At 38.9% G+C, this 144,179-nt stretch overlaps 3 protein-coding genes across 3 annotated transcripts; 2 read left to right on the forward strand and 1 right to left on the reverse strand.

Annotated features, from left to right (window-relative positions):
• The first annotated feature begins 2,483 nt into the window (after nucleotides 1-2,483).
• On the forward strand, nucleotides 2,484-6,511 carry C16H6orf141 (chromosome 16 C6orf141 homolog). The gene is made up of 2 exons (XM_021659037.2): nucleotides 2,484-3,442; nucleotides 5,851-6,511. The coding sequence occupies exon 1, from the start codon at nucleotides 2,549-2,551 to the stop codon at nucleotides 3,056-3,058; it is 510 nt and encodes a 169-aa protein (XP_021514712.1). The 5' UTR covers nucleotides 2,484-2,548; the 3' UTR covers nucleotides 3,059-3,442; nucleotides 5,851-6,511.
• Nucleotides 6,512-45,199: 38,688 nt separating this feature from the next.
• Rhag (Rh associated glycoprotein) lies at nucleotides 45,200-79,928 on the reverse strand. The gene is made up of 10 exons (XM_021659038.2): nucleotides 79,765-79,928; nucleotides 64,076-64,259; nucleotides 63,706-63,856; nucleotides 61,190-61,337; nucleotides 60,786-60,952; nucleotides 57,023-57,160; nucleotides 55,996-56,117; nucleotides 54,591-54,664; nucleotides 47,122-47,195; nucleotides 45,200-45,532 (listed from the first exon to the last, which is right to left on the reverse strand). Exons 1-10 carry the CDS (start codon nucleotides 79,919-79,921, stop codon nucleotides 45,458-45,460), a joined length of 1,290 nt encoding a protein of 429 aa, XP_021514713.1. The 5' UTR covers nucleotides 79,922-79,928; the 3' UTR covers nucleotides 45,200-45,457.
• A 12,437-nt stretch (nucleotides 79,929-92,365) lies between these two features.
• Nucleotides 92,366-107,599, forward strand: LOC110562317 (cysteine-rich secretory protein 2-like). Its single transcript, XM_021659039.2, has 9 exons — nucleotides 92,366-92,630; nucleotides 93,331-93,421; nucleotides 96,157-96,234; nucleotides 99,175-99,291; nucleotides 100,153-100,240; nucleotides 102,295-102,437; nucleotides 102,882-102,979; nucleotides 105,242-105,330; nucleotides 107,015-107,599. Exons 3-9 carry the CDS (start codon nucleotides 96,166-96,168, stop codon nucleotides 107,140-107,142), a joined length of 732 nt encoding a protein of 243 aa, XP_021514714.1. The 5' UTR covers nucleotides 92,366-92,630; nucleotides 93,331-93,421; nucleotides 96,157-96,165; the 3' UTR covers nucleotides 107,143-107,599.
• The last annotated feature ends 36,580 nt before the right edge of the window (nucleotides 107,600-144,179 follow it).

The raw sequence follows: 144,179 nt of genomic DNA on the forward strand, positions 1-144,179 counted from the left end.
TTCATTGGAGCCTAGCAGGGTCACCATTAGTTAAACAACAACAATGATTTCCCTCCTTCTTGAATCATTCAGTAGCAATAGCTTAGTAGTGAAGATTAGGGCCCGCAGAGCCCCTCCTCCATCCATTTCAAAGGGTCCACTGCTGAAGTGTCCATTCATGTACTGATATGGTGTAAGCTGCTGTGAATTTGTGATATGTTCCTCGTAATGTCATGGACCACTAGCATCATTATTGAGGGCTTTGCTACAAATTAATGTTCAAAGCCTAACACCATGGAAACTAAATCTGTGAGAGGAGGGCAGCATGTTGATTTGCAGATGCTTCTCCTCTACAGGAGAGCTGAGTAATAGCAATGACTCCTGGGTGCCTTACGTCACTGTACCTCCAGGGAAGAGCCCTTCACTGGAGATAAGCAGTTTCCTTCATATCTCTGACTGTCCCATCACCCAGTTACTGGCCTTTAGCACATGCTGAGTACTTCCTGATCAAGTACAACAACAGAAAAGAGCCTTATAGTCTTACAAGGCGATGATTTAGAGGCTGGTCAGGAACAGACAGGTAAACATAATGGAAACCAGGCTTTACTGTTTATCGGTGTTTGACCAGGGTAAGGGTGCTTTAAAATTCTCAAAGATACCAAAGAAACAGTACTGCCTTATTTCATTGCGCAGGAGAACTGAGTTTAAAGTCCTTGAGGTTATTTTCACCTGAGGAACTCAAGAATGTTATATGTGGAACAGCCGTGGCCTACCAGCCCACAGCAAGGCTTCTAATCAGCCAGACTCCATCCTGTTGCTGTTCAGTCTTTCATGTAAGAGCAGAAATTCTCACAATGTTTGCCATTTTGCTTAAACCAGCCAGGAAAAGAGTATTTTAGAGTAAAACAAACAGCTATTACCAAGGATGGACTCAAACTTACACCTAGGAGCTTTTTCTCCTGTTGGCTAGTGCTCTCCATGAAACTCAGGCATAGACAATTGCAGCACAGGCCCTGAGCATGAGTATCCACAAGCATAGCCATATATGCCCATATGGGAACAAACGTATGCTTTTATTATATGTGAAGTTAAAAGAAGAGAGGACGGTTGAGTGGAGGGGAATCTCCAAAGGCACACATCACATAAATATGTGACTTGTTCTTGTTTGTTTTGGTTCTTTCCTAGAAGTTTCTGTCGAGTCAGAGGCACTAGGCATCTTTCTGAGATAAGTGATAACAACCAAAACTCAGAGAGAAGTGATGGATGTCCCACAGAGCCTGGAGTTCCAAAGGAAAAGTACAAATTAGCAGTGCTGTTCTCTAAGACCTTAACTGATCCAGCCTCTGCATTCTGTAGACCTGGAGGTAGAACAGAGTAGGGGAGGATTTTAGGTGGACACAAAATCCTGAAAAGCACACAGGAAGCTTCGGACATGGGGAGTGGTGGGAGAAGGGGGCTATCACCAAGGAATTCAAGAACAGTCAGGTTACTTAGTAAGTTCAAGGCCAGCCAGGGCTATAGCTTAAAGCCGTTTCTCAAACAAACAATTTTTTTTTCCAAAAGAGTTTTATTTAATCAGATGACAAAAACCAAACTTATGCAAGGTGGTTGCAGCACACACCTTTGATCCCAGTACTTGGGAGGCAGAGGCAGGCAGAGGTCAAGGCCAGCCTGGTCTACAGAGGGCAGGCTAGCCAGGGCTCCCCAATGAAACCCTGTCTCAGAAAATAAAAAGTAAAAATGAAAAAAAACAAACAAAAAAAAAACCCAAAAAACAAACAAACAAACAAAAAAACAAGCTTACTTGTTCCTTCATGCTTGAACATCCACAGAAAGGAAATAAGGAATAGAGTTTTGGGAATTTGAGAAGGTAAGAGCACAAGGGTATTTTCATTTCAGTTTTAGAGAAAAGGATGAGTTATGAGGGCGACCTCACTAGCCAGTCTTGGGGCTGGAGCCAAATACACCATAAAAGAATCAAGGCTATGGCCAAGGGTAGGAAGAAGAGGAACTAAGACTGTTTGAATGGCTGAAAGGAAAACAGTAGGGTCCAAGTGGGTTACATAGTAATGGGAAGAGGGACTGCCTCTGACATAATCTGATAGGCCTGTTCTTTGATCACCTCCCCCTGAGGGGGGAGCAGCCTTACCAGGCCACAGAAGACGACAAGACAAAGCAGCCACTCCTGATGTGATCTGATAGACTAAGATCAGAAGGAAGGAGAGGAGGACCTCCACTATCAGTGGACTTGGGGAGCAAGCACGAAGAAGGGGTAGGGAGGGTGGGACTGGGAGGGGAGGAGGGAGGGGCTTATGGGTGGATACAAAGTGAATAAACTGTAATTAATAAAAAATAAAAATAATTAATAAAACAAACAAACAAAAAAGAAAGAAAACAGGAGAGGAGGCCAGAGTTTGCAATGGTTATGGCCGCAGGCTGTTCCTTAAGTCTGTGACTAGCTAAAGGCCACACCCAGTTCCTGCACCGCCCGCAGTTTTCTGAGCTTAGCTGGAGTTTTCCTCCCGGAACTGGAGAAACAGGACGGTGTAGATGACCTCCTCGCCCCCGCATGGAGCCCAGGAGACCCCGGGGGTGCGCCGGGCGCTCTCCGCGCGGGGTGGGGTGTGGGCCACCCTTGGATCCCGGCACCCCGAATCCCGCGCTGGCGGGGACTGATAGGGACCTGTCACCACCAGGTGGGGACTTGAGGTCGCAGACAGGAGGGAATCTGGATTGCCAATCGTGGGTCAGAGAGAAAGTGCTCTTTCTTCTGCATCCCGAGAGGTGGCTGGGAGCACAAGCGGACCCTGCTTACGCAGAGCTAGTGGACCTTCCCCCGACGGTCGGAGACCACCGCGACTCCGAGCCCGAAAGCAAGCTTTTCCGCAAGCGCATTGCCACTGCCCCCGGAGCTCAGTCCCAGGACCCTGAAGCCACACCCAGGTCTTTGTTGGTGCGGGTCGTGGATTACCAGGTGACGCAGGAGGTGCTGCGGACCGCGTGGACCAAGGGGCTTATGACCACCAGGACGGAGGAGCGCTCCGTGACCGCAGTCACCTTTCGTACTCCGAGGGAGTGACACAGCTTGTGGGGCATCTGGACCCCAGCCAAACCTGGACGTACCCCACGTCGCCGAGGGAGGATAGTTTATCGCCCCAGTGATCTGATTCTCGGAAGAGATTAAACACAGAGATCTCTGGAGGCCAAGGAATGTTCCAGGGCTGAGGATGCGAGAAAAATGCTTGAAGAACCAATTCTAAGCAGCCTTAGACTTCCCCTATGGTTTAAGCGTCTCACAATCACTAAAAAGAAGAAACGATATTTTTATATTGACGGCTTGTGGGAATTTGAAAGCGCAAAACCTTAGTCAGTTCACCTGTTGGCGTCCTTTGCAATTAACTCGCATTGGTTGTCTACATTTCTCTTTCCTGTTGAACAGCCAAAAGCAGAGGAAAAATTTGAGGTATGTTCACCAGGACCTGTGTGGTGTGTGGAGTGGATGCAGAGAGAGGCTTGCTTTAAAAGCCTTAAAGAACTCTCCTTTCTTTAACAGAAAAATTAAAATGAATGGGAAGCGAAGCAAAATATGTCTAGGTACTCCCTATACTGGTGTGAGTTTCCATTCCCATTCTTCATATTTCCATGTTAAGAAGGTTCAGTTTTCTTTTTATTATCGTTAGTTAGATGTATGTTTAGGTGAATGTGCATGTAAATGTGGGTGCAGGTAGGTGCCTGGAGGTGCATGGGATCCCTTGGAGCTGGAGCTATAGGAATTTGAGAATTGAGCTGAGTATTGGGAACCAAACTTTGGTCCTCTTCAAGAGCAGTCTGCACTCTTGACCACTGAGCCCTATTTCCAATCCCTTTCCTGGTGTTTAAAATTATCTAAGTCTCACTTTGTCATTAGACACCATCATTTAAACTTTGCTATTTTATTTTTCTGAGTGTTTTGCCTATACGAACATCTGTGTATCACTAGTTTTCCTGGTGCTCTCCGAAGTCAGCAGGGATCCCCTGGAATTGGAGCCATCTCTAACATGGTGCTGGGTATTGAACTTGGGTCCTCAGCAAGAGCAACAAGTGCTCCTAACCACTGAGCCATCTCTCCAACATCATTATTAAGTTTTTTAGTAATGGGATGTGGTTTGGAATTCTGAGAAACAAACAAAGCTCTTAGGGAGAGGGGAGGGACTTGATTTGCCCCTGTGGGAGGGGTGTTTGGTAACTTACCTGTAACCAAGAAGTGGGGCTCTGCTTGGAGTGGGAGTGAGGGTGAAGAATGAACAGCTGCTCTAGTTCTTTCAGCTGTCTTCAGTTAGAGCTTGAATGGCCTTCAGGCCATCATCTGATCCACCTCTAATCTTTCGCCTGGTCAGAGAGCATTCTTCTCTTACAGATGAGCTAACTTTGGCCTAGAGGTCACATACCTTGTGTAGATCACAATCAAGGGATTGCAGGTGCTTACTAAGTAGGCAAGGGGTGTGATCACCTCCCTCTTAAAGATTTGTGGATGGCTTTTCTTGGGTCCTAATTCTAGACATCCAAATGTGCCCAACCAGGAGAATTTGAGTTCTAGGCCAGTCTGTGCTTCACAGGGAGACCTTGTCACAACAACAGAGATATCAGAGGGCACCATAGTTTTTCTCTAATGGCAGGTTTAAGAAAAGTATGAGACTCATCTTTATCCCCTGCATCCTGCTTGAATGGAGATTTACCATATTTCAGAAATTCACCGTATTATGGAGATGCAGGCCTGCTGGCTGGAGGTTCACCACTTGCAGTTCTTAGGCCCAGGAGAGTTTCACTTGAGGAAGGAATTCAGCCCTTGAGATCATCTATATGTTTGTTGAGTAGTTGGAAAAGGAGATGTTACCCCTCCAATAAATTCTTCCTTTGCTGAAATTCTGCGTGGCTCCTTTGTACATTAATTGTGACTGTTAAGTTTCCATCTGTGCTTCTTGGATTTGTCACAGGTTACTGAGCTCTGAATGGATACAAGAAAAACAAATGTTTTTTTGTAATCACCCAAACTATTAGCATCCTTCTGCTCTCAGCTCTCAAAGCCACTCTCAGGGGTTAGATAGGCCTTACTAACCCTTTGCTAACTAGGAACCTCAGGGAAGGTGCCTAATTTCTATGTCTTTACTTGTTAAGTAGGGATAACAAATGTTGAGCTTTTCCGGTAGGACTTAGTTAAAATACTTAGAATGCTGCCTGGCATGCTCAGTATTAACTCTTAAGATTACTTGTGTAGTTTTTACATTTAGACCACTTTTCTCCTGACTAGGATTTAGATTTTTATTTAATAATGTAGTATAGAAATAATAAAAAACAAACAAACAACAACGAAACAACCAACAACGAAACAATTAATGAAAACTGAACTATTAGTTTTTTTTTTTTTGGTTTGGTTTACTAAGACTTCTCCTATATCCCCCAAAGGACTTATATTTAGCTTTTCCTATCATTAATGGATCAGTATCACCATTTTCCAAATTCCTTAGAAATGACTTCTGTACCATATGGAAGGCCCTGGCTAAGGCTAGAGGACCACAGTCAAGATGTAAGTGGATGGAGTGGTTGAAAAGGCTTCGCTGCCACCTTGGCAAGCCAAATCTTTGAATAATTGTTCTTTTGAGACAGAGTCTTGCTGTGTAGCCTTGGTTGGCCTGTGATTCTACGTAGATCAGGCTGGCCTCAAATCTGCTTGCTGGGATTAAAGGCATGCTCTATCAGGGCCCACATTGAAAAATCATTTTTCAAGCTGCTCTAACTTTCCTGTTAGCTGTCTGTGACATGTTTACAGTTTTAAAATAGACATCGCATTGAAATCATAAAGTAGTTGCTGAACTGTCTTGATTTGCTTTCCAGGTGAAGAATGTTTTGGCCTTGCACAAGCTTTGAGGGAAGAGCATCTGGACTTGTCCTCAGTACCAAGACTCTCTCAGGATGACCAAGTCTTAGTTCTTTGACTTAACCTTTATCTCGCAGAAAAACAAGTTCATCTAACATTGTGTTTCTAAGATCAATTTTGTCAAAGGTTCCCAGAGGTCCATCTGGGCACAAATGACTGGAACAAATGTTAAGGTCACATAACCACCATGGGTCAGCCAACTCTTTACCTCTTTTTTTTTTTTTTTTTAATATGTGCTTCTTAATTGTTTTGAGGCAATGTCTCATTGTGTATCCCAGGCTTACTATGGACTTGGTGTCTAGCCTGTGATAATTGAACTGGAGATCTTTCCACCCCAGCCTTCCACATACTGAGATGACAGTGTGTGCCAGAATGCCTGACCACCACTTCCCTTTAATCCTTTATCCACAACTGCTATTCCCCGTGATATTTGTTACACTTGACTTGCTGTTGTATAGAGGTACCACACTATCTCTTGCTATTAAAACTCACTGTGACTTTTTTTTCTAAGATTCTTTTAATTTTAAATTAATTTGTGAATGAGTGTCTGCCTATATGTACACAATGTATATTTGCCTACAGAGAACAAAACAAGATATTAAAATCCGTAAAGTTGGAGTATTGCTGGTTTTGAGTGTCCATGTGGATGCTAAAAACTGAACCCAGGCCCTGAGTAGGTGTAGCCAGTGTTCTGAACCACTGACCTATTTGTCCAACAATGAAAGTGACTCTTAAAAAAAAGAAAGAATAAGCTTTATTTTCAAAGTTAAGTTTTGGAGCCTGGTGTGGTAGCATATGCCTATAATTGGAGTAATATAGAGGCCTAGAGGTAGGAGGAGCTCCGTGAGTTTAAGACCAGCAGGGATACATAGTGAAAAGAAAAAAGAAAAGAAAGTGAAGATCCTTTCTCAATCTATAGGCTGTTGTTTTGTACTGACTACAGTGTCCTTTGCTTTACAGAAGCTTTTCAGTTTCATGAGGTCCCATTTATAGATTGTTGATCTTAGAGCCTGTGCTGTTGGTATCCTGTTCAGGAAGTTGTCTCCTGTGCCAATGAGTTCAAGTCTCTTCCCCACTTTTTTCCATTGTATGGTTTTGGTTTTGTTGTAAAAAAATCAAGTATCCGTAGGTATGTGGGTTTATTTCTGAGTCTTCTGTTGAATTCCGTTGATCCACCATTCTGTTTCTATGCCACCCGAACCAAGGACAATGCATGGAGAGTACCTAAAACTCCAGCTGAGAGGTAGTCCATAGACTCAGTCTCCAGTGGGTTCCCTAGTAAGGGAACAGGGACTTTTTCTGGTATGAACGAAGTGGCAGGCTTTCTGATCACCTCTCTGGTGGTCGGGGGGATGCAACCTTGCCAGTCTATAGAGGAAGACAATACAACAACTCCTGATGAGACCTGATAGGCTAGGGTCAAAGAAAAGGGGAGGAGAACCTTCCCTATAGTGAATTAGGAGAGGGGCATAGGGAGAGAAGTGAGAGGGAGGGTGCCACAGCTGGGAAACAAAGTGAATAAATTGTAGTAAATGATAATAATAATAATAATAAAAAGAAAAATACAGAAGCTAAGATAAAAACATTAAAAAAATAGAAGGAGGGAGGATAAAAGGAAAGAAATGAGAAAATGTTCATCCAGAAAAATAATCAAACAAATATTATAAAGTTAATAAAGATAGATTAAAAGACAAGAAAAATTCTTCCATGACCCCAAATCTCTTAATAGTTACTGTCTCTTCAATATCATTTTATTTTATTCTCGTTGTATGGGTATGCTTACGTGGCACAATGCATGCATTTCTCACCTCAAAGGCAATAACAGAGTTCATTCTAAAACCAAACATGGGTGACCATGGCCTAGGTACCCAATGATTCAAGTTATGCCCAAACCTGTGTGCCCGTGTGGTTTCATGGCATGGCATGTCAGCATCAGTAACAGAATAGTTCATAAATCCACAAGCTTTTTAAATCCACTGGTAGAAACATCAGGTGGGTGGGTTACAGCAAAGTGGGTGATTCCTGTGCTAGGCTTCCGATGCAATCTGGTGACACTTTAGCCTTTAGGTAGAAGCCAAGAGCCTGTTCACTCCAAGGCTGTTAGACTTCCCATACCGATGGCCTTACATAACCTAAGATGCACTGGGGTCTTGACCTGTAACATTCAAACTCCCTATAATCATTGGAGTTATAATCAGTTAATTAGTTAATCAATTAGTCAGACTTGTAGAATGTTTAATTCAAAGCATGTTATTTGTGTACTAGTTTCAGTTTTAATGCGTACTTATGCATTTATTTTATTGTAAGCATAAATTACAAAGTAATAATCCTAACGTGACCCCCATGGATTCTCTGAGTAATGCTTTTATATAAGTGTAGTGTGAGAAGAAGTGAAACTTTTCTTTCACTTACTTGCTTTTGGTCATAGAGTTTTATCATAGTAGCAGAAAGGAACCAGAATGATAAGCTAACATTCAGGCCTGTGTCACGGTTATCTAGCAGCAAGGGGCCCCAAGAGAGACACCACTCTATGCACTGCTCAGTCAGACCGTACATTTTTGCAAAGATCCCTGGGCGATTGACATTGAAGTTTTACAAGCATTGACCCACACCTCAAGTTTATTTAACATATCAGTCGCATAATACAATTAAAAATATTTATAAATAATCTCATTAATTGTTAACAATGTCAGGGCAATAACATTGTAGAATTATGGAAATATTTAGAGTTTTTAAAAGGGGATACAGTATAGTTCATAAGGATTAGAAAACTAAAAAAAAAAGTCTTTTTAAACAGCTGTATTCTATAATTGTCTCTAATGAACTATTGACTGGTTATTGGATTGTTTAACTGAGAACGATTCTTTCATTATCAAAGAATGTGAAATTGTGAAATGTGAAATTGTCAAAAGCCCCTTAGGGGAGGAAGGGCAGGAAGTCATTAAATACAGGGCAGCTGCAGACCTCTGAGGCTGAGTCACAGCTTGTCAGTCACTCATGATGAATTATGAGGGAGTGGGGCAAAGGTGAGGCTTGAATTTCAATCAACTGATTCAGGTAAGAAAACAGGGCGGGGACTCTGGAACACCCTGACATCTCCATACCCACAGCCAGTACTTTGCTCATTAAGTGGGAAGAATGACTCTTTATGAATGTAATCTCTAAACAATCTTATAAAAGACGATTAAAAAAAATAAAAAGCAACAGTTGATTACTTGGGGCAGCCAGAGGAGGTATATGTTCATTGGCATTGTTCTGGCCGATAGTTTTCAGCAAAATAAAAGACAGTTGTGCTCAGGACAAGAGAGTAAATTTGAAATCAGAATCTGAGTTCTGATTTCAAAAGCAATCCTGCAAAGAGGATTGCTCAGCAGATAAGGGTGCTCACTGCTAGACCTGAGTAGGTTTCCAGTGTACATTTTGGACATCTCACAGTCACCTGTAACTTCAGCTCCAAAGGCTCCAGTTCCTTCTTCCCCCTTAGGCACTAACACACATGAGACATTTGCTTACACACATACACATTAATTAAAAATTAAAATCTTAACAAAACAGAGGTTATAGTAATGGTAAGTGAATTGAGTAGTATCTCTCAGGCTGGATGGAGGCAACTGAACTCAGGCAGTGAGAAAGTTTTACATTTTGTTGTAGCTTTATTAAGGGCCCAGGAGTGATTTCTTTGAAATGAGTCATCAAGGAAGAGAGGATTCCAACTTCCTTTTTTTCTGTGTGAGAGGATAGAAGCTGAAGTTCACTAATTGTCAGCTGACAAACACACATGGCATAATCATATTGACCAGCCTTTCCCCAAAGTCCTTCACGACATTCTCACTAGTTTAAACGCTCTCCTGCCACTGGTCTCAGAAACTGAGTTTATTCTCCCACCCCTAACATAAAAATCTCCAGTAAAGTTTTCCTCTGATTAAATCTGGGCATTTTCTTTTTAAACAGTGAAATATATAAAGGTAGGGAAGAGGCCAGAAGGGAAGGCCTGAGGTGTACTACTGTCAAATCCTTGGCATCAAGAATTTGGGGAGGGAGAACCTGTCTAGAGACTTCTCATAGGGTATAGATTTAAATCAGGCAGGGGCTATGTGGCAAAGTGGAAACATCAGGAAGCTAGCAGATATTGAGTAATTCTGCCACTTGGGACAGATGGTAAAAGAGGCTGAGTGGCATTCTTTCAGCCTTGTAGTAATTCTCTAAGATTAAGTTTAAAGAAAGCTACTTAGTGCCTGCCGTATAGTAAATACTCAAATTAGCTATTATTATAGTAACAATCAGTCATGGTGGTGATGTTTATACTTCATTCTAATCAACCATATTATTCATTCATTCATTCATTCACTTATTTTGTGTGTGTATCTTCGTGGGAGTAGGTGTACTTAAGTGCAGGTGCCCTTGAAGGACAGTGGAACCCCTTAAATTGGAACGATAGGCAGTTGTAAACATCCAACAAAGAATCTGGGAACCAAGTTCAGGTCCTCAGCAAGAGTAGCGCCTGTTCTTAACCACTGAATAATCTTGCCAGTACCCAAAGCTGTACTTTAAAATGAAAAAGAGCAATATTCCATTGTATAGATGTACCACAATTTCTGCATCCATTCTTCAGTTGAGGGGCATCTGGGCTGTTTCCAGCCGCTGGCTATTATAGATAAAGCTGCTACAAACATGTTTGAGCAAATGTCCTTATTGTGTACTTGAGCATCTTTTGGGTATATGCCTAGGAGTGGTATGGCTGGATCTTGAGGAAGCACTATTCCTAATTGAGAAAGTGCCAGATTGATTTCCAGAGTGGTTGTACAAGTTTACATTCCCACCAGCAGTGAAGGAGGGTTCCCCTTTCTCCACAACCTCTCCAGCATGTGTTGTCACTTGAGTTTTTGATCTTGGCCATTCTGATAGGTGTAAGGTGAAATCTCGGGGTCGTTTTGATTTGCATTTCCCTAATGGCTGCTCTTTGATCACCTCCCCCTGAGGGGGGAGCAGCCTTACCAGGCCACAGGAGATGACAATGCAGCCACTCCTGATGAGATCTGATACACTAAGGTCAGAAGGAAGGAGAAGGAGACCTCCCCTATCAGTGGACTTGAGGAGGGGCATGTGTCAAGAAGGGAGAGGGAAGGTGGGATTGGGAGGGGAGGAGGGCGGGGCTTATGGGGGGATACAAAGTGAATAAAGTGTAATTAATAAAAGTTAAAAAAGAAAAAGAGCAGGTTACTTGGAACAGTTTCTGCAGAGATCCTTCCCTGTTTTTATATATTTCCATATTTGAAATCTGGCCACCATCACATGGTTTCAACCTCGGCTGGGGGATGTGGCTCTGGTAGAATGCTTGCCCTGCTTGTCTGAGACCCTGAATTTGATTCTCAGTACGTCCACCAACTCCAGGAAATAAACTGACAAAATCAGTCTATACTGATTTTGGGTTTTGCATGTGTTGGAGATTGAACCTAAGGCCTTGTAAATATAAAGCATGCTCCCTACTATGGAGTTATATATCCAGTCCTCCTCAATTATGAAGAAGCTTGAGGATTCTGGGATTTAGAAAGATTTTGTCACACAAAAATAATGACAAGGATTCAGAATAATTAAGGCCGGGCTCCCTTAATGCTGGCCCAGATCCTAGAAGTTATAAGAATTCAAACGTCGAAGCCTTCTATCCCAACTGTGTAGGAAAGTTGCAAAGGTATAAGTTAAATAATCTCATAGTAAATTTCTCTTTGGGGTTATATTGGTGTAGAAGGATTCTGCAACCCATATTCAGTGTTGAGCCAAGGTTTAAGCAATGGGGATGGTGGACTGTCCTAAGGAATAAACCAAGAAGCTCACAAAAATGATAAAGTGGTCTGCCTTTTATTATCACCATGAGTTTAGTGATAAAATATTTCTGTTTATTAGAAAAGTTATTGATCTAGCTGGGAGCAGTAGCAAACACCTGTAATCCTAGAACTCAGGGAGGCTGAGGCAGGCAGACCTCTGTGGGTTTGAGGCCAGCCTGGTCTACAAGGGAAGTCCAGGACAACCAAGGCTACACAGAGAAACTCTGTCTCAAAACAAACAAACAAACAAACAAACAAACAAACAAGTTATTAGTCTGATTTTTATTTTATTTTATTTTAAAACTTAAAAAAATTTATCATTAAAAAATTTGCTAAAACTAATCTAGAGGGAGGACTCTGGCTAAAATGCTCAATCCCCATCCCGAAAGGCAAAGAGGATGGACATCAGAGGAAGAAGAAAACAGGAAACAAGTTAGGAGCCTCCCACAGAGGCTCCCTTTCAGCTCCCTCTGAAAGGCTCTGCCCTGCAGACTATCAAAACAGATGTTGAGACTTATGGCCAAACTTTGGGCAGAATGCAGGGAATCTTATGAAAAAAGTGGGAAATAGTGAGATCTGAAGAGGACAGGAGGTCCACAAGGAAAGCAACAGAACCAAAAAATCTGAACACGGGTCTTTCCTTAGACTCATACTCATGGAGATAACTTAGAATCCCTGCACAGATGTAGCCCACGGCAGTTCAGTGTCCAAGTGGGTTACATAGTAATGGGAACATGGACTGCTTCTGACGTGAATTGATTGGCCTGCTCTTTGATCACCTCCCCCTGAGGGGGAAGCAGCCTTATCAGGCCACAGAGGAAGATAATGCAGCCACTCCTGATGAGACCTAACAGACTAGGATCAGAAGGAAGAAAAAGAAACCCTCCCCTACCAGTGGAGGAGCATGTGTGGAGAAATGGGAGGAAGAGAAGGATTGGGAAGGGAGGAGGGTGGGAACTAAAGGGGGAATACAAAGTAAATAAAGTGTAATTAAAAAAAAAACTTGCTAAAAAATAAGTAAATAAAAAGTCAGATCAAAATTAACCAGACCCAGAGTCTACAGGACTCAATGTGTATAATTAACTGAAAGTGTAAAACTGAAGGTGAAGCTCCCCAACTTTCATTCTGAATGCATGGTGATAGTCTAGCTTTGGTTGCTGTTTAAATTTTAGTCATGCAGATGTAAACTTAAAAAAAATTATTATTATAATTTATTACAATTTATCCAATTTGTATCGGAGCTGTGTCCCCCTCCCTTGTCTCCTCTCAATCCCACCCTCCTTCCCTCTTTTTTCCCTATGCCCCTCCCCTAGTCCACTGGTAGGTGAGGTCTTCCTTCCCATCTATTTGACCTTAGCCTATCTGGTCTCATCAGGACTAGTTGCATTGTGTTCCTCTGTGCTCTGGCAAGGCTGCACCCCTCCAGGGTGAAGTGATCAGAAAACCTGTCCCTGTCATTGAGTTCATGCCAGAGAGAGCCCTGCTCTCCTTATTAGGGAACCCACTGGGAGACTGAGTCTATGAGCTACATCTAAGCTGGGGTTTTAGGTCCTCTCCATGCATGGTCCTTGTTTGGTGTATCAGTCGCTGCAGGTCCCCCAGTGCTCAGTTCTTTGGTTCAGTTGGTCTCCTTTTGGAGCTCTTGTCCCCTTTAGGTCTTTCTTTCTTTCTTTCTTTCTTTCTTTCTTTCTTTCTTTCTTTCTTTCTTTCTTTCTTCCTTCCTTCCTTCCTTCCTTCCTTTTTTTCTTCCTTCCTTCCTTCCTTCCTTCCTTCCTTTCTTTTTTATTAATTGCACTTTATTCACTTTGTATCCCCCCTGTGGTTCCCTCCCTCCTCCTGTCCCAATCCCTCCCTTCCTCCACCCTCTGCATGCATACCCCTCCCCAAGTCCACTGATAGGGGAGGTCTTCTTTTCTTTCCTTCTGGCCCTAGTCAATTAGGTCTCATCAGGAGTGGCTGCATTGTCTTCTTCTGTGGCCTGGTAATGCTGCTTCCCCCTCAGGGGGAGGTAATTAAAGAGCAGGCCAATCAGTTCATGTCAGAGACAGTCCCTGTTCCTATTACAATGGAAACCCACTTGGACACTGAACTGCCATGGGCTACATCTGTGCAGGGGTCTTAGGTTATTTCCATGCATGGTCCTTGGTTCCTCCTGGTCTTTCTATCCCCACTTCTTTCATAAGATTACCTGCACTTTGCTCAAAGTTTGGCTGAGTCTCAGCCTCTGCTTTGATACATTGATCAGTAGAGTCTTTCAGAGGCCATCTGTGGTAGGCTCCTTTCCTGTTACTTGTCTTCTCCAGCTTCCATTGTCTATCATATTTGTCCTTCTGAATGAGGACTGAGCATCTTCCCTAGGCTCCTTCTTTTTGTTTACCTTCTTTATCACCCTCACAAAACTAAAGTCCAAGTGAATCAAAGACTGCAACATAAAACCAGACACACTAAACCTGTTAGAAGAAAAAGTGGGGAAGAGCCTTGAACTCATTGACACAGGAGACCACTTTCAGAACAGAACACCAACAACACAGGCTCTAAGATCAACAACCGATAAATGGGACCTCACAAAACTGAAAAGCTTCTGTAAAGAAAAGGACACTGTCTTCAGAACAAATTGTCAGCCTATAGATTGGGAAAGGGTCTTCACCAACCCTATATGTGACAGAGGGCTTATATCCAGAATATGTAAAGAACTTAAGAAGGTAAACACCAATAAACTGAGTAATCCAATTAAAAAATGGGATACAGAGCTAAATAGAGAATTCTCAGTAGAGGAATATCGAATGGCAGAGAAACAGTTAAATAAATGTTCAACGTCCTTAGTCATCAGGAAATATAAATCAAAACGACCCTGAGATTTACACCTATCAGAATGGCTAAGATCAAAAACTCAAGTGACAATACATGCTCTAGAGGATGTGGAGAAAGGGGAACACTCCTCCATTGCAACTGGGAATGTAATCTTCTACAACTGCTTTGGAAATCAATCTGGTGCTTTCTCAGAAAATTGGGAATAGTGCTAACTCAAGATCTAGCTATTCCACTCCTGGACATATATCCAAAATATGCTCAACTATACAACAAAGACATTTGCTCAACCATGTTCATAGCAGCTCTATTCATAATAGCCAGAATCTGGAAAGAACCCAGATGTCCCTCAATGGAGGAATGGATGCAGAAATTTTGGTACGTTTATACAATGGAATACTACTCAGCCCTTAAAAACAAGGAAATCATGAAATTTGCAGGCAAATGGTGGGAACTAGAAAAGGTCATCCTGAGTGAGGTTTTCCTGGAGCAGAAAAAACTCACACATGGTATATACTTACTTATAAGTGGACATTAGAAATATAATATAGGATAAACATAAAAAATCTACACTCCAAAGAAGTAGATGTAAACTCAAAAGTAGTATGTTTTCAATTTCCTCTTCAATTTCCCTTTCCTAGATCATTTTAAAGAACACTTCTGTCATCTTTCCTGTGTTTGTGCTCTTTCTCTTTCTCTTTTACACAAATTCACACACACACACACACACACACACACACACACTCACACACACACACGCTGTCATCTCCTCTGTAACTGTGTGCTCTGCCCCAACCTTCCACTCACCATGTATTGCTAGAGGACCCTCCTAAAGTCCATTTCAAGTCCATTTCAAGTGTAATTTTTCTTCACCCTTAATCTATTTCTACATTTCAAGGGTAGTTTCAGCTGGGGGTGGCACTCTTGTCTAAAAGTGTTTTGAACAGTTTTGCAAAATAAATAAATAAATAAATAAATAAATAAATTACAGGGTAGAGCACAAGTAGCTCCGTGGGAAAAGGCACTTACCGGCAAATCTGACTACCAGAAGTCAACCCCATGTTGGAAAAAGAGATGCATACACATGTGTACAATAAATAAAATGTAGTAAGAATATTTAAACATTTTAAATTTCTAATATAGACAATAACATTGAAACATCATGGTGACATCATGGTGATGAGGGAAAAGTTAAATTATATTGTTTGTGATATGTAATTTATGTGTAAAACTTAAAATAGAGAAACAAAAAAGTAACAGTTTTATTGGAGTATAATTTCATTAGACATGAATAGCTTGAAGAAGTTCTTTATTTTATAATTATTATTATTAAAGAATAATCAAGGTAAATAAACATTAGTAGAAATCAGTTTTCTCAATTGCACCTTCCTCAAACATTTTCTGCTTTATTGAAGTTTAATTATTAGTTTAGTTATTTAACACTTTACAATTACATAAAAAGATGTCATTTAATTCTCTGACTATGGCAGAAGTAGTTATTTATTTTACATTATTATGCTTATCACCAAACATTGTTTTCTCCCATGCTTCTGTTGACAGTCAGAGCATGTATGCCTCACCAATGTGTAGTCATGATGCCTAAAAATCGAAAGCTGACAGGACTGTAACAACAACTGGGAGGACCTGATCTCTGATCCAAGCTATTTCCACTGCTTCCCAGGTAAGAGAAACAAGCCCACCAACTAATTTTGATTGTGGATTCAGAACTGACTAAAATACTATTGAACCCCCAAAATAAATTAAGGGCAACTAAGAAAGTGCAGTTCCCCATATGTTCAAACAGCAATGTGGAACTCACACTCCATTTCATCATTTTCTGTAGCTCCCTGGAAAGTCAGGGCACCCTAAGGGCCTCCCATCAAAAAGCCCCTTTGTCTGGAAGATGACCTCGGTGGCCTTTTACTGAACTGTAGTTGGACTACTTCATTAAGACCAGGACTTCTCTCTTGAGGCTTCAGTTGAGAAAATGCTCTGTTAAGAGAGCTAGGTCCACGGGCTTGGACTATATTTCTTAAGTCGGAGTCCTCTCCTTGAGACTGTAATCTTCAAGGAAGATAAGACATCTTACTCCTATACTTTGTGTGAAATAGTAGCTTTCCAAATGAGGCTCAAGGGCCGGGGCTATAGCTTAGTGGAAGAATGCATGCACCAAGGTCTGTGTTTTATCTATAGAGTCGATAAAAAGAAGAGGTCAAATGGGCATCTAGTTGTGAGTGCAGAGAGCCTACCAGGAGTAATTCTATGAACCGAGCACAGCCTCTTGGCAAGACTCCCTCCCAACCTCTGGTACTTTTCCATGGCACGCCCCATTGCTGAAAGCATTTCTTCTCTGTGCTTCTGCAGAGTTGGGTTCTTACCAAGTTCTAGCCATTATAATACCCTTAAATAAGGTCTGCTTTGTCTAGTGCAGTTCTCACTTAGACAGGGATGGGATAAGGGCCGGGGAGGAGCATGTATGTTGATGGTGTGAGGGTGCATTTGACTTCAAAAACACTGGAGATGTTTTTTGTGTTAGGGAAGCAGCATGGTTTTTCTCAGTTCTGCTGCCAGGGTCCCTTGTCTTTGACTTTACTGGAACTTTAGAACACTAAACACAGGGATGTGATCCTGAATGTTCTGGATATCCTAGGAGCACAGATGAATACTTGCCTTTCCAAAACAAGTAATAATGTGTGTGTGTGTGATATGTGTGGTTGTAGGTATAGATGACATGACATGCATGTGCAGATCATAGAACAACTTTTGTGAAGTCAGTTTTCTCTTTCAACCTTTACATTGGTTCTGGAGATCAAACCTCTGGTGCCAGGCTTACATGATTGGTGCCTTTTGCACACCCCACCTGCCTATCTAGTAAGACCCAGATTAGTTAATGCTTTCTGATCTCAGCAAACTGGCTGTACTCACAACCAATTATCTGTTATTAACTACTGGTTTTTTATCCTCAGAAGGAAAACAGTGCCTTATGTTTAGTGTGTGTATCACTAAGAGTTGAGTTTTCTTTACTGAATGTTTGATAATATTAAGGGATATTATACCATGCCCCTTCCCACAACCACCAGTTATCACTCTTGAATGGTGGTCTTTAGATGTCTCATGCCTTAAAAGATGGTGTCTGTTTTATGTTTGGCTTCTTTTTGTAAAATCATCTGTTCACTTTTTTTTTCCCAGCAATAGCAATACAGAGCTCCTTCTACAACAGTTCTGACTTGAAAAGACAGCCTTCTGTGAGAAGGTGGCAAACTGCAATGATAAATAGCCCTGAAGGATTTGGCTGAATACCAGAGCTTGAGAAATGAAGGAAAGGAAAGCTGTTGTGCCAAGGACCACAAGATCACACCAAGAATTGGAGTTGCAGTAAACTTAAAGAGCTGAGACTCAGGGCAGAGCACATATCTTATGAGGCTTTGGTTGAATGGTAAAACCAGTGTCTGGAGTTAGGTCAAGGTCCAAATGGGAGACACCAGGGGGTGGTCAGAAGATAAACTTCTGCATGAGACTCGTGAAGAAAAGGAAAAGCTCCATCTTTGCCAGTGGCTCATCAGCTCACATCCGAAGACCTGGAGACAAAGATAACAGAGGAGGCTATAAGGCATCAGTGCAAAAACCTGAACAACACTGGGCAAACACAAGATAAAAGCACACATTGTTCCTCCACTTTGAAATGAGTGGATCAGTCATCAACCTCTTCTGAGCTTTATTGGTTTTGTTTTAAAACAAGACCTGGAAATGCATTTAAAAAAGAAAAAGCCAAATGGCAGCTTTAATGATAAAGTGAAGCAATTAAACATAAAAAACTGTGCCCAGATTTTATTTTAAAAAATACAAAGTGTCACTTTGGAAGAGGCAACCTTAGCTGAGGATTGTCCAGATCAGATTGGCACATGGTCATGTCTCTGAAAGATTGATGTGGGAATGCCCAGCCCACTGTGGGTGACATCCTCCCTAAGCAGGGAGTATGGACTATATAAAAAATCGGGCTGAGCATGAGCCAGAGATGGAGTCTGGAAGCACTGTTTCCCTAAGGCCTCTGGCTCCAGGCTCCTGCCTTGACTTTCCTCAGTAACGCAATGTGACCTCGAAGTATAAGCTTTTCCTCTCCTCCACGTTGCTTTTTTTGTGTTTATCATAGCAACAGAAAAAAAAAAAAAAAAAAAAAAAAAAAAACCACCCAAAACCCAAAAAAGACAAACAAATGAACAAAAAAACCCAAAACCAAGATCAATATTTTAACTTGAAAATATATCTTAACAGGCAAAGTCATGAGCAACATAAGACCATAAGGAAAAATCAGATGTGTCTGCTAAGTAAAAGCTGGTCATTCGGTCGCAAAGTCATGACAGGGCAGCTACTAAACTTGGCTCAGACTCTGCTATTGTTCTCATGAGATTTGAATCTGTAGCTGATGACCCGCAGATAAACAGGCAATTATAATACAGTGTCACAAGTCGCGAGGAGACCCATGGAAAGATACCCAATAAGCTACCAAAGAAGGCTCATTCTTTGCATGAGAGCTTTATAACTAAGCTTTGACAGAGAGGAAGAGACGAAGATGCTAGGTGAAGATGAGGGAAGGTGAGGGTGAGACCCTTGTGTCTCGGCTGGTTGAGATTTGACCTCTGACCCCACAAGGAACATTAGGCATATTATCTTGCAACAGAAGAAAGAAGAAGGAGCAGGAATTAGGTCACTGTGGTCTTGAAAATGATGTTAAGCTGCAGAAGCATCTTGGTAAAAGAGGCCAAACTGGTATAATTCTGAAGTGCAAATTGTTTGGGAAAATGTCTGAAAATGAAATAAAATTGAAAATGGAAACTTTCCTGATAGAAAATATTAAAACAATAGGCTCTTGGTAGTTATCTATATTTTTTTGTGTTAAGATTCTCTTCTTTTTAGCTTAAATATAATGTTTTGTATTAGTTTTACAGATTGTAGGCAACATATGTCAATGAAATGTAGCATTTTTCTTTTGTTTAATTTTCCAGTACAGGATTTCTTTGTATAACCCTGGCTGTCCTGGGACTTGCTTTGTAGACGAGGCTGGCCTCAAACTCATAGATTCACCTGCCTCTTTCTCTGGAGTGTTGGGATTAGGGGTGTGCACCACCATGCCTGGCTGAAAGGTAGCATTTTAAATGTGTAATCTGCTTCTAAGTCTTCTGAAGACACACCAGATTTATTTATTACTCTCAGGTAATAATAAATCTTTAACATGCTGCTTTTGTTAGGACCAGTAATTTGTGTAGTTTATACAGTTGAACATCTGTGTTTTATTTCTTTGAACATAAATCTCAAGTGTATGAAAACATGGAAGACTTCTATCTTACAACAGAGGGAAACGGTTGCATGTTAACCTTTTTGTTCATTTCAGACCTACATGGAATAGAACAACTCTACATAAAATGACATATTTCCTTTTTGGGCACAGTAACAAGGCAAGATTTTTATGGGGTAAAAGGTCATGGATATTTTCTCTCTGATTAGAAACTTCCATAAACTAGCTAACCACTTAACGCACACGAAGGTTCAGTGTCAACAAGGCTAACCACTAATCACAGCTATTATTGTGCTTGGCGTTGAAACATCTATTGTTCTTATGGGCTTGCCTGTGTAACAGGTCACTCAACAGGTGACAAACAGGTAAACAGATAATTATAATTATGTCACAAGCCATGGAGGAGTCTGAGGAAGAATCAGCTAATATAGATTTGAGGATATATATCTACATCTCCCAAGAAATAAAGACATAATTGAATGGTATTTAATAGGATGATAAATAAAGTAACTTTTGATGCTAATTATGACCTTATGAGTAAACTTCATTGAGTTTTATGGTAAACACTGAACAGCCCAACAAGATAAAGCCTGTGCTATGATAGGTTACAATCTTACCAAGACATTGTTATTATAGGTATAAATCTGAGAATGATCTTGGGAGACAGTTAAAGACATTTAGAGCATTAAAAAACAACAAAAACAAAATAACAACAACAAAAATACTTCAGAAGCCAGGCATGGTGATGTATGCCTGTAATTCCAGCACACGGGAAGACAGAGGCAGGTGGATCTTTGTGAGTTTAAGGCCAGTCTGGTCCAGGACAACCAAGGCTACACAGAGAAACACTCTCAAAAAACAAAAAACAACCAACCAACCAAACAACAAACAAAAAGCCCTTCGGAGAGCAAGACTTCGAACAGTGTGGCTGGAAATGGAAACAGAAGGAAAGCATGCCTTCCCCACAGCTAGAAGAATAAAAAAACGAAGAGGTTATAGCTATCACCTGTAGTGGATACATAAAATTGTTTTATATTTAATATTTTTTTCTTATGGTTTGACTTTTACTTGTTTGTCTTTGATTCAGAAATAGTATCAGGCTGGGTAGAGTAGTGCATGTCTGTAATCCCAGCACTCTAGAAGCGGAGGCAAATCAATCTCTCTAAGTTTGAGGCCAGCCTGGTCTATATGGTGAATTCCAGGATGACCAGGGCTATGTAGAGACACTCTGTCTCAAAACATGAACAAAAACAACAAAACCAAACCAACAAAAAAATATAGTATTGGTACACCTAGATTTCTTTAATTCATTGTTTAGATTCATTTTTAATTACTTATATGCCCGTGTGTGTGTGTGTGTGTGTGTGTGTGTGTGTGTGTGTGTTTAGGTATGTGCACCTAAGTGCAGGTACTGGAAGGATCCAGAAGGACCGGGGACTCCTAAAGGTGGAGCTACAAACAGTTGTCACTAACCAAATGTTGGTGCTAAGAACGAAACTCAGGTCCTTTGCAAGTTCTCTTTTCAACCGCTGATCTATCTCTCCGGCCTCACAAAGAAAAATTTGATTTCCACAGTAAATTGGGTAAAATCCTTGGACAGGTTACTCATCCTAAATATGGATGACTGCTGCTTGTTTGAAGGTACAAAGAGGCTTCACAGTGTATGCAGAGGCAGCCACGTTTGGATAAAGTATTGGTCATGATGCAAGAGCAAAAGTGGAGGTAATCGTTCATAGCGGAAAGCACAAGACCTGGGCATAATTTTGAGGTGACTTCTCTCTTACTCTTTAAACCAGCTGTGTCCAGTCAGGCACCTTACCCACTGAAAAGGGCATGAAAGCTTCTTTCTTGACAAACCTCCCCTTGTTGCTGAGGAAATGAGCAGGGTTGAAAGCATCTGGTGTTTCCCATTGTGTTTGATCCCGAAGTACTGATGTCAACAGAGTGATGACCTCTGAGCCTCTAGGAATAAAAGTGCTGTTAGTGGAAAAGATTAAATCAGGTTTCTTCCTAAGAGGCCCCTCTTCATTGATGCGTTACAACTAAGAATAAATTTCCGGATATGGTGTGTTCTGGAAGCAAATGCAATAGTCTTTTAGCTTTAGGTTCAGTAATGGAATATTTATTCTAGTCACCAAAGTTTTTTTAGTTCTTAACCAAAAGCAGGACCAGGAAATGAGCCTTTCATTTGTATTGGTCATGTGGTAACAGCGAGTTATTTGACAGATTTCCCTATGTGGTACAGGATGGTCTTGAACTCACTATGTAGCCCAGGCCAGCCTCAGAATCATGACATTCAGCCTCCTGTGTGCTGGATGGACAGTATGAGCCCCTACAGTCAGCTTGATGATTTTTAATAAATTAATTTCTATGTCTGTATGGGGTTAGTTAAGTGGTCTTCCCTGGGGTCATAAGTTGTAGATGAAAGAATACAAATGAAAGAACCTAGTAGAATTTCTGAAAGGATCAATGGCTAACTTAAGGTTTGCTCTTTCAACCCTAAGATCAGTGACAGTGGATGATAAATCAAGAAAGATCATATAGACAGGTTCTCAAAAATAAACTTCTCTGCTTTTACATCATGCCATGTGCTACAAAACAGCTTTCTGTAAGTGAAGTAGGTGATCTTAATTGTATAGGAAGACATTCTGAGAATGAACACAAACAAAACAAAGTTGAATAATGATTAAAAGTATTAATGTTGAGGAGGATGTATAGTACAGAGATATGAATGCTTGCCTTGGATACAGAGCATTCACGTGTAGCCATCAAGAAAAAAATACATTAATTAAAGAAAATATTCAGTACTTGATAAATACATCTTTAATAAGGCTTTGGAATATAATCTTTTGGTTAATTATTTTATCAAATTAAATCTGATTTTTTTTAATCAAGTAGACAGTTGAGTAAAAGCATTTTGTTTTAAAACACCTGTGTTCTATCTATCATCCATCCATCCATCTTATCTATCTATCTATCTTCTTCATCATCATCATCATCATCATCTACATTTCTATTTATCTAGATTACATTTACCTGTATTATTTTATACAGACTTTTTCTGCCTCCTAAAAACCATGTTAATTATACTCATTTCACTGAAGAGATGATTGAGATGTGCCTGGACTGAGCCTAACTGCTAGTGCTAAGTGTGAAGTAATCAGACGCCCTGTACCTGCAAAGCCCTTTGGAGAACAGTATTTTATTTGGATTGTAGCACAGTGGATGGTTTAAACTAAAACCCTACCACTTAACTATTTCTTGTAGATCACATTTAATATTGTTTTACTGTTTTCACTTTTGCTATAGTTTGAAGATGGGGAGAATCTTCCAAAGGTCCTATGTTCATGTCTTGTTCCAAAGGGTATGGTAGAACCTTTATGAGTTGAAGATCAGGGGAGGTTCATCCTTATCCAGTGGATGTGTTCCCTTCCAGGGAACTATGGGACTTTGCTCTGTCAGTCTTTCTCTGTTCACTGGTTCCTCCATACACCTCTCAATGCCACCTACTGTTCTCAGTAGTACAATTTAGATAGGGCTGGTCTTGGATATAGACTTGGAGTTGAGCTGGAAAAAACTCAAAAGTCAAATAAACTGTTTCCTTTTATAAGTTAGCCACCTTGTATATTTTATTATCGTAATGTGAAGCTGACCAATGTCACCTTGCTTGCATTTGTTTTTCTATTTCCCTGTTAATCTGACTAAATGATTTCAACAATGTATCCACTGTAGGGTGAGGAGAAAAGCTCCAGAGATGAGCATAGCCCTCCTCAAATATTCTTTCCAGAGTAGGATCCAGTAGTATGGGGAAAATAACCCCAAATAATCAGTAGCTGCATGGCTTTATGGAGACATGGGCCAACCAGCTGTGCTCAGACTATGTACTGAGGAAAAGAATTAGTGCCATGTGCACTCATCAGGAGTGTCTGCATTGTCATCTTCTGTGGCCTGGTAAGGATGCTCCTCCCTCAGGGGGAGGTGATCAAAGAGCAGGCCAATCAGATTATGTCAGAGGCAGTCCCTCTTCCCATTATATGTAACCCACTTGGACACTGAAATGCCATGGGCTACATCTGTGCAGGGGTTCTAGGTAATCTCCATGCCTGGTACTTGGTTGGAGTATGAGTCTCTGGAAAGACTCAAGTGACAACACATGCTGGAGAGGTTGTAGAGAAAGGGGAACCCTTCTCCATTGCTGATGGGAATGTAAACTTGTACAACCACTCTGGAAATCAATCTGGCGCTTTCTCAGACAACTAGGAATAGCGCTTCCTCAAGATCCAGCCATACCACTCCTAGGCATATATCCAAAAAAGGCTCAAGTACACAATAAGGACATTTGCTCAATCATGCTTGTAGCAGGTTTATTTGTAATAGACAGAAGCTGGAAACAGCCTAGATGCCCCTCAACTGAAGAATGGATGCAGAAATTGTGGTACATCTACACAATGGAATATTACTCAGCAATGAAAAATAAGGAAATCATGAAATTTGCAGGTAAATGGGGGGGGGATCTGGAAAGGATCATCCTAAGTGAGCTGTCCCAGAAGCAGAAAGACACACATGGTATATACTCACTCATATAGACATATAATATAGGATAAACCTACTAAAATCTGTATATCTAAAGAAACTAATCAAGAGGGAGGACCCTGACTAAAATGCTCAATCCCCATCCGGAAAGGCAAAGAGGATGGACATCAGAAGAAGAAGAAAACAGGAAACAACCTAGGAACCTGCCACAGAGGGCCTCTGAAAGGCTCTGCCCTGCAGACTATCAAAGCAGATGCTGAGACATATGGCCAACTGCATGGAATCTTATGAAAGAAGTGAGAAATAGTAACATCTGGAGAGGACAGGAACTACACAAGGAAAGCAACAGAATCACACACACTGTTAATGGTTGGTTTGTTTTATGGTAACTGCCACTCAGCCCAGATGCTTCTGGAAGAGTGCACAGTTGATACCCACGGTTACTAGCTAGGTTTCAAGAAGTTCTCAGCTCAGATGTCCAGTGAATGTGAGAAGACTGCAAGGGATGCTGGTGAAAGGGACAACACAGTAAATGGGGTAGATCTCTTGACCAGAGAGGCAAGACTGAGTTTTCTAGAAGACTGGCTGGCTTTGTTCCTCTTCATTTTTTCTTTTCCCTATTTTACCTGCTACCTGAAAACAAGATGTAGGGCAGAGTTTTAGGATGTTAATAGCTCTCTGAATAAAGCTAATTTTAAAGATTTAGTACCTGTGTTTTTGAGCTGCAAGGGATGGGCATCAGCAAGCTTTGATATCCCAGGTACAGCTTTACCTTTTTCTATGATTTTCATTTCTCAGTATACTTATTTTGAGGTAGGTAAGGTCTGGTGTTTAGCCATATTCTCAAAGGAGTCCATGATCTGTCCAGATGACTTAATGAACAAAAGGTCTTATCTAAGATTGTATGAGATATTTACATATGCCTATTCTAAGCATCAATATTGAGAGAGGTGATCTGCATTTATAGAAACAGCCTAAATTGTTCCAAAATGAAATGATGTTTGACTGTGCTAGTTCTATTCAAAATTTTACAACTTTTTTTTAAATTAAGAAAATACATCACATGCAGATTAAACACAAGGTGTTTAATCTGTATGTATATCTGTGCACCACTTGCATGCCTGGTGCCCGAAAAGGTCAGAAGAGAACATCTGATCCCATGGATTTTGAGTTACAGCTGTTTGTGAGTCATCTTGTGGGTTCTGGAAATGGAACTGGGATCCTCTGGAAGAGCTACCAGTGCCATTACCTGCATAGCCATCTGTCCAGAAGAGGAGTCAGAGCTGCGCAATTGTAAACATGTATAGATCAATATAAACATTAAGTGAGCATTTAGTTTATCGCTTCTTCTTTATTTCCTTATTAGTTCACCTTGTTAAAACCCCCTCTTCTAACTGAATTCTGTTATAGACTTCTTCATTAACTGATGTTTAGTTCAAAGTCCATGCATGATCGTTGGTGTAGGAAACAATGGACAGCTACAATCATAACATACACCAAAGCCATATAACATTAATGTGACTCATAATGTGTGCATCAAGGTATTTAATTGCAGTGCTTTGTGATGAGAGAATTATCAGAAAAATTAAATGAGCATGCTTGTCATAGCATTATATTAGAACACACCGATATCCTTTTTACCGTCTCTTGAACAATCAAGTATACCTCAGAGGAATCAAATAAGGAAATCAATTCATATAAGAAAAAGGCAGTTACCAGAATTCCAGGGTTTCCAATGAGTTTTATGTTTTCACCAACTAAGGTTAAGAGTCTCAATAACTGGGGATCTTCATAGTCAAATCGTTTCCCAAGCAACATGGACACAACGACTTTAGCAACAGAAGCATACAGTACTCTTTTGATCTCAAAGGGTTTTCCTGTAAGACAAGTTAGCAAACAAATCAGGAGAATTCACATGCCCAGCACTAAGCCAGTTCCAGACTGATTGGGACCACCTCCCTAGTTACAGTTTCATAGAAGGACCATTTGTGATTGTGTCTGCTAAGGACACATGACATCCAGTTTTGACTAACGCTCAGAATCTGCCACACATGGTCAGATGGCCACAAAGAAAATTAAATGCACATGAAGTAGAGAAGTGGGTATTTAGCTCAGCTAAAGAAATAGCAATGTGGCAGAGGCATTCTAACATTTGTGGGGTACCCGAGGGTGCAGTGTGTGTAGAGAGGGTTGTTAATGCACAGTGTATGGGAAAGTATCATTCGCCCTCATAGGCTGCATTTGGAGTAGAGCATTCTACTATATTCTGATGCTTTTTGCATCACTGAGGTCTACACTGAGCATGAAATCATTCATGGTTTCATAGATCTGTATCTCAGTTACTCAGGAGGCTGAGGGAGCAAGATCTAATGTCCAAGGCTTCTCAGGGCTATAGAATGAGTTCAAGGCTAGCTTAGATAACCTAGTCACTAGGTCCTAGAGGAAACCAGTTCCAAAATAAAAAGTAGAAGGAGATCAAGTAGCTCAGAGATCAAGTGCTGGCTTAGTATGCACAGGCACAAGGTTCTCTGCCCAGCTACATCTCCCAAACACATATGTAGATTTCTGTTTGGATTGCAAGATTATTAAGTATGCACCAACATACTTTATAGTAATAATAATTATTATTTATTTAAAAAATAGTATACCGAATGCATTACAAGAGGCCTTTATAAGGCCTAACTAGTACACCTCCCCCAGAAAACAGACATAATTATTTATTTAACTATTAATTTTTGAGGCACGATATTACCAGCTGGCCCAGAACTTGCTATATAGCCAAACTGGCCTCAAATTCATAGAGATCCATCTGCCTGGGCCTCTTGAATGCTGAGATTAAAACAAAACAAAACAAAACAAAAATAAAAAACCATGGCTGACAGTCTGAGGTACTTTTCTATTGCTGTGAAAACAGCATGACCTGTGGCAGCCCATTTGGAGTTATTGGCAAACTGGTGTGCACATCTCAAAAAGGGAATTCGGCCTCTTGGTCCTTGGTTCCTACCTAAAGCTTGGTGGCTAAGAGATTGACCTTGGCAACAGAGGGCTTCAGCCCTGAGAACTAGACCATAAACTCCATGTAACCATGGTAACCAGACAGCAGGTTCTGTGTAACCTTGAGTAAGCCCTCTTATGTTTTGGCTAAGTAAAATTGCCTGTGTGAGAAACTGCTTGTACTTCTTTGCCTACTTAAGTGTTAACCTGATGTCTATTAAAGAGACACTTTGATCAGCATGTAGACTTGGTGTCCTTCTCTGTAGCTCTCTCTCTCTCTCCCCAGTCCTCCCTCAGGTGGTATTCAGGTGTCACTGCTGGTCGGTGACAATGACCAAAGCAATTTATAAAAGAAAGCATTGAATTGGCTTACAGATTCAGAGGATTAGAGTCTATTAACATTATGGGCCAGAGCTTACATTCTTTTTCTTTACTTTTCTGTTTAACAGCCCTGGAGTCCTAGCTTCAAACTCACAGAGATCCACCTGCCTCTGCCTGCAGAGTGTTGGGATTAAAGGCATGCACCACTGAGCCAAAGGAGAGCTTACATTCTTATCCACAAGTAGTAGGTAAAGGCAACTAACTGGGAATGCTGTGGGCTGTTGAAATATTAAAGCCCACTTCCAGTAACACACTTTTTCCAACAAGGCCACACTCCCTAATCCTTCCAAAACAGTTCCACCAACAGAGGAGCAAGTATTTATATGTGTGTGTGTGTGTGTGTGTGTGTGTGTGTGTGTGTGTGTGTTAATGGAGGCCATGCTCATTCAAAACACTACCCTAAGGTCAGTATGATAAAAGCAAAGTTAAGTAGAGAAAAACGAATCTGTTTGATGACTATATATGACATAGGCACCATTAGATTGAAGACATGGAGACAAAGGCTAAACTGTGTATTTTATAGCAGTTTCCATGAACCGTGGAGTGTTAAGTGAAAACATGATTAGACACAAAGAGTGTGATCTAATCATAATAGACTTAGTATGGAAACGCAAGGAGGCAGCTCGGGCCCCTTTTGTCTTTCCTGTGCCCGTGGTTTCCTCCTAGGGACAGAGCAGAGCTCCTTAAAAAATGGGAGTCTTAGAATCTGATATTATGTAAAGTAGGTGGGAAATTAGTTTGCATCCAACTATAAAAAAGGGCCTGAGCTGCCTGTTTGCCAGGCATCATTTGAGGTCTCGCTTGGCATCTGCTGGCAGACTTCTAATGGCTTACCAGCAGTTGGTAATCGTCTTTTCAAGTGCCCTGATCTGTGATTGGTGCTACTCTTTACTAATGAGTACTTCCAGTGTCTGTAAGAAACTAAGGACCTCCTTTGCAATAAGGCACCCTCCGGCACTGGAGATGAAACATTACAGGCTAGGGAAGGTCAGATAAAAAGTTCAAAGGTAAAAAACGAACTATGATTCACCTGAGGATGATGTGAAAATCCCAGCCTTGTGGGGTAGGGGCTCACAGGTGTGATCCTGAGCCAGCTTTCTTTCTGACTTCTCCATTCATAAGCATACTGTGCTTTCTCCTCTATCTGTATCACTTGGCAGCTACCCAGATGGAAGATTTGTCTACTCTGCTTTGTTGCCCAAAGCATCTTTTTTTTTCTTTCTGTTTTCCAACTATTATGAGCATATTTTAAAATTCCTTCATGTAGGAGATCAAAAGGCTGAAAATGTGACTGTATCCCCCACAGATGCTATGTATTATGTCAAAGTTAATTTCTATATATGTAAAGACTGAAATTATTATTACGAGAACATTATTGTACATTGAGATTAAAAGAATAGCATGTTTTCAAGGTACTTTAAAACAGTTTCAAAATGTATTTTACATAAAATGTTTTTAAATAGATTCATACATGTTGGGGGGAAAAAGGAAAGAGAAAGGAAGGGTGAGAGGGAGAGGGAGTGGGGCAGAAGAGGAGAGAATGAAAACAAATGTTTTCATTTGAAAAGGACAGTTTTGGAGTAGACAGCATTGGGTATTTGTACGCTTTCAGGATTTTTCTGTAAGTTAAATTACATCAAACCAAGTGACTAAATATACCTTAATTTTTTTTTTCGTGAAAAATGAAATGGCTTTATTTGTTCCACACACCTTTGTGGGATTCAAAGTCCTGTATGAGATGCTGGCATTCCTCTATAATTGTGTCTTCTATAATGTGCTTGCCCATGCCAAAGTTCCGTAAGGTGGTCAGACTGAATCTTTTCATTGTTTTCCAGGTTTCACCATAAGCAAAGGCAATTCCTTAGAGAGAAAAAAGTGTGTTTAAGTTACCTCCAACAGTTTTCAATTTAGTGCTCAGTGACAAATAAAAATTATAAACAAGAGCTTTGTTTTGCTGTGCCAGAAGTAAGGGAAGAATGGGTTGATGGTATAGTCAAATGATAGAGGATTTATCTAGCACGTTTCAAACCCTAGTTTTGTTTCTCAGCAGCCAAACAAAACAAAACAAGCAAAATCCACAAACAATGCCACCCTCCCCGACCCCCCCAAAAAAAAACAACAACTAGGAAATCTGTCTTTCTTTCATTTCTTAAAGGATTTGCTGTAGAAAACATTCTAAATACTTTCCTTTCTCTTTGAAATATACGTAAGTCTTTCTGAAAACCAAACCATCATTTTGTTTAGGTGTCTATGTGACTCTAACATCTTTCTTAAATATGTGAAATGATCAAGGAGGTAAGATCCTAGCTTCTCAGCCTCTGTGGAAAGATAGATGCCTAACTTTAGGGGGGAACTTACTCAAAGTATTTGTCTAACAACACTAGCTATTGTCATAAATAAATGATAAATTTGTTTTTCTTTGTATGAGCCCAATTAACAAAGACAGTATCCTGAGTAATAGCTATTCTTTTTTCATCCCAAGAATGTGCACACAATGTGAACATATCTGCTCCAGTAAATAAAAAGTGTTCCTTCCTATTTTTATAGCGGCAGACCGTGAAGAACATTGTTCTGTAATGCTTATTTAGCAAAAAGGGGGTTTTCTTTTTGTAATCATATGACAAGGACCTTTGCGTTGGGAAAATATTTTGTATTTTTTTTTCTCAATAAATTCAGCACACAATTTTTAAATTTTTATTTTATTTGTATATCAAGCTAGGTGTGACGAAGGTGTCAATGAACAACTGCAAACAAATTCATTACTTTCCAGGGAGAAAGACTAGTTCAGAGAATATAAAACCATGAACATAGAGAAAAAGGAATAAATAAATACAGCATAGTTGACTTAATAATTTAACCAAAGAGGTGTATTTGAAATTTAGGGGTCATTACCTTTTCCATCAAAGAATCTTTCAAATATAGGCACTCGAGAACACTTCCCAAACTGATTGCCATAATTAGTAAGGGTCTTTCACAGTCTCATAGCGAGAAAGCACCACCACCTTCCTTGGCCCCACTTGAATGCTGTAAATGGGACCATATCTCTTGGAGAGCTTTGGTGTTAAAAAAAAAAAAAAACAACAAACAAACAGAAAAACAACTAAACTAAACGTCACAACATAATATGTGACATCAGAAGGGCCAAGTCATTTCTCCACTACTGATGACATTCTTTACTGAAAGAAACATTCCAATTTTCTTTAATAATTAAAAACAAGCAGGGACCAGAATATATGGCATCCTGTCTTATTCTAAGCACCATTATACCCTTGCCTGAAGTAGATATATTATCTTTATTGGATGGAAAGGATATTGTGTTTTCATGAGATCACACAGGTGGTGGCGATGGTCAGCAATGGTCACGCAAGCAGTTGCCTACTGGCTGAGAGCCTGTGGTCTTAACCTAACTGAGCTTTGGTGGAGACTGAGATAACAACTTGGAATGCTCCTTTGTTTATGAAACTTGACCTAGTGCAGTTGCAACAGGAATCGAAAGATGACTCAATGATTTAGAAAATTAGTACAATTAAGATTAGTAATTTAGAAGTAGGAGTTAAAATGGGGGTTTGAGAACAGAGTGTCTTGTCTGAGGACTGCTTTACATGTGGTAGATTAGCTCATGTCAGAAAATCAATTCAAGGGTAAGTTGTTTAATAAAAAAAATATAAATTGTGAAAAAGAGTTGAAACCTTTTTATGTAGGTGGAAATAGTGAAGAACAATGGCGTATCTGTGGAAGTGTGAAAGAATATACTGTGAAGTTAATACATAAGCAGAGGATAGGAGCAGTGTGGAAATAATGTTGAGGAACACGGAATTAGACAAAAGGATTTGTTGAAAGCAGATCTCATTCTTAGGAGGAATTAACCTGGCATGTGATTTTGGGTGTAAAAGGAGCCACAAAATTGTATTCAGTATTGATTTTATTTCTAAAAAGTTAATTTCTTTGAAGTACACTTATGTGTAAAATGGAGATACAAATGCTATCTTATTTTCCCCCAGATTAGTTAGGAGGAGACTGTGGAATTCTTGTGTTGATTTATTAAATAAAAAAAGTGTAAAGTGAGTTAAAAATGTATTTATTTTTAGCGACAATTAAGGTAAAAATACAGGTTTTTTCCCAATAACTTGTTTCTTAAGGTTTTAAAATTGAAATATTAAAAATTCAATGACAACTGGACTCAGTTAGAAACACTTTAGACTTTATTTCTGAATGCCAGCTCAAAATATTAACATTGTTTATCCCTTTAACCAATTAACTATAGGAAAATTTTGGTGAAAAACTGGAGAAATTTAGTCTAGTTCTTACACCAGGTCTGTTAACTGGATGTCAGTGACAAAGAGGACAAAAGCTAAACTCATTCAGCAAATTACTTGAAAATCTAAACTGTTAGATCCATGCTAGAGATTTTCATCTTATTTATGTGTAGAGTTTTGAGTAGTTGATTTAAAGTTTGCAGATAAGCCAATGCTCAAAATTTGGTTGCTTTGTAGTAGGTGATACATAAAAAAAAAATGTAGACCAAAACATTTAAGGTAAAGATTATTTGCCATAAATACTTCAAATAAATTTCAATGCAAGCCCTTAAATAATATTAGCTAGCTAATATATATATGTTATATATATAATATATATAATTATATACATATATAATATATACAATATATATTGTGTATATATATACACAAATACAATAACTCACACATGTATAATATATTTATACAAATTTAAATGTATATGTACATTTTTAAGCATCTCTGTTAATTTTGAGTGCTAATGACACTCAAAACATATATAGGAACTATTGTTAGCACATGTAAGCTAATAAATAGCCCAGGTCCAGAATGATTTAGAGAAACACACACACATATTATGAACAGTCATTTATGTCTTACCTCTAGCATGGTTTCATATGGACTTTTCAGGTTGAAGATGTGCAGATTTTCAACAACTGACCAAAGTTTGGGTCCTGGAGGAAACTGTTGTTTGGATGCTTTAGCCATAAAAACTTTAATATTTAAAACAAGAATGAGAATGAGTCCCAAAAGAGCAAGCACAACAGAAGAGTCAAGCCCACTCATTATCTTTAAGTTCAAGTAATTATTAAAGAATTAGAGATCTTTCCAATTACAGCTAGGTGGAATCAACACTTCTGATGTAAATCAAAGACTTCATTATGGCTAAGTTTGCTATAGCCTTTATCTTTTACTTATTTTATAATCAAGCCGAGATAAACCCTTTTCTGCATCCTTGCCCTGTTTTGATCTTTTGCCTTTCCCCTTTCACCTCCCAGTTCAACCTGTCCTGTCCAATAAAACCTGGAAGGATTTTCTTTTCCTGTGAAAGTGGGATCAATCTTATGTTTCCTGATAGATAATACCTGCTTAATCCTGAACACAAAGTCTACACTTGCACAAAGAGATCAATTACATTGAGTGCAGCATGATCTCCGCATGGGTGGGTAGCTGTGAAAACCACATCAGGAGCTTCAGGTTTCCTACACTGTTCTGTGATCCTATGCTTTCCCCCTCTTAATGCCCTAGACAGGGCACTTACTTGAAACTTAGTAAGCACTGAGCATAGGCCATATGTAGTTCAGGTCCTCAGTAAACTAATCTCTTGTAAGAATGTCTGGAGATTGGTGCCCCTAGAAAGAAATGGGGGGAAGTGATGGAGTATGGATATACTTGATTTAAATTGTATAATTATACAGAACTTTAAAAATATTATTAGATATTTTTTAATTTTAATTTTAGTAATTGGCATCATTTTTATAATACACACATAGAATACAGTTTGATTCTTCTTCCCAATTATCCTGCTTTTGATTTCCTCCCACCTCTTACCGGTTCCCTTCTCTTTCTAAATAGTCCTCCTTCTACTTCATGTCTTTACAAAAACATTCTGACTCTGTATATGAGAGAAAGCATATAATATTTCTTTCTGAGTCTTTTATTTTGATTAATATAATGATATTTTATTCCAGTCAGCTAATAATTTTATTTATTTATTGGTTTCTTTTTTTAATAATTTTTTATTACAAAAGTGCATAATTTTATTTTTATGTCCGAATAACACTTTATTGTGTATACATATTTCCTTTTTCTCTTCCTTCCCCACTTCCTTCCTTCCTGTTTTTCTTCCTCCTCTCTGTCTCTTGCTCTCTTTCTTACTCCATCCCCTCCCTCTGTTTCTATGTTTTGAATTTTATTTATTATGTTTGTCAGTACTTTGTGTGTGTGTGGGTGGGAGAGTATGTGTACTTTGTGATGGTGAGAGGGTAGCTAATGGTAGGCAATTCTCTCCTACCATATGGGTCTTGGGGTCATTGGATTTGGTAGTAGACTATTTTACTTACCAAGCCATTTCACTGACCTGCGGAGTATGTTTTCTTTATCTATTTATGTATTGATGTTACCTAGGGTGGTTTCATAACTCAGTTATTATGAATAATGACACAATAAATGTGGGCATGATGGTATTTATTACATTCTGACATTGGCTCCTTTAGGTGTGTACCCAAGTATGCAGAGCTGTATCGTATGATATTACTATAGAACTCACATTGCTCTCACACTGGCAACCTTCACATTTCAATCTCTGGAGTGCTGTGATTACAGGTGTGCACTACCTTGCTTGTTTATATAATGTTTATTGAGCCTTTACTTCTCAGGCAACTCTGAAGAAAATAATAACAGTACACTACACAAATAATTGAATTATGGTGATGAATAATGAACATGAAGCTCCTGGTGTACATTTCAGTTCAGTATCCTCTGCGCATCCTTTTCTTTCACTGACAAGCTCTCCCCTTTGCATCTGCATTCTTTTCTGAAGAGGAACCTTTCTTTGCTGTCACCTAATTTGCCAGCTTTCTGTGCACCTTTAACTTGAAGGAAGCTCTTTCTAATTCAGTTGTCAAAGAAAGAAATGTGCATTTTTCCCTTCTGTGCCAGAACTGCTGAACAGAAAGTTGGTTAGCAAGTGTTCGTGTGTTACCACCATTGTTCATAGAGTTTATCATTTGCTCTCTGTAACAAACTAAAATTCTTAAAAGTGAGGATGCTTCCTTTTTATTTTCATTTTATTTGATAGTTAATTTTGAGAAAGGACCTCACAATTAATAAAGAGCCCTGGAACTCTTTATGTGGACCAGGTTCTTCTCCTCACAGAGATCTTCCTACCTCTGCCTCTTCAGTTACATACTGAGATTAAAGATCTCCGCCACCATGAACAGCTACTTTCCATTTTAGTGATGACCGCTACCCCTGGTCCCCAGTGGTTAGGACAGGACTCCACCTTTAATGAATATTTATCAAATTGGTAGTTATATTTTGATGTATTTCACACGTTTTGAAAAGTCAGTCTTAGGGCATTGAACTGTGAAGAATCATGTGACCATATAAAACAAATTCTGCCATTGTATGGGTCAAGGCAGTGAACATAAAGAGATCAGTGGACTTGGTAAAGATGTCATTAGCTCCTTATTTTAGCATGGCTGCAAGCACAACCAAAGACTGGTTCTTCTACAGTGCTCTGTGTATTACACCGTTTCGGCACAGGATACTAAATACTCCTTACACATACCTAAAAGTCTCTCTGCTTGGGAAAGTGTCAGACTGCTCTACAGCCTCGAATCACCCCATTTCTCAGGCAGCGACGAAAATCTTCTCAATCTAAGTCTTGAACATTTGAAAAAAGAGGCAGCTACTGGCAGCTACAGGACAAAACATAGTATTTAATTGTACAGAATCTAACCGGAATGTCACAGACATATTTCAGAACCATCATCATTTACTAGAGTGGTTTTCAAGTACAAAGAGGAAAAAGAAAAGGTCCAGTGTCAAAATGAAGAAATGGAGGCTTTAAGGTGTTGAGTTATCTGATCAAGGTCAATGAAAGGATTCACGTTCAGCTGATTTGAATGCTGTCAATTGCTATGACACTTTGCTGGTTCCCAGCACTGACAATGAGCACAACTGGCTCACATCTGGCCATGACTAATGTATCACTTGAGATACATTACTTAATTGTAACAAATAACAAAGAAATATGTTTCTTAATTGTTTCTCTGGATGTGTAGGATAATTGCTGGATGTTACTAGTAATTAATTCCTGGCATATATATGTATATATATGTGTCTGTTTGACTTTTGTCAACTCCAGAAAAGAGGAATGAAATCTCTACTTGTAACTTTGTATGTATTCCCCAACCTCCAAGTAAAATCCAGTGCACATGAGTATCCAAAGGCTGGCCTATAAAATGAATGACACTGACAGGAGGAGACAGAGGACCTCTTGGCTATGTCCTCATAGTTCTTTCATCCAGCCATATTAAAACCCATAAGAGGTAGTCACAAGACTTGGGCAAGCTTGGAGTAATGGGATAGTATAAACTGTCTGGACACAACTGTTAAATTGAGAGGTTTCTGTGCTAAATGTGGTAATTTGGGTGAAGTTGTCCAGTTGCTGTCTTTGTATTTTTCTTTTTCCATTAAATCATTAGGGAAGTGATCCAAAAGTTCCTTCTGTACTTGCTTTTTATGCATTAAAATGATGTCATACTTCTATGGAAGTTGTTCTGTTTGTTTAATTGATGTGTGTAATTTATACTCATCATCATCTCTCAAATACAATTTGTTGTCTGCATTCATGAGGCATATCCAAAAGTTTATCTTTCATGAACTCCAAATATTACACCATGACAATGATTTTCTGATACAGCAGAGTGACTGAAAGTGTGGCTTTTGACAGACTTAAATTTGAATTCAAATTCTTTTTTTCTTTTAGGCTACTTGTGGCAAAGTGCTCAAACTGTCTGTGACTCAACATGTGTTATCCTGAGAATTTATCAAAACTTAGGTGTATATAAAAATAATGTGCTGGGTGTTGTGGTGCACGCCCATAATCCCAGCACTTGGGAAGACAGAGGCAGGTGGATCTCTGTGAGTTCCTGGTCAGCCTGATTTACAAAATGAGCCCAGGACAGCCAAGGTTACACAGAGAAACCCTGTATTGAAAACAAAACAAAACAAAACAAAAAATAAACTGTGATTTACTGGCCAGTTGTCAGCCTGTGTTAATCAAAGGCATTAAATGAACAAAGTTCCAACTTAAAATATGGACGACTTGACTCTGCACCTTGGGAGGTTGTACACACATATTATTGTATAAGTTGATCCTTTATAAAATCTGCTTTAGTTTTTGCTAATCTCTCTTTTTCACTACATCTAAGACTGTATATGTTATAGAATTATTACTTTTTCATTTAATAACTTACTTCTGTGAACTGGCTATGTAATTTGTCTTATTATGGCTTTTGGAGCTAGCTTGCATGGTAAGCACTGGTAACAGAGCTGTGTCTGAGGCAGGGGACTAGGATGTCAAGTATTTCTAAGACTGGCAAGTGTAATTACAGTTTGTGTTTTCCAGCAATTTTTATATGTGAAAAATATACCCGGTTACTTACAAAGATCAGTTATTAATAATCTCAGCTCCTGTGCGTATTTGTTTAGCCTTAATAAAATCCCTAGGTGTGTGAATGTTTTCTTTCGTGTGAATTTTAACCTAATTTCATTAATATGAGTATATTTCATACCTCATAGAAGCTCAACATTCAATAGCACCTATCAAATTCAAAATGGATCAGTATGGTAGAGTGAGGTTTTAATCATAGTGATTATGATGAAGAAGAGAGAGGGGTTTTTGTAACAGGCAGAATACTTTGACTAATTGTGTGCAGATGCTGTAAGGGTTTAGAGGAGTAACCAGGACAGAGAGTTGGGTGCACAAGATAAACTTGTAGATAGATTGAATTTGGGTCAGAATGTATGTTAGTTACCATTTGACCAGACCATTCTCTGGAGAGGTTTTATGCTAACACTACGGCTATATGAGGAGGAGCCAAAGTTAGGAGCTTGGAAGAAGGAGGATTCCAATTACCGACTCATCAGTGGCTTAGTAATTCAGCTATTGATTCATGTGGGGGAAACTTTGGAAGGCAGGTGTCTGGCCTTGTCATAGGTTACCAAAGGGGCATTTGTGAGGGTTATGTAAGTCACACAGGAAAAGCTATTTTTTTATTTTAATTTTTTTAAATAAGACAATATCTGTAACACGAAGGGCATGGTGTTCTCCTTTATCCTCACTGTTCTCAGATGACAATTTGTGAAATTCAGATTCAGATACCTGGGCATGTAAAAAGGGTGTTAAAAAGTGAACAATATAAAGTAAGTAGGGAATGAAGATCCATGAGTAGGTGGGTACTACTATTGGTTTACGTACCAATCCTGCATACTGACTGGAATACTCTGTCTTCCATCAGCTATAAACTGCATAAAAGAGGTGTTATTGAAAGATATGCCCTGTTTCAAAACCTTTAAAAGAGATAAAGAAACTTGACTAGCCAATCTAAATGAAGATGTCTTTTAGGCTGTGTGATCACTGTTGTCATTAAGAGTTTCTGTTTTTGTGATAAAACAAAAGGACCAAAAGCAACTTGGGAAGGATGGGGATTATTTCTCAAGTCACACTCCATCACTGAGAGATGTTGAGATTTCCAGGGCAGGAGATTTGAGATCCAGCTCCAGGCAGCAGCTGAAGCAGAGTCTGAGGAAGAGTGCTGGTTACTTCTTTGCTCCCCATGGCTTGCTCAGTCTGTTCTTTTATACATTCTAGGTCCTAGATGGGAGGACCACCTACCATGGCTTTTCAACATTAATCATTTAATGGGGCAATACCCCACAAACTTGCCTACAGGCCAAGCTTATAGAGGTATTTTCTCGATGAAGATGTCTTCTTTCAAGAGATGTCTTTGTTTCTGTATTTCCAAAGATCACTGTTAAAAGTTAAGTCCTGTCTGATTGACTCCGTGAGGTTCAAATATCTTGGCTGGTGCCTCGAGTCTCTTGGCATTATCTTGAGCACATACATATCTGTTCAAGAATTAATTTTCCAATACATTATCTTTTTCAAATTTTGTGTCTTTTTAACTTCTTAATTGAATGCCAAAATGGCTGAGATGATCTTTAAACTTTGTACTTTCTGGTACATACAACATAGCAGTTTTTGCTCTTCTAAACAACATCAAGAAAAGGTAAGCATTGCATTTAGTTTTGAGTTTTGTACAATGCGTTTTTACCATATTCACCCTCCCCCAACTCTTTTAAGATCCATTCCCAATTTCTATTCCTATCCAACATTGAGATAGGTTTTTGTTTTTTTGTTTGTTTTTGAGACAAGATTTTTCTGCATAGCTCTGGTTGTTCTGGAACTCAGTCTGTAGACCATGCTGACCTTGAACTCAGAGATTCACCTGCCTCTGCCTCCTAAGTGCAGTGATTAAAAGTGTGTGCCACCACAGGAATTTTAAAGTAATTATGATTTAGGAGTACATAATGACGCCCGAAACTAACTTCCTTCTTTCTTTCCTTCCTTCTGTTCTTATTTCCTTCCTTCATTTGTTTTTTTCATACTCAGGGCTTTTTGAAGATGTTGAAGAGTCTGTTTGGAATGTCAAAACCTACAAATTAATATTTTAAGATATATACCATTCAAAATATATATTCACAGCTAATAAACTCAAAGGTATACACTGGGATCTTCATATAAAGTCTCTGATGTGGTGATGAAAATGTTTGTAGGAGAACAGTTTTGGACTGACCTACACACTTCTTAGGTCAGATTCTAAAGATATTCCCAAGGTTAACAATACTATCATACACGCACATGTTTTTTTGCTTTGAGGTAAGTGGCCTTGAAATTTTAAACATCGCTTATGTGATTATTCAGTGATTATGGACTGCTTTTCCCAAATTCTTTTATACGTTTTCTTTCTTTATTATGAGCTTATTGCAGGCAGTTTGTTGAAGTCTGGAAGGGCCAGCATCATGAAGTATCTCATAGCCTCTAGCTTTCCCTCCTTTGCAGTATTTTAACTGTAGGAGGTATATCAGTTTTCTACATCACCATCAAAATGGAAAATCAACTTTGGGCTAAAAGTCAATTTCTAGCCTAGTAGACAATGGCTTTCTCTAATCCAGAACCCACTGACTATCAGTGTCCTGCTGACTAGCAACTCTTGGATCATTATTTTTCAGTTGCTCATTCTTCATATTGTGGATATAGCACTGCAATATTGATAGAAGATTGGCTGATTGTTGTCCGGGTCAAAATGAAGTTCTACTGTTCTTCTGAAAAGTCTTTTCTAAGGTACAACTGTTTTGTGATTTTCCCTCCAAAACAGAGGAAGCACTGACAGACCAAGAAAGAATTTTTCAAAGACCAACCTGATGGACCTTATTTGGGTTACTTGTGGGCTCCTGGGTGATCAAAGGCAGCCAGGTAAATGCCCAGAGAGTTTCTTGGTTACAGCTGCACCACTGGAGAGTTTTACCTCTCTTGATTATTAAATTATGAGGGGAGGAGCCTTGGGAGGAGCTACTGAAGGCCAATGAGCCCATGAGCCTCATGAACTTCCCTTTCCCTCGAGTAAGGGACATTAGTAGACTCAATTTCTGGAGGATCACCTGTGGGTGATCACAGCTGCTCTAATTTGAGATGGTAATTTTCTCATGCACACCAAAGGGAATAAATATACAAGAACACATTTCATAATGCAAACTCAAAGGAAAGTATTATGTAATAACATGTCTTTTATACTTCTGCCTTAAGCTTCAATTGTTTTGCCTACTTCACACCTTTTCCTTTTTTCTTTTAACAAGACACCAATTTACATATTCACTAAGTTGGACAGGAAGGATATAGGCATCAGCCTGGTGATGTGGATGCCAAAGCCTGCCGAAGGGTACAAAGGCACACACACAAGGGAAGCCTAAATGTGGACTGTGAGAGATCTGTTCTATGATACAGCTTGAACAATCAAATACTTACAATCATAGTAGTAGGAGCCAGATTTGTATTGAGGAAATAGATTCCATCATAGAAAATACTAGAATAATTTCTACGGCGTTGAACTTACCTGAGACATATTTGCATAGACTTGTAGCTTTGAGTAGTATTAGTTCTGTTGTGACACATGCCTTAGTAAAAACTGTTGTGTCATGGAAAATCATTCCAGACACCCAAAAGTATATGGAAGAACAAAATTGGAAAACGAAACTCAAATATTTTATCAGGGACAACACATATATACAGACTTAGACATCCAAGACAGAGACTTAATAAACATGATACTGCAGTTCACAAATGATACAGACAACGGATTCAAGAATTTGCAAATGAGGGATTTTACCCTGCAAAGGGCCTCAAGTTTTCCTGTGTAAGTAAGCATCAGAAGGATGGAAACTTCAGAGTTATTTTGAGGTTGGTGTCACAAAACACCCGACAAATGCAATTTGAAGAAGGAAGGGCTAATTTTGGTTCCTGGCTTGAGAGGAAAGGATCTACCATGAAAGTGAAAGCATGGTGGAGGGAAAGGGAGGCACCTGGTCATATTATGTCAGGATTCCGGCAGCAGAGAAATGAGTGCCCGGTGCTTGGTTTCCTCATGTTTCCTTTTGTACTCTAGCAACCAAACCCATCAAATGATGCTGTGTGCATTCTGGGTGAGTTCTCTAAAAGTCTCTGAGAGCACCATACCAGATAAGCTAAGGAGTGCATCTCCCAGGTAGTTCTAAATCTAGTCAAATTGCCAATGGAGGTTAACCATCACGGAGGGTGCTTGAAGCCAAAGGGGGAACATCAGATGATATACACCTCCTTCAGCAGGTTAGGTAGACTTAAAGGTGTGTGTGTGTGTGTGTGTGTGTGTGTGTGTGTGTGTGTGTGCAAGTACATACATACATGTTTATATTTCATGTGGTGTCATGTTTGGGTGTAGTTTTCTATGTTCAGCTTTTCTTTCTTTCTTTCTTTCTTTCTTTCTTTCTTTCTTTCTTTCTTTCTTTCTTTCTTTCTTTCTTTTTTCCTTCTTTCTTTTGAGACAAGGTTTTTCTGTATAGCCCTGGATATCTTGGAACTCATTATGTAGACAAAGCTGTACTCAGAAAGATCTGCTGGTCTGTGTATCACCACACCCAGCCCCCCTCTCTGGTTTTTGAGACACGTTTCTTTATGTAGACTTGGCTGTCCTGGAATTCACTCTGTAGACCAGAACTGGCCTTGAGCTCACAGAGATTCACCTGCCCCTGCCTCCCTGAGTGGATTAAGGAAGTTTACCACCAATGACTGGCCTATTTTTATTTTATTTTCTGTTTTTCCCTCTTTTTAAGATTTATCTGTTTATTATGTAGTCAGTGTTCTGCCTGCATTGACAAGTGGGGGAGGTGAAATGCCTTAGTGGATAAAATCATTTGATATACAAGCATGGCAACCTAAGTTCGATCCCTTTCACAAAAGATGGACAGAAAGCACTGACTCCACAAAACTGTCTTGTGGCCTCCGTAAGTGTGCTCAGGCACATATGCACATGCATATTGTATAAAACACACACAAACTCACACTAATAAAATTCTTTGGGATCCCTTATGGGCATGAGATGTGCTCAATTGAGTCCTTGGGATAGCAGTGAGAATTTTGATCTTTTGCGAGTCTCAGAAGATCTAGTCAAGAACATGTTTTTTCAAACGTGCATGATTGCAGGGAATTTACAACCTTTTCCCGTGTTAAAGATCACAGATATATATATTTTTTCTCTTTAGCTGGTAATCTGGGACAATTGTACCCCGCTACTGGGTAGATGTTTGATTTATTCAGAAGAGAGTTCTTTTGTCACCCTCATTGTTTTGTGGTTCAGTTGTTTGTGAGAGACTTTTACTATGATGCTCAGGCTGGCTTGAATTTTACATCTTCCCACCTTGCCTCCTGAGTGCTAGGATTGCAAGCCTGTACCACTATCCATGGTTGCCCTCCTATCAACTACTCAAGGTACTTCAGTGGTGTGAGCTGGACCTCCAGTAAGCGGCAAAGTAAATAAGCAATGAGCTTAAAGGAGGCCCCTTGCAGTAGAACAATTGCTAAAACTCCTGGGCCGCAACCAGCAGACCTTTCTTATCTAACGCAGAACCCAGTTTGCAGGCTATCAAAACAAGGGCTGGAGAATTCTGAACATATCTTAAATTTCACAAACCTGTTTGAAATTGCATCCATTAATTCTGGGTCAGGCCTTCAGATTTAGTTAAAATCAAGGAATAACAAAAACTTCCTGAAACTGATCATCTAAATAGATCTTGAAATTTTATTCTAACCCATGAACTGATGCAATAGATTTGCCTTATTGTATTCTGTTCTGGAGATGGTGTAAAAGTGATGTTAATTAAGTGATTAAAAAACAAACAAACAAACAAACAAACAGGGTTTAGACTTGAACTAAAAAAAAAAACCACTTTTTTTACTTGATGTAAAATGACTCTTGCAAATAAACATGATTAGAGTAATTAAGTTTTCAGTATATCACACACACACTTGTGCATATCCAGAAGAAATGCACTTATAATATTGTTGGATCTGCAAATACAGACTAGTTTTGAACAATCAGAACATAACTGGGGTGGATGAAGTGAATAAGCTGGGGAAGGTAGAAGACTGGGACAAGGGGCTTTCCGTGGGAATGTCATGATAAACTCAGGGCCAATTTACCAAACATTAACCATGAATTTATTTGAGTGGGAAACATAAATGTTCACATTAAAATAATTTGCTAACTTTCAGACAAAATAGATGTGAAAGGTATATGCCATTCCTTTGATTCTATTTATTAATATGGCAAGGTTTTGTTCCCCCACCATGAAACAAAAAAACATTGTTGTTTTTATATGTTATTCTGGACAACCCATCAAAGACTCACAAAGTGATGAATTATGTTGTGTCCTTTCTAATGTCAACAGCTTCCCCTGCCCCCCATAAACTTGGATGATAAAGAATGATGACAAAGGAAAAACTAGAGATATACTAATAAAATGGTAATTATGAAAGGGATTCACTACAGTAACTTTAAACAAATTTTCCAAAGACTATGCTTTGTTATTTGTTCCTAATAAAAATATTCTCCCACAAAAAGAAAGGCAAATGAAATTTTAGTGTTTTAACACCTGTCTTGAAAAAAGGTCTGAGACAGTGTTCACAAGCCAGACATCAATGCCATCACAGCACACTTTCTGAGCAGTCAGATCAATTCTTTTATAACTTAGTGTCCCCAGACCCTCCAAAATTTTTTCTATGATCCATGGAGGCTGAAGAAACCTTGATTACCATGAAAATGATGATGTTTCTTTATGAAAGTCATCAGGGAATGGGATAGTGGACTTTGCTTATATGACACATTTAAAAACCTGTGTAGAAGATAGTATGGTGTCAGAAGTCACTTGCATGACACACAATGTGTTTATGACCTAGAAACATTTTACCTGAAGTAAAATATTAAATAATCCACATTTGTCTATAGTTTTTAAGTTCTATCTGTCACAAAGGAAAGTCCCATTGATTGTGGCAGGGTTCATTTCCTTTTTGGTACCTAGGTGCTTCCTGTTAAGATTTTAGGACTGGGGGATGGAAGAAAAATATCGAAAGCTCTAAATATAAAAAAATGTTACTTGGGTCACACGAGGTAGCACAGTCCTGTAATCCCAGCACTCAGGGAGGCAGAAACAGGTGGATCTCTGTGACTTTGAGGCCAGCTAGGTCTACAGACTGAGTCCAGGACAGCCAAGGCTACACAGAGAAACCCTGTCTAAAAAAAGTTACTTCATTTTTATAAATATGGTTTAATGTGTCTGTGCTAGTGACCATTTTTAAATGCAGTCCTTTACAGGTTGAACTATGCAAAGGTCACTTGGTTTTTATAGTGAATATATAAGTAATATTTTAAATGAAATATGCTCTAAGTATGAGTTGTATATATATGTGCTTGTTCCAAAAATGTATTTTAATCACCAAATAAAGGACATCTAAGGAAAAATACCTTATTTTATAACAATATTTAATTACTTGAAATTTTATACAAATATCTTTTAAGCTCTTATTACAATAACAACCATAAAAAGGAATAAAAAAATAAGAAAATGCAAGCAACAGTATACCATTACAATGACTGTTTTTAAGATTTAAAACGAGGCTAACTAGAACATTAATGTTATTTTTTATTTACAAATATTTCTTTCTTTTTTTTTTAGCATAGATTCTTCAGTATGCCATTTCATTGACTTCAGCTTTATACTATTTGGAAATGAAGACACATATGTGCATTAAGAAGCTATAGGGATGCGAATGGAATGCATGTACTAAAACAAGCAATGCTAATCTGGGAGAAGAAAGGGACCCAGCTGGAGGGGGTGAGGAATTATGAGAGAGTGCAGTGGGAAGGGGAATGAACAGGGACAAGCTAACGGCTCACACACACACACACACACACACACACACACACACACACACACAAAGATGCTGTGTTACAAGCTAATCTAAAAAGTGGATAAAGTTTTACATGATCAAGAAGTATTGATTTCTATGTAAATCTATCTCTTTTTCTTTTTTTTTTTCAAAATATCAAGTATACAATCATTTATTTACTAGGCACCTATCCATTTGCAGAGTCATTCAGAGTCTGGGATAGAGCAATTTCCTGTCAATTGAGAAATCATTTGAACATCAGGGAATAATACGAAATATGAAGGCATTTTTACACTGGCCATTCGGAGCCTGTCATCCCTGTCTCTCTGATACTAAGGTTTTGTTTTTTAAAAATTGACTCTTCATGGATGCTGACTTTAGAAAAGGCACTTAGACTTCCTGTTCCACGTGGTTGTGATTCGCATGTTGAAAGAAGTGATCATCAAGTTCTCTGACCTTGGGAACCTTGAGAAACAAAAATGATGCTGTGACACTGAATGGTTCTTTTACTAGGCCTGTCAAGAGTTAGTACTGAAGCAAAGGCATTTTCTGTAATTATCATCTAAGCTTAGAAAAAATGGTGAATTAAAATAATATAAAAACACATCATTTATCTCACCAACTTTAAGTGCATTCCCTATTTCCCAAACCCAGTTTTCCTAATAATCTGTGGAAGCATCTATGACACTTAAGATATGCAAAAAAAAATGCTTTGAGAGAAAGCAACAGTGGAGTTGAAAGGCAAAATGTGAGGGATGGAAGGAAAGAAGCTGAAGTTTCTTAGCTACAGAGTCTTTCAATGTGTGCTCACTCAAAGCCTTCAGACTTACACAGTACATTTGCTTTTTTCTACTTTTACCTTGAATGTAATACCTTATGCTATTGACCCATAATTTTAACTTTAAAAATTGGTGTAAAAGAGCAGAAATTATATTTGTTGGTTACATTCTATGTTTGTTTAGTTTCTGCTTTGGAAAGTATCTTTTCTTTTGATATTTATTATTATTAACTTATTTATTTTAGTTCATGCATACGTGTGTGCCCACACTGAGTTTTTGTATAATCATGTACAGGGTTCCTCTCTACACAACCTGGTAGTCCTGGAAGTCACTATGTAGATTGAGGCTAGCCTCAGTCTCACAAGAGATCCCACTGCCTCTGCCTCCAGAGGGCTCAGATTAAAGATGTGCACCACCACAGCTGACATGAGATCAAGAATTTAACAGTTGACCGGTCAAGTGGGTAAGCAGCAAGGTAGCCAGCTGCTGGAAGGTTGGAGATGCAGTGGTGGACCCAGCAGGAGGTCTAGAAGTGGATTTATAGAAGAGTGTGATAAGCAGTGTCTGCTTTTTGACTGGGTCCCCAGAGAGGTCTGGCTTCTCTTCAGAGACTGGTTTTGAGCACCCAGCTTCCAGGAGGTCTAATTTGTGCCCAGTGTCTGTTTACTAAAGTAGCTTTGATACCTGAATGGCCCTAGCATGTACCAAAAACAAAATGCCAAGGAATGGTACTCTGGGTAGTCATACCAATGGCAGCCAAGTTGTTTAGAGAGTGTCTCAGATGAAGAGGCAGTTGGATAGGTCAAAGGTAGCCAAGGTAGAAGAAGATGGCTGGCAGAAGTAGAGAGAGAGATGAACAGAAAGCAGAGATAAGACTTGAGAAGAAAAGTTTATGGGGAGCCAGAAAAGGGAATCTAAAAGCCTGGTCATCATAAGTGTTCAGAAGCATGAACAAGTCTCCTATACCAAGGGTCTAGGCTAGGATGAGAACAATAACACTGGCCGATGCTAAGGGTAGGTAATTAAAACCCAAAAAGGTCCTGATACTCTAATCCTACATAAAGACTGTAACTCTAGAGGGAACTTGCCATTATTTCTACTTAGCTGCTGTCGCTGCAGATGTCACTGAAGAGAAAAGAACAGATATTGCTAGAGACCAACATTTGAAGAGCTCCTCCTTGCCTACCCATAATTTTGATGTGGAGAAGCAAAAGGGTCCTTGGCTACCTGAACAGAGCCATCATTTACATTATTTTTGTGAACCCTGCACATTACCTTCCAATAAACAGAATCATCAAAGCAGTATTCATCAGGCGGCTGATCCCAGATAGGTAAGCACAGAATTAGACCTGTGGGGAGAGAGAGATAACAAAGCGCAATTAGGATGAAGGTTTCATAATGAAGTCTATACACCTAAAGAAGATAAACAAGAAAGCAGACACGGGGTAAGATGATCAGTCCTTATTTAGAAAGACAAATGGGATGTGCATTGGATGTATGACAGGAGTCTACTGTAGAAGGCATCTGAAAGACTACCTAGCAGTGTTTCAAAACAGATACTAAGACTCATAACCAAACCTTTGGCAGAGTACAGGGAATCATAGGAAAGAAGGGAGTTAGTATGACATGGAAAGGGATAGGAGCTCCACAAGGACCAAATATATCTGGGCACAGGGGTCTTTTCTGAGACTGACACTCCACCAAGGACCATGTATGGATATAACCTAGAACCTTTGCTCAGATAAAGCCCGTGGTAGCTTAGTAACCAATTGGTTTCCCATAGTAAGGGGAACAGGGACTATTTCTGACAGGAACTCAATGGCAGGCTCTTTGACCTCCTCACCCCCCAAGGGAAGAGCAGTCCTGCTAGGCCACAGAGAAGGACTTTGCAGCCAATCCTGAAGATACCTGATAAAACAGGGTCAGATGAAAGGGGAGGAGGTCTTCCCAAATCAGTGGACTTGGAAAGGGGCAGGGAGGAGATGAGGGAGGGAGGGTGGGATTGGGAGGGAATAAGGGAGTGGGATACAGCTGGGATACAGTTAATAAAATGTAACTAATAATAATAAAATAAAATAAAATTTAAAAAAGGATGAAGGTTTCTTCTTTACTAAGTAGTTAAAATACTATCATGAGGGGCAGGACAAGATGGCTGCGCCAGGAGAACAGGGCATCTGAGGAGCTGGACAACATTTCCTGTACAGCAACCAAGAGACTGAATCCTGGGCCCTAAAACAACAGTGATCGTGTTTTTCAGGTGAGAGGAAACCCCCATGGCCTGGGAATCAGTCTTGACCACTCTCAGGTCCCCCAGCCAGAACCCGGAAGAGATCCCAGGTCTTGCAGGCACTAGGTCACCAGACCAGAGCCACACACCTGTGTGTCCTGATCACCTTCCCAGGCTGATAGGGCACAAAAACACCAGAAACTGGGAGTCCCTGCCGTGAGAGAATCCACAGGGAAGGAAGTTGTACTGACTTAAATCACCCATTCCTTCCCTGGAAAAAGTCTCACAGACCAGCGGGGCCGAGCCGCCATCACTGAGCTGTGCTCCAGACACAGGCAGTTTCTGCTTGCCAGCTAGCTGGCAGAGACTGAGTGGTGGGCCCCAGGGCAAAAAAGAGACTGGGAGTCCCTGTCTTCAGAGAATCCACAGAGAAGGAAGGACACTGAACTGACTTAAATCACCCAGTCCTTCCCTGGAAAAAGTCTTGCAGACCGACGGGGCCGAGCCGCCATCACTGAGGTTTGCTCCAGACACAGGCACAATGAGTTGCTGCGTGCAAGCTGTCCAACTGGGTCACAGCAGCTGATCATTAAATTTACAGCAAGAAACCCAGAAACAGGGCAGCTGTCTTCAGGACTTCCCTGGGTGAGAGGAGAACCCACTCGACTAACAAAGACCACAGTTACCACTCAGATCTCTATCCCTGAGGTGAGCAACAGCAGCTCCTGAAAAAACGCCAGCCATCCAGGGACTATACACAAAAAGCTGAGAAGACTTCCTTCAAGAAAAACCAGCTTTCTGCCAAGGAAATTCTCTCCACCACAGGATCCCCAGGAACCACCAGAAACTAACCCCAAACACCTAAGATAGCCCAATGGGTAGAGGCCAGCATAAAAGCTCAAGCAACAAAAGACAGAGCAATATGGCATCTCCAGAACCCAGGGCAAGTAGCCCTGGACACCCCAGCATAACTGAAATCCAAGAAGATGACCTAATAACTATGCTCATGAAGATGATAACAGAGGAAACAAATAAGATAAGTAAAGACATAGAGGAAGATAAACTCAAACAGAATATTGCCATCCCTAAAGAAACAGAGGAAGTTGCAGCCAAACAATAGGTGGCCTTTAGAAAGGAAATACTTAAGCCCTGAATGAAATGAAAGAAAAAGAGGTTGGTTCAAACAAACAGCTGAAAGAAGTGATGGAAAAACAGGAAAATACAGTCAGACAGGTGAAGAAAATAAACAAAATGGCTCAAGAACTGAAGATAGAATTGGAAAAATTAAAGAAAACACAAATGGAGGAAATTGCAGAGAGAAAGAACTTAGGGAAGAAAACAGGAACTACAGAGGTTAGCATAACCAATAGACTACAAGAGATGGAAGAAAGAATCTCAGGTGTGGAAGATACAATGGAAGAAATAGATGTATCTGTCAAAGAAAATGTTAAATCTAAAAAATTCCTTACACAGACCGTCCAAGAAATTCAAGACAACATAAAAAGACAAAATCTAAGAATAATAGGAATAGAGGAAAAGGAAGATTTCCCTGCTCCAAGGCCCTGAAAATATTTTCAACAAAATCATTGAAGAAAATTTCCCCAACTTAAAGAAGAGGCCAATAAGAATACAAGAGTCCTACAGAACACCCAATAAATTAGACCAGAAAAGAAAATCTTCTTGCTACATAATAATCAAAACAGTAAGTATACAGAACAACAACAACAACAAAAAATACTAAGAGCTGCAAGGGAAAAGGGCCAAGTAATATATAATGGCAAACCCATTAGAATAACACCTGACTTTTCAACAGAGACTATAAAAGCCAGGAGGGCCTGGATGGATATCATGCAAACCCTAAGAGAACACAGATGTCAGCCCAGGCTACTATACCCCGCAAAACTGTCAGTCCCCATAGATGGAGAAAACAAGATATTCAATGACAAAAACAAATTTCAACAATACCTACACACAAATCCAGCATTACAGAAGATACTAGAAGGGAAAATACAACCCAAGAAAACTAGCTACTTTCAAGAAAACACAGGAAATAATTAACCCCACTACAGTAAAACAAAAAGCAACCAAGCACACAACCTTATGACCGCACCCAACATCAAAACCAAAGGATCTAACAGCCACTGGTCATTAATCTCTCTCAACATCAATGGACTCAAATCTCCAATAAAAAGACACAGACTAACAGAATGGATACGTAAACAAAATCCAGCAATCTGTTGCATTCAAGAAACACACCTAAGTCACAAAGATAGACATTATCCGAGGATAAAGGGTTGGAAGATGGCTTTCCAAGCAAATGGACCTAAGAAGCAAGCAGGAGTAGCTATTCTAATATCTGATAAAATAGACTTTCAACCAAAATTATTATAAAGAAATGGGAAAGGACACTTCATACTCATTGAGGGAAAATTCCACCAGGAAGACATCACAATCCTGAACATTTATGCCCCCAATACAAGGGCACCCACATTTGTAAAAGAAACATTGATAAAACTTAAACCACATACAGATCCCCACACATTAATAGTTGGAGACTTTAACACCCCACTCTCAACAAAGGACAGGTCAACAAAACAGAAATTAAACAAAGAAACAATGTCTCTGACAGAGGTCATGAATCAAATGGACCTAACAGACATTTACAGAACCTTACACCCAAACACAAAAGAATTTACCTTCTTCTCAGTACCTCATGGAACCTTCTCCAAAATAGACCACATATTTTGTCACAAAGTAAGCCTCAACAGATGCAAGAAGACTGAAATAATTCCTTGTATCCTGTCTGATCACCATGGAATAAAGCTGGACCTCAACAACAACAGAAATAGCAAAAAGCCTACACAGACATGGAAACTGAACAACTTGCTACTAAATGACAGCTGGGTCAGGGAAGAAATAAAGAAATTAAAGTCTTCCTAGAACTCAATGAAAATGAAGACACAACATACCCAAAATTGTGGGACACAATGAAAGCAGTGCTAAAAGAAAAGTTCATAGCACTAAGTGCCTTCAAGAAGAAATTCGAGGCAGCGCATTCAAGCAACTTAATTGCTCACTTAAGAACCCTAGAAAAAAAAGAAGCAGACACACCAAAAAGAGTAGATGGCTGGAAATAATCAAACTCAGGGCTGAAATCAATCAATTAGAAACAAATAAAACAATTCAAAGAATCAATGAAACCAAGAGATGGATCTTTGAGAAAATCAACAAGATAGACAAACCTTTAGCGAAGCTCACTAAAAGGCAGAGACACACCATTCAAATCATCAAAATCAGAAATGAAAAGGGTGACATAACTACAGACACTGAGGAAATCCAAACAATCATTAGGACTTACTTCAAAAGTCTATATGCCACAAAATTTGAAAATCTAAATGAAATGGACAATTTTCTTGATCGATTTGACTTACCAAAGCTGAACCAGGACCAGGTAAATCAACTAAATAGACCTATATCCCCCAAAGAAATAGAAGCAGTCATCAAAAGTCTCCCATCCAAAAAAAAAGCCCAGGACCAGATGGCTTCAGTGCAGAATTCTACCAGACCTTCAAAGAAGAGCTAACACCAATTCTCTTCAAACTATTCCACAAAATAGAAACAGAAGGAGCACTACCAAACTCATTCTATGAAGCCACAGTCACCTTGGTGCCTAAACCTCACAAAGACTCAACAAAGAAAGAGAATTTTAGGCCAATCTCCCTTATGAACATTGATGCAAAAATACTCAACAAAATACTTGCAAACCGAATACAAGAACACATCAAAGATTTCATTCACTATGACCATGTAGGCTTCGTCCAAGGTATGCAGGGGTGGTTCAATATAAAGAAATTCATCAATGTCATCCACCATATTAACAAACTGACAGAAAAATACCACATGATAGTCTCCCTAGATGCTGAAAAAGCATTTGACAAAATCCAACATCCATTCATGTTTAAAGTATTGGAGAGATCAGGGATACAAGGCACATATCTAAACATAGTAAAAGCTATATACAGCAAACCTGCAGCTAACATCAAATTGAACGGAGAGAAACTTAAAGCAATCCCACTGAAATCAGGGACAAGACAAGGCTGCTCACTCTCTCCATATCTCTTTAACATAGTTCTGGAAGTCCTTGCTAGAGCAATAAGACAGTTGAAGGAGATCAAGGGGATACAAATTGGAAAGGAAGAAGTCAAATTATCACTATTTGCAGATGATATGATAGTATACGTGAGTAACCCCAAAAACTCTACCAGGGAACTCCTACAGCTGATAAACACCTTCAGCAAAGTGGCCAGATACAAAATTAACTCCAAAAAATCAGCAGGTCTCCTGTATACAAAAGACAAAAGGGCTGAGAAAGAAATTAGAGAAACAGCATCCTTCAATAGCCACAAAGGACATAAAGTACCTCGGAGTAACCCTAACCAAGGAAGTCAAAGACTTGTATGAAAAAAATTTCAAGTCTCTGAAGAAAGAAATAGAAGAAGATACCAGAAGATGGAAAGATCTCCCATGCTCATGGCTGGGCAGGATTAACATAGTAAAAATGGACATCTTACCAAATGCAATCTACCGATTCAATGCAATGCCCATCAAATTACCAACACAATTCTTTACAGACCTGGAAAGAATAATTCTCACCTTCATATGGAATAACAAGAAACCCAGAATTGCTAAAACAATTCTCTACAATAAAAGATCTTCTGGAGGTATCTCCATCCCTGATCTTAAGCTGTACTATAGAGCAACAGTTATAAAAACTGCATGGTACTGGCATAGAAACAGAATGGTGGATCAATGGAACAGAACAGAGGACCCAAAAATAAACCCATACATCTATGGACACCTGATCTTTGACAAAGATGTCAAAACCATACAATGGAAAAAAGATAGCATCTTCAACAAATGCTGGTCTAACTGGATGTCTACATGTAGAAAAATGAAAATAGATCCATACTTATCACCCTGCGCAAAACTGTTGTCCAAGTGGATCAAAGACCTCAACATAAAGCCAGACACATTAAATCAGCTAGAAAAAAAAGTGGGGAATACCCTGGACTCATTGGCACAGGGGAAAACTTCCTGAACAGAACACCAACAGCACAGGCTCTAAGACCAACAATCAATAAATGGGACCTCATGAAACTGAAAAGCTTCTGTAAAGCAAAGGACACTATCATCAAAACAAAATGACTGCCTACAGATTGGGAAAGAATCTTCACTAACCCTTTATCTGAAAGAGGGCTAATATCCAGCATATATAAAAATAAAGAACTAAAGGAGCTGAAAAACAGCAAACCAAGTAATCCAATTAAAAAATTCCTAAACAGAGAATTCTCTGTAGAGGAATATCAAATGGCAGAGAAACACTTGAAGAAATGCTCAACCTCATTAGCCATTAGGGAAATGCAAATCAAAACAACCCTGAGATTTCACCTTACACCTGTCAGAATGGCCAAGATGAAAAACTCAAGTAACAATACATGTTGGAGAGGTTGTGGAGAAAGGGGAACCCTCCTCCACTGCTGGTGGGAATGTAAACTTGTCCAACCACTCTAGAAATCAATTTGTCGCTTTCTCAGACAACTAGGAATAATGCTTCCTCAAGATCCAGCCATAACACTCCTAGGCATATATCCAAAAGAGGCTTAAGTATACAATAAGGACATTTGCTCAACCATGTTTGTATCGGACTTATTTGTAATAGTCAGAAGCTGGAAACAGCCTAGATGACCCTCAACTGAAGAGTGGATGCAGAAATTGTGGTACATCTACACAATGGAGTATTACTCTGCAGTGAAAAATAAGGGAATCATGCAATTTGCAGGTAAATGGTGGGACCTGGAAAGGATCATCCTGAGTGAGCTGTCCCAGAAGCAGAAAGACACACACGGTATATGCTCACTTATATAGACTTATAGGATAAACCTAAAATCAAATCAATCGAGAGAGAGGACCCTGACTAAAATGCTCAATCCCCATCCGGAAAGGCAAAGAGGATGGACATCAGAAGAAGAAGAAAGCAGGAAACAATCTAGGAACTTGCCACAGAGAGCCTCTGAAAGGCTCTGCCCTGCAGACTATCAAAGCAGACGCTGAGACTTTATGGCCAACTGTTTGGCAGAGTGCATGGAATCTTATGTAAAAAGTGCGATATAGTAGGTTATGGAGAGGACAGGAACCCCACAAGGAGCGCAACAGAACTCGAAGATTTCAACACAGGGGTCCTCCCAGAGACCGATACTCCAACCAAGCACCAGGCATGGGGATAACCTAGTACCCCTGTGCAGATGTAGTCCATGACAGCATAGTATCCAAGTGGGTTCCATAGTAATGGGAAGAGGGACACCCTCTGACATCATCTGATAGGCCTATTCTTTGATCACCTCCCCATTTTTTGATCAACTCCACTAGAAGTTCAGTCCTTCCGAATTAACCTCCCAAGTGGCTGCGGTTACAAGCATGTACCACAAAACCCAGCTTAATGTTCAGTTTTGATGCAAACCTGTAATCAAACCTCCAACAATTGCTATGCCTATGGAAGTTCCCAGGGCTGCTGCCTGCATAGCCATGGTGGACCTAGGAAATCAAAATAAAGAATTAGAGGTTTTCCTAACAATGAATGACAACAAACAGACCTTAGCTACTTGAAGGTATGTGTGTTTGTCATCTTGAGGACAAAGTATTATTTTACATACAAGCAAATGTGTAGTCACTGTTTATGCTTTTTTTTCCTTTTTATTTTTATTTTCTTTCTGATTCACTAGCCATGGTTAATATAGCATTCTTTCGAAGAAATTAAGGACTTTCAAAAATTGATCCTTGATTTGATTCATTCAATAAATACTTATTGAATATTGGTTCTCAGGCCTCTCTTCTAGACAGGGTAGGTGGGATAATGTCTAAAACAATATGGCTGCCATTTCCTCCCCACTCTAAATAAACAATTTTGGTGAAATTAGAAGGTCCATTAATAACATCTGGAAGGCTAAGCTTAGAATATATGTTATAGAAAAGGCAATGAAGAAATTGAAAAATACGTTGATAATACCAGAGGTAGTTAGTTACCTTAAAACAGTGGTTCTCAAGCTCCCTAATGCTGTGACCCTTTAATACAGTTCCTCCTGTTTTGGTGACCCCCAACCATAAAATTATTTTCACTGCTACTTCATAACTTCGTTCATTGCTACTTCATAACTTAATTTCACTGCTGTTGTGAATTATAATGCAAATGTATGATATGCAGGGTTTTTGATATGTGACCTCTGTGAAGAGATTGTTCAGCTTCCAAATGGGTTGTGATCAACATTTTGAGAAACATTGTCTTAAAACAAAGATAATAAAGTATTGGGCTGGAGAGAAGGCACAGTAGGTAAGGAAGACTGATGCCAAGCCTTACGACCTGAGTTGGATCCCTGGATCCATATGGAGGAAGGAAAGAATTAACTCCTGCAAGTGGTCTTCTGACCTTTTCCTGCACACTATGACACGCACGCGTGCATCCTCACGCATGCGTGCATTTGCCACACACGGTGAATAGATGAATGCAAAACTGTAAAAATTCATTGCAAGTTGGGGAGAGAAGAATGCAGTAAATGGCTGTGGAATGTGAAAGGGCCACTGAATAAACGACAGGTGAACTTTGAATATGGTGGTAACACTAGCACAGTTCTCCTCTCCCAGCAGGCAGGCAGTGAGCTGATGAAAGGGTAAAGGAGTGAGTCTGCAAAAGGGGGCAACTAGGAAAGATTTGTTAACGGTGTTCTCTCATTTATGCCTCTGAGCCTAATATGGTAGCAGCCACAACAACAACAAGAACAAGGGTCCCACCCCTATCACTATGTATGCCAACAAACACAATTACAAAGCACAGGACCGGGGATAAGGAAAATCCGCTGGTCTTTACTCACGTGCCAGAGCTTCCATAGTGTACAGCCACAATGCTGGCAAGGCCTCCGAGCACACCAGGTAAACCGTGCAAGTTATGGACTCCGCATGTATCATGGATCATCAGTTTATTTGCTAGCAGTGGCTGAGGTTGTGAAAGAGAGGGAGGTCAGGGTTTTGTAAGGCACACAGAGCTCCATACGAAAGCAAACAGCTGCACAGAATATATTTGTACGTTCTCATTCTGCATATACAAAGCACACCCTATGGAGTGCCACAATACAGACAGGTGGTTAAGACGTTACTATAATGAACCGAATTATTATCTCTGTCACGTCCACATATACTCCTTTTAAAACTTTTGATTTCCTCATATGAACAGCTAAAAGCTACCTATTAGCGTAAATTCCACACATAGTACATTTGAAAAAAAAAAAAAGCAAAAAAACCTGTATTTCTCCCCCCCCCCCATATATCTGCTGTCTGCTACGTTGTCTTCTCTGGCTTCACTTCTTCCTATACTCAGAAGAGGAAATTTTATCTAAGGCTCACTTTCTTTTTTGACATTGAAGCACTTGTGTGTCAAACACTTTAAAGACAAGTGGCGATCAAACAGTCCTTCGTGACTGGGATGGAAGGGAATGACTTCATCTTCCCACCTCCTAAAAACATCCCATTTGCCTCATTCGGACACAAAATTCACAGATAAGCAAATGGAGGACAACATCCTCTGGAACACCCACAAATCAACAACAGGGATAAAATATTCTCTGGGACTTTTCCAAAGAACTTAACATAAGCCCTTAACGTTGACTTCGTGCTAAATTACTAATAGCCACTCCAATAATCTCTCCTGCCGCACTGAAGTCGGGAAAGAGAGGCACTGCATGGTTGCAGTAGGAGAAGTATTTCGGAAAGAGACACATGGCCTCCAGTCAGAGGCCTGCACGAAAGGAAGCACCGTTTCTCTTTTCCCTGTTCTTACTGGTGGGACATGAGAAGATGCTGGTGCAGATTTAAGGTTTGGTTCAATATATCTATCGTACATACACTAAGGAACTTGTATCCAAGCACAGAGACCATCCCTGCAATGCTGCCAATGGTCATAGCACCGTATAGGTTGATTTCCATGTCTGCACACGTGCCCACAGCGACACCTCCTGCCAGAGTAGCATTCTGAATGTGGACCTGCATGGAGGCAGAACAATGAATAAGGAGAGGGGTATGAGGCAATTCAAAACAAACAAACAAACAAACTACAAGGAAGGCAGAGTTCAGTGAATACCTATGTTAGCTGTTAGTTGAAAGACATGTATACATATATTTTTTTTCTTTATGTCTTTGAGACATAATCTGGTCTGAAATGTCTGCTATTAGAAATAATTAATTTTACTTCATCAGAATTCCCAGGAGCCACAGTCTGGCTGGTGTAACCAAAGAGTTGGTTATCTGTCATTTAAAAAACCGACTCTTTTGAGTATGGTTTTTAAAATAATGTGTTGCCAGTTGTCTTTTATGACACAAATTGTAAAGAGCTGAAATATATGTTCTCAGCCTGGCTTTAAATATGCAGTATAGTGGTTTCAGAGATGGATCAGTATTTAAGGACACTGGCAGCTGTATCGGAGGACTCTGGTTCAGTTTCCAGAGCCCACATATTGGCTAACAACTGTCTGTAACTCCAGTTATAGGGAATCCATTGTTCTTTTCTGGTTCCCATGCATACATATGGTACACAGACATGCTTGCAAACAAAACGACCATCAACACAAAATAAAATTCACAAATCTTAAAAATATGTACATAAGGTACAACATTTATTTCCTCCCCTGGTTAAAAAAGGAGAGCGCTTGGTCTAAGGTTTTTCCCAATATCATCATTTCTCTAATTCACAGACCGGGATCTCAAGGCAAGGAGTTGTACTAAAAATATGATATGTTACTTTTCAGGCACATAAAAGTTAAAAAATTACTTTAGAGAATTTCTATATGTCTGTATTTCTCCAGCATTGACACCTTACATAAATAAAAGTATCAATAAATAAATACATATACAGAAATAAAACTATAAAAATAAAACTATCATTACTTCAATCCTGTTAAAAATCTTATTCAGATTTTATTACCATCCAAATTGTCATTTTCCTTTTCTAGAGTCTTATTTGGGATTATTTTCTTTTGTTTTTAATTTTTTTTTAAAAAAATATCTCCCTGAATGAAACTAAAGTCCAAGTGGATCAAATACCTCAATATAAAACCAGACACATGAAACTTGTTAAAAGAAAAAGTGGGTAAGTGCATTGAACTCATTGGCACAGGAGACAACTTCCTGAACAGAACACCAAAAGCACTAAGATCAACAATCAATAAATGGGACTTCATGAAACTGAAAAGCTTCTGTAAAGCAAAGGACACTACCATCAGAACAAAATGACAGCCTACAGACTGGGAAAGGATCTTCACCAACCCTATATCTGAGTGCTAATACCCAGAATATATAACAACTCAATAAGTTAAAAAGCAACAAATCAAGTAATACAATTAAAAATGGGGTACAGAGCTAAACAGAGAATTCTCACTAGAGGAATATTGAATGGCAGAGAAACACTTAAAGAAATGTTCAACGTCCTTAGTCATACGGGAAATGCAAATCAAAACGACCCTGAGATTTCACCTTACACCCATCAGAATGGCTAAGATAAAAAACTCAAGTGACAACAGATGTTAGGGAGGTTGTGGAGAAAGGGGAACCCTCCGCCATTGCTGGTGGGAATGTAAACTTGTACAACCACTTTGGAAATTAATCTGGTGCTTTCTTAGCCAATGAAGAATAGTGTTTCCTCAAGATCGAGCTATACCACTCCTGGGCATATATCCAAATTGTGCTCAAGTACACAACAAGGAGATTTGTTCAACCACATTTGTGGCCATTTTATTTGTGATAGCCAGAACCTGGAAACAACCCAGATGTCCATCAACGGAGGAATGGATACAGAAATTGTGATACATTTACACAATGGAATACTATTCAGCAATTAAAAATAAGGAAATCATGAAATTTGTAGGCAAATGGTGGGAACTAGAAAAGATCATACTGAGTGAGGTATCCCAAAAGCAGAAATATACACATGGTATATACTCACTTATAAGTAGATATTAGACATATAATATAGATAAACATACTAAAATCTGTACATTTAAAGAAGCTAAGTAAGAAGAAAGACCCTGGGTAAGATGATCAATCCTCACTCAGAAAGGCAAATGTGAAGGACATCGGAAGAGGGAGAAAACAGGAAACAGGACAGGAGCTTACCACAGAGGGCCTCTGAAAGACTCTATCTAGCAGTGTATCAAAGCAGATGCTGAGAGTCATAGCCAAACTTTGGGCAGAGTACAGGGAATCTTATGAAAAAAGGGGGAGATATAAAGACTTGAAGGGGACAGGAGCTCCACAAGGAGAGCAACAGAACAAAAAATTCTGGGCACAGGGGTCCTTGATGAGACTGATGCTCCAACCAAGGACCATGCATGGAGATAACCTAGAACCCCTGCAGAGATGTAGCCCATGGCAGCTCAGTATCCAAGTGGGTGTCCTAGTAAGGGGAACAGGGATTGTCTCTGACATGAACTCAGTGGCTGGCTCTTTGATCACCTAGCCCTGATGGGGAGCAGCCTTACCAGGCCACAGAGGAAGACAATGCAGGCAGTCCTGATGAGAGCTGATAGGCTAGGGTCAGATGGAAGGCGAGGAGGACATCCCCTATCAGTGGACTTGGAGGGGGAATGGGAGAAGACGAGGGAAGGAGGGTCAGATTGGGAGCGAATGAAGGAGGGGCTAGAGCTGGAATACGTGAATAAACTGTAATTAATATAAAAAATTAAAATTAAAATATTTAAAAATCATGTATATATACAATGAAATATAATCATAACTACCTCTTATTTTCCTCCTCCAACCTCTCCTGTATTATGTGTTATTATAACATATCTCATTCCAACTTCACATTTTTTGATACCCCATATAAGTCCAGTTGGTGCTGCTCATACATGCAAGGGTGTGGGGCCATCTACTGAAGGAAGGAAATTTTACCACTGACTGCACAGAATTGTTCTTATTTTGAGATCACTTGCAGATGGGAAAATGGAACCAACATCCATCCTTACCTTTTTTGACAATTCAAGTAGTAATGGAAAGTATTTGTGGAGTTAAGAGCACTCAGCTTCTTTCCTTCCTTCCCTTCCTTCCTTCCTTCCTTCCTTCCTTCCTTCCTTCCTTCCTTCCTTCCTTCCTTCCTTTCTCTCTCTCTCTCTCTCTCCCTCCCTACCTCCCTCCCTCCCCCCTCTCTCTCTCTTTCTTTCTTTCTTTCTTTCTTTCTTTCTTTCTTTCTTTCTTTCTTTCTTTCTTTCGTTTTTTTGAGACAAGGTTTCTCTGTGTAGCCTTGACTGTCTTAAACTCACTTTCTAGACCAGGCTAGCCTCAAACTCACAGATATCTATCTGCCTCTACCTCCTCAAGTGCTGGAATTACAGGCATGAGCCATCACACCTGGCTAAGAGCACTTAATTTTATATTGAAGGAAAAAGAAACCCTGTATGTCTTATTTTTATGTGATTACATACTTCACAAAGTTGCAAATTCCTTGACTTCATCTTAGTAGTGCAGATAGTGAAAAAATAAATATTATTTTCAAAACATTCTCTAAAGCCTGCTGTTTTGTAGTGTGTACTGGTGGCTTAGCTCTGATGCATAATGACTTTCTTATAGAGCAACTGTTGACATTAAGGAAGTTTCCATTGATTCAATTGTCACTTACCATATCTAGCCTGCCTCGGCGCTCAACAAGGCTGGACAAAGCATAGGCTACGATCACACAGGCAGCAAGTGACGTGTATGTGTTGAAGATGGCCCTAAGCTGATTATTGCCAGGCGTAGCAATGGCTGAATTAAAGCTGGGCCAAAATATCCACAGGAAAAGTGTTCCTGTAAACCATGAATGGTATTAGTTATTATACGAAAGACCACATTAGAGGATAGTTTGCTCTGGGAACTGACGTCCGTGATTTTTCAGCTTCATCATCTAAAAGCCAGGCAGAGCAGGTACTACTTCCCTACCATAAAACAAAGTGATCTCCAAAAGAGACTTCTGAGCATCTTTATATGCGCACATTCAAGTTCGGGTATCATCAAACAGACAAGTGTCAGGTTCATTTTACTCACCAATCATGGCAAACAAGTCAGAGTGGTACACTGATTCTTCATTCTCATGTTCACGTCTGAGGTTACGCCGATATAGCACACCAGCTACAGCTAAGCCAAAGTAGGCTCCAAAGGCATGGATTGTCATGGATGCCCCAATATCAGAGGCCTGCCGGGATAAAATCGCATTTGCATAAATGGGGTAAAATTGGGTCTCATTACAGGCAAAAATGCAATGAAAGAGGAGATGTTAAATAGAGAAAACAAGGTAAAAAAAATAAGAAAATGTACTACAAACTTTTGAGACATGCAATGGTGAGATACTTCTTGTGATGTGGCTGCTGAAAAAGAAAATCACTAAATGTTCCTGAGCTTCACGATTTGTAAAACTGTGATAGAGTTTTGTTGGTACTCGGGTGAGACCATATTCCTAAAATGCCAGGTCTTTACTGGGCACACAGTACATGCTAGGCTATTTCAGGTTCAAGGAATGCTCAGTGAGCTATGAGGTATTGCACTTGACACAAAACAAAAATGGCTTCCTTTTATTTGGCTCACAGTTAAAGTTCATTTAACTATAGCTCAAAGACTTGAACCTTAATAAGGTCATTTTCCCCACAAGGTTCTATATATTTTTTAAATGGACCAACATGAAAACCAGCTGAATTCCAATACTGATTTGAAGAGATGTGTTTTGTTTCCTTTTTTAGGATTTGATACAGATTTAATCAAGTGTTCTCTATTTTATGTTTCTAGAGAGAATGTTCAGGATTCTGAACCAGGAACATTTCCTTATGCAACTTAAGCTAGATGAATGAAAACATCAACAATTTAATATTTTTAGAGTTGTGTTAGCAGAACAGGCTCTTGGTTTGTTCCATCTTTGACTAGACAAAAAGATCCAGTGGCTTTAAAGAGAAATTTCACTGAATTGAGTTCAGTTATCACACTGGCATATATATCCACAACGTTCAGCTTTTCTGAACACTTCCATACAGGAACCTTACTTCTCTTTACCATATGGTTTCAGGAGAGAGATAGGTGACCGTTAATTATATTTGTACTTTACAAACACCATGTAAGTCTGTGTCCTGTAAATGTTCACCTATTTGTAGCAAAAGAACCCTTCCTGTTATTTCCTTCCCAGAATCCACCAAATTAGTCCTTCTTTAAGCAACATGCCAAGCATGGGGCCTTGAGTTCATCTCATCTTTTTACCGAGATAGCTTTTCCAGTGTCTGGACAACCTCTCTTATCTACTGCAACTCAACTTCTCCTTTAGTCCCCTACCACTGATGAACTTCTGTTCTTGAGATTTCTTTGGCATTAGTGTATTTGTCCTCCTTAGTGACTTGTGAAACTTCAACATACTACAACATAGCTTCATTGTCACTTCCTCAGAGAACTCCTTCCCTGCTTTTTAATCTACAGTCAATAAATAGTCTTTCTCATAACCCCACTTCAACTATGTATTTTCTGTGTCTTTGGGAGGATGTGAAAGTTACAGCTTAGCTATGCAATGTTTCCCAAAGGCTCATGTGTTGAAGCTTGGTCCCCAGCCCAGTAGTGTTCAGAGCTGTGGATTTGGGAACTTGATAGTATCATGAGGGATTTTACACCTTCAATGGAAGTATTGACTGAAGGGTCTATGACTGAATTGGCAATTAGAACTTGGTGAAAACTACAAGAAGTAGTTTTAGTAGAATTATTTTTGTTCCTGGCTTCTTTGTTTCCAATCCACCAGCAGAATAACTGCTTGCTACCAGTGTAGAGGTTTACCTCAGTATGGACCCAGAAACAATGGAGCCAAGGGATTATAGGCTGAAAACTATGAGCGCATGAATCAAAATGTATCTTTCCTCCCTTAAGTCTCTCAGACAATTTGTCACAAACAAAAATTATCATAAAGAGGATATATAATTATATGATTGTTGACTAAACTACTGTGCTTTAAGCTTTATAAAGATGGAAACCTTAACTAATTTTGCTTGTTGGTAAATCATCAATACTTGAAAGAAATTTAAAATATTATTACTTGAATCAAATGTCGAATACAAGTCCAAATACATAAAAATATACATCGAGTGGTCAGACATATTCTTTTATCTTCAAGGGAATCAGTGACATTTTCATGGAGAAAAAAGCTTGATCCTACGTAAGGCTTTATATGGGACTATTTACATAATTGTTTAAATATGGGAATGAGGTACTGATACACAGTACAAGCAAATGAGTTATAGAGTTAAAAATATGGCTTACGTCCAGACTCAGACAAATCACTTAGTATCTTTGATTATTTTACTGTGGAGAAATAGCAGAAACAGTGATACCTACCTTCCTGGGCTCCATAAAGAGGAGGTGAAACGATGTGCAACTCTCCTTACCCCGTTTTGCAATAAGAGGTCTCTACAGAATGGCTATTTTTTTACTACTTGGTCTAGTGGCACTCTTGCCCTTATGTAGACTAGGTACCCATGGCTTGTGGGGGCCATAACTGGTAGTCAGAGCATAACAATTACATATTTTCTCACCCTTACCTCAAATGTAACAGTAACCAGATGTTCGTTGCCAGCAAAGACAGCAATTTCTAGAATTGTCATGATCAGCATTTGGATGGGGCTTGTTTTTCCCAGGACAGCACCAAAAGAAATTAGAACTGTGGCTGTACTAAAGTCTGCGTTTATCATACTGAGGGAGAAAGAAAGAGTAAACTGAATAAAGAGTAAATTGCACTCAAAAAAAAAAAAAAAAAAAAAAAAAAAAGCACAGTAAGTCGTATCTTTGAACGGCGCACTAATCCTACCGTTAAGGTTTTGCCTTCATGACTTAATTAATTCCCAGTGTAGGAATTAAGATTTCAACACTTTAAAGGTGAGGGCACAAGTGTTCACATTCAAAAATACTCACTCCTTGATTCCGAAGTGAAATTTCTGTCCGTGATTGTGAAGGACTCCCTTCATAATTGTACCCCACTGGAGTCCCAGCGCAGCAAGAAAGAGGTTGAAACCAACACCGCTGAAGCCGTATTTCTTCAGGAAGGTCATGAGGAAGCCAAACCCAACAAATATCATGACATGCACATCTTGAAATACTGCAAAAAGAGCAAACGAAAAATATCTTTGAGTAAAAAGAGCTCAAAGAGTCATGTTCTAATATTTGGTAAATGCTTTTTCTTTTGCATAAAACTGCAAGAGCAGATTAAATGTCATGGTTAGGTTAAGTTCGTTTATTTTATTTTATTTTTTTTTTTGACAACTTGACGCAGCTTGAGTTGTCTGGGAAGAGTAACCTAGATTGAGAAAATGCCTTCATCAGATTGCCTGTAGGTAAGTCTGTAGGGCATTTTGTTAATGAGTGATTGATGCGGGAAGGCCAGCTCACTGTGGCGACGCCATCCCTGGGTAGGCAGTCCTGGATGGCATAAGAAAGCAGGCCGAGTAAACAGCGAGGAAAAAGCCAGTGAGTAAGGATCCGCTAATAGCCTGGGCTCCAGTTTATGCCTTCAGTTTTCTGCCCTGAGTTCCTTCCATGACTTCCCTAAGTGATGACCTTAGAAGTGAAATTAATCCTTTCCTACTATTTCTTGATTGAAGGGGTTAGGGCATTTTCATCCTTTGTTCCCCTGAACTTGGAGCATTGGCTCTCTATATAAGAGACAAACTATTAGAGTCTGATGGACAAACAAATATCTGAGAGCTAGTCTCTCTCCATTTTCCAAAGGTATATAATGATAAAAGTTATCATTATATACCAAACACACAAACCAAAATTTGTATTATTTTTAAGCCATCCTGAAGCACTAAAGCAACATTCAGGCAAATACTTGTCGTTTGAATCCTTAGCTTAGCCCTCCCAATCCTGTTATGTGGCTGTGTGAGGTTGCACAGGTCACTTATTGTCTGGGGACTTCGGTGTTTCATCTGCAAGACGGAAAACCTCCCTGTATTTGCATATGTGAATAAAATGTATTTATGTCATATTAGAACTCCCTTCTTTGCGTTTCATCTTTCTCCACCATTTTAAACAAGCCATTGTATTCCATGGGTGTAGGGCGCCACCCACTGGAGCAGGGACAACCTAGAGAAAACGGATTCTTCCTCCCCTATGGACCATCAGCTGCTGATAGCTCCTCAGCTGGAGGTGGGAGCACCTGGCCCCTCCATGCTGTAGTGTTGATTGGTTTGATCTTATGTGGGCCTATGCAGGAAACACACCACAGCTGCCATGAGTTCAAAACTGCGAATGTCAAATCCTGAAGACATTTGTAGCAAACTTCTCTCAACTCCGGCTCTTAAGATCTTTCCATCCCCTCCCCTCAGCCTTGGGGAGAAAGGCATGAGATACCGATGTCCCACTTGGATGCTTCACTGTTGTTGTTCTTAACTCAGTATTCAAAGTCTTTTTCCCCCTTTTTTTTTTTTTTTAAACAACATTGTATCGGTTGGTTTTGTGTGTCAAGCTAGAGTCATCTGGGAGGAAGGAGCCTCAGTTGAGAAAATGCCTGCATGAGATCCAGCTGTGAGGAGTTTTCTTAATTCGTGATCAGTGGGGGAGGGTCCAGCTCATGTGAGTGGTACCATCCCTGGGATGGCGGTCTTGGGTTCTCTAAGAAGGCAGGTTGAGAAGCCTAGCGGAGTAAGCCGTTAAGCAGCACCCCCTTCTGGCCTCTGAGTCAGCTCTTTCGTACAGGTTCCTGCCCCATTTGAGTTCCTGTCCTGACTTCAGTGATGAACAGACATACGGAAGTTTATGCTGAATAAACGCTTTCCTCCCCAAGTTGCTTTTTGGTCATGGTGTTTGGTTGCAGTAATAAAAATCCTAGTTGAGACAAATCTACTAGCTTTAAAGTGATCCGTAAGCAACTCATTAGAAAGCATTTTATTAAATTTTGTAATGTCTCTCATTGGTGAGAATTATCCTGAAGGTTCTATTTGCATACACGTTTTTGGAAAACTAGACATTTTATAGGTGGGAAAAGATTTTATAAATTATCCGCGAACTAACGTTTTTGATTTTGCCTCCAACTTGTGTTACTGATTCCGGCCACAAGAGGGCATAAGCGCCTCAGCGAAAGAGATTGTAGGCTGTTGAGAGTAAAGATCAAACAGCTCAGAAAAATCGGGATAGGAGCTTGTGAACGGAAACCAGACAGATAACCCACGTCGTCCTGTGCAATAAGGCTCTGCCTTTAAAATAAGGAAGTGACCACTTTGTAGGGGAAGACGAGTTTTATTTAGGGATTTGCATGCTGGGAAGATTATTTTCCAACAAGTTTTAAGAGTTTCCAAGGTGTTTCTTAATCAATGGCTCTTGGCAGAATGCTGACATTGCACCGAAGTATTTGCATTTGACAGTATTTGGGGCCATGTTTGGTTGCAGTGGGGTAGAGTGAGGGCAGAGACTGGCAGTTCAACTAATCAGACTGCTTGCACAGGACAGCCCTCACCTCAAGGAGGCTTCTAGATCAAAACGCTAACAGCGCCACTGCTGAGAAACCCTCATCTGAGTCAAACCATGCTTTTATAAAGATGCAGAGGGTGCTGTAAAACTTCCTTTTTATGTTAACCAAGGGGAGGGGCACTGAGCAGCGGAGCAAATTTTAAATCCCTCCTCAGTTCCCATTTAATTAAAATACTATTTTAGTTAGTGTACAAATGGTGGGTTTCATCCCAATGTATTCATATATACATATGTATGTATCACTGTACTTTGACCCCCTACTCACAATTGTCTCCCATCTGCCTTGCTCACACTGATTTAGAAGTGGCCAGGATTTTCCCTTGCTCTCTTCTCCCACTGCTTCCTGTAACCTGATACCCAAGCACAGTGTTTTGTCTTTTATTTTAAATATTTCCCCCCAACTTGACAACAGAAAATGGGGACACTAGTAGAGAAATCGCAAAGTATTAAAATCTTAGTGTTGTCAGGACTCCCTGGGCTCCTGCTTGGGGCCAGGATGTGTCCTTCACATTTTAGGGAAGCAGCAAATTCATTGAGAACACCCAGTCAGGTCTTTGACTTTGTCTGTTTGCTCTTTGAGGGTTTCTACGAGTGCAACAAAACACCATGACCAAAAAGCAAGTTGGGGAGGAAAGCTTTTAAAAACAAGGAAATCATGAAATTTGTAGGAAAATGGATGGAGCTAGAAAAGATCATCCTGAGTGAGGTAACCCAGACTCAGAAAGACATACATGGTATGTACTCACTAATAAGTGGATTTTAGCCCTAAAGTATAGGACAATCATATTACAACTCACAGTTTCACATAAGATAAGTTAAAAAGGAGAACCGAAGGGGATGCTTAACTCCCACTCAGAAGTAGAGATAGAACAGACAGCGGAAATAGCTTAAGAGAGGGAACAGAGTATGAGAGGGAGCATGGAGAGAAATGAGGGTCTATATCAGACCTGGGCATAGTCGGGGCGGGAAGACAGAGAGATTTCAGAGAGAAGGGAAACTTGGGTGGGAACTTCTCTGGAGACCTATGACAGGGTAGGTTCCTGGAAGGATATGAGGGTGACTTTAGCTGAGATTCCTAGTAACAGGGATCATGGATACTGAAGAGGTCACCCTCTAACTAGACAGGACTCCAAATGGAGGGAGGGGTATGCCAACCCACCCACAAAAAAAATTTGACCCAAAATTTATCCTGGCTACAAGATGAGCAGGGACAAACATAGAGCAGAGATTAAGGGGATGTCCAACCAATGACTGGCCCAACCTGAGACTCATCCCTTGGGAGACTGCCAACCCCTGACATGATTAATGATACTCTGCTATGCTTGCAGACAGGTGCCTAGTGTAGCTGTCCTCTGAGCAGCTCCACCCAACTACTGGAAACAGATGTAAAGCACAGGAAGCCTTGTATAAGAGTGAAGGGAAGGATATAAGGACCCACAAGGGGATAGGAGCTCCACAAGAAGACAAACAGAACCAAGTAATGAGAGCCCCCCACAAAGATAAATAAATAAATAAATAAATATTGCCTCCTCAAACAATCCAGAAAAACAAAACAAAACAAAACAAAACAAAACAAAATCCCAGGGTTGTGTTACAATTAAGCTTCTTTCTACCAAACACTCGACTTATGGAAAGCTACTTAATAACTTTAATCCCAGTTTTATCAATAAGGGTTGTTTTGAAGATGGGAAAGGAAGTGCTGAATTACCACTGTGCATTGTTCAACTTTGTTCTGGTATTACTACTTGAAATCTACTTATTTTTATTTCATGTGTATGCATGCTTGCCTGCACGTGTGTCTGTTTACAAATGCATGTCTAGGGTCTGTGGAAGCTGGAAAGGGTGTGGGATGCCCTGAAACTGGAGTCAGAGAAGGTTGTGCACTGTTCACAGGTAGGTGCTTAGAATCAAGTTTGGACCCTTAGCAAGAGCAACAAGTGCCCTTAACCACTGAACCATCTCTCTAACCTCTACTTACTACTTTTTAAATTGGACCCAGAGAAGAGCATGTCTGATTGCATGCGGGTTGATGCCCCAGGTCCCGCCTCTGAGAAAAAGGTATCGGACGGTCTGATGCTCTTTGGGTGGATGACACCTAAATGAACATCTGTACAAAGTCCCAATTTATTTCTAATATCAGAGATCAGACCTCTACTCTTGCCTGATGCGTCTAAAACAAAAAGGGGGAACTGTAGAGAGCTGCGGAATGCTATGCCTTAAAGATGGAGCTGGTTTCCGCCTCCCACCTTCCCGATGGTGAGTGCTCTCTGTCACGAACAACTCCACATTTGGCTAAGGCCGAAGATCTGGCTTGCTTCCATGTATGTGGACCTATCTGCATTGCCCACATGGCACACTGCGGTTGGCTACCCAGAGGCTATTTAAGCTGTGGGCTGGCTTTCCCCGGGGTCCGAGGATTGTTCAACGTTCCTGAATAAACTGCATTGAAAAAAAAATAATTTGAATTTTGTGTTCTGTACCATCACCATCAACTGCAGCAGCAGGAACAGCAGCATATCTTTCGTTAGTACTAATTTAGCAAAGTTTTATATATTTCACAAATTTTGTTCCATTTTACTTCCATGCTCATATTACAAAAGAATATCTTGAAAGACCCTGATAGTCCAACAGTTTAAAATGAAACTTGTTCTAGTTAAGCCTATACCACCCAAACCAAACAAGATGATTTAAATTCTTCATATTCCTTAATGCATATACATTTGTTTTTTTTTCTTCTCAGAATGTCTTGAGCGTGACTTTTCCTGGAAATCATCTAGACCCCATCTTTTTAGTGCAGGGCCACACAGCTATCACACTGTACATATGCTTCTTATGGAATTTGTTTTGTTTATATTGTTATCTCTGTTGTTATTCGGTGTGCTCATTCAGCGTTTTTAAGATAGATGGAACATACCCAACTATATACCCCTTCGGGGGGAAATACTCCTTCAGGAAAGGCATGTCTGAAGATGAAAATGTTGGAGTGAGAGCAGATGTAGATAAGTAACCAGGCATGCATACATGACATAGAAGAAGAAGCAGAAATTTCTAGGGGAACAAAGGGGACCAACAGGAACAAAGATAGTGAAAAGGAGCCAATGTCTGCCCCTGGCTGGGAAACCCGCATGTAGACACATGTGAATGTGTACTTCACCTGTGTATACATGTGCACACACCCACACAAATATGATTCTCAAGATATAGTATACACTTGTATGAAAATGTTCCTCTGTCTCAGAAATATCTTTTTCTGAAATTGCTTCCCGTTGGCATAATCTGAAGTTTTTCTTGAGCTTGCAAATAAGTTAGTAATGTGCCTTGGAACTATTTAAAATATGTACTCAATCTATTATCCTACTGTGTACTCAGCCCATTTAAGTTTAATTTGCCTGTAAGTTTAATTTGCTATGTCCATTTCTGTCGTTTGTGTGTGCATAGTGTCAGGGCTAATCACTTGGTATTGGAAAACTAGTTAGGGAGCTCAACCTGGGGAGAGGCTAATTCTCCCTTGATAGCAGTCATTGGTTGCCTATATTTCTTTGTCTAGATGTAGGATGCTATAAGACTTCTGTTTTTGCATTAACATGTCTATGGATGCCGTCCTTGTCCAGGTCTTATTTATGGAGACATTTCTCTCTTTCCCTCTCTCCTTTCTCTCTCTCTGTCTTTCTTTTCTTCTCATATATTTCATCCTAAGTGCAGTTATCCCTCCCTCCACTTCTCTCTGCCCCGCCCCCCCATCACTGGATCTCCCCCAGAACCACTCCTGTTTGTTTCCCTTCAGGAAAGAGCAGCCTTCCCAGGGATATCAGCCAAACACAGCTTAGCAAGTTACAATACGACTGGAAAATACACCCTCATGTCAAGGCAGGGTGAGACAACCTAGTAGGAAGAAAAAAGTCACGAAGGCAGGCAGAAGAGTCAGAGATACCTCCACTCCCCTATTAGCAGTCCCACAAAAACACCAAGCTATGCAACCATAAGATATATGCAGAGAACCTATCTCAGACCCATGCAAGCACTGGTGATTGCTGCTTTGTTAATCATGTAGTCTGTGTTCTTCTGGTTTATGGAACCATGTCTTAAAGAGGCATGGCATGAACATTTCAGAGTTCCTGTTGTTCTGGCTCTTAGAATCTTTCTTCCTTTCCTTCCTCTCTTAAGGGAAAGATACTTATATTCTTTAATATGATACTGATGCAATCCGTAATCCAAACCCATGTGCAATGACTATATAATAATGAAAAAATAAGAATAATGAGGAAGGCTATGCAGAGAATCTGACAAGAGCAGCTATTTAGACAAAGCCTCAGTTTTGAATAAGTATGTAACAGTATGAAGCTCTTTTAGAAGCCTTTCAGTGGAAACTCTAGGGCTCTTATTCAGAAAGATAATGTTAAAATGTATTTTTCTTTAGTTTCCTTTTCTTTTTATTAATTACAGTTTATTTACCTTGTATCCCACTTGTAGCTCCCTCCCTCCTCTGCTCCCAATCTCACCCTTTCTCCCTCTTCTCCACCCATGCCCCTCCCCCAGTCCACTGATAAGGGAGGTCTTCCTCCCCTTCCTTTTGATCCTAGGCTATCAAGTCTCAGCTGGAGTGGCTGCATTGTCTTCCTCTTTGACCTGGTAAATGGATTTTGATACCCTGTTGGGCAGAGTCTTCCAGAAGCCCTCTGGGATAGGCTCCTGTCCTGTTCCCTATTTTCTCCCTCTTCCAATGATGTCCATCCCATTTGGCTCTTTGATCACCTCTACCTGAGGGGGGAGCAGCCTTACCAGGCCACAGAAGAAGACAATGAAGCCAGTCCTGATGCAACCTGTTAGACTAGGGTCAGATGGAAGGGGAGGAGTACCTTCCCTATCATTGGACTGGGGGAGGGGCATAGGAGAAGAAGAGGAAGGGATGGTGGGATTGGGAGGGGATGGGGCAGGAAGCTACAGCTGGAATACAAAGTGAATAAACTGCAATTAATAAAAATAAATATTAAAAAATGTATTTTGATTGTATTCTTCCCCTCAAGCTCATCCAGATCCTCTCCCCTCACTACCCAATCAACTTTAAGTTCTTTCACAATAAACAAACATCAAACACAACAACAAACACCCCCCAAATAAAGAAAACAAAATAAAACCGTACCCCATCTCACCCCCCCAAACCATAACCCCCAAAAAGCAACACACACACACACACACACACACACACACACACACACACACACACACAGACTGTGGCGTTCATTACATGTTGGTTTACTACTCCCGAGCATGACGTCTGCCCTGGGATGTTTGATATACCCAGTGTCACTCCATTGGAGCAAACTGATTCTTCCTTTCTGAGCAGGTATAAATGACAATTCGGTTGTTAACGCTCACTGTAGTAGATAGATTTTCATTCATTCATTCACTCATTCATTTAAAAATACAAAATGAAATATAATAAGATAAAATAAAACTATTACACTGAAGTTGGACAAGACAAACCAACAGAAGAAAAAAGACCAAGAGAAAGCACAAGAATAAGAGGACCACTCACTCACACATTCAGTGAACTCACATCTTTTTGGATTAAATATGATTTTTAGGGACAATATCTTTCAATCACTTCCAGATTTCAAACATCTCAGCCATTTAAAAATGTGCTAAGATGAATGAATGCATGTTTTACTTACATTTATCAGTTATTAATCTTTTTTAACTTCATGCATTTATTGAGTTGTTCCCTTTTCTTTTTTTAAATTACTTTTTTATTTTTTTTACATTAATTACATTTTATTCACTTTGTATCACAGCTGTAGCCCCCTCCTCCCCTCCCAATCTTACCCTCCCTCCCTCTTCTTCTCCCATGCCCCTCTCCAAGTCCACTGATAGGGTAGGTCCTCCTCCCCTTCCATCTGACCCTAGCTTATCAGGTCTCATCAGGACCAGCTGAAACGTCCTCCTCTGTGGCCTGGCAAGACTGCTCCTCCCTCAGGGGGGATGGTCAATTTCTAGATTTGCTTTTTTTCTCGTTATTCATGTAGGGGCACATGTACCTATATTCAAAATCTGCAACATTAATTACAAGTGGGTGGTGTAATATTTTGTCTTTAATAACTTTATCATGAATAGCCTACCTAATAAGTCATGCAGGATACCTGCATCCAAGAGCTGCAAGCCTGGTCCAAGAAGGCCTTCTGTAAAATTATATTCGAATTTCTATATCTGTTCCCATTCAAGATTCACGTGTTTTCTTTGTTTGTTGTGTCTCTTTAGATAATTTAAAAATTGACCAGTCGTCGACCCACCTGTTTTTTATTGGTGGTTTTATTTCACTGTTTATGTAGCATACCTTACAACTTAGACACATTCGGTTGTTCATTATAACTAAAATCGCACTCAGTGTTTTATCAGTGATATGACAATGCAGGAGGTATTGTACCCTCCCTATTGCATCCGCCACCACACACAGCGTTTATGATGATGAATTAGATCACATGGTTAAGCCTATACGGCTAGATCTTTCCATTATAAATGCTCCTTTCTCTTCTAACTATTAATGGATCTTGGCAATGATTCCTTCAGATTATATGAATGGAATATTCTCCATAGCTCTTGACTCAGTGGCTTCAAAATTCATTGATGGCTTTGGTGGCTTATACCAGTGCCACTATATACCAGATACTATAGGCAATGTTGAAATTGTGATTTTCAATGTATTAATCATCAATACCTTCTAAAATTACATTTTCACTTCTTTTCTATTTCTATCTTTGTCCCTGTTTATATCTATCTATCTATCTATCTATCTATCTATCTATCTATCCATCGAACTATCTTTCAGTCACTCCAGATATATTTCAAACATCTCAAACATTTTAAAATTGTGGTAAAATGAATACATACATGATTTACCTACATTTATCAGTTACTAATATTTTCTAGACTTGCTTTTTCCTCATCATACAAGTAGGGGTACATGTGTGTATATTCAAAATCTTCAGCATTAGTTACAAGTAGGTAATGCAATATAGTGTCTTTAACAACTTCAAAGCTTCTACATATGTCATGGTGAATGACCACAACATCAGAATACTTGCATTCAAGAGCTGAAAGCTTGGTCCAAGAAGGCCTTTTATAAAATTATATAAATATTTCTCTTTCTCTCTTTCTGCCTCTCTCTCTCTCTCTCTCTCTCGTGTGTGTGTGTGTGTGGGCTCACTTTGCACATGCCAAAGCATGCAAGTAGATGTCAGAGGACAATTTGTAGGAGTCAGTTTTCTCCTTCCATCTCAGTTTGGAAATCAGTTGACAGGTGCTATGGTAGACACTCTACCTAATTGAACCATCTCTCTTGCCTCATGTCACTCTTTTTATATTTAGTGTATTCTTCTGTTAGGGCATTGTTCTGCTCTTTTTACTGTCTGCCTTTTATAGAAAATTCCAAGCTGTTTATTTGTCCCCTCTCAGTTTCTCCTACCACCTTTCTACTTCAACCATCTTATTTATTCCTAATTGGAATAAATTGTTACCCAGACAAGGAGCTCTATGCTCCTTAAACATGTTTCCAATTGCCTGTAATTACTTTGATTACATTCTCTTATCATTGCTTCAACATTAAATCAATAGTATGAAACTGAAGGGAGAAAGTTATTCTGCAACTAATATTTAAGGTCTAGTTGTGTCTACTGCTTCTAAGCCTTGCATAAGAACAGAACTATTTAATTTAAAGTCAGTATTCAAGTTCAGCACACTGGCATCAGAGTTGTTAGCTCGTATATGACAAACTGTGTTCATTATAAAAGTTCCAGTAAAAGATGGCAATGAATAGCTCTCTGGGAACAGCTAATATTGGATAAAGAAACTGTTCAGTGCTTGTGTCCTGTCAGTAAAAAAGGAAGTGAATAATTAATTGTAAGAACAAATTACTACATGGTAATTTTAAGTGTAAATCATAGTTACATCTTTTGCTAGTCTGGAAAGTCAGAATAATTTTGAATGCTATGAAAATCCCAAAGGTTGATCACAGACTTCTGAGTGCCTGGAATACATGTTCAGACAGTCTGAGAAGGTAAAACTATTCCTGTGACAATTTAAGACACTGCTTTTCTTTTTCACTGCATCGATATTTCTACAAATGTTCAAGATGTTAGCATGTAAGCTTCTGTGTTTTTAGTAGAAAGAAAACAAAATTATCAAGTTGTCAGATTATTAATGAAGAATTTTGTAGCAAAATAGTGAAAGTTATTAACTTCATAAACTAATGACTCTCTCATACATACCATTTTAACATTTTGTGTGAAACGGTAGGATGACAATCAGTATGATGCGAATATGTGAGATACACTCCTAAAATCTGACAATGGAAGAAATTAAGTTCTTTTGTGATTGTTGATCCATGGGCTGAATTAGCTTCTAATGTAATAGGAGCTAATTGCTATTAGAAGTCTGTCCTGTGATTTATAATTCTTTCTTGAGTACTTAGCAGGTATTTTCTTTTTTTAATTTATTTTTAAATTTTAAATTTATTTTTATTAATTATAGTTTATTCACTTTGTGTCTCATCTGTAGCTCCCTCTCTCTTCCCCTCCCAATCCCACCCTCCCTCCCTCTTCTCTACCCATGCCCCTCCCCCAAGTCCACTGATAGGGGAGGTTCACTTTACATCTCAATGGTAGTTCCCATCCTCCTCTCCTCCTGGTCTCATCCTCTCTTCCTTAGCAGGTATTTTTTTTTTTAAATAAATGAATAAATGGTGGCTATCATTTCAATGAATAGGGTTGTGTTTTGTTGCTGTATTGTCACGAAACCTTTCAAGTTCCTTGAAAAACGAAATTTCTAATTACAAGTTTAGAAACTTGTATCCATTATTTTAAACTTACTGATGACCTGTGACTTCTCAAGGCCTTCATAGAAAAATTGTTGGCGGTATAAATAATAAATGAATAAGTATATATTTTATATTTCACAATGAAGTGTGTTAACATTTGTATAACATATTGAGTCAATATATATTTCAACTGAACAATGTGTAAAAATACAGAATGTTCAAAATTACCTCTGAGTACTTGATTTACTAAAAGTGAAAGTAAAATTTTTAGTGTAGAAAAGTACAAAAAGATTATTGGTGTGGTTTAAATGCCAATTATGTATTCACGCCCTAGCATTTTCAGAATCTATTAATAAATTCTCCTCAAAGGCCCTTTTATTTCAAATCACATTTTTACTATACTGACTTCAAGATGGATTTATCAATTTATGTCCCTTGACAGAGATACCAGCACTTCTTTGCCTTAGAAAACAAACATACAGCATATACAGTATTGCAAATTAGCATCTCAGAAACATGAAATTCAAGTGTGCAACCCGTCTATGGTGAGTCTAGGAATATGTGCAAATTCAAGGGTTATATGACATCACTTTACCTCATGTATTTGTGAGAAACTTTAGAAGCTTTCAGCACTCTGACTGCAAGCTGTAGAGGTGCTTGGGAAATTCAGCCTTCTTTGCCTTAAATCCTAGCTCTTAGGACAGTGCCTCACACCAGGCTAGTACGCAAATGCTTGTTGATTTGACTTGAGTATTGTTTCCTAATAATAGAGGTTGACAATTTGTATATGTCAACTGTTTGAAATTTAGAAAAAATATACTTTCCAAATGATATAATTTTCACCACTATTCTCCAAATTATTTTAATAAGGGTCATGTCGCTCTTTGAACGTGTTAGTTTTAGGATGTGAGTCATCCATAGGTTTAAAATTGTGTGTCAAGCAGTGAATGTACAAAGACTGACCTCTAAGACAATTTAGATAATTTAGTCTATACATTTTATTAACATCTAAAACAGACAGACACATATACATGCACATCACATTCCCGTCTCTCACTGAGACAAATATTTCATGAAGGTACAGATTGCATCTATTTTGTCTATACTACTTACTACCTACATCCTAAAGCCTAGAAAATTCTTCACAAAATCATAAGAATGATAAATATTTTCTTAATATATTATGTTACCACGGAAATACCGTGCTCTCAGCAAATGATATGATGAATGTTGGAATTGTTAGTATAAGTTTTTAAAATAAATTTTTGTAATATATAATCATCATATTGTAAACATATTGCATATGTACAAGAGTTGCATATGTAACTCTTATTGCATATTACATACGTACAAGGGTATAAGAGTTATATGATCCTGAAAACAAAGTCAATTAATTTACCCATTGTGTCTGCATAGTTACAGTTATGTATATTTGTGTGGTGAGATTTAAAATGTATGTTCTTAAAATTTTGCAAAGAATAAGATACAGTGTTAGCTCCCATTGGTAGCCTGCATACTAAACTGCCAGGAATTAATCATTTATTATTAATCCAGGGAATAATTAATATTTTTAGCTACTTCCTCCACCTTACCTTTTGCCTTATTTTGAACTGAAATTTTGCCTAGAATCTTTGACACCAGACTTAATGGTTCACCTTGAATTGTGGGAATTATTAGATTCTTAAGATCTTTATATATTTAATGACATTAATCTTGGGGAGTATTTTTGACAGCTTATTTATATTGTCTTACAGTCTCTTGCTGCCATGTACTGTAGACAGTGGTGCCTCACTATAATGAAGTGGAAATCATTTTATCTGAATAAATGTTCATAGTACATTCTTGCTACTTAATATATTTATTCAAAGCTGGGCACATTGGTGCACACCTTTAACCTTAAAACTCAGGGAGGCAGAGGCAGGCAGATTGTTGTGAGTTTGAGGCCAGCCTGGTATAAAAAGTGAGCCTAGGATAGCCAAGGCTACACAGAGAAACCCTGTCTCAAGAAAAGGGGAAAAAAAAGTATTTATTTAATGAGTGAATGGCTGAAAAATACAAGAAGTTTGAATTAATTTATTTCTTTATTTGCCTCTAAACTGAAAAGTATAAACATTTAAAGTTTTATTTAATATTTATATTAACACAACTAACTAACTAACTGACTAACTTCTATATCTCCCTCCTCATCTCCTCTCAGTTCCACCCTCTCTTTCTCTTCTCCCCTTAAGCCCCTCCCCTAGTCCACTGATAGGGGCAGACCTCCTCCCTTCCCATCTGACCCTAGCCAATCAGGTCTCATCAGGACTAGCAGCATTGCCTTCCTCTGTGGCCTGGTAAGGCTGTTCTCCCCTGAAGGGTTGGTGATCAAAGAGCCAGTCACTGAGTTCATGTCAGAGACAGCTCCTGCTTCCCTTATTAGATAACCCTCTTGTAGACTGAGCTGCCATGTGCTACATCTGAGCAGGGGATCTAGGTCCTCTCTGTGAATGGTCCTTGGTTGGAGCATCAGTGTTTACAGGGGCTCCTGGGCCAAAAGTTTTGGCTCTGTTGGTCTCCTTGTAGAGCTCCTGTCCCCTCCAAAAATACTATCAAATATCTATGAAATATAAAGGTAACCAGTTTCAGAATGTGGTCTATAATCCTAACTCTACCCTTAACTTTGAATGTTGTAGTTTGCTAAGTCTTCCTTGATCATAACTTATAAATGAGAAAGCTTACACTGTATGTACTTCTGAAAAACATAGGCACGACAGCATTATTTTAAGAAATTTAAACAGGTGTCATAAACAATAATAACAATTGCCATTTTAAATGACTTAAAAAACTGAAAGTTGCTAGAGCTTCATTTAAAAATGTAGAAATAACGGTCTACTATTATCTCGGAAGAGGAGCTAGTGACTCCGTCAGGCTCATGGTAATCTCTCAGTGTTTTAACTATTTCATAGTCTGCTTGTTCTAACAGGAAGCTCAACTGTTGTTCTCTTTTCGTCTCTGTTCTCAATGAAGGATTCTATTTTTAAACGAAATGTTCACAGCTCATGGTATATACTCACTTATAAGTGGATATTAGACATAAAATATAGGATAAACATACTCAAATTTTTACACCTAAAGAAGCTAAACAAGAAGGAGGACCCTGGGTAAGATGATCAGTCCTCACTCTGAAAGGGAAATGGGATGGACATAGGAAGAGGGAGAAAACAGGAAACAGGACAGGAGCCTGCCATAGAGGGCCTCTGAAAGATTCTATCGAGCAGGGTATTAAAACAGATGCTGAGACTCATAGCCAAACTTAGGGCAGAGTGCAGGGAATCTTATCAAAGAAGTAGAAATAGAAAAACCTTTAGGGGACAGGAGCTCCACAAGGAGAACAACAGAACCGAAAAATCTGGGCCCAGGGTTCTTTTCTGAGACTCATACTCCAACCAAGGAGCATGCATAGAGATAACCTAGAACCCCTGCATAGATGTAGCCCATGGCAGCTCAGTGTCCAAGTGGGTGCCCTAGTAATGGAAACAGGGACTGCCTCTGACATGAACTTAGTGGCTGGCTCTTTGATCACCTCCCCCTGAGGGGGGAGCAGCCTTGTAGGCTACAGAGGAGGACAATGCAGCCAGTCCTGAAGATACCTGATAGCCTAGGGTCAGATGGAAGGGGAGGAGGACCTCCCCTATCAGTGGACTAGGGGAGGGGCATGGGAGGAGATTAGAGAGACAGAGGGTGGGATTGGGAGGGAATGAAGATGGGGGCTACCATTGGGATACAAAGTGAATAAACTGTAATATATAAAAAAATAAAGAAATTAAAAAAAACAGTCTTTTTCGTAATATCACAAAACACAGAATACATGAATTTAAACTCCAGTAACTTCCTTCTTCAGCCTAAACATATCTTTTTATATTTAAGGATCCAAGCTTGAATTTTGGTATTCTTTTCTTTACTCCATGTTGCCTTTATCTCTACTGTACAGCATGTGCCTTTGGCTCTTTCATTTAAGGAAGCTGACCGATACCTTTATTTCTTAAAGAATGAGTAAAGAAACCCAAATATTAAAGGTGGTTATTTAGTGATAAAGATGCAATGAATTAAAAATATGAATTATTCTATTTTGGAATTCATTATTCTGACATTTAAACAAAGTTTGTCCAAACACTTTCAGAAGACAAGAATGTAGTAGTGGGAACATATAATACCCATGACCCTCATAAATGCAAGACAGTTCTATCATTACTTCAAAAATGTGTAACAAATCATATAACATTTAAATATTTACATCCTGAGATCCTGCACAACCCGAAGGAATATAAGAAGTAAATTGCTTACTCACAGGGATACAACTGAGAGAATTGGTCCACGGTTGGTGGCATTGTGGCGTTGACTTGGTTGGAGGCACTCTGAGAGGTCTCATAATCAACAAATAATCCAAATAAAACAATCATAGCAACTTCCAGGCCTATGGCCATGAGAGAGAATTTGAGCCGCATGGCTGTGAAAAAGGACAGAGTGGCAGTGAGGGCTGCACAGGCTGTGTGGTGTTGATAAGAGCAGAGGGCTGCTCTGTATGTGGAGTTACGTTGCACATTCAGAGTTCAGAGCACCCGAAGGACACTGCGCGCACACACACACCCACACCCACACGCACACGCACACACACACACACACACACCACATCATAAAAAAAAAGACAAGACTAGTTAAAATGCCCTTAGCTGGACAAGACTAGTTAAAATGCCTTAACTTAACTGAAAACAGTATGTTCTGTAATGTAATTATTTTGTTATTTTGAATGTTAAGGAGTATATTATGTAGACTGAAAGAGACTAATGTCCCATACAATGCAGAATGCAGGAAATCAAAAGATATACTGGATCTGTGTCTAGAATTGTATTTAACCTAATTCCATAGACACTTCTTCAGTTCCTATTATGTGCTTACCAATTTTCTTGCAGAAATTTGGGAATTTATTTGAGAAAATAAGAATATAAGTAAGGGATTGTGTGAAAACAAATAAGGGATGAAAGAATATTTACAGCACATCTTTAAATAGATTAGAAGAGTTCAAGCTTCTAATCATATTAAATGAGTGACAGACAGAATCAGAAATACTTAGTGTTTTAATTGCATTAATTTATATATATATATATATATATATATACATATACATACATACGTATGTATATAGCAACTGTATAGGCATTGAGTTACCATAATGTGCCCTATAAAACCTAAAATAAAAATGTAAGGAATGTAAATACTACTGTAATACTTAGTAATATATTCTATGTCCATGTTTTATCAAAATATTTAGAGTATACATTCTATCAAAGTGTAATTTTACTTTTAATATACTTTATCTTAAGCTAAACTTTGCACTGTCTTGTAAAGTTGAATTTTTATGGAAACTAAAGGGTCTTTTCCTATAAAACATAGACGGAACAATACACATCTCAGAAAAACATGGTGTATAACAGTTATGGCACTTTGTTAAGCAAACTTGGAAAATAGTGAGATTTGGAGTGAAGAAGGGGTAGCTGGAAATAAAGTTATCTTGTTGATTGTCTATGTAATCAAAGGCCATGCACACAACATTGAAGATGCTGGATATTGGTTATTACCTTATTGGCTACAAGGAATATACAGCATAATAAGAACCAACTCTGCCAGATGATATACTTTTTTAACCACATACAAGGCATCTTAGTGACTGTTCTATTGGTGTGAAGAGATATCATGACCAAGGCAAATCTAATAAAATAAGACATTTAGTTGAGAGCTTGCTTACAGTTGCAGAGGGCTTGTCCATCATATCAGGAAAGTGACAGGCACAATACTAGCCCAGCGGCTGAGAATTTTACATCCTGATGTGCTTGCAGAGAAAGATGCCCTTAACATGGCATGAGCTTTTGAAATCTCAAAGCCCGCCCCAGTGACACACTTCCTTTGATAAGGCTACACCTATCTTAACAGAGCCACACCTGCTAGTCCTTCCTAAACAGTTCCAATAACTGGGAATCAAGCATTTAAATATACAATCCTTCCTGTGCCATTCTCATTCAAACCATCACACACTCATTTACACAAATGTCAATACATCGGATAAAAAAGTTAGAATATGTATTTTCATCTTATAATAGGGGAGAGTGAACTTAATCAGGAAAATAGTTCATCTATTATCTTGACAAATGTTATCAATCAATTGATAAGTAATCCAAAACTACTGTGTGAATAGAAGACTTTTTCCCCAACATGTGATTGTTCTCCTAGAAGAATTGATATGTTTTTGAGAATATAGAGAAAACAATTAAATAAAATTGCTGTCTCTTAACCTTATTTCAGAACTTTCTATGCAAAATATTAAGAAAATTGCACTTGTCTGTTCATTCATTCATAGTCTACACCACGACAACTCTTTGTTGTTTTACAAAGCATAGTATGGGTTGTGGGAGGATTGTTTAGTGAGTAAAGCAACCGCCTTGCAAGTATGAGGACCTGAGCTCAGTCTTCAGCATCCACATGAAAAGTGGGGTATGATGGCATGCACCTATAATCCCAGCACTAAGGAGGAGGAGATAGGTGGGTTTCCGAGGCTTGCTGGTCAACCAATCAGCCAATCACCAACCGCAAAGTTCAGTGAGAGATGCTCTCTCAAAACATAAGTTTGATATCAACATAAAGGACAGTTGAAGTCCACTTATGGCATGCCCTAGCACTCATGTGAACACACACGTGATCAGACACACAGACCCAACAGAGCAAGTGTATGTTTGTGCATGTATGTATACACACACACACACACACACACACACATATATATATATATATATATATATATATCCCTTTAGAACTTTTTCCATGATAGAAAATAAGGTGGTAGAACTAAATTACTTCTGAAAATTTGTAAACATCCAACTTGAAGACTTGGAGAATATCTATTTACCTTGCCCATTACAGGAATCACAATGGGAGTGTGTTGCCTGTCTGCTTGAGGGAGTACATGCTCATGCCACACTTTAATTTCTGATGTTGTAGTGTTCTTAAGAGTGTTCATAGGATTGCAATGAGTAGCAAATCTGAATTATTTATACTAATAAACTGTACATTTGCCTTTGTAAACCCAGTAACAAATTATACATCATAAAGATGTATACATATCATATAAGTCAGCGTGGTTTAAATTACATAACAAAATGAAAAAAATGCACCAAATAATCCAAGACCTATCTGGCTGTTCATTCTAATGTAGTAACTGGTCAGCACAGTGGAAACAGGACTTTCTAACTACATAGTGCTGTGAAAGATTTGTCTTTAGTGGTTCACCTGAAGGAGTTCTGGCTTGCTGCCCTTGTCTTGTGTGTTAACTGTGTATTGAAATGGAGTCACCATGAGCCACCTGTAGGAACCACCTCTCTCATCAATTATTACACACATGACTTTTTCTCTAATTCAAACAAGATCCTCACAGTGTTTCCTCTCTCCACTCTTCAGGACTCAGGTTTCAAAATGTTACTTGCTCAACAATTAATATTTCTGGTACAATTAATTTGCAAGAAAATAAAAACTTCGTTTTGGCTCATAGTTTCAGAGATTAAATTTTTTTAAATGATTACTTATTTTTAATTTTTATTTTATGTTTTTTAACTGCTTGTATGTTTGTGTACCACACCAGTGCCTGGTGCTGAGAAAGGCCAGAAGAAGTGTGTTCCCTGTAACTGAAACAGAGGCTGTGAATTGAAATGTTGGTGCAGGGAGCTGAATTTGGGTTATCTGGAAGAGGTAACCGTGCTCTTACTCAGTGAGCCACCACTCTAGTCCAAGTTTTGGAAGTTTTAGTTAAAGAGTGTGAAGACCTACTTACTGCTTTAGCTTCAGATGGATATATGTATGAGGAGGAAACTTATTATCTTGTGGCCAATAGCAAATCAAAGAAAGGAAGCGGATAAGAACTCGTAGAGTCCTGTGAGGATGCTGCCTCTCAAGGAACTACTGTTCCCAAATAATGAAGGTTGTATTGCCTCAGTACTTAGGGTCGTAGTCTTTTTTTTTTAACACATTTGGCTTTTCATATTATGGTCTTTTCTTGATGTATCATGTTTATATGCAATTTTAAAGGATTTTTTTTTAAACACAGAGACTCATAGCTGAACAATGTGAAGAGAATGAGAAATGTTGGAGCACATGGTCTTCAACGGGACGTCTTCATCAAATATCTCACTTTAAAATTCAGGGATCTATGTGGAAGAGAAAGAAGGAAGATTGTAAGAGCCAGAGGTGGTAGAGTCATCTGACTCCAAGGAAGCAGCAGTAACCTTACACGACAGGACGGATGCACATATTAACTCACAGACAGGTGACAATGTCTACAAGACCCGCACAGGCTTAAAATACATAAAACTCCAGCATTGATAAATGAACTTAAATATCACACCTAACCATGAAGTTATTACAATTGATAGCTCTGGGAAGGGGAAAAAGTAGTTTTTTTCTAATGATTTGTTACTGAGTATATCAACCACACTCCAGGGCAGGCCCCATGCCCAGGAATAGTTGGCCAAATCAAAACAAAACAAAAAACAAACAAACAAACAAACAAACAAAAGAGTCCATGGTGGTTTTTATTTTCCTGAGCTTTTTGTTCTGTTTTTGCTTTGCTAATTTTTGTTTTATTAGTTTATTGTGTGTTTGGATTTTCATTTACTTGTTTTACTTTTGGAGAGAAAAGCGAGATAAAGAGATATAGAGAGATACAGATAGATGAGAGAGAACATGGATTTGGGGAAAGAGAGAGGTAGGGAGAATCTGAGAAGAGTTGGGGGAGGGAAATATGATCAAAATGTATTGTATCAGTTAAAAAAGTAAAAGACTTGAAAAAAAAAGATATTGGAAAAACAAGCAAGTAAGCAAGCAAGCAGCAAACAAGCAAGCAAACAAATCCCAATTTGATTTGTTAGCTTCTAGGGACAAGATTCTGTCTCTTTTGCATGCTGCATGTCTATTATCAATAGTGTATCTAACAGTATAAAAATGATCAATATCATTACGATGAACTGAGCTGGAATAGACTTGAAAAAAAAGCAAGGGATTAGAGAACAGTCCAAAGTCCAAATGTGAAGGAGGGAAGGAGGGGTAGCTTGAACTTAATGAATTTAACATAAGATTAAAAATTGTATATCAGTAGCATATCAATAGCATATTCTGCCATAAAATCCATAATCTCATGTATCATATATAAGATATGGTAGCATCTTTGCAGTAACTTGGATACTGTAGGCTCTGTCACTGTTCCAACAGGAAGGGCTTGTCATTGCTACCTCCATGTCAGAAGCAAAACTGATCACTCGAATCAGGGTGCTTGGAAGGACCTGAGATCTGGCTGGAGGCCAACAGAACAGTGTGGGTTTGGAAACATTGACTGCCTTTTTCAACATTCTCTCTCTGAAGATGAAAAGCAGGCCGGATGCCTGGGATGTTCTCCAGTGCCTCATCTTCTGAAACACAGGCTAGTGTTTGCCTGATGCTTTTTAACAAGTGAGGTAAAGTTGCTTAGTATCATAAATAAATAGCCAGGGTCCCAGCTAGATAAAGACTACCTTTCACTTGCTATGTGGCTTTAGGAAATTGACAGAATTACTTTGTCTCAATTAATAAAAACAGGGAAACTGCATTAATGGTTGTTGTTGGAAGTTTAATTTTTTTGCATATTCTTATTAGCAAATAATGATTAGATTAGAGCCACCATAGCCTTAGAACTCTCCCTTACTCCATCCTGAGTTCCTGCAGTTTTCATTTTGAGTGACTGTAGGTTTATAAAAGAGCTGTAAAGATACCAGAGAGTTTCTTGTCACTCTTCATTCAGCTTCTTCTCACATTAATCTCTAACAAGATATTATAATTATAATAGCAGTTATATAAAAACAGGATTACACCAACATAATACTTTTAATAAAGTTTACATTTGTTTTTCTAAAAATCTTTACTCTTTTTCTGCTCCAGGGTGCAAGCCATGGTTTCATAAACCTATTCATGTGATACTTTTCATCAGTTTATTGAGAATTTTAAACAATGGATTTTTATTTTAGTCAAACCCCTCTCTTTAATTCCTCTCAGATTTGCCTCTACTTCTTAACACTACCCAACTTGGGATCTCTCTCTCTTCCTCTCTAATTTATGTTTTCCATGCCTTTCTGGGTGGGGGCTGTTTCATGGCAAGTGATCAGATTATGAGGATCACAAACTCAGAGGTGTCTCCCATCATGAAGACAATTCTTCAGCCTCTGCTTGTCTTTGACAACCCTTTTATCTTTAAAAAGAAAAATCTTTGACCTTCTGTAGGATATACCCCTGACCCACATTTGAGGCTTACCTTACATTTTCTCATAATTACTAAAGGGTTATGGGTTGTTTGGTTTGGATTCTGTTGAGGTTAAGTGCCCTTTTCATTACATGACATCAGGAGGAACAATATCACATTAACTGCTGACATCTACTCAGATCTACTTGGTTAAAGTAGAACAAAGGTTGGTTTTACAAATATATCCCAACAAGAGCATTTTTGAATAATAAAATAACATGAATATTCAGAATCTTCAATGAAGTGAAAGGACAAAGGGGGAGAAGTAGCTAGAGAAAGGGAAGGTGGTAAAGATAGAAGGCCCTCACAGATACTTGCTTCTGGGTTCCAGGGATACCCATCTGATTAGAGGCTTGGTAGTTGGCTCATGTAGTGTTCTGTTTGGGTGGAAGGAGGGAAGTGATGTACGGCAGAGGTGGCCTTGCACAAGCTGTTTTTCAAAGATAAGGGTGGAACTGCAGGGCTTCCTGGAATATGTCAGGTCTTTACTTTTGTTCCTTCTTAAACTTAGTTTCATTTTCCACCACCTTTCTCAATGTGCCTTGGTCTGCAGAGCTTAGGCATTGGTATGGTTTAGGCATTTAATGGCATTGTTAATAGCTATGCCTGCTGATGCCGGTCAGGCTCTTTCCTTTGGCCAGTCCTTAAAGCAGTTGGGCAATGGGCTGCTGAAGGGTTGCTGAAGTCTAATTCCAGCTCAGTGATTTCTCTACCTAACTTCAAAAGTCCATATTTCTCCTTCTAAAACTGAACTCCAGTTATATTTACAAACATAAATGTTTTAATACAGATATTCCTTGTCTGAAAAAATTAAAATACAGCATTTTAAGACATTCTTCTATATCTATTGATTTTACTATTGTTTTTAGTCCGATCTTGACTCATAAGCTTTGATCCTCTTGCCTCAGTCTCTTCAGTCACAGGCCGATGTAGTGATATCTGGCATCATATATATATATATATATATGAATCAAAATCACAAGGTATGGTAGGCAGGCACTTTCCCAATGTGATACATAACCCAACCAAGGCTTTATGTGTTACTATATTAGCCATATATCTTAGAATTATATACTTACCTTTCAATCTTGAAAGATAATATAATTATACCTTAATATAAACAAAAGGCTGTGTATTGAAATCTTAGTAGAAAGCTGCCAAATGGAACAGAGTCATAAATCAGTTGGTATAGAACTTGTCTAGCATACACAAAGACACGAGTTTGAGCCCAGAATCACTAAGCCTTACTCAGAGCCATAAACCTGTAATCCCATACATGTGAAGTAGAAGTAGGGAGACCAGAAGTTCAGGGTCATCCTTAGCTACTACTGAGTTCAAGTCAACCTGCTGTGCATAAGTGGCTTTATTAGACAAATAATAAAAACAAAAAAGCTCCTGTTCTATTCACTGTAGCAAGGAGATAGATCCAACCTAGTAGTCCATCAACAGATGAATAGATAATGAAACTATGGAACACGAACAAAATGGAATACTATTCAGCTCTAAAAAATGAAATAGCTAAATTTGGAGGGGAAAGGAATAAGTTTAGAATATATATTAGCAAGCTAAGCTGTGAAATCTCAGAAAACTGGCATGTTCCTCTGCATGCAAATCTGAGACCATGACAATATCTGTAAACAAAAGCACCTGTGAGTACAGTGTAACACGTAGAAAGAAGAACAAGAAAGTTCAACTATTAGGTGATAAGGAAAGGCTGAATGCAAATGATGAACAGTTGGTCGTGAAGGAGGATATAAAGCTAATTGTTTTTCTACTTAAAAATTATCTATTACAGTTAATTCACTTTGTATCCCAGCTGTAGCTCCGTCCTTGTTCCATCCCAATCCCATCCTCCGTCCTTATTCTCCTCCCATGCCCCTTCCCCAGTCCACTGATAGGAGAGGTCCTCCTTCCCTTCCATCTTACCCTAGCCTAACAGGTCTCATCAGGACTGTTACTTTTAACTCTGTCGTGAAAGATGTTTTTTTTTTGGTGGAGTGTTAAGTGTATAAAATACATATTTGTTAGTGAATTCATAAAATCCATTGAGCTCCAAAATGGCTAATTGAAGTTAATTAAGATTCATAGACTTTGGGTCTGGTTAAATTACTGGCATAATTTTCTTTGTTTTGGAAGTTCTCAAGCACACAATCCCCCCTCCCCAACAGCAAACAACCTTATATGTCAATGAAGATATTTTTTGGAAGATTACAAGTCAACAGACAAAGGGTCCATTTTAAAATGTTATGCTTTCAAAAGGGTGCTTTGGACTATTCAGTGTAGAACAGAGTTGAGAATGGCAGCCATTGCATTCAGATATCACAGCCCAACTGTAACCTTTTGTGTGATATGTACATTTGGATAAGTCCTAGTTTCTGTCAGTGGTCCTTTCCTCTAAAAGTTAGAGATAGCATTACTCTACAACATCAAAATCATTTATGGTAAACATCACAATATTTGAACAATTCAACTCTAAACAAATTACAAGACATATGGACAAAGCCACTTTTAATTGTTAGTCTTACATTGGTCATATTTATCTATTCACAGCCAAGATACTTTTGAAAAAGAAATTTAAAACAAAGCATTTGCTCTCCATATGGACATTCAGGTTGGGACCCACATTTCCCATTCTTGCTCCACTCGGATTCTCTCTTGGTCAGTTGAATTCTTTGACCCACAATTTGCAGAATTTAAGGGGTCTTTAAGCAGAAGTTGCAGTGACGTTACATCAGATGCTGTAGAGGGATTTTTCTTTTTGGCCTTTGCTTGATTCTCTGAGCGTCTAAGTATTCTTCCAGAAGATCCTGCTTCCTCCTCAGAGAGGACACAGTTTCTGTAGGTCATGACAGGCTCTCATGCAACAGTGTCCTTCCTGCACCATTCTTTGACTTACTATTTACTCACAGCATTGTTGAGAACTTCCTATGTACTGACCGAAACATATATAAGCAGATGTCTCTTCCTGATACCTTTGGAGAGATGTCCATGTTCAATGCAGCTCTCCTCATTTACCCTGAGCAGACTGCCAGGGATTACAGGATCTGACATAGAACACAGAGGGTTTTTATAAGTCAGAACCATGAGATTATAGCCACATCCACATTTTTTTTTGTGGCAAAAAAAAATAAAATAAAATAAAATCTGGGTGAGAGTGTTGTATTCTCTGCAACAGAAGTTACAAACAGTTGTGAGCTGCCATGTGGGTGTTGGGAATTGAACCTAGGTCATCTGGAAGAGCAGACAAAGCTCTTATCCACTGAGATCTCTCCAGGCCCTTTCGAAATCATTTTTGCACATAGGGTGGAGAAGACATTCAGGGGAATGTTTAAGTATGAATAGGTAATTTCTATTTATGCTGTGTTTCCTTTTGTCTCACTCAGGCTTTGATCACCTGGGTCTCATTATACAACCCACTCTTTGAACTCTAGATGATGTGTTTGTCTTTGCCTGCCTTGATCTGGGATGCCAGGTGTGTATTACCACAAGAGGCTGCTGCTAGCTTTCCTAAGGAGACCATTGCAAACTGTCACTGAGTTATTATTACAGCTAAAGAAGTCTTTCACTCATCATGGCTAAGTTTGATGAAATGCAACTGTTTGTTTTGTTCTGGCCTAATTCAAGTTCAGCCTCTCAATATAGTGGTATATGACTTTGCTTGTTTTGACTGCAGCTTCCAGGTTTTAAAGTTCAGTTCCACTCAGGGCCTGTCATTCTATTAAGAGTAACTGATTCATCCAGTTAGGCACTCTGAGGCCTCTGATGAACAGGTTAGTTTCTTGTGTTCTTAGAAAGGACTTCAGTGAGGAGAGGTACTCTCAGCAAACCCCTGTACAAGCCCACGGGCAAAAGGAGCATGCTAATGAACACATTCCAAGCTATTAAAATAATAAAGTGTTAGAGACACAACTTCATTGACTTTTTTTTTTTTTTTTGGCATGGGTTGGCTGATTATTTTAAGCACCCCGGTTAATAACTAAAAATTACTGTAATAAACTGTATTAATCAAACAGGCTAAATGTTTCAACATGGAGTGATTGGTCTATGACTCACCAATCTTGCCACTGGCTAGCTGGCAGAAGAAAAGTGGCTTTTTGAAGCAGGGATTAGTGAAAAAGAGATTGTTCCGGTATTAGGTACCAGAGAAGAAGGCAAAGAGGAGAGGTGGAGGGAGAGAGACAGGGAAGGAAGGATTCAGGGAGGAAAACATCTATCATGGCTTAAATTTTATTTTCCACATATCAGTCCTTAGATATGCCTTAGGTATGTCTAAAATTTCAACCTGGTACTTGTGACAATGACCTTATTTGGAAATAAGATTTTGCAGATGTAATCAAATTGAAGAAAAATAATAATAAGTTAGACTAGAGACCCTAATCTAGTAAGTGATGTCCAGAGAAGAAGGAGGTTAATGGACAGAGGAGAAACACATGCCTATGGATAATAACCATTAAGGTTGTTTTTTTTTAAAGATTTGCATATTTTATGTATGAGTGCTCTATCTCATGTACATGCCAGAAGAGAGCATCATATCTCATTATATAGATGGTTGTGAGTCACCATGTGATTGCCCAGAATTGAACTCATGACCTCTAGAAGAGCAGACAGTGCTCTTAACTGCTGAGCCACCTGTCCAGCCCTGACTTATGGATAACAATCAGGTGAAGGATATAGGAGAAAATGGTTGAAGAAAGCTTCAAGCCCTGAACATCCAAAGATTGCAGCCACCAGAAGATGAGGAGTGGTATGGAATTAATTGCCTCTCTCCCAAAAACCTCTAAGGAAACTCACATCATACCAAAATCTTAATTTCAGACCTCTGTTCTCCAGAAACTGAGGAAAGTAAGTTTCTATTATTTTTAAGGATCTTGGTCTGTGGAACATTGTTACATCGCAGGAAACTAACACAGCTATGGTTCAGCTTCACAGTTTTTCTGTCCCCATCATCAAAAAGATGATGGGACATATTTCAGCTCCAGTGAGGAACCTTCTTTCTGTCTTTCCCTGTAAGAGAAAGAAACCTTTATCAATTCAGAAATAACTAGAACCCCCTCTTTCAAGATTTACTGCAGATCCTAAGCAATACTTGTTTTGGGAGGGAGAAGATTTTGTTTTTCAAGGCAGTGTTTTTCTATGTAGTCTTGGCTGTCTTGGACTTGCTTTGTAGACCAGGATGGCCTTGAACTCACAGAGACATGCTGTAATTACAGGCATGTGCCACATGCCTAGCTCTAAGCAATATTTTTAATTAAGAGGCATATACAGTGGTACTAGGAAATACACTTCACGTGTATGTGCTTTCTTGAGAAACTTTGCCAGCCTGAATTCTTTGCATTGTCTCTTACAGGAGAAGCTAGAATTTTGCCAATTCTCTCATTACACTTTTAGTGTTTTCTGAGTCCTACTTTGATGAACATTGTGCTGCGAGCATTTGTCACTACTCTGCTCCACCTTGTAGAATCATAGCTTTCCTGAGCCTCACTGCTAGTTGGTCTTTACTGTAGACAGTTATTGCTCATCCTTTTCAGCTACCTGGCAGCTTCCTGCTATGGTTAGAGAGCCCCAGTGGATAGCATGGCAAGCCATATCTCTTGTTGAGATCAGCTGGTTGGACCTCCCCTATCAGTGGACTTAGAGAGGGACAGGGAGGATATGAGGGAGAGAGGGAGGGTGAGATTGGGAGGGAATGAGAGAGGGGCATACAGCTGGGATACAAAGTAAATAAACTGTAATTAATATAAAAAATAAAACTTTAATTAAAAAAAGGAAAATGCTCCACTGGACATTTCATGGTTTTCTCTGTTCTGTCCACTGTATTCCATGTTCCCAACTGTGCTGCTGAGAAATCCCCAATAATATAAGCAACTCTTTTATCCTTTCCACTTCTTGCTTCACTGCAGAGACCTGTGGTCTTTTCTGTCACTTGTCACACTTCAACAGTAACCTAACAAGGGTCAGCACATTTCCACCGGGTAATTTTAGGCATCTGTGCCCCTCACTGGATGCAGCAGTTTCTTGATTAACTCTTGGAGTTGTTAGTGATGAAGGCAAAAGAGTGAATGAAAACAGATTAACCCCATCTTTTGTTTTGCTTTTGTTTTTCAACATTTGTTTGTGTGTGTGTGTGTGTGTGTGTGTGTGTGTGTGTGTGTATGTGTAAGCCATATGTGTGTAGGTGTCCTTAGAAGTGAGAAGAGGATGCTGGATCCTCTGGAGCTGGAGTTACAGGTGGTTAAGTCTGGGAAATGAATTCTCCATCTCTGGAAAAGGAGTGAGTTCACTTAACTGCTGAGCTTCCACTCCAGCCCCATTGCTTCTTATCATTGATAGCGGCATTTTCAGAGTACCAATACAGATAAAGATACTGAAAATAACGGAACAATAAACCCTCCACGATTCTGAAAAATTCAGTAAGACTTTCCTGATTTTTGTTTTCAATTCTGAAGCTCATTCACTCAGGCATTCTGGAAAGGAAGCGCTTGCTTTTCTCTCCACCTCCCTGGACTTTGAAACTTCAAAAGATATATTTCCTTTGCCCTCTTCGTAGTGCTGTTATGTAATCAGACATTGATTGCCTTCACCCCATCAACAACTGGCAGCAACAAAGTACAATTTCATATGTCACAGGGAAAAATATGCAAGAACTTGTTGTGGCATCCTACAGAGTGATGGTGGGGGAGGGTGGAGAGATTCTATGAAGAGGAACATTTAACGGCAAAAAGCCTCGTGACGTCGCCCCCACGCGGAGGCAGGAGGCCGTTACCATCACTGGCAGAGGGCAGGGACAGCAAGCGTCCCTGCTGGCTCTTTCCTGACAGCATGAAGATTTGTGCTGTGGAGTCAGGGTAAATATCAGGGTCAGACGGGAGAGTGGATGTGCCCAGGGTCGGGGAAATTGGTACGGAGAAAGATGTATGAAGTTAGGGACCGTCATCAGATTCAGGGACAACTGTTAGTTCACTTTTCTTAGTAAGAATCCACTGGAGATCCCTCCTGTCCTTAAAAGAGAAATCGTCCTGTGTCTTAGATTTCTGTTGAGCCACGGAGGAATTTTGAAGCCATTTCAAAGTCTGACTTTTATGCAGTCAAATTAAAAATTTCAGTGTTTTATTGTGTAAGTGTGCCCTTATATGACCATAGTAATTAGATCTGGAGTTATTAGCTCTTCTGAACTTCCTGTGATTGACTTCCAGAATCAAAGATGTGAAGCTGTATTGACCAAACACTGATGTATGTAGTTAACACTGTTGGAATTTATAGACATCTTTTGAAGCATGTGAAGATGGAAGTTCTTCATCAAAACGGGGGCAGCCAACCAGTGATTACTGGATTTATTAAGAAGTACACTTTTAGTTTAGTGTGAAGGAAATGCTAAGATTCTGCAGCTCAGTTTCACCCCAGTGCAGATTACAGTGTTAGTAGTGGCATCAAATAGTGAAGGATTAAGAGGACAATGGTAGACAGGTTTTAAGATTGTGATAAAGAGTGTAGACAATACAAGGCTATATTTACCTCTTTGTTTCAATTGTTGTTTCCATCTTCTAGGACAAGGAAAGCTAACACCATGACCCTGACACTTTAGGAAAAAAAAAAAAACATGTCATCCCGATCATAAAACATCAGAAGAAAGGACAAGGTATTTTTCCACTTATATGTAGTATGGGTAGAATGATCGTCAAGTTCTCAACTAAGTGTTAATATAGGTATCAAGAATAAGATAGAAAATAAGGGAGTCCATAAGACACATTTCCCTGAACACATTTTCAGCAATGGTGTCCTTCCTTGGACTCAACAAAGATGACTACAGTTTGGATTCATGACAGTATGGGAGTGGAATGTGTGACCTTCTATTCTTTTGGACATTGGAATTGCAGATCATACAGTACAGACACATTGAGTGACTTAACTGTATGACATTTTCAGGCTCATGTATATGCCTTTTAGTGAGGATGAAGTTAATTCCTTTGTCCTTATGTTAAGGAGGACCAGGCCTTTAGCACTTAATTCTCTTATAGAATATACTGTCTTTTCCTCACTATGACACCATGAAGAAAAAAAAAGGTGTCAAACAATTTTGAAATTAACTTTCAATCAAATTACACATTTTAATGGAAATATCTGATAAGGTTAACTCAATTTTAGGCACTGCAAGAGTTAATAAAAATTCTGATATTAAACGTTTATGGTTATGCATATTATACTATATGAGCACTATACCAGGAGTCTTAGAAAATTATGTATTTGTTTTTTCAAAATAAAACCATAGAGATTCACATTTTTTTTTAAAGAGAATACAGAGACTCTGGTGGATTTCCCAATCCTGAGATTTTCCAAAGACTATCTTAATAAACATTAAGCTACAGATAGGAAGTAAAAGTCACAGAAAATATATTCATGAATGCATTCAGCTTAAGAATGAAATAGTCTTGGGCGGTCAGTATAGAAACTCAAGAATCTGGAATTCCAGTTTTGCTCTGTGGATTTATATAGGCATCCGTATGCCAGTATCACATTGTCTTGATTATATCTCTGTAGTGAAATTTATAATCAGAAAGTGCTTTGTTCCAAGTATTCAGAAACAGTTTTTATTTTATTTGGCGCTCTTGCTGACTTGTTTGTTAATAGGTTTTTTTTCTCTAATAGTTGTTTCTGTAGATTCTTTAAGATTTTCCATATGTAAAAATTTATCACTTACAAATAGTTTATTTTTCCTTTAAAAAAATAACTTAACTGATAAGGAGGAAGAAAGGTGTGTTCTATGTAGTCATGTTAATATTTAGATAGGAATCAAATAACTAAGAGATGGTAATGAAATTTGAGTCTGCTGGAGTGAAAAAATACCATTTCAGGTCAGGGCTGATTGGGACTGACTTGAAGATGCAGAATGTGCCCCAAGACAGTTGTGATGTGTCATCTATCCTCTCCACCTTAACATGGATAAGGCAGACCTTTCAACTGTCAAACCAGCAACATTTGACTTCTAATGTAGTTTATTATGCTAATCACTCTAATGTTGCCAGGAGTAAAAAGCTACACTTAATACATCTACCTGTGATTGTTTTTTTTCGTCAAGACAAGTTTTCTCTGTGTAGGCTTGGGTCACTTTGTAGACCAGGTTGGCCTCAAACTCCCAGAGATCCACCTGCTTCTGCCACCATGAGTAGCAGGACTACAGGCGTGCACCACCATGCCCAGCCTTCTACCCGTGATTTTAAAGCTGATTGTTCTTTGAATGACACCAACAAAGCTCTTTCACAATGCCGTTACAGAAACCCATACTATCAATTTTGTAGAAATGAACATTTTTATGTTCATTATGTAAATAGAGTGTATATCTTATTCTCATGTTTTTAGTTTGTTACATCCACAGTAGAACTATGTTTACTGGGAAAGTGAAAAAGTGGTAATGATGTTTATCAATTAATATATGAGATTACGTGATAGGAATTATTAAAATAAGGAGAGAGGGGTTTTGTAAAGCTGAATTAATGAGTTGCTTTTTCAAAAGTGAAACAGTATTTATTTATTTTTGTTTTTAAACTATGTACAATGGATTTAAAGTCATTACTGGTGGGTGACAATGGGAAAGATGAGTATTTCTTCAGTTAAGCTCCTTTTAATATTATCCTAAGAACCCATGGGGTGTTATCCTATTTAAAAGGAACAATATGGGGGAGGACTAAAAAGCCTATTAAAATGCAATAATATTAAACAATCTTTGTACCCAGTCGTGGACTGACCAGAACTGAGTAGAGAGGGCCTTTCCTTCATTAATTATTTATTTGCTTTTCTGTACAATGACTTTTGACAATAATAAACAAAGATAAAAGAAACACAATTTCTAATTTCTTTCTTAGAGAAATAACCGATTCTAAAGTGGCTGGTGATTTGTGTCTGCATAATCCCAACTCTAAAATCTTGACTTAAGTTCTGGAGTAGATAAATAAATAGTTCCCCCTTCATTGAGAATAAGAAGTTGAGTGGTGGGACACAGTGAAGAAGGAACTGTACCCTTTCCCTCACAATGAGATAGATGATGATGTCAGCAACATAATCAATTATGAAGGAGTCTGTTTTGCTTACATTCCCATTTAGATGAAGGAAGAGCAGCAGATGTTTGCAACAGAAGATGTTAGGAATTCCCAAGTCATGGCACATGCAAGCCAAGGGCAACTGTCAAGTTATTCAGTTCATGTCTCTTGTAGTGACAGGGTGCATCATTGTGATTCTATTTGTACCATCTAGTGACTCTTTAACGGTTGTTAGTTAACTCTGAATGGACAGGTGCTTGGCATACCTTAGATCACCCAAGTTCCCCCTCCCAAGTCACTGCACTACTGACTTCAGTGAAGACATTTGCTTTATTGGTAGCTTCCAGCCATGGCTTGGTTCCAGCTGATGCTGCTTCTCTTTGCTCTGCTGCTGCAGTCGTTGCCCATAGAAGGAAAGGTAAGTTCAAAGCGGGAACATCTTGTCAGAGTAGTCTGCCAGCTTTGGGGAATGGTGGGCTACTGTGAGAGCAGAAGAATCCACAGTGGTGGGCTCAGAGCCCTTCACAGAGAAACAGATAGGGGACTAAGGCTACTCGCTCCATCACTCATGGCTATGATAACCACTAGTTACATGTGCCTGTGGGCACGTGAGAAGGCAAAATGTATTCCAAGTAAGAGGTTAACAGGCATCAAAGATGTAGCACAGGTTCCACAAAATCAAGCCTCACAATTACTCTATATTAAATAAGCAATGAGATAAAAGTATTTTGTGTAATTGGTCCAATAGTATATTAAGTTCAGAGCAATGTTAAGAATTACCAATGACTTGCTGACTGCACACAGTAGAAATGTATTTTCTCTGGCTGTGGAGGTTAGATGTCTGAAATCAAGGTCTGTCTGGAGATTCTATTCCCTTTACCTTATAGCGACTTGTACTAATTATTGTCCTTTGACAGGTGGCTGTGTCACTCCACCCTCCTCATGACACAGTTTACTCTCTATGTTTCTCATGAAATCACTTGGCATAAGATTCAGGTTGCACTTGGATAAGTTAGGATAATTTTGTGTCAAGATTCTCAATTTGATTACTTCTGTAATGACTTTTTCTTTCCCAATAAAAACCATATTTACCGGTCCTTTGAATTAGGGTATGGAAATATCTGGGGGGGGGGCGGGCAATCACTCAACTTATTATAAATAAGTATATTGCTGAAGTTAACTTTTTACATTTTAATATATCTATATCCAATTACTGTCACATTTCACCCCAAGTTATATTTCAAGAGTCTCATGCTCTACCGACTGAACTAGCCAGGTGGTGACCCAAATCATATTTTAAAATGATAACATGTTATATAGGTTTAAAGACCTAATTAATTATAGGTCTTCTGCCCAAAGTTTTTTCTACATTTTTTATTTCATATCATTGACACAGATTTAAAAATATATAATCTCAAACTTGTGTTTTCTTCCTCTATCACTATATTTTTCTCTTGCAGTTACTGCTTACAAATAATTGGACTGCTTTATAAATTGAAAAAAAATCTGATTCTAAAGTCATTGTACTGTGTTTATCAATGAGCATGGAATTAGCGTGTAGAACTTTATTACTGTGTGAAATCTTAAATTCACACCCATGATTTCACGTCTTTATGCTTTAATGATCCCAGAACAATGTTGCTCAACCTTGTCAGTGTGCGTAGGGCTCACACATGGAGTTCACTTCCTGGTCGGCCAGCCTGTGGATATGAGGTGCTGTCTCTTCTCACACTCTGCTCTCACTTTTAGCCTTTGATGCTCGCTAGTACTCCAGTCTTTGATAGTTGTTCAGACCTCATTTGACATTCATAACTGTAATCAGTCTTTAAAATAGTCAAATTCTTAGGCTGGAGAGAATTTTCTTCTTACCCTCACAGAGCTTTATTATATTGTTTTCCCATCATTTCTCCCTTGGTTGATTCACCCTTCCCCTGCCACACCTTCACAACTCTCTTTTCATTTTCTTGTCCAATTCTTGGCTTTCATTCACGAAATGACAAAGTGAGATGCCGTTGGGGTTTTGGCACCACTAAATGCTTAATGATTACCTCACTAAGAATAACTTTCTGTGCTTCTAAGCAGCCCTATGGACACTGTCCATCTTTTAAAACCCCAGTCCTTATCCTCAATAAATTGATCTCTCCTCATATAGATTGTATTTATGTATGAGGAAGCTATATTTTTCAATGTGATATGAACTCTGTAAGGATAGCTCCTGTTTTTTGCTTATTTTAGATTTGATACCCATTTTACTTTCTGATCTCTCCATAAAGTTCTATTAATGCTCTTCTAAAATTAAATAAAAATTTAAGTAAAAATTTTATGTATGAAACATGATATATGAATCAGAAGATAATTTTTTTCTAAGAAACCAACATTTTTGTGTTTTGAATTTACTTGAAGTGATATTTTGAGGATAATAGGAGAAACATGGCAATGTCTGATATTTCAGGAATTGGTCCTTGCTGATGCTTGACTTGTGAATCCACTGTACCTTAAATATATGCAGCACTGCTTTCTCAAAGTATTCCATCACCTTTGGTTTTTAGCATCATGTTATTCCCTCTTCTGCATAAATCCCTGAAGCTTGAGGGCAGGGCCTTGATGAAGACACCTCACTTAGGGCTGAGTGCTCCAAAGTCTGTCACTCTCTGCATAGTGTCCAGTTGTAATTCTCTTTGTTAATTCCCATCCACCGAAAGAAGAGGCTTCTTTGGTAATGTCTGAATGATGCACTGATCTATGAGTGTAGCAGTATATCATCAGGAGTCATTTTATTGCTATATTTCTTTAGCAGAATAATAGTAGGTTTTCCTCTAGATCATAGGGCCTATAGGGTCTCAGGTTCTTCCCCACTTTAGTCATGTCAGGTATGGATGGATTCTGTCTCATGGAGTAGGCTTTAAATACAATAAAAAGGTAGTCTGTTACTTCCATAATATTGACGCCATCCATACCGCAGAAATGTACCATGTGGGCAGATCACTGTTGTAAGTATAAAGGTTTGTATCTGGCCAATGTCGATGGCCTTTCTTCTTGGGTCATGTGCAGCACACCTCTCAGGCCACCATAGTATTTCATAGAAACAGAAACATATTGAAAGCTGAATCAACATCAAAATCTAGCACATGGCCTCAGAGGAATTTTTTCTTGTAATGAATCATCATTTCCAGTCTACTCAATCCTATTAAAATTAAGTGGTGACTTAGATTTATTGGTGTTCTAAGAAGCTAATATTTCCCTTTTCTATTTGTGTAATATTAAGTGATAAATAGTTTTAAAAGTTATTTTTTTTTGTTGAAATGATTTCTTAACTGTCTGAGAGCTTCAGAAAATGTTAAAAGTTATTTTTCTTCAGGATCCCGAGTTTACTTCTTTGACAACTAACCATCCACACATTCAAAGTGAGATTGTAAGTAAACACAATGAACTGAGGAAAGCAGTTAAACCTTCTGCCAGAAACATGCTAAAAATGGTAAGTGACTGTGATGGAAATGGTGCAAGCCTGCTGTGGAATTGAGGAGCCAGCTGTGGGGGCAGGATATAGACATAGAGAGAGAAGCAGTTGGTGATGTTCCTGTTTTGATTTTGCTATTTTATTTAAGTTTTTATGTGAGAAAGACTGTATTTTTGCTTTTGACATGGTTAAATTACTTTTCAGGTTTGGGGGCCTAACAAGTTAGGAAGAATTAGAATTAGTATGTGAGGGTGGTCATGTACACATGTGTATAAGTGCCTGTGGAGACCAGAGGCATCTGATTTCCCCATAGAACTTGTTATGGACAGCTGTAAGTCAAATGACAGGGGTGCTGGGAACCAAACATGGGACCTCTACAAAGGAGCAGTAGGTTCTCTCAACCACAGAGCCACCTCTGTTCTCAAAGAGATCCTATACCCTTAGTGCACAGCACTACCCAGGACATTGTTAATGGTATTTTATCCTCTTCTGCCTGAATCCCCACATGAAAGCATCAGGCAACAAAGGACTTTGGGATATCTCAATCAGCTTAAAATATTAATATTCTAAGAATGATTCACACATACCAGTATTTAGCATCATTCACACACATATTCTAGATGTGGCTTTAGAGTTAGGTATTTTGCTCTGATATACATCCTTAACAGTCTTATCTTTATGTGGAAACTGGCAAACACTGAAAATAAAACAAGCAAAAGAGGCTTGCTTTTAACTTTTATTATTTTTATTAATTAATTTTGATGTCCGTGATAATTAGAAAATACCTTTACAGAATTTTTATAGTCTTGCTAACCAATCAAATTATATGCTTTCATTATGGTTGGATAATCATAATTTTCTTTTCTTTTTGATATTTAGGAATGGAGTGTAGCAGCAACAACAAATGCTCAAAAATGGGCTAATAATTGTGTTTTAGAGCACAGTAAACCAGAAGACCGGAAAATCAGTAAGTACTTTACATATGGCTGCTGAATGAATGAATAAATTTAATACTAATAATCCTTTGTAGAATATTGCATTAAGACTTTCACATAAATGCTCTTCATGCTATCTTTCAAAATAATTTATTCCTGTATTCAGATAAAATTATTATAACTTGGTTCATGTTAATTTAGGTTTTACAAATGTTTCATGCAGGGTATCATTTGTTCTCTCTAAGCACATAAGCAAAGCAGATCATGTGTCATCCTTTTAAAAAGAATTCTCAAATTAGAAAAACAATTAACTTTCCCCTGGCAAGGCTACCTTGCCAGGCTACCAGGGAAGAGGATGCAACTTGATTAGCTGGGGTGGGTGGGTGGATGGGTTGGGGCTCCCCTTCACTGTGGAGTAGGGGAGGGGGAAGGAGTAAATAGGGAGGGAGGGTGGAATCTGGAGGAGAGAAGGGAGGGGACTATGACTGGGATGTAAAATGAATAAATAAAAATTAAGATTAAAAACAAACAACCGCCCCCAAGCCCCCAAAACAAGCAAACAAAAAAAGTAAAACAACATTTAGGAGGAAAAAGGCAGTCCAGGGAACACAATGACATCATGTCATACTAGAGTTATTCTCCTCAGGCTTTATCAAATCTAATCTTTTGCTCCTTCATTTTGATATTGTGCAGTTGTTCAGCTTTTTTTTCCCTCTACATTTATGGGATATATTTGTGTGCAGTTGCTTAATTTTGCTGCAAAATGCTTCATGTTTTGATAGCACATTCAAAATCTGTGAATATTTTGAGAATGCTTATTTTTAAATTAAGTAGTGAAGTAGTTTTCTTCTCTCTTTCCTTAGTTCGTTAATTAATTAATTAATTTATTTTTGGGTAGGCAGGATCTCACTTTGTAACTCTTGAGTGTGTTAGAACTGGCCATGTAAACCAGTGGGTCATTAACTTGCTGTGGTTCTCTTGTCTCTGATTCCTAATTCTGGGAGTAATGATGTGCAATACCAAGTCCAACATAAGCATTGTTTTCTAAGTTATGGGTCTGATGGATTTACAGATTGGTGTAATAGACTACACAGGACAAGAGGACACATTTTATGGAGAAGTACAGAGCCATGAGGGAGGAAAGCTGGATGATCAGTTCTCACCTAGAATATTTACTTATATTGTGAAGCATGTTGCACACAGAGAAGCCCTTTCTTAAGGTGGTTAATCTTCCCTCTGTGGTCTCAGCTGATCTGTTATTTTTATCATTGCTGCTGCAATAATAAAAGAACAGTGAAGAGATAATCAGTAGGTTGAAGACTTAAACAGTCTTGGGGATCAAGTGTACTATTATATCATTCCTTTTCTTCACTATAATGGATATATGCTCGAATGTTTGATATGAATTGTATGCACTATACACATGGTACTTCAAGTTTACACAGATTAAATGAGAATGTGGCAACCATGAAGCTTGTCCTGGCTATATCTGGTTCTCCAACGAAGAGGATTAAGTCTGTGAAATCATCTTTCCTGCTGAAAGCTGTCTTTTTAAAAATGGTCTCAAATGCCTTTGTCATATAAAAAATACCACAGACTTCTCTTTAGGGTCTTTGTGTGTGTGTGTGTGTGTGTGTGTGTGTGTAAACTGGTGAATGTGACAGAGGAGAAAATGCCTAAGTGTTAGTCAATGTCTTTACTAAGCCTGCATCACGAAGCTGATTGCTCAGACGGCATAGAGACGTCAAGAATTTAGTGCCTTTAGGATGATTGTAGTTTTGACAATGCAAATAGAGAAAGGGTTTAAAAGAATGGGGTGTTAAAATCTATTCAAATATTTGCATGCTTAGTCCAGCTTGGTTCTGATTAGTCTTTTCATCTGATTAGTTAACTAACCAAACAACTAACCAACTAACTAACCAACCAACTAACTAAACTAACTATTAACCTAAGCAGGCACCCTACTCCCAAGACAACCAACAGTTAAACAATGTAGGCCCTATGGCTGAAGTACAGCATTTTGCATTTGTGTTGTTTTCGTTACTGAAAGTTTTATTGTTTTCTTCATAAATTCATTCCTTCCCAGATGTAGGATGTGGTGAGAATCTCTTTATGGCAAGTGATCCTACTTTGTGGTCAGTCGTAATTCAAAGCTGGTTCGATGAAAGTAAATCTTTTATTTACGGTACAGGAGCTAAAGGTAACGCAGCTGTTGGACATTACACTCAGGTGAGTAGAGCAGATGGAGATACCATCGTTATAAACATTGTGATATAATGACCAATGCTTCTCCAGCAGATGGCCCATTCCTATCTTCAGTTTGAGGGGAAAGGCTGAGTAGGTATTACATACCTCTGTCATTTGATTGATACCTTAAGATATATTAATTTATGTCCATATCTGGAGAATAATTGATAGGAAAGCATACAGTATATCCTTCCATTACAAGTGGATAAAAGAGTGAACCCACATTGCATGTTTAGTATATTAAAAGGTATTAAAAATAAAATTTTACTACTCTGATTTCCAAAATTAAATATATTATAAGGTATATCTCATAGACTGTAGCACCCACATATTTGTGTGCTGTATATGTTAATATTTAATTTTGAGTATCTTACCAGTTTTATAATGAATATCCATGCATTTATTTATCTCCCATCGGACATGTAGCTTGTTTGGTATTCATCTTTCAAAGTTGGATGTGGAGTTGCTTTCTGTCCCAACCAAGAAATGTTAAAGTACTTCTATGTTTGCCATTACTGTCCTGCGTAAGTATGCATTCCGGAATGCGATATGTGTAATTTTTCTTGTAATTTAATGAAATTTCTTATGTAAAGCAAATTAGAATCACAACTATACATCCACCAAGGGAAGGAAGAATGTCAGTGTTTATCCTGTTAAGACCCAGAGAACTTTAAGACCCAGAGAAGAGAGCAGTTCCACAGTTCTCCATATAAAGATCTAAGATCTTCATCATTTAGGATATGATGTTCTTGCTTTCAATTATCCTTCCCTAGGCTCACGTTCATTCAAGGATGATTTTGTGCTGTGGATTTCTCTAAGATTTCATGTTATCTATTTTACTAATTTCACACTCCAGGACTGCCCAAGTTTGATGTTAGAACAAATGGTTTAAGCTGGTGGCTTGCAAATGGGGGTGACAAACCATTTTGTTTTTAAAGTTTTGTTTCTTCACTTTATGTCCTGAACATAGCTCCTTACCTCCTCTCCTTCCAGTCACACCCTCCCGCCCTCTTTCCCCCTTCCCCATCCTCCCCTTCTTTTCAGGAAAGAGAGGCCTCTCCCTCCATATCAATCCTCTCAAGCACATCAAGTCGCATCCAGACTGAGGATGCTGTGGGGATGACATACCTTGATTTCAACTTTTTTTCTTTCTTTTTTTTTTTTAAAACTACATTGTTACCCCAAACTCTGCTCTTCTAAATATAACTAAATATAACCATAATGTAGTTTTGAGTTTTAATTTTGTTTAATTTTTGAAAGTGGTGTGGAACTATACTTCCTTTCAGATTTGCTTAGAGATGGTTACTCAGGTGAGATAAAACTGTAATAGGAGAGGTTTTAACTCAGAATTTGTTTTTCTACACATACATCTTTTTAGGGTTTACTACAGAGAATTCACTGACCATGGAGATAAGTATCTAAATCTATTGCTTGATTGTAAAAGCATCACATAGGTAGGCCCAGGAAACATTATCTGGAATGAATAATGGGAGGATGCTGGGAAATGGACCTACACAGCATTTTTAGGAACCCCATGGTATCTCTAGAGCTCACTCTCACTCAATACTCTGAGACTCAGCGGCACTGCCTTTGGCTCTTGCTCCACGTGCACAATTAAGATTTAATTCCCACGTATGTTCATGTTCATTAACTGAGCCGTGTGGTAAAGATCATCATGAGTCACAAACCAAGTCCTGTAAGATATTATAGACTGGATGTTGGCATAGGTCAAATTCTCACACATGATCTCTCTTTTTAAATTTATTTTTTTATAAATTACAGTTTATTTACTTTGTATCCCAACTGCAACTTCCTCCTTCATCCCCTCCCAATTCCACCCTCCCTCTGTTATCTCCTCCCATGCCCCTCCCCTTCATGGGGAATCAGCCTTACCAGGCCACAGGAGAAGAGGATGCAGCCAGTCCTGATGAGACCTGATAGGCTAGGGTCAGATATTAGAGGAGGAGGACCTCCCCTATCAGTGGAGTAAGGGAGGGGTTGAGGGGTAAAGGAAGGAGAAAAGGTGGCATTCCCATTTACCAGATATTCTTTCCTGGAGTGATGTGTTTCCTTAACCCCCACCTTGCAGGATCTTGTCTTAGTATTAGTTCATCCATCTGGCAGCAAAAGGGAAAATGTACAGCCTGTTACCACAATTTCCTTACTCAGTTTGATGACTTACAGCCACAAAGATAGTTTGATGATGGATCATGGTTATCATCTATACACAGCTGGGAAGAAACCTCACATTGAAAGATTTCCTATATCAGATTGACCTGTGTCCATGACTGTTTGGCATTTTCTTGATTGCTAATTGATGTAGGAGGGTCTGCCCCACTTCTGGCTATGCCAACTTTAGGCAGTTAGATTCTGGGCTACAAAGACAAAATAGCCAAATGAGCCTGGGGGCAAACAGTAAGTAGCATTTCTCCAGTCTCTGCCTCAGTTCCTACCTTGGGGTTCCTGTTTTGGCTCCCTTCAATGATAGGCTGTAACCTGCAAGCTGTAACAAACCCTTTCCTCTCCCAAATTGCTTTTAGTCAATGCTATATTTCGGCAACAGACAGCAAACTAGAACACAGCGCTCATGAGTGACGTGTGTGTGGAGTATTATCTCAGTATGTGGACTTAATGTGGAGTATTATCTCAGTTGCACTATGGGAATCTAAGTTTTAGTTTTGTTTATAAAAACTGAAAACTGCATAACTGTGTATGTATGTTAACTCATGCTTCCATGCAGAAAACAAACAGCAAAGGGAAACATAATTGTATGTTTCAAATTTCAGGGGTAACAACGTGATGAAAAAGGCCACCCCTTACATACAAGGGGAACCTTGTGCTAGTTGTCCCAATAACTGTGAAAACGGACTATGTAGTAAGTATGACATGACCCACTGGTTGCTCATCATATAGTTAGCATTTTATTTTACTCTATGAACTGTAAAATTGACTACATGATATATTCTTGGAAGAGTAAACCTCTGCTCAAGAAAATGTTAAACTATTTTATATAGTTCAGCAAATTAAATTTATTTGCAATGAAAATAATTTTATGTATGTTACATAATGGGGCATTTACCTTACTCTCGGTGACTGTGATGTGCTGAGACTGTGATGTGCTGAGTCCTTCATGCATAAATCATAAGATGATATCAATAGGACCAAAGTGATAGTTCAAAAAAAAAAAAGAGAAAAAAAAAAGAAAAAGAAAGTTGGGGCTGGGGAGATGGCTCAGTGGTTGAGGGTACTTGGTGTTCTTGCAACAATATCTGCATCCCAGTCCAAGAACTGAGCAATTGTGGTTCACAACTGCCTATGACTCCAGTTTCAGGCTATCTGGTGTCCTTTCTGCTCTTTGCAGATTCCTGAATACAGGTGCTGGACATACAGATACGCAGGTACACATATACACATAGCTTAAAATATCATTTAAAAATTAAATCATGTATACCTGTAGGAATTGAGACCATGTTTTACTTATTTTACATCTCATAAGTCTTTGAATTCCCTATGCTGATTTTCTCATTTCTATACTATACTCAGAAACAGTGTTTACCTTTAAAATTATCCCTTTTTTTATAATTAGGTGATAGTTTTTGCAATATTTAATCACAATATCCACTCTGCACACTGTATTGGCTTATAGAAAAACATGGCTGTAAATGAAAGAATACATACTATGTTTTTATTTTTCCATGAATAGAAATAGGCATAACTACCATTTTCAATGAGTCTTCAACAAGAAATTTTAAACAAAAGAATATCAGTTATGTTTCATAAAAAATGTATGACACCAGTGTAAAGAAATCATAAATGGGAGTCAATTCAGAAACAGGGGGGAACACTTTAAATGCAGTGGGTTTTATTGCAAAATGATCCAAATGAATATTGTTTGAGTGCATACTTGTTAGAAGCAGAGGGACTAGAATGTAGCTTTGTTGTGTTCCAGACTTAAATGCCTTGTTGGAATTCCATATCCCTGAGATTGTAGGAGAGCTCTGAACAGACCACTCTTATGAACAATCAACTTTGAGGGTCTGAGTTCAGAGAAAAACATGGCATACTGTCCTTGTTTCATCCATTCACAAAGGACAATCACTCCTAAAAGTATAAAGTTGTGTTTCCAAAATCTGAGATGAAAAAAAGTCTGTATAATATGTGCCTTATAAGCTTAGCCCCTAATGGATATGTGTTCTGTGGGGACCGGAAATGAGCTGGTTGGGCTAAGAAGCTAATTTAAGTCACCTTGCATTAGAATAACTACATTTGCCTAGTGCCTTCTCTGTTGGACTCAACAGACCGAGATATGTTTACATCATTTCTTTCCTTTGGATGCTAAGCAATAAAACTGAGTTCATTTTAGAAATATTCCTCTGAATTTAAGATATAAAAAAATGTGATGAGTCAGTGAGTTCAGCTGATGTCTCTCCTTGAGACCCACCACAGCTGTGACGATGCTAGTGTGTTTCTCCTACCTCTTTTGGACATTTTAATGAGTGGAGTTTTCTCCTGCTACTTCAGATAATGGCAATAAGATAACTATTCTACTTTCATTGCAGCCAATAACTGTAATTTTGAAGATGTACTTAGTAACTGTGAATCCTTGAAGGCTTCAGCGGGCTGTGAACATCAACTGCTCAAGGAAAAGTGCCAGGCTACTTGCCTGTGTGAAGACAAAATTCATTAACATGTCCAGTGTGCAGCATGAAGGACTACATGAGAAGGGGATGCAGACTTACCTAAGACATGATGGGGAAACATAGTAGTGACAAGCCGGATCCCAAATGACAAGACTTCTTTTCCTCCTGGATTTATACAGAAATCTTTTCCATGCAGCCATTAAAAAAAGTGTTGTGTAGGATGGCAGCTTTGGATTTTGACCGTTGCTTTAAATGTAGCGAATTGAATCAAGTGGAGAATTCTGAAAGTTGTTCCAAAGCAGGTTGTTCACCCGTATAACTCACCTAGAAAGACGAGACTGAGAACGGTTTGTGCCCTGAAACAATTGCAGCAGAAGAATTAACGGTAGCAACATCACCATCAATCTACTCCAAGTGTCCACCAGCATGAAGCTTGACATTTATATTTGTCTTATGTCCTTTTAAATACAAGTAATCATCTTTTTCAATAAAGAACTCAGGCTACTACATGTATATGATTTTTACGTAATACTTTATAGCATGTCTTTTAACTGCTAATAACTAAGCCTAGAAAGGAAATTTTACAGAGGAAAAAAATATTAAATAGATGCATAATGTTAAACTTAAACAGAAAACATATCAATTATGTTTTGATTTTATTTAATGTATATCTAATGTAATCACTATATAGAGGATATAAGTCAATATAATATAAGCATAGGTATCTGATGAAACAATTAAGATTAATAACTGTCTTAAGGAAGTAGAATTCATAATCTGCATTTCATTCAGGATTGTTTGATGACAACATGCAAATTAGCTCACTTGTTCATAAGACTAAGTACACAACATCTCAAATATTGAAAAGGTTACCAGAAGCAGTCAAAAAGTAGGTTTGCTCAAATAGATAGTGACATTCCATGAGCTCCCAATATCCCCAACATGATACAGAAATTGTGGTACATTTACACAATTGTATACTCGGCAATTAAAAACAAGGAAATCATGAAATTTGCAGGCAAATGGTGAGATCTAGAAAAGGATCATCCTGAGTGAGGTATCCCAGAAGCAGAATTACACACATGGCATATATTCATAAGTGGATACTAGAACTAAAAGATAAGATAAACATACTAAAATCTGTACACCTAAAGAAGCTAAACAAGGAGGAGGCCCCAGGCTTAGATGATCAATCCTCACTTAGAAAGATAAATGGGATGGACATTGGAAGTAGGAGAAAACAATAAATAGGACAGGAGCCTACAATAGAGATTCTCTGAAAGACTCTACCTGGCAGAGTATCAAAGCAGATGCTGAGACTCATAACCAAACCTTGGGTAGAGTGCAGGAAATCATATTAAAGAAGGGGGGAGTTAGTATGACCTGGAGAGAACAGGAGCTCCACAAGGACCAAATATATCTGGGCACAGGGGTCTTTTCTGAGACTGATTCTCCAACCAAGAACCATACATGGATATAACCTAGAACCCCTGCTCAGATGTAGCCCATGGTAGCTCAGTATCCAAGTGGGTACCCCTAGTAAGGAGAAAATGGACTGTTTCTGACATTAACTCAGTGGCTCGCTTTTTGAACTCTCCTCCATCCCTGAGGGAGGAGAAGCCTTGCTAGGCCACAGAGGAGAACATTGCAGTCCTGATGAGACCTGATAAGCTAGGGTCATATGGAAGGGGAGGAGAACCTACCCTACCAGAGGACTTAGAAAGTGGCAGGGAGGAGATGAGGGAGGGAGGATGGGGTTGGGAGGGAATGAGGGAGCTACAACTGGGATATAAAGTAAACTAATATAGAAAAATTTTAATTAAAAAAATTAAAAATTTATTCAATGTCAAAACTTTGTACTCATAAAATGGGTAACTATTAATTTTCCTTCATGAAAAGTCATGTATTCATCAGGGTTTTCTAGAGAAACTGATACAATAGATATATCTCTATATATCTACATCTATATCATCTATATATATGTATATTAGAAGGGGGTTTATTAGATTGTTTTATAGGCCAAAATACGATTAAGCCAACAATGGCGGTCTCTTGAAAGAAAGGCTAGTAATCTAGTAGTTGTTCAGTCTTCAAGTTGTTCAGTCTGGGTGTCTCAGCTAATCTTCAGTCTACATTGGAATCTAGAAGTAAGTTTCAATATTAGTGAAGGAATGCCTCAGCAGCATTCATAGATGTACTTGCCAGCAAGAGAGCGAGGACAAGCAGGCAGAAATCAGAAGATTCCTTCTTCCATATCCTTTTATATAGGCTGTTAGCAGGTGTGGTCCAGATTTAGGGTGGCAGATCTTCTGAAGTCAAATGATCCAGCTTTATTGTGAGTCTTTTTACCTCAAATGATCAAGAAAATCCTTCAGAGATGTGCTGCGCTGCTTGGCTTTTAGTTGATTCCAGTTGTAGTCAAGTTGACAACCAAGATTCGCCATTGCTGATCATATATAGAAATGTATCCAACCTTCTTCCATGACCCAATGGGAGTTGTGTAGACAGGATGAATTGTCTTTTAATTTGCTGAAGACTTCAATACAGCAAACAGAGATGAACATGTTGCAAGTGTATGGTAGATCTGTGTTAAGTAGGCAGCATCACTACCAGTTGTCTGGGCATCTTTCAAAGCTGCCTCACCTCCCACATTCTTCTCCCTGCTTGCTTTGCTAGGGGAACTTTATAGTCTGTTTTATCACATCACATGCATACATATGTATATTTTAATTTGAAGGCTTTTTGAGACTGGAATACCCTTGTGTTCCAGGGCAAGAACTCTTACAAGGTGCTGCCTAGTAATTTCCCTTTCCCAGTTTTAGCAGTTTCTGTCAACTTCAGACAAGTTGAGTCCCTGTGTTCTCTGGTTTCAATCCTGAGTTTAAAAATGTATCTTTCCTACAGTTAAAAATTTCTCTGTTCTTTTTATTAAGTGATGGTCAATCTGGCCTATGGCCTTGAGTACTGAGCTATTCTGATTTGTCCCCTAGTTTGTGGTCCATGTGATTTCTGGTCTCATACAGTTAATCTATTTGACTCTCTATCCTTCATTGTGCCTCAAGTGACCTCTGTTTTATTTCACAGTTCTGTGAGACTAGGAAACAGCCTCCACTCCTGACAGCAGCTCCGTGAGGCATGTTCTGGTAAATTGGTTTACCTCTGCTTATGATGATGTGCAGAAGCAGCTCTTTGACATTTTTAAATTCTGTAGGGGAACACGTTCCTTTCTAGATAAAACTAATTGTATGGCTAATGGATAAAGAACTTTGGGGATGTATTTTTCCTCTTTTAGTATGCTTATAAAGGCCTGTGTCTCTGCTATTATATTAAAAACAAAAACAAAGAAAAAAAAAACAGAAATGGAAAAGGGATCCAAAAAGCAGGACAGAGTTGATGGTTACAATATAGTGTTGCTAAGGTGGCTAAAGGAAAAGAAAAATCTTTTAAGTGAAAAATATTAGATTATAAATGACTGCCTTAAAATAGAATATTCCAAAAAAGATGCAAATACAACTAAAATGTTAAACTACATTATAAATGGTTATGAGAGTTAAAAAGTTGAAATATGGGTATAGCTATTTGGCCATAATTACAGGAGTTTTAAATTCTGCAGATCAAAATTCAACAAATTAATATACACCTAAAATCTAGTCCTGTGGAAGTCAACTAGCTTCTCTTTAGATTGTGATCTGCTTTGGGTAATATAGTAAACTGTACAAGTTAGGCAGCTCAACAGTAGGCTCAGCTGGTAAGAGCACTTACTGATATTCCAGAGGATTAAAGTTTACAACCTAGCACCTGTCAGGGGGTCATCACTTCCACAGTACGTTTTAAAAGAACTAACCCATGTTTAATTAGCATACAGTTTTCAAAATGCCTTCAACAATACCTCTTTTCTATCTCTTGGTCCCCAGGAACTATACCAAGACAAATATCCCACCTTGTTCCCTGTATAAATACAAACATATACGTTGGTGCTGGCCTGCCTTTCTGATTGGGTGGGAAGGTGTCCAGGAAATCCACAACTACAAGACTGAAAATCTGTGGGCTGGGAAGGTATCCCAGCTCTGAGGTGGGACAGTGTCCCAAGGGTGTCCTGAGGCATTGGATCCCACGAACCTCACAGCTCTGGATGGGACAGTATTCAAGGGTATCTTGAGGCATGAAAACCCAGGAACCACATAGCTCTGAGAGGAGGACCACTCAATAGAGGAGACATTGCAGCTCCCAGCAGAGAGTTGTCCCAACCCGTGATGAGCTGAGAGGAGCTTTAGAGTCTGAGCTCCACTCCTTTTGTTTCTTCTTTTCTTCTTCTTCTGATGAGTGGGTCACAGCAGGGAGTAAATCTGTTAAGAGAGATTTATTGAAGGGATGAATCCAGGGGAGTAGGGATGAATCCAGGAATGGCTGCTTCTGCTCCAGGGATTGGGTGGGATTTCAAGTCCTGAGCTTTGGGGAGCTCAGGGATTGACCCGGCCTGCAGGTCTGTCAACGGAGACCCTGAATGGGGGAGTGGGAATGGAAAGGAACAAGAGATGCGAAGAATCAAGACCAACACAGGCTGTCTGATCAAGGCCTCCGTTTATTCGAATTTTTTTTTCACACAACTTTATAGGGAGAAGGCAGGAAGGGAAAATGCACCAGTGGGATATTTTATGGCTGCAGGAGATAGTCGAATAGTTTTTTTGGTGCCGGAGATAGCACGGTATTTTATGGCGTGGAGAGATAGCAAGATGGCAGGATAGTTTATGATACAGGAGACCACGAAGTGTTTACACAAGATAGGGTTGTAATGTTGCAAGGTACTGCAAGAATGTCTGCTGAGAGATCTGAAGATTCTCCAAGCCTAATGGCCTCTGGCAAGTGCTTAATTGTACATCAAACATTTTCCCAGGAAGCGCTCCTAATCAGCAGAGCCAGGTGTGCTTTGTTCTCAGCAACAGGAGAAATGGCTGGAGTCTGCTGTGGTGCCAAAAGGCTCCCCACAAGGGATTGGTGGGTTTTCCTGTTCAGGAATTGGTCTGTCTTCTTCCCAGCCCCTGTGATGCATTCTACTGAGGGGCTGGAGATGACAGGTTCAGAGGTCTGGGCTGGGAGGAGATGGGCTCCTGTAGCTTTCTGAGGCAGAGATCTTGTCACTTTTCTGCCTTGGCGGTTATAAAGTCTACAAAGTGTACAGGATTTACACAGTCCCCTGTGAAGGCAGTAGGCTGAAGCAGGAATGGTTGTCATCATCATGGACAGTTCTCATGGTGGCAGCAGTAGATATTCTGAAGCAGGAAAGGTGTCGCTTCCCATAGCAGTTGGCCGAGGCAGGGAAAGTCACCGTGTGCAGCTCCCACTGAGTGCTCGCCATTTTTTCCCCCTCCTTCCTCCACAGCCCCAGGGCAAGAAGGTGGTACTCACTGTCACTGGTAGTAAGCCACTTGGAATTTTAGTGGCCCACTAAAATTCAAGGGCTACTATGTATTTCATTGGCTTCTAAACCTAGCTTTTATGAGGAGGAGGGGTGCAGTGAGCCCTTCGGATTCTCTGATGCCTGAAGGAGGTCGGGGACAGCCGTGGGTTACCACAGCTTGTGGCCAGGACAGTTTGGGGTGGCAGGGCCCCTCAGTTTGGCGTGCCACCACAGTCCTTGGGCATAGTGGGACGGCCGAGGCTTGGAATCGCCACAGCAGGCTACATCAGCTGCAGTGGGCTTGGGGTGGCAGGTTACCACAGCTCTGCTGCCAGGGGTTGAGGCTGAGGAGCTGAGGTGGCGGCTGCAACAACCCAGCTGTTGTCATAGCAAAAGGCCACCTCAGCTCTCTACTCTGTAGTGGGCGTGGCTCGCTAGGCACTGAGGCCGCAGGTTGCCTTGGGTCCAGCTTTATAGTATGCATATGTGTTTATATTTTTATTTAGGTATATATATATTTAGGTAAAAAAAGTTCTTTTCACATGCATTTAGGTACACCTTAAAATTTATTAATAATCTTAGGGCATTTTATTATATGATGAATATAATTTCTCTTTTGCAGTATATTTGGCATAGCTAACTTCTGTGATGCAATTTAACCTTCCAATTTTATTTGTAATATTAATTTTTTGTGTGTATTTGTGTGTGTGTGTGTGTGTGTGTGTGTGTGTGTGTAGTGATGACTGTGTTCCATACTACACATGCAGATGTCAAGGGTGGTCAACCTGGATATCCATGGTCTCTATGGTGGTTGGAATGAAAATGACCCGTATAGGCACATAGGGAGTGGCACTTTTAGGAGGTGAGGTACAGCCTTGTTGGGGAAGTGTGTCATAGCCGGTGGCCTTTGAGAAACCATATGCTCAAGCCAGGCCCAGTGTCTTATTCTCTTCCTGTTGTGTGCATCAGAATGTAGAACTCTCAGCTCATCTCCAGGACCATGTCTGCTTGTGTACTGCCAAGGCAATAATGGACTAATCCTCTAAACTGTAAGCCAGCCTCAATTAAATGTGTTTCCTTATTAGTGATGCTGTGGTCATGGTGTCTATTCACAGCAATAGAAATCCCAACAAAGACATGCCTTCTAAGACATCTGGTTCCTAAAGATTGAACTAAGGTCAACAGTCATGGCTGAAGGCATCTTTCCCACATGAGTCATCTTACTGCTCCAAATGTAATAAGTTTTATTTACAAAAAAAAAAAACATCAGATGGAACAGATATGTAGATATGAAGGATATGTTTTTAATAAAAAGAATGTTAGCATAAAAGGAAAATATATCTGGGTAATCAATTTATTAGGAAGAATTTATAAATGATTGTTACAGATAAGGAATAATTAGAATATTTTAATATGTATTATGAGAACTAAAATTAAACAGAAAGATATCAGGATTACACCTGCGTTAATATGAAGTACTTTATTTCCCCCTTTTATTAACTATAGCTTGTTTTCTCATACAGTATTTTAATAGAGTTTTCCCTCCCTCTGCTCCCAGTTCCTCCTCACCTCCTTTCCCATCTGGTTCCTCTCCCTTCTCGCCGATCATTAAAAAAGAACAGGCTTATAAGAGAATGACAACAAAGTTTAGCAACATAAAATATAATAAGAGAAAATGAAAACCGTCATATCAAAGTTGGACAAGTCAAGCCAACAGAAAAATTGAAGAGCCCAAAAGAACAAGAATCAGAGACCCACTCATTCACACATTCAGGAGTCTCATAAAAGAGTAAGTGAAAGCTATGAATATATATATATATATATATATATATATATATATATATATATACAGAGGACCTGTTACAGAATTGTGTTATCCCTGCGACTGCTGTTTCAGTCACAGTGAGTTCTTATGAGCTTTGTTCAGTTTTAGAGGGCCATGTTCTCCTAGTGTTCACCATTGTCATTATGAGGTAAAAGATAACTGAACATTCAAAATTGACAGCCTTTCACAGTAATCACCAGGGAACTGAAACAGGCAGATGCTTTCCTTTGTTAGAAGAGATTCCCTCCAGTCTAGAGTAAAAAGACTCTACTTGTAGGATTCTTGAATCTTTGTATATTCCTAGATGGTAACAATGAAAGGAATTCCAATTTTGGTAAAGCTACAGGTGAAGATGACCATTGTATCCTTACATAAATTGTGGTTTGATATAACTGTGGCTTACCCACACATTCTGTCTTGCTAAAGATTAACCATTGTCTTTACAGGATCTATGAAGACAGAGGAAACAGGTTAGCTTGGTTCAACTAATGAGACTACTGATTTGAATTCTATACCCATTTATTCTAGTTGGGAACACTCAGTGGTTTTAAAATGACTCTTGTTAAGTCTGATTTAAAATGACTACTCCCTTTATTCACCGCCTTTACTTAAAAAATTTTACTGTAATCCTGATTTATTTTAATTTTAGATACAGGAATTCAATGATGTCACATATTAATGCATAAGACACAGAGGATAGAAAAGTAACCAGTCTACATCATGATGGTTAGCAGAACAGTACGATTCATGATTTTCTTTCTTCATTGCTTTGGCAATCAGCCCTCTCTCCTAGAGGTCTACCTTTCTATCTACTAAGTTACATGTTCTTTATATTCTACAATTACTATTTGTCACCATGTGAGATGAGAATGCTTGCCACAGGATAAACATGTGTTACTTGAAAATAGGGAATAAGTTCCTAGAAGAAAGCTGAGTTTGTAGATTCTTGTGGGTGTTTGCATACCAGGAGTGGGGTGCATCAATTTGTTCTTTTCTTCAATATTTAAAAAGCTTATAATCTAATCTGATAACTGTATAAAAATCTGGTGTGATATTAAAATGATTACATTAAAATTAAAAAGTTCTGTCATGTAAAAGTCATGTTAGAATTTAGGAAGCAGTCCCTCAACTCTTGGCCTTGTTGCAAGACCCTGCTAGCAACAGAACATTCTGCCCACAGACTCTCCTTGATCCATAGCTCCAGTTTGCTCCATGATCCAGTTCCCAAGAGAGTGCCATTTCCTGGGCCCCATTTCCACCTGTAATCTCAGAGACCTGCAGCCATCAGGGACCAGCAGAGCCCAGCAGCAGCAACACAGTCAGTCCTCAGTCCTCCATGCTCCATCTTCTCAGCATACTCCATGTTCCACTTCCTGGGCATGCCCCATTCCCTGGACTCCATCTCTATCTGCAATCTTGGAGACTGGCAGTCATCAGAAACTACCAGGTCTCCCACTGTCCCAGGGTGCCTGTTGCCACCTTGGAAAACCAGAGGACTGATGTCACCTGGGACCACCAGGTCTACCTGCAATCCCAGAGTCCTACTACCAACCAAAAAACATGGGGAAGGACAATTCATACTCATCAAAGGAAAATCCACCAATAAGATGTCTTAATCCTGAACATTTATGCCCCAAATGAAAGAGCACCAATATTCATAAAATAAATACTATTAAAACTTAAATCACACATTTAACAACCCTCCCTCTCACAAATTGTAGGAGACCTCAGCAATGGACTTACCAATGGACAGGTCAATGAGACAGAAACTAAACAAATAATGAAACTAACTGATGTTACGGTGCAAGTGGACCTAACAGATATCTACAGAACATTTCACTCAAACACAAAAGAATATACATTCTTCTCAGTATCTTATGGAACCTCCTCCAATATTGACCATATACTTGGTCACAAAGCAAGGTTTAACACATGCAAGAAGGTTGAAATAACCCCTTGTATCCTATTGGACCACTGCAGATTAAAGCCATATCTCAACAACAACAGAGATAACAGAAATACTATAAATTCAAGGAAACTGAAAAAATTCCTTACCCAAAGACCACTGGGTCAGGGAAGAAACAAATTAAAATTTGTAGAACTTAATGAAGCTGAAGGCACAACATATTCGAACTTATGTAACACAATGAAAGTACTACTAAGTTCATAACACTAAGTGCCTTCATAAAGCTTTCATAAAGAAATTGGAGAGCTCTCATTTTAGTAACTTAACAACACAGTTAAAATCTCTAGAACAAAAAGAAGCAAACATCCAAAAGGAGTAGATGGCAAGAAATAATCAAAATCAGGGCTGCTTATTTTTTTTTTTTTGAGAATATCAAGATAGACAAACTGGTAGCTGTATTAACTAAAGGCAGAGAGATAATATTCTAATAATATCCACTTAAGAGTGAGTGTATACCCAGTGTGTCTTTCTGCTTCTGGGATACCTCACTCAGGATGATCTTTTCTAGGTCCAAATATTTGCCTGCAAATTTCATGATTTCCTTGTTTTTAATTGCTGAGTAGTATCCCAAACAGGGTATATACTCATAATTGGATATTAGACTTATAATATAAGATAAACATACTAAAATCTGTACACCTAAAGAAACTAATCAAGAAGGAGGACTCTGGGTAAGATGCTCAATCCTCATTCAGAAAGGCAAAGAGGATGGACATTACAGAGGGGGAAACAGCCTACCACAAAGGGCCTCTGAAAGGTAGGTCAGAAGCCTACCACAGAGGGCCTCTGAAAGACTCTACCCTAGAGAGCACCAAAGCAGATGCTGAGACTCATAGCCAACCTTTGGGCAGAGTGCAGGGAATCTTATGAAACAAGGGGGAGATATAAAAACCTGGAGGGGACAGGATCACCACAGAAGGCGAGCAACAGAACAGAAAAATATCTGGACACAGGGGTATTTTCTGAGACTGATACTCCAACTATGGACAATTCATGGAGATAACCTAGAGCCCCTGTACAGACGTAACTAGTGGCAGCTCAGTGTCCAAGTGGGTTCCCTAGTAATGTGAACAGGGACTGTCTCTGACATGAACTGATTGGCCTGCTCTTTGATCACCTCCCCCTCAGAGAGTTTCAGCCTTACCAGGCCACAGAGGAAGACAAAACAGCCACTTCTGATGAGAACTGATAGACTAGGACCAAATGGAAGGGGAGGAGGACCTCCCCTATCAGTGGAGTGGACTGGGAGAGCAGCATGGGTATTGAAGAAGAATGGAGGGGAAGAGGAAGGGAACTACAGCTGGGATACAAAGGGAATAAACTATAATTAATAATAATAATAATAAAATTAACAAAATCTGAAGAGAAAAAGGGGACATAAGAATAGACAGTGAAGAAATTGAATCATTGAGTCTTACTTCAAAAGCCTCTACTCCACAAAACTGAAAAATTTAAATGAAATGACTGATTTTCTTTATAGACATAACTTACCAAAGTAAAATCTAGATTAGGCAAATAGTTTAATAATTCAAAGCAATTACACCAAAATCAGGAAGAAGACAAGACTTCCTACTCTCTCTATATGTATTCAATATAGTACTTGAAATTCCAGCTAGAGCATTAAGGAGATCAAGGCAATGCAAATTGGAAAGAGAGAAGTCAAAATGTCTCTATTCACAGACGATATGATAGTACACATAAGTGACTCCCAAAATTCTACCAGAGAACTCCTACAGCATATAAACTCCTTCAGAAAAGTGGCTGGACAAAATATTAACACAAAAATAAAAAATCAGTAGCCCTCCATTATGATAAACAAGCCAAGATTTATGGAAAGATCTCTAATGTTCATGGACTGATAGGATTAACTTAGTAAAAATGGCCATATTATTGAACACAATCTACGGATTCAATTCAATTCCCATTAAAATTCCAACACAATTCTTTATAGGCCTTGAATTGACAGGTCTTAACTTCATATATAAAAAAAAAATCCAGGATAAAATAATCCTCTACAACAAAAGAACTTCTGGAGGTATCACCATCCCTGATTTCAAATTGTACTACAAAGTAATAGTAATAAAAGCCACATGGTACTGGAATAAAAACAGACAAGTTGATCAATGGAATTGAATTGAAGACCCAGAAATAAACTCACACTCCTAAGGACACTTGATTTTTTTAATAAAGAATCTAAAACCAAATAGTGGAAAAAAGGAAGCATCTTCAAAAAAATGGTGCTAGTCTAACTGGAGGTTTTCATGTAGAAGAATGCAATAGATCCATATTTATCACCCTGCACAAAACAAAAGTCAAAGTGGATCAAAGTCCTCACTATAAAACTGGATATACTACATTTAAAAGAGAAAATGTTGGGGCTATCCTTGAATTCATCGGTACAGGAGACAACTTCCTGAACCGAGCACCAATGGCTCAGGCACTAAGATCAACAATAAATAAATGCGACCTTATGAAACTGAACAGCTTCTGTAAGGCAAAGGGCACTGCCAATAGAATGAAATGACAGCCTACAGATTGGGAAAAGATCGTCACTTTTCCACTTTTCCTACATCTGACCGAAGGCTATAGAGAATGGAAAAATATAGAGAATGCAAAAAAAATTATATCAAATAATCCAATTAAAAAGTGGAGCACAGGGCTAAACAGAATTCTCAAAAGAGAACTCTTTATTGGCTGAAAAACACTTAAATGTCCAGTGTCCTTAGTCATCAGAGAAATGCAAATCAAAATGACTCTGAGATTCCGTCTTACACTTAGAATGGCTAAGATCAAACACTCAAGCAACAGCACATGCTGGTGAGGATGTGGAGAAAGGGAACCACTCCTCCATTGGTGGTGGGAGTGCAAACTCATACTTTAGAAATCAAGTTGGTGCTTTCTCAGAAAATTGGAAATAGTACTAAGTCAAGACCCAGCTATACCCAAAAGGCACTCCACCATACAATAAAGGAATCTGATGAACTATGTGCATAGCAACTTCATTCATTATAGCCAAAACCTGGAAACAATGTAGATGTCCTTCAGCTGAAGAATGGATAAAAAAATGTTTATATAACGGAGTACTACTCAGCTTTTAAAAAGAAGGAAATCATGAAACTTGCATATTGCTGGAGTTAGAAAAGATCATCCTCAGTAATGTTACAAAAACCTTGAAATTACACATAGTATGTACTCACTTATAAGTAGATTTTACTCATATAATACAGGATAATCATATTACAATCCACAGACTCAAAGAAGCTAAGTAACAAGGAGGGCCCAAGGGACAAAGGTTGAATCTCACTCAGAATGGAAAATAAAATAGACATTGGAAGTAGATGAATAGAGGGATCTGGGTGGGAGGTGGGGCGGGGAGAAGAATGAATGTGGAGACCAGGTTTTGGAAATGGGAGGTGGGAATCTCTGGGATAAGACTTGGGACAGGGTGGGCTCCTGGGAGGATATGTGTTGACTCTAGCTGAGACTCCTAGCAGCAGGTCATACAGAGACTGAAGTGGTCAACCCCTATATCCAGGTAGGACTTCCAGTGCAGGGAGGGGAACGGAAACCTACCTACAAAACTTTTGACCTAAAATTTACACTGACTATAAGATGGGCAGGAATAAAGTTGTAGCAGAGATTGAGGAAATGGCCAACCAATGATGGAACCAACTTGAGGCCCACCCCATGAGAGAGGGCCAACCCCTGTTATTATTAATGTTACTCTGCTATGCTTGCAGACACAAACCAAGATAACTGTCCTCTGAGAGACTCCACCCAGCAGAGGACTGAAACAGATGCTGAGACCCACAGCCAAACATTGGAAGGAGATCTGGGAATTTTGTGGAGGAGTTGGGGAAGGATAGAGGATCTGAATGGGGGCAAGAACTCTACAAGAAGAGGAACAGAGTCAATTAACCTAGCCCTGTGGGGGCTTACCAAGTCTGAACCACCAGCCTAAGTACATGCATGGACTGGACCTAGGTTCCCTACACTTATGCAGCTGAAGGAGATCTCAGTCTTCATGTGGGTCCATTAGCAACTGGATCTGGGGCTTTCACTGACATGGATGCGATTGCCTGCTTTTGGATCACTTTCCTCTACCTGGAAAGCCTTTTTGGCTTTAGTAGGAGAGGACACACTTAATCCTTAGGCTGTGACATGAAGCATCAGGGAGAGATGGCATGGGGGCTAGAGGATGGGGTTCCCTTCTCTGAGAAGAAAGGGATGGGGGAGAGGGTGAGAAGGTAGGATTGGGAGGAGAGAAGGGAGGAAGCTATGATTAGCATATAAAATGAATAAATAAATTAAAGAGAAAAAAGAATTTAGGAAGCAATACTTAGCTAAGCAAAAGTGTTAAGACTCTACATGGGATAGTTTCTTTCCTTCTTTCTTTCTTTTTTTCTTTCTTTCTTTCTTTCTTTCTTTCTTTCTTTCTTTCTTTCTTTCTCTTTCTTCCTTCCTTCCTTCCTTCCTTCCTTCCTTCTTTCCTTCCTTCCTTCCTTTCTTTCTTTCTTTCTTTCTTTCTTTCTTTCTTTCTTTCTTTCTTTCTTTCTTTCTTTCTTTCTTTCTTTCTTTCTTATAATATGCTGTAATAATTCGTTTCCCAATCATTAAGAATGTAAAATATCAAGGCATATAACAGGATTCATTCTAAGGAAACACATTTGCACCAAACTGCTGCTATTAACTATAGCTTTCACTGAATTCACATAGAAGTTTTAAGTTTTAGAGAAGGGGTCGTTATTTTGAGTTGACTTTCCCTAGCTAATTACACAACTCCAGAGTTTTATTGACCTCAGAGAAGCCTTCCTGGATTTCCTTTTTTTTTTTTCCCCTGTTATGTTTGAATTTTATTAGTTTTTGTCTGTTTGTTTTTAACTTTTATTAATTACACTTTATTCACTTTGTATCCTCCAATAAACCCCTCCCTCCTCCCTTCCTAATCCCACCTTCCCTCCCCCTCCTTCTCGAATGTCCCTTCCCAAGTCCACTGATAGGGGAGGTTCCGCTCTCCTTCCTTCTGATCTTAGTATATCAGATCTTATCAGGAGTGGTTGCATTGTCATCTTCTGTGGCCTGGTAAGGCTGCTCCCCCCTCAGGGGGAGGTGATCAAAGAGCAGGCCAATCAGTTGAGGCAGTCCCTCTTCCCATTATTATGAAACCCACTTGGACACTGAACTGCCATGGGCTACATGTCTGCAGGGGCTCTAGGTTATCTCCATGCATGGTATTTGGTTGGAGTGTGAGTTTCTAGAAAGCCCCTGTGTTCAAATTTTCTGGTTGTGTTGCTCTCCTTGTGGAGTTCCTGTCCTCTTCAGATCTTACTATTTCCCACTTCTTTCACACACGGTATATACTCACTCATATAGACATATAATATAGGATAAACCTATTAAATCTGTACATCTAAAGAAAGTAATCAAGAGGGAGGACACTGATTAAAATGCTCAATCCCCATCCCAAAAGGCAAAGAGGATGGACATGAGAGGAAGAAGAAAACAGGAAACAAGTTAGGAACCTGCCACAGAGGGCTTCTGACAGACTCTGCCCTGCAGACTATCAAAGCAGACGCTGAGACTTATGGCCAACTGTTGGGCAGAGTGAATGGAATCTTACGAAAGAAGAGAATTTCCTACTTTTTACCCTCCTTGATATTGATGCCTGCAGGTGGATGTACTCTGCTTTAAAACACACACCTTTACGCACCTGATTCTGAGTTAAGTGCGTTGTTTGTAAGAAGCTGAACTAAGATTCTGTTAGACACTCAGCAACAGGATGAGACAATTGATATAAAACAGATCTTACAGATCTAGGAGGAATCATTAACCCTGGCAGACGATGGAGAAAATTCAGAATCATTAAAAACCATACTGGTATTTTATTCTGTGGAAAGAAATACACACACACACACACAGCTAATTGTTTTGATTTAACTTTTTTTTAATTTTATTTTTTTCTTATCAGTTACATTTTATTAACTCTGTATCCCAGCCATGTCCCGATCCCTCATTCCCTCCCAGTACCTCCCTCCCTCCCTCATCTCCACCGTGCCCCTTTCCAAGTCCACTGATAGGGGGGACCTCCTCCCCATTCATCTGATCCTGTTTTATCAGGTATCTTCAGGACTGGCTTTAACTTTTAATCTAGTCCACCAGACAAGGTGCTCAGTAGTAATTCAGGATGTACTGAGCTTAATATTTTTCCAGCTGTTCCCCTATTGCAGAGAAAAAACAATTAGCAGAAAATCTAATTGGGGACAAGTCTGGCCACTTGACCAGCAGGCAAAACTCAAACCTTAAGGTGACTAATTGACCTTGCTTCTCATCCTTTATAGTCTTCTGGATCATAAAGACCTATGAGACATATTCTTACTATGCTAATCAAAAATCTGAGGTTGCTGAATATGTGAAATAAACACATCCAAGGGTAAATTCCTGTCTCTGTTTATATAAGTGACACCATGTGATTCTTAGAGCTTCTCCAATCCCACTTCGCCTGTCATTTCTAGACCTTGTGGTCAGGTCTAAAGTTTACCCTGGTTTCAGAGCACAGACATTTATGCTTTTGGGTAGCAGCTATATACAAGCAAGTGCTTGTCCCTCTGCTGGTACAGTATCATACCTAGAGTTTCAGCTCCCTTCCAAAACTGCAATCCCAAACAGGAAACTTTCTTCATTATCATGGGTGAAGCATAGCAGTGCACAAACAGGCATGGTGCTGGAGAAGGAGCTGAGAGTTCTATATCTGGATCAGCAGGCAGCAGGAATATCAAGAGACATTGGGCATGCCTTGAGCACTTGAAACCTCAAAGTTGACTCCCAGTAAAACATCTCCTCCAACAAGACAACACCATCTGTGAGCAATGAGGGAAAATTTTCTTTCAAACCAACACATTTTATTCCCTGGCCCGCATAGACTTCTGGCCATCTCAGAGCATAGAAATTCATTCAGTGCACACTCAAAAGTTCCTCATAGTTCAGAACAGCCTAAACAGTAGTTAGAAGTCCAAAGTTTCTTCTGAGACTCATGGCAATCGCTTAACTGCTTAACTGTAACTCTCTATCAAATCAGATTAAAAAAGTTCACATGCTTTCAACATACAGTATCACGGGACATATACTGCCTGCAAAAGGGAGGAGAGGGGACATAATGAGGAAATACTGGAAGAAACGAGAATGTAATCCAGTTGGGCAAACTCCAAACCCTGCATCTCTGTCTGATGTTAAAGTTCTCTTCAGATCTCCAGCTCCTTTCAGCTTTGTTAACTGCGATGCATTTCTTTCTTCTGGGATGGTTCTGCTCCTTGTTTGTAGCTTTTCTCAGCAGGTATCCAATGTCTCTGGTATCTCTAACATCTTGGGGTCTACAAAGCAATCCAGATTTCACCTTATACTTTCTTGAAATGGCCTCCCTAGGCCTACATGCAGGAACACCAGTGACACATGCCTGGCCCCAGCAGTTTTCCTTAGTCAAGGAGGGAGATTCCACTACCCCTTTCTTGAATTGTTGACTCTAAAGCCAAAATCATGTGGCTGAAGCTGCAAGTTCTGCTTCTTGCTTGGGCTGGACCATGCCCTCCTTTTTCGAGTACATTTTCACTTGCTTTCTCTTTTTGATGTTTCTCTCCACTGCTGAAGTCTGGTTGTCCTGAAACTTGCTCTGGATATCAGTCTGGCTCAGAGGTCCACCTGTCTCTGCATCCTGGGTGTGTGGAATAAAGGCATGTGCCATGCACATGGTCCTACACTTTAATCTCTTTTTACAAGTTGGGCTCTTAGCTGGGTATGGTCTTAATTTGATGTCACAATTCCCTTTATTCCATTTAGTATCATGATGTTTTCCTTAACTTTTTTTCTGGTTCTCTTTTTCTTCTCAAAATGTGTATTTAGTATATATATATATATATATATATATATATATACTGCTCAGCTTGTTCCTTTTCATTTTAGATTGACTAAGACTGGCCACTAGTAACCACGTGACACAGTCAAACCTAGGCTGTTTTAAAATCTCCTCTGCCAGTGCTGTTAATCCAAAACTCTTCAATTTACCCCAGACAACAGCCACATTCTTCATCAAAATTGCCTAAGAATAATCTTTAAGGCTACTTGCTAATATTCCTCAACTCTGAAACCTCCTGAGCCGGGCCCTCGAAGTTCAGATCTCCATCAGCACCATTGACTTTTGTGTTCCTACTAGAGAGGCTTGCTTAAAGCATTCAATTCCTTTCCTAATCCAACATCCTTAAATCCACATTCCTCCAAACAAATGTGTCAGTATCTGTCTTAGGGTTTCTATTGCTGTGAATAGACACCATGACCACAGGCATCTCTTCCAAAGAAAAACACTTCATGCAGCTGGCCTACAGGTTCAGACATTTAGGTCATTATTTAGGCAGGAAGCATGGTGGAGCATAGGGAGACATAGTGCTGGAGATGAACCGTGAGTTCTAGTTTTGGAGCAGCCAACAGGAGGAAGAGTGAGAGTCCTGGCTTGAGCGTTTGAAAGCTCAAAGCCTTCCCCTAGTGACATACTTCCTCTAACAGGCCACACCTACCACCTATTCCAACACAGCCACGCCTCCTAATAGGGCTACTACCTATGAACTTATGGGGTCTTTTCTATATAAACAACCACATTGCTTTTGCCCAAAAGCCAAATCCACACTTCTGCTTTGTACTGTGTATAGCCTCCAAGCTATTCCTCGAGTGATCCTTTCCTTTCCTGCAAAAAGGAAGAAAAACTAATAATTCATCCTTCTTTCCTAAGGATATGCCCTCAGCTAAGTCTAAGATGTGTGGACATCTGAAGCACAATTTCATTTATATTTTCACTACCATGTAATGTTAGACATTACAGTACGAGTATCATTTCTCCTCTTTATGTTCTATAGTTGATAGTCATTGTCCAATTTCCATATACCATTTGCACCAGCCAGTTACGGTTATGCACTATAGTATGGGTAGAGCATAAAATACTAATGCATTATAATGCTTTTGTCATCTCTTTAATTACAATATATTCACCTGGCATATTCTATTCCTCAGAAATCACTACCTTACTACAAGCCCAAATCTGAATCTGTATCCATTTTGGTACTATAGTCAAAACAAATGTTGGCTATAGGCTTCTTAAATATATTTTTCATTTTGTTAAGGCAATATCCCTATAACTGTACATTCTCTAAGCTTTTTTTTTTTCACAAAACATGTTGGATTTTGTCAGAGGCATCATATGATATTTTCATCTTTTAGTCCATTTATGTGTTTTATTATATTTATAGAATTGTGTATGTTGGTTCATTTTTTTTTTTTTAGTACAGATGACACCCATTATATGAAATAACAAAAATATAGACTTTGGTGTGTCCTTCAGTTGTCTCTCAGAGGTTTAATGTGAGACAATATTGTGGAAGACACTTCACGCTTAGGACACAAGACTTAGTTCAATTTAGATCAATTCTGAAAGCTTCCTTCCTACAGTCTAGCTTCTACTGTACCAGAAATTACTGTATAAGCTTCTAGGGGAGATTCAGCAACCAATACTGCTACACTGGTACAACACTCTATAAACCACAAACAATTATGATGAGGGGGAAACGTTCATAAGGGTCCAATAATTCGCCTGGACATATTGTTGGTGGGGAACAGTTGTTTAAATGGACTTAAAGTCCTGTAAACAGGAGGCAAATCATGCCTGGTAATAGTAATTTAGACTAATTTTGGGGGCTATTGAGGTTGTGGACCTTAGAAAATAATGTACTACTTCTACTTGCATCATTCCTTACTGTATTCTAAATCTTATCATTGTAACCACAGCTAAGTTTTACAGCAAATGGAGACCATCACAGGTCACCACAACTGGATTCAATATAGGCATCAAGATATAGTGGAGGGGTCCTAACCCCAACACACACATCTGCATCACAGATCCTGCATATACAACTCAGGGAACACCACAAAAGAGGGGAGCAGAAAGATTTTAAGAGCAAGAATATCAGAAAGTTTCTTGTGTACTCAAGTTTAGGGTAGAATGCTTCAATTCCTTTTAGATACCAAAGGTCAGCTATAGTTTTCATAAAGAAAACTAATATAATCTTTCAGTTATTTTTATGTTTCACTCATTTGTCATTCTGTGATAAGAGCATGTATCTTATTGTAACCCCTGAAACCAGCTTTCAGTTCATACAGAATGGCTTTTCAAGAATGAGTACTTCAAACTTCCAGTAAGGAGTTAACTGACAAATAAGAAATAGCTTGAAACCATCTTAGGACATAGTTAATTCAGTTCACAGATGGCTTTAATCTTTAGGAGGAAATTTATTCTGTTTGGCTTGTTACAGAGAACAGAGCAGCTGTTTAAACAACAAAGAAGACAATCACTGTTCTTAACACACGGTTGACTAGTTATGAACTTGATTTCCTTTTGCGTGGTTGGAAAGGAGACAATGGCATCCAGCCCAATGATTTTTGAGTCAGTAAGATCAAAATAAGGGAATATACAACATATATCTACATGGTAACCTACAATGTGCCATGTTCTATGAATCTTAAAGATACTGTAGAGTTTGAGGTAAAGGAAGTTGTTTGGATTGAAATTTAGTTTGTAGAAAATGAATCTAAAAATTCACAGTTTCTCAGTTTGTATATTTAAATTTAAATTTTATTTTATGTTTTCACAGAAAACATAGAAGAAAAAACTGAGAGTAATAGTTCTCTTGATAGTAAACTGTTTTGATGCCTAGTAAAAATTATTTTTATTTGCTGCCATTCTGTATTCCTTTGAATTGAGCTTGTTTTGTGTTTCCATTACTTTTCCTCCTATAATTAAAGCAATAAGTATTTCGTATGGCTTTTAGTAAATACATTTAATGTTATGAATTATCTTATTAGGACCAATGATTTCATTAAGACACATCCAGGAGAACTGAGAGCACACTTCTGTGTGTCTCTTATGTATTTCCTGGAAATAATTTACTTCTGGACTATAAGTGAGAAAGAAACACTTAACTTTTGTGGTGTATTATACCAGGAAAAATAGATGGATCAATCTTTGTTTTCCCACAATATCAGAAGGTATTGTTTAGCAACAAATTGTCAACCCCAATTTATTTTATTGGCCACAGTGCCAAGCAGTCACAATTAGAATCATAGACGGTATCTTCAGGTTTCTATTGCTTCAATGAAACACCACAACCAAAACACCAAAGCAGGGAGGAAAGAGTTTATTTGTCTTATACTTACATATTGTACTTCATCATTGAAGGAAGTCAGGACAGAAATTCAAACAGGGCAGGAACCTGGAGGCAGAGATGATGCTTTCTGGCTTGCTCATTCTGGCTTGTTTTCTTATGGAACTCAGGACCACCAGCCAAGGGATGGAAACTCTCACCTAGGCTGGGTCCTTTCCCATCAATTACTAATTATGAAAATGATTTACAGATAGATATTTTGGGAACTTTTTGAGGTTTCTTCTTTTTAGATAACTCTAGTTTTGTGGCAAATGGACATAAGACTAGGCAGCACAAGTGGCCACTGGCACTTGTTTTATTCCAATTATAATCACTAACTTAGCTCTCAGATAAGACATTACAAATCACATAGCAATTCTTTTGCTGTTTTGTATTAATGCTACATTTCAAGGTTACACAGTGGCTCAAGAGAGTTAAGGAGATAAGAAGCTCAAAAAAGGTGATGTCCCTAAGTCTGGTATTTGATATAGATGACCAAAATTGTGTCACTGTGATATTTAGTTTAGGTATTATTTGCTTCAACTGACCCAGTGACAAGCCAAGTCACAAGAACAAATTCTGAATTTGTCCTCAGGATTGCATCAGCTTCAGGAAGTAGGTATAGGACTTAGTAAGGAAGTGAAGGTTTTGTGCACATAGACAAGTGCTTAAGAAAATATTTAGCATTGCAATGAGACGTTAAGAACAGTGGGTATAAACAAACAGAGTGGAAGCTCTTTGCCTCTTGGTGTGCTAATGGGTCCTTTGCACACATGTGGGCAATGGGTGGACTGGTCTTCGTGTGAGTTGCTGGGAGAGTGGCCGGGGTTGTGGCTTTTTCTAACATGGAATCTATTGCCAGCTTTTGGATCACTTCCACCTAGCAGGGCTGCCTTGCCTGGCCTCATGAGATGAGGATATGCTCAGTCCTGATTTGACTTGATGTGCTGGGGAGGGTTGATATGGGTGGAGGGGGGCTTCCCTTTTCTGGGGCAAAAAGAGTGGGAAAGGAGGAAGAAACAAGTGGAGGGGATTGGGAAGAAAGGAGAAAAGGGCACCCTTGGGATATAAAGTAAATAAGCTCAAATAAAATGAAACTTAAAAAATAAACAAAAGATAAGTTCACACAACTAAAGCTACCTGATTTTTGACAAATTCATCAAAATCTTGGAGTAAAGGAAAGATAGCATCTTCAATGAATGGGTGTAATGGACATCAACTACAGAAAAATAAAAATAGTTGTCTATCATTCACTTTGCATAAAACTCTAAATGGACCAAGTACTTCAACATGAGACCTGACACCCTGAAAACTGCTAGAAACAAAAACCAGAGTGTATCTTTCAAGTTATAGACAAAGGTTTAATCTTTTGGAATAAAACTCTGATAGCACAAGATATGAGACCATTAAAAACAAACGTATCTTATGAAACTGAAAAGCTTCTGAACAACTGTTTCTCTAACCAAGGACCATGTATGGATACAACCTAGAACCCCTGCTTGGATGTAGCCCATGGTAGCTCAGTATCCAAGTGGGTACCCTAAAAGAGGAACAGGGACTGTTTCTGACATGAACTCAATGCCTGGCTCTTTGACCTCCCCCCCCCCCCGAGGGAGGAGCAGCCTGGCTAGGCCACAGAGGAGGACATTGCAGCCAGTCCTGAAAATACCTGATAAGCTGGGGTCAGATGGAATGGGAGGAGCACCTCCCATATCAGTGGACTTGGAAAGGGGCAGGGAGGAGATGAGGGAGAGAGGGTGGGATTGGAAGGGAATGAGGGAGGGGGCTATGGCTGGGATACAAAGTAAATAACCTGTGATTAATATAAAAAATAAAAATGATTAAAAAATGAGAAAAGCTTCTGTATAGTCAAGTGAACTATCAGTCAACTAGAGGGCTAATCTACAGAATGGGAGGAAAAAAAAACCCACATTTTTGCTATTTATCTAACAGAGGAATATTCAAAGAACTGACAAAACTAGACAACAACAAAATAGCCCAGTCAAAGAAATAAGTTAGTAAACAGAAAGACATCAAAATTAGCCATACAAATATATAGGAAATGCTTCACAAAATGCTCATCATTTTTATCTATTAGGGAAGCTCCAGTAACACTATTTAGACCTGCACAAGATTAAGCCAGATAAAATAAAATTTCACCTCTAACTGGGAAGCTGTTGTTAACTAATAGCTTCTGAGGAGAAAGAGACATTTTCCCTCGGGGATGCCCCCTTTAACAGATGAGCACATCTACAAGTTTATCAAAGTACCAGAGACACTAAGGAAATACAGTGGGCTTAAAGAGAAAGATAGTAAGCACAAAAGTTATTTGGGGAAGTGTGTTGAGAGAAGAGGAGGTGAGTTAGAGAGAAGTGAATGAAGGTGGGGAGGTTTGTAAAAAACACGTTGTATGTATGTATGCAACATTTAAACAATAAAAAAAACGAGAAAAAAACCTTTCCATCTTACTTTATCCTAATTGACCATCATCAATAACACAAGGGACAGAAAAGGGTATCATGGATGGTAGAGGTGGGGAAAGCAGAAAGCAGAGCTAGTTTTGAAATCAGTCTTTGTTTTGTTAAACTTTTCAAAGAAAAGGTTAAAGCTGACATATGCCTGATACAAAACATCCAGGAAATCTAGGACACTCTGAAATGTCCAAAACTAAGAATAACAGGAATAGAAGAGAAGAATCATGTCTACAAAGCCCTGGAAATATTTTCAACAATATCATAGAATTAAATTATGCTAAACTAACAAAGAACATGCCTATAAAGCTACAAAACTTAGAGAACAACTAATAGGTTGGACCAGAAAATAGTGGCCTCACCACAAAATAATCAAAACACTTACCATATAAAAAAATTCGAAGCTTCAAGGAAAAAGTCAAGTAAAATATAATAGACCATGGAGCTTCACAGTAAAGACTCTAAAACACAAAAGGGCCACAGTTTCCTGATAACCAAACCATATATAGATTGAACACAGCAAGAAAATTACATATCAGATTTCCTTATCCTCTCCTCTATTTCCCTGTCCTCAAAATGGAAATAGGGGGAAAACATTCAGAATATATTTTTAATAGTTTTAGTTTTTATTTTATTTTTAATACTTACAGTTTATTTACTTTGTATGCCAGCGGTAGCCCCTCTTCCATCCTCTCCCAATCCCACCCTCCCTCACTCTTCTTCTACAATGCCCCTCCCCCAGTCCAATGATATTGAAGGCTTTAGTTCCCACGAAAGTGTTATTGAGTGTAGAATTTGTCCTGGTATCTGCTTCTTGCTCATCAGAATATTTAACAAACTGCTGACGTGGAACAGCAGCCTTGAAAATTTTCCAGAATCTGCTTGGTGAGGCAGTAAACCCTTATTTCATTTTTGTTTTCTTTTCTCCTGAGGATTTTCCTTTGTCCCCTTTAAAGCATAACACGTGGAGAAAAGATTTGTTGTCTTCTCTGCACCCCCAACCCCTTTTTTCCTCTTTAGGACACAGTTTCCTTTTTCCATTTGGACTGTAATAACCAATACTTGTGTATTTTATCTAGTCTTGCTTGTTCTATTTTTAAATGCAAAGTTTCCTTGCTTTCAATGCTTCTCACATTTTCATTATGAGTGTGTGTGTGTGTGTGTGTGTGTCTGTGTACTTCTGTGCGAGTGCACATGTGCATTATAATTTACCACAGTAGATTTCTTCAACTCTGAGAATACATTTGAGGCCTTCACCAATGTTAAGACGGTTTCCTAATGGACAAATAAATAATTTTTAAAATCCTATCACTGTCATATGCATTCCCACATGAACACTTTGGGGTTCCCAGTCTGTGGTTATCTTAGTTTGTAAAAATTAGTTATTATCACCAAAGGGTATAGAGATTTTGTACCTTCTTTAAGTACTTGTCATACTTATTCCATCCCTATAGAGACAGATTCTGCTGATTAGAGTACCACAGACTTTAGAAAATCCATAGCAGGAAGATGAGTATAGATATCCCCCTTTCAAATCTCTGTGTTGCTAAGGTTACTCTCTCCCACCCAATACTTAGGTGAGGGCTGTAGTATACATATTAAGTGCATTATTAAGCATTATAAATGGTATAGGATGATTGCCACATCACCATTATGTGAACTAGTAACAAAGAGATTAATACCTCATGAATGCTTAACAAGGTGTTATTTATCCCATTCAGGGTTTTGGTACAGACACGCAGGAGCTAATGTTGGTACACATAATGCTATAATACATACAACACAAACTCTCAGAATAAATACTTACCCTGACTAAACTGTGCTCAGACATTTTTGTTTGACTTGATTACAGTAAAAACTATAGTTGGGATTTGATTTATCAGAAGATAAATTATGTTCACTTCTGTAACATTTGAGCATAGACAAATCTTGAAATCACATAGAGATCCCTTTATGCATTTGGTTTTCATTGCTGTGAAGGAGATATGAATACAACTTTTGGCATATTCTAGCCAAGTGGGTTGACCTGCCATCCAGCTCATCTTAGCACTAAGATCACACGTAGGTAAAAGTGAGGGTTTTTTTCTTTTTTTTTTTTAAGGAAGTTACAGGCCCAGGTAAAGCTGTTAATGAAGAGAATGATTACAACCAGTTTCTTTTAAAATAAGATCCTATAAATATTTAAAATACAGTGGAAGATAAATGGAATACACACTTCTTCCTATAGTTTACAATAACAGTTGTAATGCCAGGTTCACGGAATCCTCGGAGACCACCAGAGGATGACTTGATGCAATTGCAAGAGAGCTTTATTACTAGAGCTATTGAATTCGGGACCCAAGTCTCACTGACACAGCAGTAGAGAAGTGGGACTCCAAGCTCTGAGTGAGCAGTGTTTTTAAAGGAAAAGTCTGTGAGTAGGGGGTTTCCATGACAGCAAGCGGGGGGGGGGGGTTACATGTTTCCATGAGAGAAAGCAGGGGGTGTTCATGCCTTGATGTTACAGAACTGGGTAAAAGCCATAGGGGAGTGGTGACTGTTTACATAATCACAATTGCCAGGGAGATTGTCTCTATTTTTTACTGAACATTGGTTCTGTGATATTTCCTGGAGGCCATTGCTTAGAGAGCTAACTTTGTGTTCTGCCAGGTGCACATTCTGTGATATTTCCTGGTACCTGAGTTCAGCTCCCAGTCAAGATGGCTCCTTATTTCAAAATGGAGTCATACTCAGGCTAACTATACCCAGGCTAACTTAAACTCTTCACAGTAAAGGAAAAATATTAAGATAACAAGTAATATCACAGGGATGAGTATAAAAAAGCGAAAGAAAGTATGATGACTGCACAATAATATGTAAAATAAAGTGACACAAGGCTCAAAAAGAAACAATCTCCAGTGTTTATTAAAAATATCAAATATTGTAAGAGGAGAAAATAAAATAATGATCCTTTCAAATGATGAGGTCGTTAAACTAGGTGTGATTGCATACATCCGTAGTTCCATCACTCATAAAAGTGAAATAGGTGACTTTCTTTGAATTCATGGTCAGCCTGAACTACATAAAACGACTCCATATAAACTAAAACAAATTAAGAAAGAAAACAGAATCAGTAGTTTGAATTACAATATTGGTACAAAAACAAAACACCCACAAAATTAAATAATACCAAGCAAACAAAAATCTACTGGTTGTTTCAGAAACATGTTTGTGACTATATTAATATTGTCTGATATGATTATGTGGAGATTTATGTATAATCATTTACTCAATTATACTAATGTTTAAACTACAGGTTATAATTGTACACATATAAAATATTTATTTTTTATCAGTTAAAGAAAAAAATTAAAAGTTACAATTAATGTGTAGCCAGAAGATGGCAAAAATTATTTCATTGACCTTGTTTTGTTATCGATTAACTCAGTTTTTGCTTCCTTTTGAATATGACTGTTCATTAATTTTCTACACATTTGACAAAAAATTATACACCTTAAAATATTATTAGTGTAACATTGGAAAATGAAGGTTGGTGGGAAAACCTGAATGCAGGCCATATCTTTCCATTATTTTTACTTTTGAGTAATTTCCCATCTTTCTAAACACTATTCCAGATAATGTGGTGGACAGCTGCAAATCCTCAAACTAATGAGATCAGGTTAGAAGTAGGCATTCAGGAACACAGAAATATAAATAAAGAGTGAAGGCTGAGTGCCTAGAAGACTACAAATTGGAAGGCCACATTACTTTGAAATGAACAGAAAATATTTGGGTTGGCATGTCTTCTCCTAGGATACTAGGAAGTTCACTGATGTGGCCATTTCTGCTCCATGAACTGGAAATTTTTCTTGAGGATTCCAAAAGCGAAAGTGTAGTCTCATCTGGATTTTTTTCTCTGTCTGGTAATATTTTACTCATTTTAGCTGTCTTTTCTCTTGTTCTTAGGAAAGATCCTACCTAGATTCTAAAATTCCTCATTGCTCACAAGAAAAAATTCAAAGGAATTAAAAATTTTTGATATTTTTATTACTTTTTGTGGCACATTGAAAATAATAGATCTCTTTAGTTGGCTTGTAATTGGTCATATTTTCAATTATGAGTGGGGAACAATAATTTTCTTTTTATTTTAATTTTATTTTTTATTAATTACAGTTCATTCACTTTATATCCCAGCTCTATCCCCCTCCCACATCTCCTCCCAATCCCACCCTATCTCCCTCTTCTTCTCCTAAGCTCCTCACCCAGTCAGGGAGGCCCTACTCCCCTTCCATCTGACCCTAGTCTATCAGGTCCCATCAGGACTGGCTTCTTTTTCTTCCTCTGTGGACTGGTAAGGATGCTCCCCCTTACCAGGTGGAGGTGATCAAAGAGACAGCCCATGAGTTCATGTCAGAGAAGGTCCCTGTTCCTATAATTGGGGAATATTCTTGGGCACTGAGCTGCCATTGGCTAATTCCATGGGGGGATTTTTTGGTTCTGTTGCCCTCTTTGTGGAGCTCCTGTCCTCTCCAGGTCTTTCTATCTTCCCCTTCTTTCATAAGATTCCCTGCACTCTGCCCAAAGTTTGGCTATGAATCTCAGGCTGTGTTTTGATACCCCACTGGCTAGAGTTGTTCAGAGGGCCTCTGTGATAGGCTCTTGTCATGTTCCCTGTTTTTTCCCTCTTCCTATGTCCATCTCATTTTTCTTTCTAAGTAAGGATTAATCATCTCACCCAGGGTCCTCCTTCTTGATAGCTTTCTTAGGTGTACAAATTTTGGTATGATTATCCTATATTATATGGCTAATATCCACTTATAAGTGAGTATATAGCATGTGTGTCTTTCTGCTTCTGGGATAACTCACTCAGGATGATCTTTTATAGATCCTACCATTTCTTGAAAATTTCATGATTTCTTTTTTTTTAGTTCCTGAGTAGTATTCCATTGTGTAAATGTACCACAATTTCTGTATCCATTCCTCAAATGAGGGACATCTGGGTTGTTTCCAGGTTCTGTCTATTACAAATAAAGCTGCTATGAACATGGTTGAGCAAATGTCCTTCTTGTATACTTGAGCATCATTTGGATATATGCCTAGGAGTAGAATAGCTCTGTCTTAAGGTAGCACTATTCCTAATTGTCTGAGAAAATGCTGGATTGTTTTCCAAATTTGTTGTACAAGTTTACATTCCCACTAGCAGTGGAGTAGGGTTTCTTTTTCTCCACATTCTCTCTAGTATGTGTTGTCACTTGAGTTTTTGATCTTAGCCATTCTGATGGGTGTAAGGTAGACTCTCAGGGTGGTTTTTATTTGCATATTCCCGATGACTAAGGATGCTGAGCATTTCTTTAAGTGTTTCTCTGCCATTCTATCTTCCTCTACTGAGAATTCTCTGTTTATCCTTGTACCCTAGTTTTTTAAATTGGATTACTTGATTTGTTGGAGTTTAACTTAAGTTCTTTATATATTCTGGATATTAGACTGATGGCAGATATAGGTTTGGTGAATATCCTTACCCAATCTGTAGGCTGTCATTTTGTTCTGATCACAGTATCCTTTGCTTTAGAGAAGCTATTCAGTTTCATGAGGTCCCATTTATTGATTGTTGATCTTAGAGCCTGTGCTGCAGGTATTCTTTTCAGGAAGTTGTCTCCTGTGCCAATGAGTTCTAGGTTCTTCCTCACTTTTTCTTCTAACAGGTTTAATGTGTCTGGTTTTATATTGAGGTCTTTGATCCACTTGGACTTTAGTTTTGTGCATGGTGATAAGTATGGGACTATTTGCATTTTTCTACATGTAGACATCTAGTTGGACCAGCACCATTTGTTGAGGATGCTATCTTTTTCCACTGAATGCTTTGGCATCTTTGTCAAAAATTTGGTATCCATAAATGTGTAGGTTTATTTCTGTGTCTTCTATTGGATTCCATCAGTCGGCTTTTGTGCCAGTACCATGCAGTTTTTATTACTGTTGCTCTATAGGTCAGTTTGAGATCAGGGATGGAGATACTTCCAGAAGATCTTTTATTATAGACAATTGTTTTAGCGATTCTGGGGTTCTTGCTATTCCATACAGAGTTGAGAATTTTTCTTTCAAGGTCTGTAAAGAATTGTATTGGTGATTTAATGGGTATTGCATTGAATCTGTAGATTGCTTTTGGTAAAATGGCCATTTTTATTATGTTAATTCTGCCAAACCATGAGTATGGGAGATCTTTCCATCTTCTGATATCTATTTCTTTCTTCAGAGACTGAAATATTTTTTGGTTTTTTTTGTTTTTGTTTTCATACAAGTCTTTCACTTGCTTGGTTAGAGTTACTCCAAGGTACTTTTTGTCCTTTGTGGCTATTGGGAAGGGTTTTGTTTTCCTAATTTCTTTTTTAGTCCTTTTAAATTTCGTATACAGAAGGGCTACTGATTTTTTTTGAGTTGATTTTGTATCCAGCCACTTAGCTGAAGGTGTTTATGAGCTGTAGGAGTTCCCTCCTAGAATTTTGGGGGTCACTCCTGAATACTATCATATCATCTGCAAATAGTGATACTTTGATTTCTTCCTTTACAAAGTGAATCTGCTTGATCTCCTTTAATTGTCTTGCTGTCTAGAAAGGACTTCAAGTACTATGTTAAAGAGGCATGGAGAGAGTGGGTAACCTTACTTTGTCTCTGATTTCAGTGGGATTGTTTTAAGTTTCTCTCCATTTAGTTTGATGTTGGCTATCAGCTTGCTGTACATTGCCTTCACTATATTTATGTAAGTGTTTTATATCCTTGATCTCTCCAGGACTTTAAACATAAATGAATGTTGGATTTTATCAAATGCTGTTTTATCATCTAAGGAGATTACCGTGTGGTCTTTTACTTTCAGTTTGTTTATATGGTGGATTACAGTGATGTATTTCCATATATTGAACTACCCGTGCATGCCTGGAATCAAGCATACTTGGTCATATTTGATGATATCCTTTCTGTGTTCTTAGATTTGTTTTATGAGTGTTTTATTGAGTATTTTTGCATCAATGTTCATAAGAGATATTGGCCTGAACTTCTCTTTCTTCTTTGGGACTTTTTGAGGTTTAGGTATCAAGATGGCTCTGGCTTCATTGAATGAGTTTGGTAATGTTCCTTCTGTTTCTGTTTTGTGGAATAATTTGAAGAAAATTGGTGTTAGCTCTTCTTTGAAGGTCTGGTGGAGTTCTGTGCTGAAACCATCTGACCATGGGATTTTTTGGATGGATGACTTTTGATGCTTCTATTTTCTTAAGGATATAGGACTATTTAATTGATCTACCTGTTGTTGATTCAGCTTTGGCAAGTGGAATCAATCAAGAAAATTGTCATTTTCATTTAGATTTTCAAATTTTGCGGCTTATCGGCTTTTGAAGTAAGACCTAAGGATTGTTTGAATTTCTTTAGTGTCTGTTGTTATGTTCTGCTTTTCATTTCTGATTTTGGTGATTTGGATGGTGTCTCTCTGCCTTTTAGTTAGTATGGCTATATGTTTGTCTATCTTGTTTCTTTTCTCAAAGAACCAGCTCTTGATTTCAGTCATTCTTTGTTTTGTTTTATTTGTTTCCAATTTATTGATTTCAACTCTGAGTTTGATTATTTCCAGCCATCTAGTCCTCTTAGGTATGTCTGCTTTTTTTTATTTTCTTTTTCACCTAGGGCTTTCAGGTGAGCCTTTAAGTTGCTTCTATGAGATGTTTCAAATTTCTTCTTGAAGATACTTAGTGCTAGGTATTTTCCTCTTAGCACTGATTTCATTGTGTCCCATTAATTTAGGTATGTTGTGCCTTCCACTTGTCTTCTTTTTTAAAAAATTTGGATTAGATACATTTTATCATTAGAGTATTTTAGGTGGGTAAGTAAATTGATAGTATAATCATTCGCATATGTTCCAGCTCATAAAATCATGCTCTCATTTCATCATCAATATATTTTAGCAAATTCAAAATTTGGTCTAATCAATGAGCCCGTATTCTTCTGTTATCATCTGAAGTCCTTGTCTTTGGCATTAGAATTCAATCCTGACATCATATAGTCAACAGGTTTTGATGAGAGTTTTAATTATATTCACCACTCAAGTCTCATGAAATATGTTTTCATAGCCTTTCAAATCCCACAAGTTATGCTTTTTCATCTGTCTTTTCCTCATACCTCCCCACTCACCCTTATTCTTTTCACCACTTCCAGAGTTTTCCCTATCTAGAATCTGATGCCAAAAGTCACGCATGCATACTGTAATCTTTCATTTAATAAGCATGTATAGTGTCTTGTGTTTTCATACAAACAGAACATATATACAGAGAATCTAGGTCAGACACATATGGCTTAATGATTGTCATTTTGGTCTATATGAGTGCATAAGAAATTTTTTACTTGATTCTGTGAGCTGTGTTTTTGTGGTGTCCTTGACCGCTTGGCTCCCCCAATCATTCCTCTCCTCCTCCACTACAGGATTCCTTTATTTCCACATCAAGTTTGGCTGGGAGTATGTGAGTCTGCTCCAATCTGTTGCTGGATCAAACTAATACTTATTATGCTAGGTCCTTGTCTATAGGTATAGCAGAAATCATTAAGAATCATTTTATTAATTTTGATTTTCCAGTCTTGTTTGCTTCTATCTCGGTGCTGATCTTGGAGTCCCAGACCCGCACAGCACCATCCTACCAGGGTCCCGGGTCTGCTAGCCGCCATACTGGCTCCACAGGGTTGTTCAGCCACTGACTGTATGGCCTGCCCAATGCCTCAGTGACAGATAATATGCTATATACTCACCAAAGCCAGGCACAAACACCACACAAGCTAGGCACACGAGGGTCTGGTCCTCCCAAGCTTGGAGAGCACAGTGGAGAGCCCCCAGGACTTCCCAGAAAGCATCTGGACTGGCAACCCAATCTCCAGCTACAGCGGGACTTCCTAACCTGGTGGCGACAGTAGCACTGAGCTGGTGGAGCACATCAGGCCTCCAGCGTAAGACCAACTAGGGCCAAACCAGAGAACAGAGAGCCTGGATACTTGATCCCTGCCAATATGACCTGCTTGAGAGTGACTATGCCCGTGAGTGTCTGCAGAGCCCCAGATCCACTTCCCTTCTAAAATAGAAGCCAGGCATCGGACCCCTCCCATCCACAAAAACACTTTGGGAAACAGAGGGTCACTTGGGACATTGATGCCTCTGCACTGTAGCACCAACATACCAGGGTCCTGGGTCTGCTAGCCACCATACTGGCTCCACAGGGTTGCTCAGCCACTGACTGCACTGCCCACCCAAACCCTCAGTGACAAATAATACGCTTTACACCCACCAAAGCCAAGTGAACCATCATGCAAGCTAAGCACACCAGGTGCTGGGCCTCCCAGGCTTGAAGAGCACAGTGGAGGGCCCCCAGGACTTCCCAGAAGACATCTCCACCAAGGACCGTGTATGGATACAAGCTAGAACCTTTGCTCAGATGAAGCCCGTGGTAGCTCAGAAACCAATTGGTTTTCCACAGTAAGGGGAACAGAGACTATTTCTGACAAGAACTCAATGGCAGGCTCTTTGACCTCCCCACCCCCCAAAGGAGGAGCAATCCTGCTCTGCTACAGAGGAGGACTCTGGAGATACCTGATAAAACAGGGTCAGATGAAAGGGGAGGAAGTCCTCCCCAATTAGTGGACTTGGAAAGGGGCAGGGAGGAGATGAGGGAGGGAGGGTGGGATTGGGAGGGAATAAGGGAGCAGGATACCCCTGGGATACAGAGTTAATAAAATATAACTAATAATAAAAAAATAAAATAAAATTTTAAAAGGGATCATTTTATTAACTTTGATTTTCTAGTCTTAGTTGTTTCTATCCTTTGTCTTTGGGCTATCCAGCCTCTGGCTCCTGGACCTTCAGGTAGTATCAGGCATGGGCTCCATGTTGTGGAGTTGGACCAGTCACTGATTAGTCACTCCCATAATTTTTGTGTCATATTTACCTCAGCACATTGAGTAGGCAAGACAAATTGTAAGCCAAAGGTTTTGTGGATGGGTTGGTGTACCAATTAGTCCACTGGAAGCCTTGCATATTTACAGAATATGGCTCGTTCAGGCTCCACATTCTCTATTACTAGGAGACTTATCTAAGGTAACTCCCATGAATGAAAGGATTGTCTAGAACATTAACCATTTTCATTGGGGTACAGTAAACTTCACCTAAACACACATTTTTCTCTAGATTTTTGCCATTCCACATATAGATTCATTATCTTCCTTACAGCTTATAGTTGAATTATGCTTCATAATTCAATCACATGTTCTCAGTTGCAAGATTTATTATAATGCATGTATATATAGAGAGGACAAAGACTAAGTTTATGAACTTAGCTATGTTTCCAACAAAACAGCAAACTGTAGATTCTCTGGGACTCCAGTTAGAAAATATGGGTTTATAAAATTTGACATTTATTGTAATATATGTCAATGAAGGAAAGGTCACAAATTAGTGAGAAATGAGGAAACAACATTGACAAAAAAATAATGTTACTCTGATGCTTGATTGCATGTGTGTCATTTCCTGATCCACAGCATCCTTACACATCATAGTCTATTGAATGATTCTAACTATTAAATTTAAGAAAAATCACAAAGCAAGAATCATAAGCTAGAATGTCGTTGCCTTTCAAGCTATTTCATCCACATGTCACGAGAGTTTCTCCAAGAACCAATGCTCCCTATAAATTAGTAAAGTCAATTTATTCTCACGCAATTCACATATATTTGGAGAAAAACATTTATTCAAATGAAAAGGAAAGGCAGCATTCAACAAAGAACAAGAATGGAGTTATAAATCCCTACTACATGGCAACAGATGATATGTACCCTATCATCTTATCAAAATTAAAACTAAAGAGGGTTTCCTCACACACATATCAAGGTGAATAACATTATAGAGATTTTACCAATGTTCATGAAACTAAAACCTCAAGCTCATCACAGTTTTGTACATCATTAAGTAGTCAGCTTGTTGAGGATGGATACTGTTCTGATCATGTTCTCTTTGCACATTCTTCCATAGAGAGATAAAATTAGAAAATAATGTGTAATAGGAACAGGGACCTTCTCTGACATGAACTCATGGACTGGCTCTGATCACTTCCACCTGAGTGGGGAGCAGTCTTATCAGTCCACACAGAAAGACAAAGAAGCCAGTCCTGATGAGACCTAATAACGAGGGTCAGATGGAACGGGAGGAGGACCACCCCTATCATTGGACTGGGTGAGGAGCTTAGGAGAAGAAAAGGGAGAGTGGGATTGGGAGGACATGGGTGAAGGGGCTAAATAAACTGAATAAACTGTAATTATTAACAATAAATTAAAAAAGAATTGACAAAGGTGATGCCTTTATAAAATATTTGTCCAGATTTTGTCCATAATGATTTCTAGCAGTTTTTTAGAATTTATGTTCTTTTCTGACTGTTTTGTACCTCAGAAAAACCTGACAAAGCAATCAGAGTGAAGATTACATATTACTTTGGAATTTAGAAAATATTACAGGAGATAATTGGGAGAACGTGACTAGTTAGCATGTGTTTTATTTTATTTTTTTTGTGTAATGTGCTTACCCTACTTACCTCAGTTGTGTGGATTTGTTGACATATTTCCTTGTTGACATAATCCTTTAAAGCACTCAGTCTCTACCTCTCAGAACTGAAGGCTGTGAAGCCATAAAGAAGGTGCTTGTTTCTCAGTCCTACTACATGTATTTTTATGACACCTCATTATTAAATCTGTGATCCTGAGATTGCTCATGGGTAAAATGTGGTTTTGATTCACACAGTCTTCCTATTAGTTTTTTTTGTTTTATTTATTCTTTTTTATTCATTATTTTAATTAATTAATTTTATTACGATTTATTCACTTTGTATCCCAGCTGTGGCTCTCTACCTCATTCCCTCCCTATTCTATCCCCTCTCCATTTTCTCCTCCCCTGGCCCTCTCCAGGTCTACTGAGAAGATTACTCTCCCATTACATCTGACCCTAGCCTATCAGGTCTCATCAGGACTGGCTTCATTGTCTTCCTCTGTGGCCTGGTAAGGCTGCTCCTCCATTAGGGGGAGATAATTAAAGAGCAGGCCACTGAGTTCATGTCAGAGATAGCCTCTGTTCCCCCTACTAGTGCACCCACTTGGACACTGAGCTACCATGGGCTACATCTGTGCAGGGGTTCTAGGTTATCTCCATGCATGTTTGTTGGTTGGAGTATCAGTCTTAGGAAAGACCCCTGTGCAAGATTTTTTGGTTCTGTTGCTCTCTTTGTGGAGCTCCTATCCCTAACACACTGCTTTCCCTTCCATAGACAGACCTAAAATAGATACAGTGACTATGTGTTTTATTACACTTTTTATGAGTTTTAAAAGAAGCCCACAGAGAGTCACATAAAAAGTGTCATGATACACACAGTCACTGTATCTATGTTATGTCTTCCTATTGTGGAACAAAGGATGCATTAGAAAGTTTCATGAAAATTGCTTATTTATGCATTGTATCCATCTGCAAGACATTAATATATTAACTGTAGAGTGAGAAAAACTTTTCTTAAAGGTTTTTATGAATCATTAAACCTCCATTTAAAAACCAAGCTCTAGCACCTGGCAAGATGACTCAGTAGAGGATGCATCTACTATGCAATCATGGCTGTCAGATATCCATGTAAATGCCATATGGGTGTGGCTGCATGCTCACAGTTTCAGTGAAGGCAGAAGGCTGAGACACAGAATACCCAGAACAAGATGTGTAGCCAAACTAATTGAAATGATGGGCTCTGGGTTCCCTGAGATACTCTATCTCAACTTTCAAGGTGGAGATCTGTTGAGAAGGACACCTAATGTCTGCTTCAGGTCTCCACATACATACATCCTCAGACACTTGCACAAATTCTAACATGTGTTCGTGCTCTACTGAGTACCCTTAAAAAGAGACTATGTTACAATTCGTTTAAATGCTTTCTTTCCCTATTGTTGAACATGCCATTAATATATCATAAATTTACCATCTATATAAAATACAATAAAGAAACTCTTAAGATTTTGTAAGTTTAGTCTTGGTATAACAGACCAGACTTTGAGCATAAATGTGTTACTGCACTGGACACATGAGTCAAGTTAAGGACATTGCTCTAAAAATATGAGTTGTGTGTGGTAATGTACAGATATTTCTCAGAACTTGAGAGGCTGAGACAAGGTTCTAACTCTGAATCCAGACTGGAATACAAAATGAAATCTTGTCTTAAATGGAAAAGAAAAGAAAATTTTAATGAATGAATAACAAACAAACATCATAGCCTCCTTAGAGAACATTCCAGAAAGTTTTATGTGAACTTGACACAGCTAAGATCATCTGAAAGAATGAAACCCCACTTGAGAAAAATTCTTTCATAAGATCATATTGTAGACAGGCAAGCATGTAGGGCATTTCTCAATTACTGACTGATGAGGAAGGTCCAAACCCATTGTGTGTAGTGCCATCCTTGGCTGGTGGCTCTGGGCTGTATAAGAAAGCAGGCTGAGCAAACCAGTAGCAACACTCCTCCATGGCCTCTGCACCAGCCCCTTCCTACTCCTCTGCTTGAGTTCCTGCTCCGACTTCTCTCAGTGAATTGTTATTGGGAATATGTAAGCCCTTAAAACTTTTCATCCCCGAGTATTTTGTCATGTTGTTTTATCACTTTAGAAAAAACCTTTACTAGCATATGGGATTGACAGAGGTTTCTAAAAACACCAGGACCTGACAAAGGTGACATGGGACATTCTCTCTTTTATTTGGAAGACCTATTCATAAAAGTATATTTAGAATAGGGTAGGAAAAGTTTAAGATATCCAGAAAGGGATAAATCATATAATGGTTGTGCCCTTCCATGGTAATAGTTGGATATTGATACTCTAGAAGGGATAAAGGAAGCATCCCCAGACATCTACAACCTGAAGAGAAGACTTACATGAATTAGAGTGTGTAGGGGGAGGAGAAGCTAATAGCTCAGAGCATTCATAGGTGTGTTACTCAGAATTCATGGACTAAATATTTTAAGGCAAGTCTTTGTTCTCTTCTTTGTTTTCTAGACATGGCATTATTCCCAGTGTTGTTTTTCCTCCCTGCTGTACTGCCTTCATCCCCTTTTCAAGATGACTATGAGATAGGTGTAAGGTTTAGTATCTTCTCTGAACAATTTAGGCAAATATGAA

The sequence above is a fragment of the Meriones unguiculatus genome, chromosome 16, assembly GCF_030254825.1.
Source record: "Meriones unguiculatus strain TT.TT164.6M chromosome 16, Bangor_MerUng_6.1, whole genome shotgun sequence".
Taxonomy (NCBI): Eukaryota; Metazoa; Chordata; class Mammalia; order Rodentia; family Muridae; genus Meriones; species Meriones unguiculatus.

Excerpts from the sequence above, each read along its gene's own strand:
- LOC110562317 (XM_021659039.2), top strand. The coding sequence starts at position 96,166 with ATGGCTTGGTTCCAGCTGATGCTGCTTCTCTTTGCTCTGCTGCTGCAG. Across the intron at positions 96,235-99,174 it reads CGTTGCCCATAGAAGGAAAG|GATCCCGAGTTTACTTCTTT; the intron begins GTAAGTTCAAAG and ends ATTTTTCTTCAG. Across the intron at positions 100,241-102,294 it reads ACCAGAAGACCGGAAAATCA|ATGTAGGATGTGGTGAGAAT; the intron begins GTAAGTACTTTA and ends ATTCCTTCCCAG.
- C16H6orf141 (XM_021659037.2), top strand. The coding sequence starts at position 2,549 with ATGGAGCCCAGGAGACCCCGGGGGTGCGCCGGGCGCTCTCCGCGCGGG.
- Rhag (XM_021659038.2), bottom strand. The coding sequence starts at position 79,921 with ATGCGGCTCAAATTCTCTCTCATGGCCATAGGCCTGGAAGTTGCTATG. Across the intron at positions 63,857-64,075 it reads TTTCACTTCGGAATCAAGGA|TATGATAAACGCAGACTTTA; the intron begins GTGAGTATTTTT and ends TTTCTCCCTCAG. Across the intron at positions 54,665-55,995 it reads CACTATGGAAGCTCTGGCAC|GTCCACCATGGCTATGCAGG; the intron begins GTGAGTAAAGAC and ends TTGATTTCCTAG.